General features: G+C 38.1%; 1 protein-coding gene, 1 long non-coding RNA gene and 1 pseudogene across 2 annotated transcripts; 1 reads left to right on the top strand and 2 right to left on the bottom strand.

Annotated features, from left to right (window-relative positions):
• Positions 1-55203: 55203 nt before the first annotated feature.
• LOC139440978 (uncharacterized) lies at positions 55204-79015 on the bottom strand. The gene is made up of 3 exons (XR_011651313.1): positions 78660-79015; positions 72877-72967; positions 55204-55892 (listed from the first exon to the last, which is right to left on the bottom strand). It is a non-coding gene; the product is annotated as an uncharacterized lncRNA (long non-coding RNA).
• On the bottom strand, positions 56451-60158 carry LOC112302316 (cytosolic 5'-nucleotidase 3A-like; annotated as a pseudogene).
• Positions 79016-79245: 230 nt separating the features above from the next.
• On the top strand, positions 79246-114656 carry NAMPT (nicotinamide phosphoribosyltransferase). The gene is made up of 11 exons (XM_024558567.4): positions 79246-79578; positions 88244-88400; positions 89890-89993; positions 91947-92075; positions 97182-97340; positions 97890-98026; positions 102556-102781; positions 104722-104841; positions 107648-107788; positions 109114-109248; positions 111386-114656. The coding sequence occupies exons 1-11, from the start codon at positions 79522-79524 to the stop codon at positions 111494-111496; spliced, it is 1476 nt and encodes a 491-aa protein (XP_024414335.1). The 5' UTR covers positions 79246-79521; the 3' UTR covers positions 111497-114656.
• The last annotated feature ends 29523 nt before the right edge of the window (positions 114657-144179 follow it).

The following is a 144179-nucleotide window of genomic DNA, read 5'->3' as shown; positions in this document are numbered from 1 at the left end:
ATAGGAGAAATGTCTTTGAAGTCTTACATCAGACTTCTGACCCTCATGGGCTCGAATAGTGTAACATGCCCATTTATGAACTAAACACTGACAAAGAGAATGGAATTTTACTCATTGACTTAAGAGTCACTTCCTTGGGCTAAAGAACTGGTTGGTATACCCCTGAAGGAGCTAGTCATTAAAAAAATCATTTTAAAAATCAAAAGTAAGGTAGGGGATGACTCCTGGGTAGGCAACAGACAGAACCTACTGTGGACCCTAAGAAAGACCTACAAAGAGAGGCTCCTGGTGGCTAACTGGGCTCAAAATTAAAAAGCAAAACCTAGCAGCTGTTTTTACACAGGAGCCTCTCACATAAATTGCATTTGAGAGAGAAGTCTGCACTGAACTGCTTGCCTCTCACATTGAACTACCTTGCCTGCACTCTTTCTGCCATCTGAGCCAGCCCTTCTAAAGGAGTTCCTGGAATATATTTCAACCAATAGGCCTGAGACTTTTTCCATCCAAGTATACCTGTGCAGCTATATGCCCATCAGCATCTTCACTGACCAATCACAACAGCTTCATTTTGACGAGTCAGGACAGTGTCTTTCGGAGTCCTCATTTGTATAATGATGGAATAATCAAGGACCCATGCAGGGACTTCTGTCTATGTAATTCAGTTCCCCTCTGGCTCAGGGACTGTACTTTCCCATTCCCCTAAGAGTAAGGACTGTACTTTGCTGGCCAGTGCAGAGCAGGACAGGCAGGGCAGAGCTATCTACTTGGAGAGGAGCCTCACGCCAGAGCTACCTTACCCCCAGGCCACCCCACAGCTATGTGGTTACACAACTGTGCTGCTTTATAATCAAGCTGTTCTACAGTCACGCTGTATCACAATTTGCCTGTTTGCGCTGAATAAAATTTCTTTCTTCACTGCACCCCAAATTGTAGATTCCTGTTGGCACTGGATTGGTGCCAATGACCATTAGTTGACACTGCTCTACCTAGAGGTTTCCAGAAGAAAGCTCCAATAGTACCTGCTCACATACCACAAAGCAATCTGGAGTTATTTACTTTCAGGTTAACCTTGTGGAGTTCTCTGTTTACAGATTAACTCAGAAACACTCAGATTTCAACTGGGAGTTGCTACCAAACCCAATACAAAGGATGCCATAGATGAGACAAAACAAAACAGCAATCCTTTTTTTTTCTTTTAGTGCAAGCTATAGATGTGCTTCCTGAAGAAATATAAGCAACGAATAAGTACACAAGAGATTATTTAAATTGTGTTTCCTTGAGGATTTTACATAAAATGCTGTAGCATTTTGAATAAAATGCATCAGAGTGTGTGCTTGTTGTAGTGATATTTGATTGCAATCTGATTTTCTCTAAGGTTTTAGGTAAATGCAATTTTGTAGGGGAATGAAAGGGTCAAAGGAGAAAACCTCCTTGATTCCTCCAGTGCCTGGAAGTAGGAGGATTCCAAGAATTGATTCATCAGGTGTGGAGCTGAGAGCTGATGAGCATTAATTGTGCCTATCCAGATGATGAAGGACTTTTATTGGTTTTAATAATGATTCTGGGTCTTCTTTCTCCATGCCAGACCTCTCCTGGTGATTCTACAAATCACTAGCATCTGACTGAAAGATCCTTTTCAATCTTGAACAGGTTTAAGTTTTCCCTTATTTGGAGGCTGGCTTTTCTAAGGGTGCTGAGTATGTCCAGTAGACAGAAGCATCTGCTCTGGGGTTCCCACTGAATACTCTCTGCCCTTATGGAAAGCACTCTGTATGGCCACAAACAGATGCTTAGAAATTACATGGTTATTGGTCCTTGCCCTTTGTTCTAGTTATCTATTGCTACATAACAAACCATCCCCAAAAGCAGTGACTAAAACACCATTTATCTCACTCTCAGTTGCGTAGATCAGGAAGTTAGGAAGAGCTCAGCAGATGCTTGGTCTGTGGTCCACACAGCATCAGCTGGGGCACATAGGGCTGAGGGATTTGCCTTCAGTGTGGCTTCCTCACTCATGAGTCTGGCACCTTGGCCTCTCTCTCTCCACACAGCACCTCATTTACTATGGACTTTCCACATAGCTTTGGCTTCTCACAGCATTATAGTTTCAATGTGTCATATTTCTTAAGTGGTGGCTAGATTCCAAGAGTCAGGAAACAGAACCTGTCAGGTCATTTGAATCCTATGCCCAGATCTGGCACAGCATCACTTATGCTTTATTCCGTTGGTGTAAGTACTCACAGGGCTCATCCAGTTCAAGTAAATGGAGAGACAGAGTCCAAGTCTTGATGGAATTTAGCAAAACGACACTGCAGAAGAGCATATAGAAGATATCATTGTGGTCATCTTTAGCAAGTACAATCTGTCACCTTCCTTCAAAAAAATTATGTGACTTTTCTTCCTTCTTTTACTTTATAGAGGTTCTTTGAGGTTAAAGCACACATTGCACTTATGAAGAACCCCAAATACACTGTGAGGTGTTAAAGATAGTGGTCCCTCAGTTAAGCCCCAACCAACGCTGGAGAGTGATCTAATCCACACAGTAGTCTTCAGCCCTTCACACCCTGGCTGGTAGTATAATATATTGCAAAACAGTGTCACAGAGGCTTTCATTCCTTTTAGAACAAGATAACTGCCAAGATTTGTAGGAGTCCCAGTGAGCATAAAATCTAGTTGGGAGAAGGACAAGAAAAATCAAGGAGAGGAGTGATAAGACACAAAATGAGGAAGATAAGAGAAGGGAAGATACAAGAGGGTTTTCAGCACCAGAAACCACTCTGAGTTAAGCAGACAGGACTTTATGAAAAGGGTATCTGAAAGCTCACAGAATCACTGGGAAACTAGAAACCTGGACTCAGGAGGGCAGGAGTGTGGGAAGTTTGGTACAATCAGAGTAAAGCCAAATCATACCACAAAACCAGTCCAGGGAAATCTTACACCAACCAGTGCCTCTGTTCACTGGATGCCACGGCTTGCGTAGCTGCTGCCCATGTCACTGCTATTGCTACTCCAAACTGGAAGTGACTATTGCAGCTGCTGCCACTCACCACCATATGGGTCATCTGCTGTGTCCACTTCTTAGTGCTAGTTCCAGGGAGGGTGCATCTCATTGGCTGAGCCTGGGTCGAATGTCCATGCCACACCACAAAGGGAGTCTGGGAAAGTGAGTAAATCATCAGCTGCTTTCTCCCATCAAGATCCATAAAGTGGGTGTTCCTAAAATAGAAAGGAGGTTCAGGTGATGAATAGCCAAATAATGAGTAAAGTCCACTCTTTAACAACTCAGTGATCCCATATCCCTTTATGGAGACTTTATGTGAAGCACTATTCTAGACATTGAGAAGAAAAGGAGAGTAGGAAATACTTGGAGCATACCTTTGTGTTGGGAGAGAATGATGAAAAAATAAAGAAACAAGATAGTGTAGATAATAAGTGCAATGGAGAAAATAAAACTGTGTAATAGGCAGAGTCACTGGGGAATGTATGGGGTATACAGGGGCAGGGATTGTTCAAATGAGGTAATTAAGGAACGCCTCTCAGGAGGTAGCAGTGTTGGGTAGGGAGCTGAGAGGTGAGGAGTCAGCCACTGTGAAGATCAGGGGAAGAAGCCTCCAGATAGAGCGAAGAACAAGTGCAAAGTTACTAAGTTGGGAACCTGTGAGAAGCCATAAGGAAGAAACAAGAGCCAGGATGCCTGGAGTGAAATGAGCAACGTGGAGTCTAAGGATATTGGGTAGCAAGCTGTTAATAGTGTCTAGGGCTCCCTTAGTTAGACAAGAGCCAGGATGTGGTAAGGACACCTTGATATTTGGGGACATGGTAACCTTTCTTATGGTAGGAACAGTACTGTCCTAGAAGCTGTGTCAAGAATGGTTTTGTGGACTCACAGAGGCTTTTGACCTTCTTGGCCAATACCCACTATAGGCACACCTCATTTTATTGCACTTTGTTTTATTGCTCTTGATAGATGTTGCATTTTTGTACAACCTGAAGGCAAGACCCTCCACCAGCAAAAAGATTGTAACGTGCTTTATTGCAATACTTGCTTTATTGTGGTAATCTGGAACTGAACTGCAATTATCTCCAAGGTGTTCCTGTATAGGAAATATATGTTATTCCACTACCCAGTATACACACATACATATAAGTGATGGTTAATTTTCTGCATCAGCTTATCTAGGCTACACTACCCAGATATTTGGTCAAAGATTAGACTAGATGTTGCTGTGAAGGTATTTTTTGGTAACATTAGCAGATTATCCTCTATAAAATGTGTGGGGCTCATTCAATAAGTGGAAGGCCTTAAGAGAAAACAGACTGAAGTCCTCTGAAAAAGGGAATTCTGACTCTAGGCAATTTTGGACTTGAGCTGCAACATTAACTCTTCCCTGGGTCTTCAACCTGGTCCCCTGTCCTGCAGATTTTGGACTGACTAGCCTCTTGATTCCTTATTTTCTCTCTCTTTCTCCCTCTGTTTCTCAGGAAAGCCCCAATAAATAATATATATTATTACACATATAGTTACTATATGGGTACTATGTATAGTATTCACAAAACAATACATACCTTTTTGCATACAATGTAGTCTGGTATTCTCTATTCTCTTTTATTACAGAAAATAGTTGCTGATTACAACCCACTAACTAGATTTCATGCCTGTGAGGCTTTCCTGAGTTACCAGTGCCTTTATGCTGCCTCAATTCTGGGAGTGGTAATGAGTCACAAAGTAGGAACAAAACTTAGAACTTTTTTAATTCACGCCTTGTCATTTTACAAACAAGGAAACTGAAGAACAACATATGAAGTGATTTGCCTTTGACTCCTTTTACCCCCAGAAGTTTGTTATTTGATAACACAGCAATGCAAAGGATGTAATATAAAGTCATATCTCCTCTCCTTAAGTATTTGCTTTTTAAAAAGATGATTTCCAGAGAGGAACTAATTAAGCCAAAGAAAGCCTAACTAAAAGTGGATTTCAAGCACAGCTGCATCTGAGTGAGGGTGTCAGCATCTCAACCCTCTCAGGTTGCACTAAACTACCTGCCTAAATAAAACACCATTTCTCTTCACAATAATTGCCATGCTGGTTACTCATTGCCAATTTTCTTTTCCTTCTTGATGCTTGTGTCTAGTGCAAAAGCAGCTCTACCTTTTCTTGAATTGTCAGTAACTAGAAACTAGAGCGATGCTGTGGGAGATGAGCCTTTTAGCCAGAGAAAGGTATATCTAAAAGTCTTGCAAGAGTCTGATCGGTCAACAGCACAGCAAAGCTCACCATTCACTCCCTCACAAAGCCCTAACACCTGCTCAGAACAAGCATTTGAGGTGAGTCCACCCACTCCTTAGTTCCCTGCCCACAGATTCTTCTCACAGGGATCCCTGGAAACATAATGTGGGGATGTTACAGTGGGCACAGGCCAGTGAACAGGGTAGCAGGTCATGAGCAGCTTTGTGGCGACCTGCCCAAAATCCTGATCCATAAGCCTTTTTCACTTTTGAAGCCAACTTGGCTCCTCAATTAAAAGAAAAAAGTTTCCAGTTTGGCTCTCTAGATTTAATTTGATTTATTTTTTGTAAATAGCTAAAAATGTTGGGGAGCCTTTCTTCTTTTTTTTTTTTTTTGAAATCTTTAGAATTAGTTATTTCGGTGCACTTCTTTCTAACCTTCCATACCAAACTCTCAGTTCGAAAAGGCACCATGTCCCAATCATTTCATATCCATCCACCAGAGCTACTATACTGCCTTGCACATATCAGATACTTAATAAATATCTGTGGGTGGATGATATTTCTGTGCCTAGAAATGTGTTTAGAAAGACGATAAGGCAGCATTTCTCGAGGTCTGAGAAATATGCTCTTATGAAACACTCTTCCCCAAAAGAATTTCATGGTCACATCAGTTCAAGAAACAATATAATCTAGTCAAATGAATATGAGTATAATAAAGGCACCGACTACAAAACATGTATGAATGACCCGTGGACATGGACAACAAACAGTGTGGGGACTGGAATTGGGACAACTGTCATAGAATAACAATAAGAAATAAGATAAATAAAGGCACTGAAAAGGCCTGCTGTAAAGAAACCAGTATTTCTCACAGCTACTTGAACACGAGACCCTTCTGTTGTTGAGCACTACTAACATTCTGGAAAACTCTTTCACATTCATGCTTTGCAAAACACACTTCGGGAAAATGCTGCTTTTGTGCAAGGAGATTATAAGTCATCACTCAGTATTCACAGTTACAACAAAAAAGCTGAAGAAACTAAAAATCAAAAACTCTTCTTCAATCCATCAGGGAATTGAGATCAAAGGGCAAATTGCTGCCACCCAATTCAGAGAAAGACCCACAGGCAGATACAAAGAAGGACAGATTATCAGAGCAAGAGACCTCCGCAGGAACCAGTGCCAAGCAAGGAAACCTCAATTGCACTGGATGCGTTGCTGGAGGCTCAGTGTGGACAGTTGAAGTGATAAAAACTCCAGGGGGTGTCTGTCTTAAGGAGGAGCCCCACACTTTTGTGCACTAACAGGTTCTCATAGAGAAGACAAGACGGGAAAATTAAGTCCCTCTGGCTTCTGGTTTGCAGTAAAGTAGCCATTCTGAAATACGCCAGAGCACTCTGTTCTTAATCAGGCCTGCCCTCAGGGGAAACTATATTTCAGAATGAAATCCACAGAGGTTTTACTAAAGCCTGAGTAACCTAGAGGAGGAGAAATTCCCAGCTCCCACCCATTCTAGCCCTTCTGTCTCACCTAAAGGGGAAGAAGCACTCGCAAAGGTCACATCCCAGAAGCACAGGCTCAGGGAGTGACTGAGCCCCAATGAGGACTGACCTGCTTCCCTCACCCCCACACCTTGCCACCACATCATTGGGGGTTCCATGTAGTAACAAGAGAATACAATGAAACTTGTGTAGAGGTCCACCTTGAATGGATACAATGAATGGTGGGAGGAAGAAATCCATAGCAGTATGAGAGAAGTATTTTTTCCTCTACCCAACATGATTTTCCTCTCCCCTACCACTACTCCCCATGTTTGCTTCCAACACCCACCATGCCTCCCCACCTACCCCAGTCCTATCAATCCTTCAACTTTCTCCTTTTGCAGAAGCACCCCTGAGTACTCTAGCTCACAGTGCTCCCTGCTGCACTTGTGGTCTTTACCATACAAATAACTTAGAGCCCCAGTTCAAATACTAGCTGGGTTTTTTTTTTTCTGGTGGTTCCATATCACCCCAGTAGTATATCAGCTTTGTGAGAGCAGGGAAGTGTGAATAATTTGATGTCCTCACCTCTTTGTGGCATGTAGCATCTTGCTTCACATCCACTTGTTGCATCAACAGCCAACTATAGGGTCTCAGCTAACAGCATGCCTCTAGTAAGTGTTACATGAGAGACACAAAGATAAACCAGACAGAGGTGGGAAGGAGTGATGATGAGTTGGCTCTTTTTGCACAAGGTGAAAGAGGAAGACTGTGTAGTTGCAGGAACTACCCTGAAGAAGAGCAGACTCTCATGGGGCTCCTTTCAAACGGCCCTCAGGACAAGGTGTGGGTGGACTGGGTATTGCTCTCAACACCATTTGCCCAAGATCTGCTCACAAATTGCAGGCACTTCCATGTTGACCTGCTCTGATTTATTGCACTGAAGCAAGAAGGAAAAATAAAGAAAAACACAAACTCTTGACCCTTAAAGGAAGTATGATTCCATCTTCAAGTTTCTAGTGAAGGTTTAGGTCTGCTCTGAATAACCTAAACCAGAAGACACCCCACTCCGAGACAATTTCATTTCTTTTGGGGGAGACATCGTGGTACAATGAAAACAGTTGGTGCTTTAGAGTAGCAAGCCTGCCCCTTAGTAGCAAAGTAACCTCTCTGAACCTGAGTTTCTTCATCTCTACAATGGAGCAACTATATTTACCTTGCAGGTTACCATAAGAATTAGAGATAAAGCACACAGAGTGCGAGGAACAATACCTGATAATAAGTAGCAGCAATCCTCATTATGAAAGCAGAAATACCAACCTGTTTAACAAGATTCCTTTTACTAAACTTGCAAGAACAAACATAAACTGGAGTGTTTGTCCTCTTGATATGTGGCTTAAATTCTGTCTCCCTTTTTCATTGCAATATCAAAAATAGCATTCCTGATAAATTAATTTTCCTGACATAAAAACACACCAAATTTTATCATACACCAGAAGTGAGGCCCACCAGTCTCAAAGCCAATTTGTCTGAGTAAGAGAATGTAGAAAAGTAGAGAGGTCACACATTTTATAGAACTGATTAGCATTTTCTGCTTAGCCCTCATGTGCCGCGTGAGTGTTCTATGAGTACCCCAGCAGTTTAGAATAAAAAACGAATAGAATGCTTGTGCTGAAAGCGTTGGTAAATTTTTAGCTTTTTTTTTTATTAGTCTGGCAGTAAAAGATATTTATTTTCCAGATTGAAACCTGATCTTTATCTCCCTGAGCTCTGTGTTCTTACTTCTTGTAGAATATTTCGATCTGTTATGCAAGCTGTTCCATGTGAGTGAAGGTGCTACATGCAGCTTCTCTTGATTGTGAGCATTGGGGAAGGCTCTTGGGATTAGTTCCAACCTTTATGACCTGATATAGAATTGAAGATCCTTCAGGAAACTCTTGGAGATTTGTGGGTTCTGAAGGTTCTATTGGATCCAGGTAGGTCTAGGCCCAGAACTCCCCCAAACATGCCCTGATGGAGTTGGGACCACCAACGGTGTCTAAGTTTTTGCCTCTCACTTGTATTTAGCCTCACATATTCCAGAGTTTCTCTAAGCCAGAGTAGAAGCAACTTCCCACTGCCCTGACCTGTACATTGCCTGCCACATGTCCTAAACTTGGGTCAGGCTCAGCTGTCCAAAGAGCTCATTACCTTTGTCTAGGGAATGGAGGGACTGACAAGGAGCCGAGCCCTGGGTGAGATGCCAAAGCCCTTGTTGTATGAAAAACCTGTTTGACTTCTTCATGTAGAGTAGAGGTTTCATAACGCTGTGCCATTTCCCTGGTAAAAGTGACATATGATTTACTCGTTTCTGAAAGTGAAATCAGTATATGCAGAAGACATGGTCTCAGTCTGATCTGCAGAAATCATTTCTTGGTTTCTGATCAACATTCTCTGAAATACTGCCTTCAACTAAGAAGCTGCTCTGTTTGACATGTGTGAGTGACTGTAAGTGGCACTCCTCAGGCTAGTTTACTTTTCTCCCTGGTGGACAGTATGACCAGTAGAATCTAAAATAAATAAATAAATAAAGACCGTTGGGGTTTTTTTTGTTTTTATTTTAAATCAACCTTTTCATAGGGATATAGAGAACCCCCCCCCCCCAACACACTGGATTAATGAGTAAGCTTTGGGTTGATAATAGCTAACAATAGTAACTAACATTTATTGAGCACTTAACACTGGCAGGCACTGTTCTAAGTGTTTTACATATAAGTCATTCTACCTGACAGGCAGTCTTTGAGGCAGACATTCTTACCTCCACCCCCCGTTTTAAGATGAGGAGACTGAATGAAGCATGGAGTGGTTAAGTCACACATCCAAGACTGTGCAGCAGGAAAGTGGTCAGCTAAGAGTTGAACCCAAGAAGACTGTATTCAGAGTCTTTAAACTGCTACATCATACTACCTGTACTAGAGTTAGGGACCTGGGATCCAGCTTTGCTTCTTGGTATTTTTTTTTATTCTTGTTCAAGTACAATTGTCTCCATTTTCACCCCACCATGCCCCCCCTCCCTACCCTCTAACCCACCCCTTTTGGCTTCGTCCACGTGTCCTTCATACATGTTCTTTGATGCCCCCCCCATTATTCCGTATTATCCCTCTCCCTCCTCTTCTCTGATTACTGCCAGATTGTTCTTTATTTCAATGTCTCTTGTTGCATTTTGCTTGCTTGCTTGTTTTGTTGATTAGGTTCCCCTTATAGATGAGATTGTACGGTATTTTTTTTATCACTTGGCTTGTTTCACAAAGCATAATGCTCTCCAGATCCATCCACACTGTCACAAAGGGTAGGAGCTCTTTCTTTCTTTCTGCTACATAGTATTTCACTGTGTAAATGTACCACAGTTTTTTGATCCACTCTTACTGATGGGCACTTAGGCTGCTTCCAACACTTGGCTATTGTAAATTGTGCTGCTATGAACATTGGGGTGCATAGGTTCTTTTGGATTGGTGTTTCAGGGTTCTTAGGGTATAATCCCAGTAGCGAATTGCTGGGTCAAAGGGCAGTTCCATTTTTAGTTTTCTGAGGAAAGTCCATACTGTTTTCCACAGTGGTCTCACCAGTCTGCATTCCCACCAACAGTGCACTAGGGTTTCCTTTTTTCCACATACTTTCCAACACTAATTGTTTGTTGATTTGTTTATGATGGCCATTCTCACTGGTGTGAAGTGGTTTTTCATTGTGGTTTTAATTTGTATAAAAACCACATGGCTAGTGATGTTGAGCATCTTTTCATATGTCTCTGGACCCTTTTGTATAACCCGTCCTTGGAGAAGTGTGTGTTCAAGTCCTTTCCCCATTTTTTTTTTAATTGAGTTGTTTGTCTTCCTGGAGTGGAGTTGTGTGAGTTCTTTACATATTTTGGAGATCAGACCCTTGTCTGAGGTGTCATCTGCAAATATGTTTTCCCATATGATTGATTCTCTTTTGATTTTAATGCTGTCTTCTTTAGCCATGCAGAAGTTTTTATTTTGATGACATCCCATTTGTTTATTCTTTCCTTTATGTCTTCTGCTCTAGGGGACATATTGGTGAAAATATTGCTGCCTGGAATATCTGAAATTTTCCTGCCTATGTTCTCCTCTAGGACTTTTATGGTGTCACGACTTATATTTAAGTCTTGTATCCACCTTGAACTTATTTTGGTGTATGGTGTAAGTTGGTGGTTGAGTTTCATTTTTTCTGCATGTAGCTGTCCAGATCTCCCAACAACATTTGCTGAAGAGATTACTTTTACTCCATTTTATGTTCCTGCCCCCTTTGTCAAAAATTAATTGACCATAAAGACTTGAGTTTATTTCTGGGCTCTCTGTTCTGCTCCGTTGGTCTATGTGCCTGTTTTTATGCCAGTACCAGGCTGTTTTGATTACAGTGGCCTTGTAATACAGTTTGATATCAGGTATTATGACTCCTCCTACTTTGTTCTTTTTTCAAAATTGATGCAGCTATTCAGGGTAATTTACATTTCCATATAAATTTTTGAAATGTTTTTTCTATATCTGTGAAATAGGTCATTGATATTTTAATGGGGATTGCATTGAATCTATAATTGCTTTGGGTAGTGTGGACATTTTGATGATGTTGATTCTTCCAGTCCATGAACATGGTAAATGCGCCCATTTGTTTGTGTCTTCCTTAATTTCTTTCTCCAGTGTTGTATAGTTTTCTGACTATAGGTCTTTCACCTCCTTGGTAAGGTTTATTCCTAGGTACTTTATTTCCCTTGTTGCTATAGCAAAAGGGATTTATTTCTTGATTTCTGATTCTGATATTTCATTGTTGGTGTACAAAAATGCCTTTGATTTCTGAGTATTGACTTTGAATCCTGGTGTTTTGCCAAATACGCTTATTAGGTCGAGTAGTTTTTTGGTGGAGTCTATAGGGTCTTCTATGTACACTATCATGTCATCTGCAAATAGTGACAGTTTTACCTCCTCCTCTCCAATTTGGATGCGTTTTATTTCTCTTTTTTGTCTGATTGCTGTGGCTAGGACTTCCAATACTACATTAATTAGAAGTGGTGAAAGCAGACATCCTTGTCTTATTCCTGATCTTAGTGGGAAAGGTTTTAGTTTTTGCCCATAGAATATGATGCTGGCTATAGGTTTCTTGTATGTGGCCTTTATTATGTTGAGGAATACTCCCTGTATTCCCACTTTGCTGAGTGTTTTTATCAGAAATGGGTGCTGTATCTTATCAAATGCTTTTTCCACATCTATTAATATCATCATGTGAGTTTTGTCTTTCCTTTTGTTTATGTGATGTATTACATTTATTGATTTGTGAATGTTGTAGCATCCTTGCATTCCTGGGATGAATCCCATTTGATCATGGTGTGTGATCTTTTTAATGTATTGCTGGATGTGCTTTGCCAATATTTCATTGAGGATTTTAGTGTCTATATTCAACAGCGATATTGGCCTGTATTTTCTTTCTTCGTTGTGCCTTTATCTGGTTTTGGAATTAGGATGATGCTGCCTTCATAAAAAGAGTTTGGGAGTCTTCCCTCATCTTGGGTGTTTTAGAATAGTTTGAGAATGGTGGGGGTTAGCTCTTCCCTAAATGTTTTGTAAAATCCTTCTGTGAAGGTATTTGGCACATGGCTTTTGTGTGGCAGGAGTTTTTTGATTACTGCTTCAATTTCACTATCTGTTAGTCTATTCAGGCTTTCTGCTTCTTCTTGAATCAGTTTTGGAGGATTATATGTTTCTAGATATTTGCCCATTTCGCCCAGGTTTTCAGATTTCTTGGCACACAGTTGTTTGTAGTACTTTCTTACAATCCTTTGTATTTCTGTAGTATCAGTTGTAATTTCTCCCCTTTTGTTTCTGATTTTGTTTATTTGGGCCCTCTATCTTTTTTTTTCTTGATGAGTCTGGTTAAAGACTTGTCAATTTTGTTTATCTTTTCAAAGGACCAACTCCTGGATTTACTGATACTTTGAATTATTCTTTTAGTCTGTATGTCATTTAATTCTGCCCTGATCTTATTTCCTTCCTTCTACTTACCATAGGCTTTGTTTGTTGTGGTTCCTTCAATCCTTGTAGATGTAGGGTTAGGTTGTTTATTTGATATGTTTCTACCTTTTTTTTTGTTTTTCTCTTTTAATTTTGTATTGTTATTCAATTACAGTTGTGTGCCTTTTCTCCCCATCCCTCCACCCCACCCCAGCTGAACCCACCTACCTCCCCCACCTCCACCCTCCCCCTTGATTTTCTCCACGTGTCCTTTATAGTAGTTCCTGTAACCCCCTCCCTTAACTGTCCCCTCCCCACTACCCCCTGCCCATTGTTAGATTGTTCTTAACTTCAATGTCCCTGGTTATATTTTGTTTCCTTTTTTCTTCTCTTTATTATGTTCCAGTTAAAGGTGAGATCATATGGTATTTGTCCCTCACCGCCTGGCTTATTTCACTTACCATAATGCTCTCCAGTTCCATCCATGCTGTTGCAAAGGGTATAAGCTCCTTCTTTCTCCCTGTTGCATAGAATTCCATTTTGTAAATATACCATAGTTTTTGGATCCACTCATTTGCTGATGGGCACTTAGGTGGCTTCCAACACTTGGCTAGTGTAAATTGTGCTGCTATGAACATTGGGGTGCATAGGTTCTTTTGGATTGGTGTTTCAGGGTTCTTAGGGTATAATCCCAGCAGTGGAATTGCTGGGTCAAAGGGAAGTTCCATTTTTAGTTTTCTGAGGAAATTCCATACTGTTTTCCACAGTGGCCTCACCAGTCTGCATTCCCACCAACAGTGCACTAGGGTTCCCTTTTCTCCGCATCCTCTCCAACATTTGTTTGTGGATTTGTTTATGTTGGCCACTCTGACTGGTGTGAGATGGTACCTCATTGTGGTTTTAATTTGCATCTCTCTGATGGCTAGTCATGTTGAGCATCTTTTCATATGTCTCTGGACCCTTTGTATAACCCGTCCTTGGAGAAGTGTGTGTTCCAGTACTTCCCCCATTTTTTAATTGGGTTGTTCGTCTTCCTGGAGTGGAGTTGTGTGAGTTCTTTACATATTTTGGAGATCAGACCCTTGTCTGAGGTGTCATCTGCAAATATGTTTTCCCATATGATTGATTCTCTTTTGATTTTAATGCTGTCTTCTTTAGCCATGCAGAAGTTTTTATTTTGATGACATCCCATTTGTTTATTCTTTCCTTTATGTCTTCTGCTCTAGGGGACATATTGGTGAAAATATTGCTGCCTGGAATATCTGAAATTTTCCTGCCTATGTTCTCCTCTAGGACTTTTATGGTGTCACGACTTATATTTAAGTCTTGTATCCACCTTGAACTTATTTTGGTGTATGGTGTAAGTTGGTGGTTGAGTTTCATTTTTTCTGCATGTAGCTGTCCAGATCTCCCAACAACATTTGCTGAAGAGATTACTTTTACTCCATTTTATGTTCCTGCCCCCTTTGTCAAAAATTAATTGACCATAAAGACTTGAGTTTATTTCTGGGCTCTCTGTTCTGCTCCGTTGGTCTATGTGCCTGTTTTTATGCCAGTACCAGGCTGTTTTGATTACAGTGGCCTTGTAATACAGTTTGATATCAGGTATTATGATCCTTCCTGCTTTGTTCTTCTTTCTCAATATTGCTGCAGCTATTCAGGGTCATTTACGGTTCCATATGAATTTTTGAAATGTTTTTTCTATATCTGTGAAATATGTCATGAGTACTCTAATAGGGATTGCATTGAATCTATAAATTGCTTTGGGTAGTATGGCCATTTTGATGATGTTAATTCTTCCAATCCTTGAGCATGGTACATGCTTCTATTTGTTTGTGTCTTCCTTAATTTCTTTCTTCAGTGTTGTGTAGTTTTCTGAGTACAGGTCTTTTACCTCCTTGGTGACGTTTATTCCTAGGTACTTTGTTTTTCTTGTTGCTCTGTCAAATGGGGTTTTTTTCCTGATTTCTGTTTCTGCAGTTTCATTGTTGGTATACAGGAATGCCTTTGATTTCTGAGTATTGACTTTGTATCCAGCTGTTTTGCCAAGTTCATTTATTAGGTCGAGAATTTTTTTGGTGGAGTCTATAGGATTTTCCATGTACACTATCATGTCATCTGCAAACAGTGACAGTTTCATTTCCTCCTTTCCAATTTGGATGCCTTTTATTGCTTTTTCTTGTCTGATTCCTGTGGCTATGACTTCCAGTACTATGTTGAATAGGAGTGGTGAGAGAGGGCATCCTTGTCTTGTTCCTGATCTTAGTGGGAAAGCTCTAAGTTTTTGTCCATTGAGTATGATGTTGGCTGTAGGTCTCTCATATATGGCCTTTATTATGTTGAGGAATGCTCCCTCTATTCCCACTTTGCTTAGTGTTTTTACCAGAAATGGGTGCTGTATCTTATCAAATGCTTTTTCCACATCTGTTGATATGACCATGTGATTTTTATCTTTGCTGTTGTTGATGTGATGTATTATGTTTATTGATTTGTGAATATTGTACCATCCTTGTATCCCTGGGATGAATCCCACTTGGTCATGGTGTATGATCTTTTTAATGTATTGCTGGATGTTGCTTGCCAATATTTTGTTGAGAATTTTAGCGTGTATGTTCATCAGCGATATTGGCCTGAAGTTTTCTTTCTTCGTTGTGTCTTTATCTGGTTTTGGGATTAGGATGATGCTGGCTTCATAAAAAGAGTTTGGGAGTCTTCCATCAGTTTGGATTTTTTCAAATAGTCTGTGAAGGATAGGGGTTAACTCTTCCTTAAATGCTTTGTAGAATTCTCCTGTGAAACCATCTGGTCCAGGGCTTTATTGTGTTGGGAGTTTTTTGATGACTGCTTCAATTTCATCTGCTGTTATTGGTCTGTTCAGGTTTTCTGCTTCTTCTTCATTTAGTTTTGGAACATTATATTTTTCTAGAAATGTGTCCATTTCACCTAGGTTTCCAAATTTCTTGGCATACAGTTCTTCGTAGTAATTTCTTACAATCCTTTGTATTTCTGTGGTATCAGTTGTAATCTCTCCTCTTTCATTTCTAATTGTGTTTATTTGGATCCTCTCTCTTTTCTTCTTGATGAGCCCACTTAAAGGCTTGCCCATTTTGTTTATCTTTTCAAAGAAGCAGCTCCTGGATTCATTGATCCTTAGAATTGTGCTTTTATTCTATGTCATTTAACTCTGCTCTTAACTTTGTTATTTCCTTCCTTCTGCTTGCTCTGGGCTGTCTTTGTTGTTGTTCCTCGAGTTCTTGTAGGCATAGGGTTAGGTTGTTTGTTTGAAATGTTTCTATCTTTCTAAGGTAGGCCTGTATTGCTATGAACTTCCCTGTCAGGACTGCCTTTGCTGTGTCCCATAGGTTTTGGGTTGTTGTGAGTTCATTTTCATTTGTTTCCAGAAAGCTTTTGATTTCTTCCCTAATCTCGTTCTTGACCCATTCACTGTTTAATAGCATGCTATTCAGTCTCCATGATTTTGAGTGTTTTGGGTTTTTTCCTTTGGGGTTGGTTTCTAGTTTCAGTCCCTTGTGGTCAGAGAAAATGCTTGATATGATTTCAATTTTCTTGAATTTGTTGAGGCTTGCTTTGTGTCCTATCATGTGGTCTATCTTTGAAAGTGTTCCATGTACCCTTGAAAAGAATGTGTATTTTGCTTCTTTGGAATAAAAAGCTCTCTATATATCAATTAAGTCCATTTCCTCTAGGGTATTGTTAAGTGACACAATATCCTTGTTGATATTTTCTTTGGAAGACCTGTCCATTTTTGACAGTGGGGTGTTAAAGTCCCCTACTATAATTGTGTTGCTGTCAATATCTTTCTGGAAGTCCTCCAAGATTTTCTTTATGTATTTGGGTGCTCCTATGTTGGGTGCATATATATTTACAATGTTTATGTCTTCTTGGTGGATTCTTCCTTTGAGTATTATGAAGTGACCTTCTGGGTCTCTCTTTATGGCCCTTCTTTGGAAGTCTATTTTGTCTGATATGAGTATTGCTACCCCTGCTTTCTTTTCCTGTCCATTTGCTTGGAAAAATTTTTTCTAGCCCTTCACTTTCAGTCTGTGTAGGTCTTTTGTCCTGAGATGGGTCTCTTGTAGGCAGCATATGTGTGGGTCATGTTTTCTTATCCATTCAGCTATTCTATGTCTTTTGATTGGAGCATTTAATCCATTTATGTTTAAGGTTATTATCGATAGGTAGTTATTCATTGCCATTTTTTCCTACCTCCGTTCCTCTCTCTTTCTCTTTTCCTTCCTTTCCTTAAAGCAGTCCCTTTAGTATCTCTTGCAGAGCTGGTTTGGTGGAAGTGTATTCTTTCAGACTTCTTTTGTCTGGGAAACTCTTTATTTGGCCTTCTATCTTGATTGAGAGCCTTGCTGGGTAAAGTAGTCTTGGTTGCAGGCCTCTGGTTCTCATACTTGGAATATTTTTTGCCATTCTCTTCTGGCTTGGAGGTTCCCATTGAGAAGTCAGTTGCTAACCTTATTGGGGCTCCCTTGTATGTTACTTCCTGTTTCTCCCTTGCTGCCTTTAAGATCCTCTCTTTGTCTTGGAATTTTGCCATTTTAATTATGATGTGTCTTGCAGTGGGCCTCTTTGGATTCCTCTTGCTTGGGACTGTCTGTGTTTCCTGGATTTGGGTGACTTTTTCCGCTCATCAAGTTAAGGAGGTTTTCTATCGTTACTTTTGCAAACAGGTTTTCTATCCCTTGCTCTTCTTCTTCTCCTTCTGGTATTCCTATTGTACGGATATTGTTACGTTTCATGTTTTCCTGCATTTCCCTTATTACCTCTTCTTTCTTTCTGAGCCTCTTTCCCTTTTCTTGCTCTTTCTGGGTGTTTTTTTCTACTTTGTCATCCAGCTCACTGATCCGATCCTCTGCTTCATCAAGTCTGCTTTTCATTCCTTCTACTGTGTTCTTCAATTCAGAAATTGTATTCTTCATTTCCTCTTGGCACTTGTTGATAGTTTCTATTTCCTTTTTCATGTTAATATAGTTTGCAGTGAGTTCATTGTAGTTTCCCTGTAGTTTCTGGTAGTTCTCTGTGAACTCAGTGAGCTCAGTGAGCTTCCTGATAACCATTGCTTTGAACTCAGTATCTGATAGTTGACTTGCCTCTTTTTCAGTTAGCATTCTTTCTGAGGCTTCCTCCTTTCCTTTCATGTGGGGATTGTTTCTTTGTCTTCCCATTCTTTGTGAGACTCTTCTTGTTAGCCTCTGCTTCTTAAATTGATCTATTCTGACTCCCTGGGTTTATGGTATGATCTTCTATGGTAGAATGCCAATGGGATTCAGTGGTGCTGTCTCCTTAATCTCCTGTGCTCACTGGTCTTGAGCTGACGTTTATGGGTCTAACACCGTCTAACTCTGGTCTTTTCAGCACTCCAGGTTTTATTGTCTCACCTGTGGGAAAAAGAGAAAGGGGAGAGGGGAAAGAAGAAAAAAAAAAGAAGGGAAGGAGGGAAAAAGGGAATAGAAATGGAAAGGAAGGAAGGAAGAAGGAATGAAGAAAGATCGGAGGCAAGATAAGAAGGAATTTTAACAAAAATTAAAACAAAAGAATAAATAAAAGATGGCAGGAAGAAGGAATAAAAAAAGAAAGAAGGACAGAAAGGAAGAAGGAATTCCGGGGGAAAGGAGGAAAGAAAAAAAAAAGTCTTCTGCTGGCTTTAAACCGGTCAGGTTAGTTCAGCTGGTGTTCCTGTCTGTGGAACTGGGAGGGGGTGGTTGGAAGGTGGTTTCACTTTTCTCCCTTCCTGAGCCACACTCTTGGCTTTTGTTCAGCCTCCAGTCCAGTTCGTCAGGGTCCTTCTGCTCCCCACTAGGCCTTTAGTTCACCAGTTGTGCTGTCCTTGAGTTGCACCAATTAGGGGCAACTCACACTCCCCCTTCTTGCTCTTTGCTGTCTTAGATGCTAGGGGCTCTCGGTGCTGCAATGGGGTAGTTCAGCCCCCTACTGGGTCGAGTCTTTCTGGGGAATGCAGTCTCCCCTATCCCTGCAGCTCCCCTCTGCTGGGTGTTCTGCCTTAGTCCTAGAGAGCCAGTAGGCCCTTCAGGGCTCTGTGTGCAGGGGCTAGGTAGGAGTTGTTCAGAACCAGTGCTTTTAGGTGTGGTCGCCTGCAGGCAGCCAGGCCCTTGATCATCTGATCTACCACTTTGGGCCTGAGTCGCCCGGCCAGCCGCCTTTGGGCCTGTGCGTGGGGCAGCTAGCCTCTGCTCCTGGTGCACACCCACCCGAGTTCCAGGTGTGGGCGCCCCGCCGCGGTTTCAGGTGTGGGCCCCCAGTCCACTAATCTGGGTGCGCACAACCGGGCTTCACGTGAGCTCTGGGGCTGCTTATCCCCAGTTTACAGTCCAGGGACCGACGGGGGAGGGGCGCCAGAGGCTGCGGCTGCTGGGGAGAGTTCTCTAATTAGCCGCTGAGTGCCTCTATTTTCTTTTTCTTTTTGGGAAATTCTTCCTATTCAAGCCTCCCTGCTCCAAACAAGCACCTGGCTGCACAGCTCAGCCTGGCTCTCTCCCAAGAATCCTGCAGCAGACCCTGCGCCTGGGCCAGGGCTTCAGCCACCCTGGTCCCCGTGCTGGTCCCAGGGACCTTATTGTCCTTAAGCACTCTTCTTACCGTCAGATCTTTCAATGTCCTCTATCTTTGGTCTCCTATCTTCATATATGCTGGAATACCCTTGGCTGTTTGCTCTGCTCCTCAGATCAGCTAGGTGTTTCACTGGTGTTGAGGGGAAGTGGACTCCGCTCCCACCTATCTCACCGCCATCTTCCCGACCCCCGTTTCTATCTTTTTTATGTAGGCCTGTATTGCTATGAACTTTCCTCTAGGGACCGTCTGTGCCATGTTCCATGGATTTTGGACTGTTTTGTGTTCATTTTCACTTGTTTCCAGAAACTTTTTGATTTCTTCCTTGATCTTTTGTTAGCATATTCATTATTTAATAACATGTTATTCAGTCTCCATGAAGTTAATTGTTTTTGAGGTTTTTTTTTCTTGAGGTTGGCTTCTAGGTTCAAGCCATTATAATCCAAAACAATGCTTGATATGATTTCAATTTTCTTGAATTTGTTTAGGCTTGTTTTGTGTCCTATCATATGGTCTATCTTTGAAAACGTTCCATGTGCATTTGAAAAGAAAGTGTATTTTGCTTCTTTGGGTTGAAATGTTCTGTATATATCAGTTAAGTTCATTTTATCTAGGGTGTCATTCAGTGCCACGATATCCTTGTTGATTCTTTATTTGGAAGATCAACAGCTATCCATTGTTGACAATGGGCAGATGCCCTAGTATAAGTGTGTTGCTGTCTATATCTTTCTTGAAGTTCTCCTAGTTTTTTCTTACATATTTGGGTGCTCCTATGTTGGGTGCATATATGTTTACAATGTTTATGTCTTCTTAATGGATTATCCCCTTGAGTATTATGAAGTGTTCTTCTGGGTCTCTTTTTATGGCCTTTGGTTTCAAATCTATTTTGTCTGACATAACTATTGCTATGCTACCCTGGCTTTTTTTTTTTTCCTGTCCATTTGCTTGGAATATTGTTTTCAGCCTTTCACTTTCAGTCTGTGTAGGTCTTTTGTTCTAAAGTGAGCCTCTTATAGACAGCATATATACAGGTCATTTTTTTCTTATCCATTCAGCTACCCTATGTCTTTTGATTGAAGCATTTAATCCATTTACATTTAAGGTTATTATTGATAGGTACTTATTCATTGCCATTTTCCCCCTTTGTAGCTGTGTTCCTCTCTCTCACTCTTTTTCTTTATGTTTTTAAAGCAGTCCCTTTAGCATGTCTCACAATACTGGTTTGGTAGAGGTGTATTCTTTTAGCCCCCTTTTGTCTGGGAAGCTCCTTATTTGGCCTTCCATTTTATAATCTTATTGTAAATAATAAGAGCCTTGCTGGATAGAGTAGTCTTGGTTGCAGGCCTCTGCTTTTCATTACTTGTAATATTTCTTGCCTTTCCTTTCTGGCTTGTAGTGTTTCTGTTGATAAATTAGCTGCTAGCCTTATTGGAGCACACTTGTTTGTTATTTTTTGTTTTTCCCTTGCTGCCTTTAAGGTTCTCACTGTGTCTTTTAATTTTGCCATTTTAATTATGATGTGTCTTGGAGTGGGCCTCTTTGGGTTCATCCTGGTTTGGACCCTCTGTGTTTCTTTGACTTGAATGACTTTTTCTCTCATCAAGTTAGGGAAGTGTTCTGTCATATATATACAACACTATGGACCTAACTGCAGAAAAAGCTCCAAGACAGAAATATCAACAACCAATGAGCTAAGATGTACATAGGTGGAATAGGAATGAGGACAAATGGAAAGAAAGAAGAGCTTAAGAGATATCCCTAGGAAAGAGCAGGGGTTTTTGAGAGAATAGAGGGAGAAAGAATACTAAGAATGCAGAATTAAAACCAAGATAAGACGGGGGGGGGAAATTAATGTTTAAAATGACAAAAAGAAAGGACAGGAGGAAGGCAAAATGTAGTAGAAGAGAGAACAGTGAAATTTGAGATTTGAAATACAAAGATAGCTAGAAATAAGATTGAAGAACTGTAACAACAACCACCTTATCCTCAACCTATGAGTAAAGATGATAAAGGTGGAGAGAGAATAAAGTATTTTTAAGAACAGGAGAAGGAATGTAAGATGACTAATGACAATGACAAATGGTTTTGAGAGGCTGAAGTGGGTAGCAATAGCAATAGTGTGGAATAGAAACAAGTCATGAAAGAGAGTAAATAGAGTTTAAAACCAAAATACAAAGGGGGAGGAAGGAGGTAGTATGGAGTAAGAGAAGGGAAGAACAATATATGAAATTTGAAATAAACTGTATTATAAAACCTGGTGCCATATTATGCCCAAACTTGAAGGATATGAAATGAATGCTAATCATCTATGCAGGAAAAAAGATAACGTCTTGTTGTGTCTGTCTCTATTTTCTCTGCTCTGCTGGGTTTAGTAAATCAGCCCGAGGAGCTGTGTAGGACATAGTGTCTGGTGAAGGGCCCTATTAGTGCTTTCTTCTTCTTTCCTCTGAGGAAATGTACACAGCAGGAAACTCCTAGACCTGGCCTTGCCGATCAGACGAGCCTATAATCTTTCAGGTGGGGGTTGGGTTTGCCTGTCTGTGAAAGGCTCTGGCTGACTGCAGTAAATCTTAGGCATTCAGCTTCTTCCTTCCAGACCCATGCCTGCCACTGTCTCACAGGAGGTTTTGCCCAAATGCTCCACTCTGAGCTGCCTTCTGCTTGCAAGCTGTGCTGGGTTGGGTCCACCTATTTTGTCAGTGTATTCTCTGCTTCTGAGTGTTTGGCTAGCAAAGCTGCTGTGCCCCACCCTTGTGCACAGGCTTGGGAGCCTGGGTCCTTGCCAAGCCTCTGATCACACCTCAGCTCCCCTTTTAAAAGAGTTTATGTATGGTCCCCATGCTGTAGTACCAGTTCCTGGGAGTCCTGCTCTCCATGCACTACCTCTCCAAAAATCACACAGTCTCTCACAGTCAGGGTTGGCCACCTCTTTACAGCACCTCTGACAGTTTTAGACAAAGTTTCTCTCTGAATCTTTCCCAGATTGTGTTGGTAAGATTCTCTCAGCTGTGCTATCACACAAGGCGGTGCCATTGTGCTAACCCCACTCCCTCCAGAGATCTTCATCCTCGGCATGCCTGTTTCCACCATGCTGTTTCTGGAGCCCATACCTCCCAGGCCTTCTTTTGCCACCCTGGTAGCTCACAGGTCCTGAGCTGATCTACAGCTGCCTTAAATCTATGCAGCCAACATTGCTGAGCTGGGCAATGGTGGTGGGCTACCTAGAAAGCCCAGGCTATCGGCCCCTGGGCACCCTACAGTCAGGCCAGATCCTGCATACTCCTGCACACTTCCACACTCTCGTCCATATAAGTGCTCACTCTCAGATGCTTTCACTCACTCTCCACTCTGTGTTCTGACTTCAAATCTGTTCCATGTCTCAGAGCAGATGAGCTACCAGCTATTCTGCCACCATCTTGGATCCTACATTTGTATCTTATTATGGCTTATTTAACATGTTCAGTCTTTCCTCTACCTTCATTTCTTTTGTTCATTTGTTTTTGGTGTAAACATGATAGAATATCTTATTTTTTTATTTTTTATATATTTTTATTGTTGTTCAATTAGTTTTCCCAATTTTCCCCTATTGCTTTCTCCTGCCCCACCCACACTTCCACCTTCTTGAATGTACAGATCGTAACTGTAATAACTGTTTATCTATCCCTGTTTACCAATTATAGCAGCTGCATCATAGTTGATTTCACTCCATTAAAATTTTTCATCATTATGGGTCATAATATCCTACTCCTTGTGCCTAGTATAGCTGGCACAATTGTAAGGTGAACCAATGACCCTTCTATAATTCACTAGCTTTGATGAGGAGATATCATTCTCATGATAATATCACATTATATATCTAAAGAAAGATGAAATCTTGCAGATGAAATTTAAGTTCCCAAATCAATTGAATTAGTCAAGAGATAAATTGTCTTTGGTGAGCTTGATCTACTTAGGTGAGATCTTAACATGAAATCTAGACATAAAGACAAAAGGTATTAGAAAAACATGTTTTTGATGGCCTCAAAGAAGACACAATCTCCATAAGTTCTACAGCTGCAAGGAAATGAATTCTGCCAACACTCAAATGAACTTAAAAGTGGGCCTTTGATGAGACCATAGCCGTGGCCCACACCTTGGTTACAACTTGTAAGACTCTGAGCAGAGAACCCAATTGAGCCTTGCCTAGACTTCTGACCTACATAACTGATAAAGGGTGAAATGATAAATGAGTATTGTCTTAAGCCAGAAAGCTTGTGGTTATTTGCTATACAGCAAAAAATTTAATAGAGCTGCTAATATTTTATTGTATTTCAGGTATTGTTGATTTTAACTTTTTAAATCTGTATTCCTATAAATATTCTTGGTCTCTGTCCTTAGATGCACTACAGTTATTTGGCAACAGTTCGATCTTTTAGGGGTTGTTTTCTGGTTTCCTTGGGTGGAACCAGAGGAGTGTTTAGTCTAGGACTAATTTTTTCCTGAGTAGTGAGGTGAACATCTTACCTAATTCCCCAGAAATAATGATATTTTCCACTGTGGCTGTTAGGAACAGGAACTTTTCCAAGCTCTGTGGTAACTTCAGTTATTTTTCCCTCTAATTTGGATAGTTTCTTCTTCACCATTGCAAGTCACAGACATATGCACTCACAGATTAGTATGCAGTTGAAGGAAGACTCAAGGATACGCTTTGCTAATCTCCAGACTTTCTCTCTCACTCTCTCTCTCTCTCCCCCCCCACCCCCCACCCCCACCTCCCTTTCTCCTCTCTGGTATCCTTTTCTTCCTTGGTCTCCCCACTTGCCCAGCTCTGAGTCCTCAACTCAGGGAGCAGCTGGGTTCTTCCTGTTTTTTTCTTCCCTACATCATTGCCTGAAACTGTCTCCAGTCAACTGGGATAATTGTGAGGTTTGTTTTATTTGTTTCTCATCTCTTAGAGATCACTTTCTATCATTTCTTTATACCCAGTGTCTTGATGTTCATATATTTTCCTAGTTTTTTAGTTGTTTCAGAAAGAGGGTATATATCCTGTCCCTGTTACTTTATCTTACCAGAAATGGCTATACTTCATTGTATTGTTTTAGTAATTGCTCTGGGATTGCAATATACATCCTTAATTTCCCATAGTTCAGTTAATTTAATATTGTATCACTAAAATAAAATATAGAGACCATGAAGCTGTTTGTTCCATATGGTCCCATTATTTGTTATAATTATTATATATTTGTTACAAATATATAATATAACATCTACATTTGTTACAAATCACATGACACCATCATAATTTTTCTTTAAATATTTATGTGATTTATATAAAGAAATTAAGAAGAAAAGGGCAAGTAAAACATTCTTTTACATTTATGATTTTTACGTTATTCATTCTTTTATAGAGACAGAAATATCCACCTAGAATTATTTAGCTTCAGCCTAAGCAACTTCCTTTAGCATTTCTTGTACTTTAGGTCTGCTGGTGATGAAACTTTTTATTTTATTTCATCTGAAAATATCTTTATTTTACTACTTTCATTCTTGAAGGATATTTTTTCTGGACATTGAAACTGCATTGATGACTTTTTTTCTTTCAGCATTTTAAAGATGTTTTTTTACTTTCTCCCAGCCTCCATCATTTCTGATGAAACCTCAACCATTAATTAAATTATGGTTCCCTTATATATAATGAGGGGTTTTTTTCTTGATTCTTTGAAGACTTGCTCTTTCTCTTTGGCTTTCAACAGTTTGACTATGATGTGCCTTGATGTGGGATTGTTTATGCTTTTTCTACTTGATGTCTTTTGGGCATAATTTATCTATAAATTTCGAGGTTTTTAAATCAAATTTGGGGAGATATTTTTGTCGTTTCATTAAACTTATTTTCTCTCTTCTTCTGAGACTCCAGTTACACATATGTTGGGACATGTTATTTATGTAAAAAGTTCTATTCTTTTTTTCCAATCTTTTTTCTCTCTATTCTTCATATTGGATAATTACTATTGATCTTTAGGTTCACTTACTCAATTATTTCTTTTTATTTTTTTGTCCTCACCTAAGGACATTTTTTCATTGCTTTCAGAGAGAAAGGGAGAGAGAGAAACATCAATGCAAGAGAGAAGCATCGACAGGCCATCACCCATACACTCCTGGACTGGGGATCATATGTTCCCAGACCAAGGACCAAACCCACAACCCACGCATGTGCCCTGACCAGGAGTCAAATGTGCAACATTTCCATCACAGAATGATTCTCCAACCAACTGAGCCACACCAGCCAGGGATATTGTTTTTCTCTAACAAGTGATTTTCTTTTGCTTATGCAACTCTGTTTCTCAATTGACAGTTTGAATCTCAGTTCAGATCATCTGTCTTTAGCTAAGATGCTTTGAATCTGTTTCATGCAGTGTGGTTCAGTAATCAGTCAGAGAACCTGATAGACAGAATTTGGGAACGTCCTCTCTGTCTCTTTCTCTTCTGGTATTCTCTAACTCTCTCCATCAGCTGTGGATTCCCCTACCAGGAACACTGGATTTTCTGACACCTTCTCCACCATGCACTGGCCATGCACCCAGTCTAAAAGCCACAGATACCAGGGCTTACTTAATACAGCTCCCTCCTCAAAGTATTTATTCCTCACCAGCATATGTCTGTTTCTGTTCTTGCTCAGTATCTAGATCTTTACTTTTCGTTTTGCATCCAGGTTTTATAGTCGTTTACTGCAAGGAAGATTTTCAGGATGGTCTTATTCAATCATCAACTAAATCAGAAATCTCTCTCATTTATCTTTTAAATTGAAGAATCTTGTCTTGAAGTCAAACTTTCTCCAGGGCCTTGCAGAAATGTGTTCAACTAGCTCACATGATGAACGGTATCTACTAAAAAAGGTACTTTTTGCAGTCATCATTTATCTTCAAAGCACTTAGTTGGCCAATATTATTTGAAAGTACTTCTTAATTTAACTTTTCAGCTCAGAATCCCTCTTAAAAATTCTTCCTGTGGTAAACCACCAAATTTCTGTTTATAGCAGAATATTTATATGGTCTTTGTCCAGGTTTTCACACCATTTTAAAATATTCTCAAGTTAATTAGTCTTTGTATATCAAATTATGCATATTACAGCATCATCCAAAACTTTCTATCACTTCATCCTGAAGAGTTTGACAACAGCACTTCTCTGAGAAGAAGACAGTGTATTGTGACAATGTGAGTAAATTTTTCCTTTTACAAGATGCAAAAGCTCTCATAGAACCAACCAGTGACCAGGACCATCAATATAGACATCAACACACTTCTCCCATGACAGTTTGTTTACAGCTATGAAGGCCAAACATTAATTCCACCTTGGCCTTTGCTTGTTGTGGGCAATTCTTTCTGTGCTTGAATTGCACAATTACTTGCAGATCTTACCAAAGCTGCAGCCTGACATTTATTAGTGAAATCTACTGACTCATCAGTTTAGATTAAAAAGCTGTTGTTGTCTTTGAGTTTATTTCATAAGACCTCTTCAAGATCATGAAATGATGTCAACAAAACTTCAACTCTTCACACTGTTTGAGTATGTGGAACCTCCCCAATTTCTTGCACTGCACTTTGTCTAACATTTTATTTGCAATAATTGTATATGGTTACATTATTAGGCTCTTATGAACTGTGTGGCTTTTTCTGTTTGAAGTAATAAGATCTGCTACTAAATAACACATCTTTTGATCCTTTTCACTGTTTCTAGCAAGACATTTACTCTTTATTTTGAGATTCTAATCACTGTTTAAAGTAATCAGCAGTTTCTCAGATGACTGTGAATTTAAGGGTTTTTTTTCCATTTTGTTGGAGCCATTGCTACATTTGTAAGTTGTTTGATATAGTAGAGGTTGACAAACTATAGTCCATGAGATAAATCCCACCAAAGCCAGTGTTTGTACAACCCTCAAAGCTAAGATTATTATTTACAAAGAGTTATAAACAAACAAAATCAAAGAAGAATATGTGACAAAGACCATATATGGCCTGCAAAGCCTAAAATATTTTCTATCTCTATTGATATTTGTTTAGAACCATAGAAAGAGTTACACTCTTCCTTCCTTTTCCTCTAGTGACCAATGACATACACTTTATAAGGTAGTGGGCAGGGTTAGGAGTATTCCCTATGTTAGTGCAACAGAGTTCTTCTACCTTAGAACAGATGAAAAGCATCAAAAAAGTAGGAAGTAAATGAGATGGCAGAGTGGTCAGGCTTAGCCAAATTCTTGTGAATGTTACAAGCCCCATATGGATAAGCAGAGCCTAAGTTATAACCTTTCTGTGGTGCTACTGTACAGTCAGAATTTTTAACACTCTATGAAATCCAGGCACTGTGAAAGCAAAAATCACTCTCCCTGACATCTGACATTGTAGAATATAGTTTTTGGTCAAAAGCCTTGGTCTCTTTAGAGATCAGGCAAGCCGTTCTGGTATCCCATTCTAGCTTTCTGCTGCAAAGCTGCCTAATTTTGCAATTTCAACTCAAGCTCAAATACAATAATGCCTCAGGGTTGCCATCTTGGGGGGAAGAAGATTTCATTTTTCAATCTTTGTGTCTGAGTAGACATTGCACTAAAGTAGATGTTTGAACACCCAGGGAGAGAACAAAAGGGTAACTATAGAAAGACAAATATACTTTATAACTCAAGACTGTCCAAGAGAAAATGAAGGCTGGAAGTAGGCCCCAACTGAAGATTATATAATCATGAAGATAAGAGATAATCTTCCACCAGCTTCCACAAAGTTAGTATACTTTTGGTTTTGTTAGTGGCAGGAAAATAGCACCAGGTGTTAACTTCAGTTTAACAACCTCAATTCTTGAGTTTTGGCTAAGAGAAGAATTCAGAGCCAAGATTTAAATTATAAAGGAAAGTTTATTTAGAAAGCCACAGAGGTAGAATAAGTGAGCTGTAGAAGAAATGGGCTCAGGAAACAAGTTATAGCAAAAGAGTCCTTGGAGTTTAAGAGAGAGAGAGAGATGCACTTTAGTAGACAAAAGAGGGAGGAGAGTTTCAGGCATGCTCTGGAGAGAAGGGAGAGAGGAAACCCTGAGGAAAGAACGGGGTGGGGGAAGGCACAGTGTGCTCCTTAGAGAAAGCTGCCCTGGTTCATCCATCCTGAGGCCTTGATCTGAGGTCTCAGGGGAGGATCTTAATAGATTATTCATCAGTTTTCCTTGTGTGTCTCCTCAGGATCAAGGTCTCCACTGATTGGTCAGTGCCAGGGAAAGGGTCATTTGTCATTGTAACTGGTCCTGAAGTCAGCCATGGCATCGCTCTGCCTGTTTTTGCTGCATTTCTGGTACTGGAGCTGAAATACAGCTGAAGCCGGGATATCATCTTCCAGATGTTAATGCTTAAAGGGAATGGTCATGCAAGGGCTGACAGCTTTGCCCATTGCCAGGCACCCAAGGCTCTTTTTCCTGGTGACCCTCTGCACCTGGCCCACCATCCCTGTTCTGCTCATGCCTATCTAACTGCCTACTAGTTTCACAACCTATATGTCTCAGTTCAAGTGAAAGTCTTGAGCAATACCAAGGATACAAAAAGAAGAAATTATGGGTAGAGAAGTGAGGCATCACCATATTCTTGCCAATGGGCAGAGTGGGAAGGCAGGTAAATATTGAGAGGGAACATAAGAATATACTACTTTGTGGTGCCAGCCTTCAGAATGATCCTCATAAATTCTTGCTTCTTTCTACTCATACCCTGTGCAGTCTTCCCCCATACTGAATCAGAGCTGGACTGTGTGGCCAACTGATGAAGATAAGTATGTGCAAATTCCAAGAATAGGCTGTAAAAGTCACTGTTCCTGTTGCCTTGTCCTCTTGGATCACTCTTTCTGGTCAGTTAGCTGCCATGCAGTGAAGATACTCATGCAGCTCTATTAAGAATATAACAGCAGAAATTTAACCCACCCCACCATTCTTTTGAAGTTTTTTCTGTAAATGCTGATTCTGACTAGTGTGTAGCCTATAGATAAACAGCATGTTAATATAAAAATCCTAGGAATTAACTTCAAAAGATACAGACCTTGACTTTTAGGCATCCCAGCTCCAGAAGATTTGCTGAACTTCAATAGTGGACTGAGGATGACGTAAACCCAGGATGACATGAAACCAAGATGATTAAACCAGGATGATGCCCACCAGTCTATCAGTTGGTTTATCAGAATGGACTGTGTTCATCTTCATATAGAGAACTTTTTAACCCCCTCCCTTGATCTTTTTGTTCTGTTCCTCTTTCCCTCCTTATAAAAACCTTTACCTACAATGAGATAGGCTTTGAGACAAGAATCCCCTATCTTCTCAGGTTATTGGCACCTGAAAATAAAACACTTTTTTTTTTACACCAGCACTGGTCTCTCGAGTATTGGCTTTTGAAGCAGCAGGCAGCTGGATCTCTGCTCATTTATAAGAGACCATATGGGGAATAATGGCGGTCTCCCACCAATAGCCTGCACCAACTTGCCAGCCATATGACTGAGCCCCCTTTGAAGCAATGCTCCATCCCCAGTCAAGCTTTCAAATGATTGTAGCCCCAGCTAACATCTGAATAAAACTCACCAAAAGAAAATACAAAACAAAATCTTGAGCCAAAAAAATCAGCCAAGCCCACTGAAACTATAAGAAAATAATTTTTATCATTGTTTTAAGTCACTAGATTTTAGAGTAATTTATTACACAGTAACAGATAACTAAAACACTGCCCTCCTAGGACAAACACTGGGTGGTTGTTGAGTAGAAACATTTGTCATAGAATAAAGAGTTGATAACACTAGAGAAGATAAAAGGGTTTCAAAGCTTGAAGATGTGAGGGTGAATTTTTGAATTCAACATTAGGAGCTCTAGTTGATGTTTGAGTTACACAGCAGGGTATAGGAGGGGGCTGAATGTCAAGAGCTGGCTCTTTCTTTTTTAAGTCAAGGGAAAACAATACATGATGTCATTATTGTTCTTTCTAGGTCGTTAAGCTATGGTTAGCAGAATAAGAAGGAAAATAGGGAATCAGAAGAATAAGTTGGCCTAGAAATAATAGGTGTTCTTGATAACTTACTCAGATTTCCTTTACTGGACCAATACACCATTTTCCAGCTGCTGCATCCTTCTTCAGAGAATCACTGTGGTAACCAGAAATGACTGAGAGGTTGTACTTTCCCGAGGGCAATTTTCAGCCATTAACTGACAGTTACAGAAACACAAAAGCCTCCCTAGCCTCAATTCTGTGGTGCTGTTCTTGCTCCAGAGCTCCCCACGGGATCAGATTGTGGCTATACTCCAGCTGAGACCATATCTTACTTAGCTCCTTCTCAGTGCTATCCTCCTCCCCTCATTCCCTTACAGCATTCATGAGAGATCCCTCTCTCAGCTAATCACTTGTGCAAGAATCCCTGCTGCAGTCTCTGCTATGAGAAAACCCTATCCAAGACACCAGGTTTAAAGAAAGTGCATATGCCTATAGCATTTATTGTGCTGTATTTCTCAGAAACAATGAGTGCCTCAGAGCACAAGAGTGAGATTTATACCAAGAACTGCTTTATAACATGGATATTAAATACGTACATCCTCTGAACCCTAAGAGAAAAATTTAAGGAAAATTAAGAGGATGGGGTGGCAAGTTATGGGTCCATAATAATTATAGAGATGAAAAGAGGATGTATAAATGACTATTGCCTAATTTTCAAGGTTAGTTCCTGAATAACTACCACAAAACATTTTCAGACTGTATCACTAATCTGATTCTGTGGGTCAATTTTATGTTTTTAATATATGTATCTCAGTCCTATCCACAGTTTTTTGAGAGCATAGGTCACATGACATAATAAATTAGATTCTGGCACCTAATAGTTGATGCTTCTATCACAGAAGAAAATATGAATAGGGTTATATGCTGTTATCTGACATGGGATCACCAAACAGTTCCCAGGAAGCTTTAATGTAAAGATTAAAATGAATCTAAGAAGTTCATACATTGGGTGATATCTATTCCTGAAAGATAATATAATAAATTTGAAACTACAGCTTTTAAATACCTGCCCATCAACAGCCAAGAAAAAAATGAATCAATATAAGAAGAATTTTTTACTCTCCTGGAAACAGCTTTGGAGATATTCTTCTATTAATTTTAACTTTAGTAGCTTCCTCTTTGAGTGAAATGCCACATTGATTCATAGCCTTTCATATTATTTTTTTAACTAGGTAGGAATTCTTACCATCTTCATGTTCAAAGTATGGCAAGTGGAGGCAATTGCCTCAAACTCCAAGATTAATTCACTCAACCCTCCTCCCACTATTCTGTGCTGGCAACTGAGCTGTCACTAGAGAAATTGGTCTCAAGGAGAAAAGATAATCTACATACACAATCATCATCGTAACAAAGCCAGATGGGCTGCCACTTTTACTATGTAACCATCTATCATCTACTTATTCAAGTCTAACTTACAGCTATTCAGAAAAGCTAGCAAAGTATGGAATCAATCACAGTTGCCTGACCCAGGTTAAATGCCTCCCTAGGAATAGCCCCAATCCTCATCACTTACTATCAGCTTTTTATACTTGCATTTGACAAGAACATTGGAGTCAACAAACTTGGGTCTCTAATGCTTACCAGCTCTCTGCGACCCAGGACCCCATCACCTCTCTATGCTTCAGTTTCCTCAGCTGCATAAAAAGAGATTGGTTTTGATCAGTGTGTCTGCATCAAGAAACACTTGTTCAGAGAGATGACTTTCACATACACCTACAAAAAAGGTTGTATGATTATGTAAACCAAAGATCACTACAAACTATAGACCCTCCCTGGGGCATTCTCACTGTATTGAACATAAAAAAGGCTGGGAGAACATATTCACCAATATGTCTGATAAGGGTCTAATATCCAAAATTTATAAAGCTTGTAAAACTCAACACCAAAAAGACAAATAACCCAATTAAGAAAATGGGCATAGGACCCAAATAGACACTTCTCCAAAGAGGACATACAGATGGCCAATAGACATTTGAAAATATGCTCAATGCCACTAATCATCAGAGAAATGCAAATTAAAACCACAGTGAGATATCACTTCATACCAGTCAGCATGGCTATCATCAATAAATCAATGAACAACAAGTGCTGGTGAGGATGTGGAGAAAGGGAATCCCTTTTGCACTGTTGGTGGGAATGCGGACTGGTGCAGACACTGTGGAAAGCAGTATGGAGATACCTCAAAAAATTAAAAAAGGAACTGTCTTAGAACTCAGAAATTCCACTTCTGGAAATTTATACAAAGAAACACAAAACATTAATTCAAAAGCACACAAGCACCCCTATGTGGATTGCAGCATTATTTACAATTGCCAAGATATGGAAGCAGCCCAAGTGTCCATCAGTAAATGAGTGAAAACAACAACAACAACAACAACAAAGGGACATTTACACAGTGGAATACTACTTGGCTGTGAAAAGGAAGAAAATTTACCCTTTGCAACAGCACAGATGGATCTAGAGAATATTATGCTAAGTGAAATAAGTCCGTCAGAGAAAGACAAATGCCATATGATTTGACTCATGTGGAACATAATGAACAAACTGAACAAGCAAAATAGAGATAGACTCATAGGTAGACAGAAAGCTGACAGCTCTGGGGGGTGGGGTTTTAGTTAAGAGGTGGAGGGATTGATCAAAAAGGAAAAAAGACTCAAGGACATGGACAACAGTATGGTGATTATAGGGGGAGAGGGTATGAGGGGGACACACAGTAATAGAAAAAAATACAATTAAAATTTTTATAGTAAGAAAGTCTTTCTATAATAAATAAGTTAGTTTCACATTGTTTGAACACAAAATAAAATGTTGGCCATGGAAACTATTGGGGCATGCTTACTAAAAGTTCCAATTCTGTCTTTGGTGGAACTCTGAACTAGAGGAGCTTTTCCAGCTTCATAAGTCAATGATTATAGTTGTCCTGGTCAAACACCGGTCAAGATGTTGCTGTGGAGTTATCTTTTAGATGTGATTAATACTTAAACTAGTAGACTTTGAGTACAGCAGAACACCCTCCTATAATGTGGGTGTGCCTCATCTAAGCAGTTGAAAGCCTTAAGAGCAAATTCTGAGGTTTCTAGAAGAAGAAGGGATTTGGCCTCAAGACTGCAGCATAAAAACCCTACTTGGGTGTCCAACCAGCCATTTGCATTTTGACCTCAACATTGTTTCAACTACTACCTGAATTTCCATACTGCCAACCAGCCCTATGGATTTCAGACTTGCCAACTCCCATAATCACATGAACCGATTTTTTTAAAAAGCAATTTTTCAATAGAGAGTGATAGAGATATATGATATAGATAGATTAGATATAGATATGGATTAGATATAGACATATACATAAACATAGATATATTCCTATTGGTTCTGTTTTTCTGGAGCACCCTGATTAACACATACTGGTATTGGTATTATGTTGTGATTTAACCAAATATCTATATAGAATAGTATAAATCTCCATTCTCTGTTTTTTGTGTTCTCATGTAATATGCACATTCTTGAGAGTTTTTCACTAAATAAATAATTCTCTTCTGGAAGAAATGAGGGACAGTATTGTAATGTGGAAAGAGTATTGTATTAAAAGACAAGATAATTAGTACCCATTACTCTCCTTGATCATCAAGGGACTTCATTGTGCCACCAACAGAAGTAGGAGAGTGGTGCTCTGCTGGTCTGAAGCAATAACTTGCTGAACCGATTTTTGGTGGTCCTTTCAATTCCTTAAAGCTGTGGTTTTCTGACTTAACAGCCAATGTGCTTGAGATAGTAAATATATATCATCTCCTAACAAACTCCACAATGGCCAGATTTGATTGGAGAGAATGATATTGTTAACTCAAGTTCCTGGCACAGTTTCTGGTTCAAACTGGCCCTCAATGAATGGCTTTTCATGCTAATGAACAATTTATAAAAGGTACATTAATGATGATCTTGGCTTCATACACTGTGTAGTTACTTTGGAATCCATAGAGAAATTTTATTCTGCCATAGATATCCATTCCTTCTAAAAAAGCTCTTGAAAGAAGCAATCACCACAAATAGAATGGAATCCTTTATAATGCCTAAATGGGTAAATTTTTTATATCCTCAATGACTCACTTTTCTTATCTATGAAACACTGATAACAAGAATTTCCTTCCTGGAATTCTTACCTTTTGCAACAGCATGGATAGAACTGGAAACTATTATGGTAAGTGAAATTAGCTGCTCACTGAAAGACAAATACCATATGAAGTGGAATCTAATGAACAAAATAAACTAATGAGCAAAATAGAGGCATGGAACAGACTGACAGCTGTAAGAGGAGAAGGGAGGGAGGGGGACTGGTTGAAGGGATTAGTCAAGGAACATATAGTCATGATCCATGGGCTTGGACAATGAACAGTGTGGAATTGACTATGGGAAGGGGAGGGGGCAAGCTGGTAGAAGGGAGCAAAAAGGAAAACATTGGGATGATTGTAATAGCATAAACAATAAAATACTTTTAAAAATAAAATGCAATATACTGCATAGTATGAATTGACTTAAAAAAAAGAATTTCCTTCCTTTAAAGATATAAATATTGAATATAATAATTTAAAGTCTGTAGCACAATGCTTGACACAATAAAAATGCTCAAAATTATTCTGAACAGAAAAAAACCAGTTTCTTAGATTATCATTATAGATTTTAACTGAATACAGATATGTTTGGGAATATACTGTGTGTCCTAAATATAAAGTAAAGTACAATGTAATAACAGGTATACATATATGAATCTCAGTTCAGAAATTAAAGTGAGCACAAAATATAGCTTTGTTTTTATATCATTCCACTTAATTTCTCTTCCTAGCTTACATTTTGCTAGGGTGGTGGAAACTAACTCTTATCAGTTTAGAGTCTCCATTTCCCAAGATTTGTCTTACATTCCAGGAGGCTCTAATGGAGCTAAGACACCAAGTGGGGTGGTGGAGGTGATGGCATCTTGTGCTCCAGTCCTCTGTCTCCACACATGTCCACTGAAACATCTGTAGTTATGGTATTGGACACAGTTCTCCCAGGTCTGAGCTGAAATACCCATTCCTACCCTCACAGCTGCTTTCAGCCCAGCCCTTTTCTATCGGAATTCCATGGTGTAAGTGGGGATGGATATCTTTCTGCTGCTTCCTGACCTCTCTGAAGATGCAGATCTCAGCAAAGCTGTCCATGGTGATCTATCTGCACAGACACACCACTTCCACATTTTTTTGCCTGGAGTTATTCCATCTCCCAGAGTCTCTGCCTAGTAAATAAAGTTCCTTCTGCTCCTGGCCCCCGTAGGTGGGGAGTTTCTACTTAGCTTTGATGGATTTCTCCAGAATAGTTAGCATCAGTTCTTGTATGGGCTGAGGTTTTTGCACACACAAGAGTCAGTAAAGTGAGGTTTTTCCTTAATACTGATGAAAGTTTGCTTGACTAGGAGAAGAGGAAATACTTAGAGAAAATAAATACAAATTATAAAACCCCCAAACAACATTGACATAGGTGGTTGGGTTGTCAATGGTAGTCTACTGCTAGTCAACATTCAAGTAAGAAAAATCATTTCAGATGAGTATTTCAGTTAGAAACAAGATGTAGAGGTTACGTTTTTAAGAGTACAAACTGCTAACTAGCAGAAAGGATAAAATGCTGCAGGGAGTGGTGCTAGATCTCAAAGCCTCACCAGTTGGGGCACAGGCCTGAATGTTGCTGCCACACCCCTCCATATTTATTAGACTCTGGTTTCAAGTAACAGAAAATCAACCCAAAATAGCTTACACCAAAAGAAGATTGAGGTGGCTCCTGGAAAGCAAGGGCAACACAAGCTAGAGCCAGGGATGGGAGTCCTATCAATAGCTTTCCATCTCATCTCTGCTTCTTTCTTATTTTCCTCTCTTTAGACCATCTCCCTCCACTTCTGCCAGGCTCATAACAGCAAAAGTAACCCAAAGATCCTGAATTTGTAGTGTCCCTTGTAGGTCCAGCCATCTGGAAAGAGACCGAATTGTCCCAGACCCAAGTCTAAATTCCCTGAGACGGAGCTCTATTGACCCAGATTGGATTTGGTGTCCACCCCAAGAACAATAAATTGCAGCTAGGGTCTAAACTACATTTGAACTAATGTGCTTCTCCCAAATTAATCATGTGGATAAGCAGGAAGAAGGGATAGTTCTAGAAGGAAGAGGCAATACACAGAAAAGGGAGTGGATGAGTTTGGGGCACATTAAATAATGGAATTGGTCAATAATCCAGTGGTAAAATCCTTCTCTAAATCCAATACGCCCTCAAACCCTCTAAAAACTTTCCTCCAACTCTGGTGAGGACAAATGTGGAGAGAAAGGAAAGAAAAAACTCTCTTCAAAAGAAAGTTTAGAGGCTCTGAATCATTGTTTTGTAGGGAACTTTTTATAAAGCAACTTTTTTGTTCAGATTACAAAGAGAAGTTAATAGAGACTTAATCCTACTAGTTTGAGTGAAGGACAAGCTAAAATTTTCTTTTCTTGATATCTTGTCAGAGAAACCTGTTGGCATAGTAACTTTGAAGACTGATAGTATCTGAGAGAGAGATGGAAAATAATTGGGAGAGGTCCTGCCCAGTACAGTAATACTTGCTTTATTGTGGCTTCATGAAAAGACTTTGCTACATTGCTAGCTACTCTCTTTGGGATAGAGCAATAGAGAGTGCAATGAACCCCTGGATGCTCGGGGCCAATTTAACAAGTCTGAAGATGGGAGATCAAAGCTGAAAATCATGAAACGAAAGTACCAACCACCCTCCACCCACCCCCACACACAAGATGTTAGTAATAGCCCCATTCTTAGTAAAATCAAAATGAATTGAGATTTAAGGGTTCATTCTTACACAAAAGATTAAGAAAGGGTAGATGAAAAACTAATGATGCTGGTGGCCTGTGGGGAAACTGAATGATGGCCCAAGTATGGTGGTGGGAGGGGGAACTTTCATTGTTTATTCTTATATTTAGTACATTTGACCCACAGGATACCTAATAAAAAATAAAATCATTAAAAAATAATTGAAAAAAAGAATGAATGGGGAACAAGTTTTTGACCAGACTTGATGTATAAATTTTATAATAATAGGAGGGTTATTTTGAAAATTCTGAATTTGTATATGAGGATGATTTAAAATTTAAAATACTAGTCCATATTTATATTCCCAGAAAACACTAGACATATTAACAGTGGGTTCTGCCTTTTTCTTTGTAACGAGGACCACATAAAAAAGAAAGAAGTCATCCTAACACTGTCCCAAGATCTTCCAGCTTCCACACCCTGCTTTGTCAGGTCTTTAGCTCTATATTATGTTTTTGCCATAGAGTCTTTTGAAAATTTTTCTTATTTAACCTTTAAAACTACCCCGCAAACTTTGGCTGATTGTACTTTGAGGACAACCACACCATAAGTTTTTATGGTGTGATATTGACTCCTCCTTCAGGATGTGGAGGTCTGCACTTGCTCCTCTTGAATTTCAGTGGGACTGAGAGTGTGGTAGATGTGACTCTGACTTCTGAGGCTAGTACACAAAAGATGATGGAACTTCTCCCTAGTACTCTCTCCCTTAAACCTTGTGCCTTGCAAGCCCTCAGCTGACATGTAGTAAGGATTTCTGCTCTCCTGAAGTGGCTATGCTGGGGAGATCACATGGAGAGATTAGAGAGGTGAGAGAGAGAGAGAAGCCCACATTCACCAGTCTCAGCTGGTTGAGTCTTCTCAGCACAGGTGCCAGGCATGTGACTAAGCAAGCCTCCAGATGATTCCAGCCTGCAGCCTTCAAACTACCACAGCTAACACTGAACACAGCAGAAATAAGCTACCCCTCCAATTATTGCCTGGACAGTGGCAAAATAAATATTTTCTTCTTCTAAACCATGACAGTATCTCATTTTAAATCATGAAGTTTAGGGGTCATTTGTTACACAGTCATAGTAACTAGAATAGTAAGTAATGTTACCTTTAGGATTCATTTAGGTACAAGTAATTAAACAGCCAATTTATATTTGTTTAAACTTAAAGCAAATGTTTAAGCTTATATAATTGAATGAAAAGTCCAGGACTGAAATGGACACTTTCATCAAGGGCCACATATGATGTTGCCCAAGGCTCAGACTTTCTGCATCTCTCCCCTCTATCACCATGTTGGCCACACTCCCAGGCTTCATATAAGCAAAAAGTTTGAGCATCTTCAGATATTTACCCTGTCAGGTTCAATTCAGCAGAAGCAGCAGCAAAGAGAACTCCACTACAACAATTCAAATAAAGGTCTTAAACTTAATCCTCAGGGCTAAATTTGATTTGTCCCCATCCCTAAACCATGGAATGTACTGATCAGCCAGGCTAGAGGTGCATATATGGAAAATCATGAATAAATATAAGTAAAGCAAAAGTACAGGAATTGAGTAAGATATTTCCCCCAAAGAAATTTCTGGATACTGGCATCAAAAGAAGGATCAGTGAAGCCCTGGCCAGGTAGCTCAGTTGGTTACAGCATCATCCCTATATGCCGAAGTTGCAGGTTCAATGGTTCGCTCTCCAGCTAGAGCACATACAAGAAACAACAAATGAATGCATAAATAAGTGGAACCACAAATCAATTCTGTCTCTCTCTCTCTCTCTCCCTCCCTCCTTCCCCCCCTCCCCCCTGTGCTCTCCTTTTCTCTCCCCCTTCCCACTCCCTTTTCTCTCTCTAAAAAAATTAATTAATTAAAAAAAAAGAAGGGCCAGTGGACACAGAGTAACCAAAACCAAATACTCATTTATACCAGGAACATGTATGAGAAAAGAGATTTCAACAGTGTTCCTTAGCTCCAGCCCTAAATTAGCTGAACAACATTTTCATGGTGCCCTACAATGAGCTGAGTCGGGATGTGAGCACAGGTCTGTCTAACACAAGAGTTCACTTTTTTTTGTTCTGCTCCTAACCGTGGTGGATTACCATTTCCACTCTCTTTTCTTCTGAAGTCTTATACTTTCCAAAGCATAAGTAAGAACGTTGAAAAATAAAATCTTGCCACTGAGAATAGAAACATTTTGTGATTGGTATTCTGCAAGAATTTTTAAAACATGCAATACCTGACTGTTTAGTCAGGGGCATTGACCTCTTTTCCCTTAGATTGTCAAATTTTAAAAAATGATATATATATTTTTAAATATCACAACCAATAACCACCCAGTGTGACTGAATCAAAATTATACCTATTTTTTGTCAGATCAGCAAAACATATAATACATATTTTTTGGTGTGCTGCGAAAGAAAGAAAGAAAGAAAGAAAAGAAAGATTGATTTGTGAAATCAGAGAGAGGTATTTTTCAATTATATTCTGTTTAATTTACCCTTTTTTAAAGCTTTCTCCAGCATTTCAGTGTACTATCCACTAGTATTTCACTATCAGCCTGCTAAGCCGTGAAGTACTAGTAGCTGCAGGTTCTACACAGGAAAATGTCTTCAGAACTAGTTTTTAAGGACTTTATTCTACACAAACAGAGTAGCAATTTTTTCTTTTTTTACAACAGCTTTATTAAGATATAATTCACATGTGATACAGTTTACCCATTTAAAGTGTACAATTCAGTGGTTTTTAATATATAAATAGAACTCTGCAATCATCACCACAATCATTTTAAAACATTTTCATTACCGTACAAAAAAGCAACCTGGTACCACTTTGTAGCTACTTCCACTTTTACATTCCCTATCTCACAGCCCTCTGTCTACAGCTTTCCTTATTCACACGTTTCATATAAATGATATCATACAATATGTGGCCCTTTTGACTGGCTTCATTCGCTTTGCATGTTTTCATGTTGCAGCATGTATCAGTACTTTTTTATTGTCAAATAATATTGTGTTATGTAGATATATTACATTTTATCTAACCATTTATCAGTTGATGAACATTTGAGTTCTTTTCACTTTTGCAATGCTTCTATGAACATTCATGTACAAGTTTTTGTTTGGACATATAAAGTCTGTCCAGAAGGTATCCAGCCATGTAATATGTAAAATAGAGACATTTATTGAAAAGATACAAGAAACATTGTACACAGGACAATGACATCTCAGTCCCCTTCAAAGTGGGCACCTTGGGCCCTCACACAATTCTCCCAATTGCCATCAGCTGCCCCACTGTATTTTCCTGAATCTTATCAACCGTCTGAAATCTCTTCCCTTTCAAAGGTGACTTTAGTTTGGGGAAAAGACAGAAGTCACAGGGTGCCAAATCTGGGCTTAAGGGGATTGAGTCACTTGGGTGATTTGATGTTTCATAAAAAAACTCTGCATGAGACATGATGCATGAGTGGGCACATTGTCATGATGAAGCAGCCCATCACCAGTTGCCCATAGCTGTGGCCTCCTAAATCATCTGAATAGTTTCTGTGGAGGAATGTTCAAGCTTAATGCAAAATTTGATGCAGATTCGTTGCTCTACTTGCTCAGTCATTTTGAATGTGACAGCCACACAGTACACATGTTCACTCAGTGGCATCTACCACCCCCACTGACTAGTACAGTGAAGTCATTATTGTTCACACATGTGTATTCCAGTTCACTCTCTTGGCTGCCAGGTTACATTGAAGCCACACAAACCTTTCTCATTATATTAGCAGTGGCTGGACTTTTTCCAGACAGACCTCATATATTTTCATCTCTCTTGAGTATATACCTAACAGTGGAAAGCCTGGATCATATGGAACTCTTTATTTAACCTTTTGAGGAATGACTAGACAGTTTTTCAAAGTGGTTCACATTTTCACGTTCCCACCAGCAGAGTCTGAGAGTTCCACTTTCTCCCCATCCTTGTTAGCACTTGTTACTGTCATTTTGATTATAACCATCCTAGTGGGTAGATGAGGTATTAGTTAAATTGTTGGGGTTTTTATTGTTTTTTTAATCATCACCCAAGAATATGTCTACCGATTTTAGAGAGGGGAAGGATGACAGAGAGAGAGAAACATCAATCAGTTGCCTCTTGTATGTGCTCTGGCCAAAAATCAAACTCGCAAACTAGGTACCTGCCCTGACTAGGAATCGAACCTACCACATTTTAGTGTATGGGACAACACTCCAACTGAGCACCTGGCCAGGGCTCAACTGTGATTTTTTTTTGTGCATTTTCTTGGTGGGTAATGATGTCAGTCATCATTTCATGTGCAATTGGCATTTGTATATCTTCTTTCAGTAGTATCTATTCATATTCTTTATCTATTTTTAATTGGCGTATTTGTTCTTTCATTACTGAGTTACAAAAGTTCTTTATGTATTCTAGATACAAATCCTAGATATATATGATTTGCAAATATCTTCTCCCATTCTTTGTTTTGTCTTTTCACTTTCTTGATGGTGGCTTTTGTAATACAAAATTTTTAATGTTTGGTAAACTCTAATGTACTATTTCTGTTTTGTCACTTGTCCTTTTGGTGTCATAAAAGAAACAATTGGCCTTGGCTGGTGTGGCTCTGTGGATTGAGTACTAGCCTGTGAACCAAAAGGTCACTGGTCTAATTCCCAGTCAGGACATGTGCCCAGGTTGCAGGCCAGGTCCTCAGTCGGGGATGTGTGAGAGGCAACCAATTGATTTATCTCTCATGTTGATGTTTCTCTCCCTCTCTTTCTCCCTCCCTTCCCCTCTCTCTAAAAATAAATAAATAAAATCTTTAAAAATAAATAAATAAAATGAAACAATCCCCTAATTCAAGTTCATAATGATTTATGCCTGTTTTCTTGTTCTAAGAGTTTTATAGTTTTAGGCTATTACATTAAATTGTTCAATCCATTTTGAGTTAATTGTTGTATATGATATGAGGTAAGGGTTCAACTTCAGTCTTTTGCACATAACTATCCAACTGTCCCAGCATCATTTTGTTGAAAATCTTTTTCTTTTCCTACTGAGTGGTCTTGACACTCTTTTCACAAATTAGCCTACCACATAGTTTATTTCTGGACTCTTAATTATTCTATCGATTTCATTGATTTAAATTATCTATCCCTATGCTAGTACCACACTGTCTTGATTATTGTAGCTTTGTGGTAAGTTTTTAAATCAGGAAGTGTGAGTTCTTCAATTCTGTACTTCTTTTCCAAGATTATTTTGGCTGTGCTGAGTTTCTTGAATTTCCACATAAATTGTAAATCACTATCTCACTTTCTTAATGGCTGTGTTTGTCCTTATCATCTTCCATGCACAAATCCTATTCACAGGAATATAGAACATCATTGATAACTTTAGGAAGTGCAGATTTAACTTTTGCCTGAGACTTGTGACTACCTGTTTGATCTCATCTAGGATGTTTTCTGAGGTAAGGCAGTATCTCAGTTATAATCAAAATCTTGTTTAAATCCTGGTAATTGATTTCACAATCTGAATCATTATCAGACCAATCAGTAAGTGTGTGTTTTTCTTACTTCTATTTGTTACATCTCTTTATCAAACACAAAAATAAAGTTCTTGTTCTCCATTTTTGTTCTGCTCCTGGAGGATGCAGTTGATTTGATGCCTCATCAGATACAATGATTCCTTGAATTTCACTGGAGATGGACTTGGACTCAGAGCTTTGGATAGAGGTAAAAAACCCCGCAGATATTGTCCGAGTCCAACTCAGACAATCCAGTAGACAATGCCTAGACTTTGCCTGAAGAATACTTGTTTCAGTATTTTTATTTGAACTTTCAGTTCTTGGAGAATTTGGAGCAGACTCTATACATGAGCCAGAGGCTTGGTCTAATATGAACTCAAAATAAAAAAAAAAAATTTTGACTCAAAATTTAAACAAGTCCCATTTAAGAGTGTAGAACTACTCATAATTATAATAAGATGAGTCTTGGCTAACCCTTAAATCCAGCAAGTCAGTTACACTGCAGAGATGGAAGAGGAGCTTTTGATCCCTTCCTTGTGCCATTCATGTTTCCCTAGAAGCACTTCATTCACTGCTTCCTAAACTGATGGCCCATTCATCAACTGGCAGGATACTTCTTTAAACAAAGGCATCTATTTCTGACCCAGGAAGTAGAAGCCTCTAGGGTGGAAGAGCTCTATCAGAAGCAGGAATAGAGGTCACAGCAGGAAAATCAACTGAGGAGCTTTGTCAGAAAGCTTATGTCTGCTCTCTATCCTTTATATCACTACTCTCTGGGAATATCAAAATAAGGCTAGAAGAAATAAGGTCAGATAGAGTTATTTGAGAAAGTATCTGAAGTCAATTTTATAACCACCATTCTACAATCATACAGGAAACAACAAGAGTTCCATAAGCCAACAGGAGCCAAACCTTTAATTGGGGGAAGAAGAAAGAGAAAAGAGAGGGGAAGGGGATTGGTCTTAAAATCAATACTTTCTTTAATTTGGATCACACAGAATATGAGAAGCAGAAGTGGATTAGGCAGTCTTTCCAACAAATGGGCAGAAGCAATGAGAGGCCAAGAAAGAATGGAGCAAAAAGATTGAAAAACAAAAATTGACATGTTACAGAAACAATGTGAAAAGTAAGGAGGTGGAGAGAAAGAGAGAGGGAAGAAAGTAAATATAATATTATACATCAGTTATTATTTAAAATAAGTTGTTTAAAATGTGAAATAATTTTTTTTTAATGTGAAGAGCTTGTTCCAGGAAGTCAGGCAGGATACAGGAATTTATGCAAAAAAGTCTTCTGACTTACAATGGAATTACAAGTACCACAGGACCAGGAAAGAACCCTTAGTGGATGACTCTAATTTTATTTTTGAGGAAGTGAACAAGGATTCAAGAAGAAGTAGAAAAGAAGAATTGAGTAACAAGTTTAAGGAACTTTTTAAGAAGAGAAAAGAAACTTTGGAGAAAGAGAAATTGAAAGGAAAGACTAGCATAAAATGTACAGAATGAAAGGCCTTTTCAATTTAAGATATCCTATTTCCTGAATGGAGGTTGCACAAAATTAGGTTTATGAACACAAGAGGTGTGCCTGGCAGGGAGAACAAAAGTTAAATAAGACAAGCAACCATTAATTAGCCTCCAGTGCTCCTATAAAGAATTTCAAAAATCTACTGGGTAAACCATTTCTTTAAGGAGATGCTGTAGGGGGTTGTGTTGGTATTTCTGAGGGAGGTGACAAACAGGAAGGGAATACAACAGAGACCAAAAGATGCTGCTGAATGTTTGTGTGTACTTTCAACTCAGATAAAATGAGTGCTACGTTTTCCAGTTTTTACTAGGTATTATTTACAAAACTTGAAATTTTTCTTTTCCTGTTTCACAGATGTTCTATTATGCAATTAGCCAACATGGAGTGATTTTCATAACATGCTTTATAACTTACATTATTACTTAATTCTTATTAAAGTTTCAGTGAACTTGCTAATCACTGTATTAAGTATGCACATGGAAACTAGGGAGACTCCAGTGTTGAGGAACAAGAGTCAGATGGTTTCAATTTCAAACCCCACTCCACCACTTGTTAGAAGTAAAATTTAGGACAAAGTATCTAATATCTCTGTTCTTTAAGGTAATTCCCACCCCAAATGGTTGGCATAAAGCATAAATTAGATAATTATGGTAGAATGTTTGGCACAATACTTTATATATAGTAAGCACTGAATAAATATCAGTTATTGTTCCTCTTATTATTATTTGGAATAACCCTTATCCTAAAAATTAATCCCCCAAAAGCCTATGTTCAAAAGAGAAGGAAGGAAATACATAGTAGCATTAAGAAGAAGGAACAGTCTTAGTCTCTTATTTTAAAGTGGGGATAATAAAAACTCCAAAGTGGTTGTAAACAGCACATATAAGGTACCCCACACAATGCTTGGCACACAACCAATCAGTATATGTAATGGCAAACACTAGGTTACTGCTGGGTAGAAATGGGCCCTTTTATTGCTCTAAGTTGAGAAAGATGATAGTGCTATATCCAACGAGCAGTGGAGTCTGGGCACAAGCACGCTGGGTTAAAAATGGTAATCAAACAATAGCACCATAACCACATCAAAGTACCACAAAACCAACTGTATATACTTAATGCAATGATTTATTATTATTAGACTGGAGATTCAAATCAAATATAAATAATTGAAAATTTTCTTTTGGGGGAGTGAATTGGCTTTCAATTAAAAAGATCTTGTGCAATGGGGCAAGGGAACACCAAGGAAAGAGAAAAGTACCCAGAGTGGGGAAATTCTAAATTCTTGTTGCCTATTTCACAGCTAAGTCACAATTCACATAGGCATTTGAAAGCAGGGTGGGGAAAAATTTTAATGCCCACAGTGTGGTTGCCCATGGACAACTGAGTGAAACAGATACACAGGGGCCCAGGCAAGTGAGAGAAGGATGTCAAAATGGAAATAGATCTGAAACAGGGAGGAAGGGGATGCAGTGCTTTTCTCTATTTGAGCTGACCTGAACACCAAGAGAGATGTTTTCATAAAAAATGGAAAATTCAATCATTGGTCAATGAGCCTTATGCTTGGATTTGGGCTTCTGTTGAGATGTGTTTGTATCACATCAAAACACTTGACAAGTCCCTTTTCATAACCCAACATGGGAAGGCCGGATTGATTTTGAAGGTTATACTGTGATTTGGGGGCATGTTTCTTCATCAACATTTTATTTCACCAGCCTATAAAGTTCCAGACTAGATGGTTTCTCAGTAAACCCAACGTAACCAGTTCTTCTTCTGGCATACAGGCAGGCAGGGCCACTGTGGTGGTGGAAGCTGTGCCTTGGCCACTCAAGGTCTCCAGAGGGGTGAGTGGGGACACATTTATCTGATCTGTTCACTAAGATGCAGCAGAAGAGATTTTTAGTAACTTGCACAGTAGTTTTAATGAGTTAATAGTGTCTATGGGAATTGATTTCTGTTCACTCACTTATGCCCAAGATAGTATGTTTGCATTTAGGAGCCATTTGTACCTAACAAACAGCAGAATCATAAATGCCACCAGATGAGCATATTCTGAGAGGCATGTGGAGATGAGACTGAGGCTGACTGAGGGAAGAGGAGTTTTGTGTCTCTTAACTTATCTCACATTTAGCTCGTGGCCTGTAATCATCACTGGATGAAACTTAAATGGAATTTAAAGTATTGTCTTTCTTTCTCTTGATTTCTGGGTACCAGTAGGTATGTCAAAAGAGGTGATTGAAGAGAATTTAATGGAAAGACTTTTATAAAGTTGTGGGCAGTGTTAAGGGAAATCAGCAAGGGACAATGTTCCCTCTTGGCTGGCAATCCCAGGGGAGGACAATTCCCAGGGAGGGTGGTGGCTGAAGGGAAGAGCTGTCCTTCAGGAGCAGGACCTTTTGTAGAGAAGAAGCACAGTCATGTCCAGGTGGTACCAACATCGTAATCCCTGTGCCACTCAAATAACTATGTTCTGGAGTCAATGTTTTAAGGGTTTTCCTTTCCTCCTCTCCACCAATTACTGAAAAGCTTTATACACATTAGATTGCATATTTAGATTCTGGATTTCTTGTATAGCTTTTTGGTTTTTTAGTAATTCTGATTGCATATGTCTTATAGAGAAGAAATACACCCCTTTTATCCATGTTATAGATGAATTCCAGCTTCTTACTCATGCTAGCTCTTACATAAAAGTTACTCCATTTTTCCTTCTTGAAGAGCATTGAGTTTCTCTTTTAATTTGGATTATTGCCTTCTAGACCTGCTGAACATTTTGATATTCCTTTTGTAAAAAATGCTTTTAAGAGGTGTCAGTAATTGTATTACTGGGTTAGTTGTATCTTTTCTTTTATCCCACACTGTCTTTTTCTTAGCTTTTCACAATTGCTTAGCTGGATAATATCACTAAATAATACACCAAAAAAAAAAAAAAACCCAAGATTGACATCTTTTTTTTTTTAAGTGCTGAATTTTTCTGCATAATTCTAGACTGGTTTATCTGATTAATGTTCACTAGGCCTTTATATTTTTTGCTGTTTAATAAAAGATGGGAGACCGACCTTCAGATACAGATTAGCTCATCTTCAAATGTAATATATTCTGAAAACCATGTGTTTAATCACCTTGAGGTAAGATAAACTCTTGACAGTCATGTGTATTACTGATCATTTGCCATTGGTTTTTACCATTTGGACCTACGCAGAAAACACTGCCTGCAGGATAACAGAGATACGAGGTACTGGTGGTGCCAGTGAGTCAGCAGTAATGATGAGATGTAAGAACTGCCTGTACTTCATCTTCCCCATTTATCTGCAATCTGAACTAGACTTTAGGCAAAACATTGAATCCCACAAAGAGAGCTAGGGGAGACATAAAGCAACATTTGCAAGGAGTCTTTGATGTGAAAGACCTCATGCCCTAAAAAGCACATGCCACAAATGTATTTTAAAAGGAAAAAGGCTGTATGCATAATGTTAGAATAATGATGTCAAGAGCAAATGACTTAAATGGTCCTTCTCCATTTCATTATCTTTCACTGAGCTAAAAACAACAAACAAAAAACAGTCATGAAACATCCATCAGAACAGCACTTCGAAGACATAACTGACCTAAGCATGAGAGGACATGAAACTGAGAAAGCCATCACTCTCCAAGTCTTCCAAGGCTCCCTGCATTTTGAACCCCACTCTCTCCTGTTTTAGAGCCTTAAGTTTTTTATTACTTTCAGTATCTTTTATTTATCTTCAGTATCTTTAATTTATTGGTCTCTTCTAATCTTTCTATACCACTTAATCATACCCACTTTTCTTGCATTAAAAATAAAAAATGAACCCTGGCAAGGTGCCTCAGTTGATTGGAGCACTCTCCCATACACGAAAAGGTTATGGGTTTGGTTCCCAGTCACAGCACATACCTTGGTTTGGTCTTGGGTTGGGGTGCATACAGGAGGAAATTGATTAATGTTTCTCTCTCACATTGATGTCTTTCTCTCTCTCTCTCTCTCTCCCGTCCCTCCCTCTGTCCCTTCCTCCCTCCTCTCTCTCTAAAAGCAATAAACATATACTTAGATAAAGATTAAATAAAAACATTTTAAAAATAATGAAAAAAGAAAAGAGAGTATAGGAAAGAAAAAGAAAGGAGAAAAAAAGAAAACTTTTAAATTCACTTCCTTTTCTGGAGACTCCACTTCATCACCAGAGATTGGTTACATTTCCAACAGTTTTCTCACCTGCCATGGATTTCTCAACATATTTCTATCTGGACATTTCCATTACCAAACTATATAACTATTTTCATAAAGATCACTAATAATTTTTTTGCCAAAAGATTGAATAATATTTTGATTCTCTTCTTCAATCAGTAGCCACAATGATGGCACATCCCTTCCTTAAAAATACTTGTCCTTTGGCTTCCATGATACTGTGCACTTCTGGTTTTCCTCTTTTGTTCATGGCTGCTACTTCATTTTCCTCTCTGTCGGCTCATTCTCTTCTATGCTGTCCTTTAGTTCCTCAAGGCTCAGTTGTAGGCTCTCTCCTTAGACAACCTCAAATACACCCACAGCGTACATGCCACATATCTTAAATGTTCATCTATCGTGGACCTTTCTTTTGAGCTCTAGCCCAAGAGAGGTAGGTGAAATCTTTGCACGTATCAGACTCTCTTCCCACTCAAACATCCCAAGCTGAAACATGATCTATCCCCCCAATTTTGTTTATCTATGGTATTTTTATTTCAATAAATATTTTCAATTATATTACAGTTGTCCTGATTTTTCCCCCTTTGCCTCCCTCCACCAGCACCCCCCACTCCATGAGGCAATCCCCTCACCCTTGTTCATGTCCACAGGTCATGAGTGTAAGTTCTTTGGCTACTCCATTTCCTATACTGTACTTTTAATCCCCATGGCTATTCTGTGACTACCTATTTGTACTTCTTAATCCCCTCACCTCGTCACCCATTCTCCCCTACACCCCCTCCCTTCTCTGTATCTTTAACCTTTGGCATTTTAATTATGATGTGTCTTGGAGTGGGCCTCTTTGCATCCACCTTGTTTGGGATTCTGTGTTTCCCGGACTTGAAAGTCTCTTTCCTTCACCAAATTAGGGAAGTTTTCTTTCATTATTTTTTCAAATAAGTTTTCAGTTTCTTCTTTCTTTTTCCTTCTGGACCCCTATGATGCAAATGTTGGATATCTTGAAGCTGTCCCCAGAAGCTTCTTATACTATCCTCATATTTTTGGATTCTTTTTCTTGTTGTTCTGATTAGTTGTTTTTTGGTTCCATGTGTTCCAAATTATTTATTTGATTCTCAGCTTCATCCATTCTAGTGTTGTTTCCCTGAAATTGGTCTTTATTCAATTAGTGTATCCTTCATTTCTGACTGGATCTTTTTTATGCTGTTGAGATCCTCACTACGATCCCTGAACATCCTTATAACCAGTGTTTTGACCTCTGCATCTAATAGATTGCTTATCTCCATTTTATTAAGCTCTTTTTCTAGAATTTTGATCTCTTCTTTCATTTGGGCCATGTTCTATGTCTCTTCACTTTTGGCAGCCTCCATGTGTTTGTTTCTATGCATTAGATAAAGCTGCTATGACTCCATGTCTTGGTTGTGTGGCGTAATGTAGTAGGTGTCCTGTAGGGTCCAGTGGTACAGTTTCTCCTATCACCCAAGCTGGGTATTTGAAGTGCACTCTTCATGTAGGCTGAGTACATCCACCTCTTATTGAGTCTTGGTTGCTGTTGGCAGATCAATGGGAGGGACTTACCCAGGCTAGTCAGCTGCAAGGATTGGCTGTGACCACTTACAACCAACCTCTGCCCTCCGTGGAGGATCAGCTGTGCAGGGGCTGGGTGGTGGTGCTCCAATGTCATCTGTGGCTGTCCACTGGGTGCACTGACCCTGGGGTTTCCCGGGTGGTGCAGGTCAAGATTGGCCCCTACCTGTGCTTTGCCCAGGGTCACCCTGCCTGAGTTATAAAGCAATCTGAGATGGCTGCTACTTTTGCTGGGCTTGGAGATTTCCAGGTGAAGCCAATCTGTGATTCTAGGCTGGTAGTTTTGGGCTTAGGGCTCATTGAGGCCAGCTGCTGCTTGTTTGAGAGGATTTAGGAAGTTGTGAAGCATAAGCCAAGACCAATCATTCATATGGAAAAGCAGCTTAGGTGGACCCATAAGTTGGGTGGGGCAGAGTCTCCGGGGATCTCCAAGGCAGGTCAGTGTTAGCCAGTTTGATGGAGTCTCAGATACAGCACGAGTCTGCCAGCTCTGTGAAGGGAGGGCCCAGAAAGGGGTCAATAGCCTCTGTTCACCTTGATGCCAGACAGCTCAGCCTCCCCCTGCACGCCACTGGTGCCCCTCAAGCCACTCAAGCCACCACCCAAGTGCTGAAGCCCAGAAGGAGTGAGTCTGAGTAGGTGAATCTATGTGTGGGTTCTTTAAGAGGAACTGCTTGGGACTCCAGAAGTTTCTTCCAATTCAATCCCTGCTGATTTTTGAAGCCAGAAGTTGTGGGGATTTATCTTCCTGGTACTCAAACCCTGGACTGGGGGGCCTGGTGTGGGGCTGGGACTCCTTGCTCCCGAGACAGCCCTTCTAAATTTGTATCCACCACAGGTGGATGTGAGACCAGCCCATTCTGTGTCTGCACCCCTCCTATCAGTCTGGATGGATGTAGTTTCTTTAATTCCATAGTTATCAGACTTCCATTCAACTCAATTTCTGATGGTTCTGAGCAATGGTTGTTCTATATTTTAGTTGTAGTTTTGTTGTACGGAGAAGTGAGCCATGTTTGCCTACACTGCCACCTTGACCAGAAGTCCTCAGTAAATATTTCAGCAAAATCCACTCAACTGAGCAAACCCAAGGCTTGGGAGTTGTCCTTGCCACCCACCACTTGTTCATCCTTCACATTTAAATTACTACAAAGACTTGTTCATGTTACCTTCTGAATACCTCCTTGAATCAATCAATTTATCTCCTCTCTTACTACCATAGAACAATCTCTCACCGGCTTTCATCTGGATCAGTCTAAAAGTCTTTAAATTGCCACTTCATATCCTCCATCCAAGTTTCTACTCAGTTGGCAAACTGGTTTTTGTTTAACTTAACTAAATATGATTATGTCATTTCCCGGCTTACACTGTCAATAGATTCCACATGCACCAAAGATTAAGACCAAAATATATATCATATATATAATGTGAACCCATCCCCCCTTTTCCAGTCTCATTTCTCAATACTCTCCCTCATAGAAGAATGTGCCATGCATAGCACTGCCTCAAGCATTGGCATAGTGTGTTATTTCTCCTCCAAATAATTGTTTTTTTTCCCCAAGTTTACTCAGTTAATTCCTACTCCTCCTGCAAATTTTAACTCAAGCATTACATTATCAGGGAACCATTTCCAGAACTACCTTTCCAGGTTGAGACCACCCTTTAGATATTATTGAAGACTCTTATACCTTTTTTCACACCATTTCCTATGGTTCATAATACAATATTTGATCAGTCTCTGTCTCCCCAGCTTTACCATAAACTCCATGAGAGAAAGAGCATCAGTTTTCCTACCACCATTGTAGCCCCAGAGCCTAGAACAGCAATTGGCACAAAGTAGATGTTGAATAAATAAACATGTCAATAATAGTGTTTTACTGTTCAAGGCAAGCAATAAGAGGTAAAGAAAGATATTAATTCTGTGACTAACATAATATAAATATTAAAAGGCTCAGGGGAGAAAAAAATCAATATGAATAACATTTCCAGCGACATATTTATGAACCTTTCAGTAACTGAACCAAAAGGTGGTTGGGAGAGGATATATAACTCTATGCCATGTCTTTTGCTGTGCTGTCAGATTTAATCTGAAAAGATTAAAAAGATCTTCCAATAACAGATTCTATAAGAAAACTGGAAATAAAGAAACAAGAGAATAGCAGTTTACATTAAAATGCTATAGTTTACACTGAATTGTCCTTGGATTTCTCTGTAAAATAGACCTACCTTTCTTCCTACCCAAAATACCTAGAAAAAGTATTTTTAAAAATGATGAATCACAAAATAAAAAGGTATGAGTAGACTAACAGAGAGAGCAGAAAGTAGAAAACCATGGTCCATATCATATGCAGAAGACTACTCCAGAAATACAGTTTCAGAGAAACTCTAGACTAGGGAAACAATTTCTGTTATGAGCCACATAACAGTTCTGGTTTTAGGCTTAGTGAGTTATGCGGTCCCTGTAGCAGTTACTCAACTCTGTCCTTACAGAATAGAAGCAGTCAGAGGTATGTAAATGAATGAACATGGCTGTGTTCCAATAAAACTATTTACAAAAACAGGTGGCAGGGTGGGTTTGGCCTGAGAGCCATAGTTTTCTGACCCCCACCCCAAGCTCAAGAGCCATGAATACAATGAAGCACAATTGGCAGGAATACAAAAGACAACAGTAAAAAGAGTTAGGCCAGAGGAGACCCTCCCATTTCAGCATGGTTTTCCCTACTCCGTATTGAACGGGGTACAGCAGTGCAATTTCCTAAGTTCTATAGAATCATGACATGTTCAAACTGTCTTTTTTAAATCTTCTCACATTTTAATGCAGTCACATTTGACTGACTGTAGAGTTCTAATGTAAAAATAATTTCCCCTCAGAACTAGCAACACTGTCCTGTTGTCTTCCAGTATCCTGTACTGATGATGCAAAGTCCATTGACATCCTGTTTCTTATTCTTTTAAAAAAATAATTTAAAAAATTATTGTTCTATTACATTTGTCCCAGTTTTTCTCTGTTGCTCTCCCCTTCCCCACCGTCTGACTCCCACAGTCAATCCCCACTCTGTTGTCCATGTCCATGGGTCATTTATACCTGTTCCTTAACTAGACCCTTCCCCATATTGCCCTCCTTATCCCTCTCCCCTCTCCCCTCTCTTCACTGTCAGTCTGTTCTTTGTTTCCATGCTTCTGGTTCTGTTTTGCTTGTTTGTTTGTGTTGTTCATTAGGGTCCACTTATAGGTGAGGTCATATGGTATTTGTCTTTCGCTGCCTGTATTTTTAATTGTACTTTTTTCCATTACCACTTATCACCCTATGTCCACCCCCTGCAATCACCACACTGTTATCCATGTCCATGAGTCTTTTTTCCTTTTTGCTCAATCCCTCCACCCCTCAATGCTCCTCCAGAGCTATCTGTCTGCTCTCTACCTATAAGTCTGTCTCTATTTTGCTTATTAGTTCAGTTTGTTCATTAGGTTCCACATATGAGTCAAGTCATATGGTATTTGTCTTCCTCTGACTGACTTATTTCACTTAGCATAATGTTCTCCAGGTCCACCCGTGCTGTTGCAAAGCGCAAATTCTCTTCTTTTTCATGGCTGAGTAGTATTCCATTGTGTAAATGTCCCATCATTGTTTTATCCACTCATCTACTGATGGACACTTGGGCTGCTTCTGTGTCTTGGCAATTGTAAATAATGCTGCAATGCACATAGGGGTGCTTATGTTCTTTTGAATTAGTGTTTCAGGTTTCTTTGGATAAATTCCCAGAAGTGGAATTTCTGGGTCAAAAGGCAGTTCCATTTCTAATTTTTTGAGGTATCTCCATACTGCTTTCCACAGTGTCTGCACCAGTCTGCATTCCCACCAACAGTGCAAAACGTTCCCCTTTCTCCACATCTTTGCCAGCACTTGTTCATTGATTTATTGATGATAACCATTCTGACTGGTATGAGAAGTAATCTTACTTTTTACTTTGGAAACTTTTAGGATTTTCCCTTAATCTTTGGAGAAAAGAAAAACATCAGCAAGAAAGTATAGCAGATGGGAAACATAAAAGAAAATTTCAGGATATGATCTGATCATATGAATCTATTAAGTTCCTCTATCAATAGAAAAAAAAAAAGGCTCTGTATTTGTTTTTAAAAATCTAGTTATATATGTCAATGAACTCAAAAATGTCTGGAGTCTTTGCTAGAAATAAATGATACATATTTATTCAAAGGTCTTAGCGTTTGCAAACTTGGAAAACAGCTAAGCAGAAACCCAGAAGTGTCCCAAAAAGCAAAGCAAAATTAAGAATTCTTATAGTAGAAACTACATTCTTGAGAATAACCAGTTCAGCATTCTTAGACCTAGGACTGGTCCAGGACAGTTATTAGTGTGATGTTAGGGGTCTGGATGATAGGTACCAGAAAGTATGATCATATCCAGTGGTCTAGATAATGTCAGGTGGTCTAGATTCCTTCAGGGGGTAATCAGAGGGTTATCTGGAGGTTTCATATACATCTAAATATATTGACACAGGACTGAAAACTTGAGAAAAATTTAAGTTCCCAGGCTACATAGAACAAGAATGGAGTCTTTCTTTATACGCTTTTTATAAGAGACATATCTAAAACAAAATTACCTCAGCCCTGGACAAGTGGCTCAGTTGGTTGGAGCATCATCCCATACACAAAATGGTTGGGGGTTCAATTCATAGTCAGGGCACATTCCTAGGTTGCAGGTTTGATCCCTGGTCAGAGCGTGTATAGTAGGCAACTGATTGATGTTTCTCTCTCACACTGATGTTTTTCTCTCACTCTCTCCCTTCCTCTCTCTCTAAAATGAGTAGATATGTCCTTGGGTGAGAATTTTAAAAAGAAAGAAAGAAAGAAATACAAATAAAACAAAATGACCCCAAATAATCAAAATATAGTTTTGGAAAAAAGATAACCAAGATAAATGCTAATAAGGAAAAAACAAATATGGTGATATTTATTTCACATGCAATAAATTTTAAGATTAAAAAATCACTGAATGAAAAACAGGAATATTTTATATTAATGAAAAGGACAATCTACAAAAAAGATACAACAGTCAAAAACCTTTACCAGATGTAACTTATAAAGTATAAATTTGAAAATATTATTAATACAAAAAGAAAATGACAAGTGCACAACATAGTGGGAGCTATATATATATATATATATATATATATATATATATATATATATATGATAAGTTTGTTAACTAAAGTATTCAAATCCTTTACCTTCTTTCTTAAGTTCTGTTTATTCACTCTATCAATTTCTGATATGTATAAAGAATTAGAATAATTTAATTAGTAAACTGGATCTAATATATATTTAACTTCTCTCTCAAAAAAAGAAAGAGCATGTGCATTGTTTTCAAATACCAATGGAATACCTACAAAAATTGAGCATGAATCAAGTCAAAGAGAAATACCTCGAATTTCAAGAAATTTTATAAGGCTTTTCATTTTGTGTTTATTACCAGTGCTTCAATATGGAACATTTTATAATAATTAGTGATATGTGGATACCAAGTTGTTTCAAACACCAAGTGCCAGCATTTTCTGGTAAATTTCAAGTTTTTCCCCAAATAAAATAATGAACATAACACAATTTCAAGAAATTGTGATACTATCAGCATAATTTACCTGAATTACAAAAAAGACAATACTTAAAATCATGCATATCAAACTTTCCTAGTACAAAAAGACTCCTCAAAACTTCATATCAGCCCCGGCCAGGTGGCTTGGTTGGTTGGAGTGTCACATCATGCACCAAAATGTTGCAGGTTTGATTCCCAGTCAGGGTGCATGCAGGACGCAACCAATCGATGTTTCTCTCTCACATTGATGTTTCTCTCTTCCTCTCCCTTCTTCTCTCTCTGTAATCAATAAACATATGCTCAGGTGAGGATACAAAATTTTAAAAGATTTCATGATAACATTAAACTACAAAATTCACTCTGGAAATATAAGAAGTTACTTTTCAAATTTTGACCTTGAGGGTTTTTTTTAATGTTAAAAAAAATTGTGCCCTGGCTGGTGTAGCTCAGTGGACTGAGCACAGACCTGTGAACCAAAAGGTCACTGATTTGATTCCCAGTCGAGGCACATGCCTGGCTTGCAGGCCAGGTCCCCAGCGGGGGGGCATGCCAGAGGCAACCACACATTGATGTTTCTCTCCCTTTCTTTCTCCTTGCCTTCCCCTCTCTCTAAAAATAAATAAATAAAATCTTTTTAAAAATTGTGAGGAGTATGTTGAGAGAGATGGAGAAAAAGAAGGATCTTCCAGTCAATGAATTCAATATGTCTCAAACACTTGGAAAAAATTCAAGAGCAAGAATATGTTATAAAGGAGTCTTTCAGCAAGATGAACATACAAGCAGTTCTTGCATTGATTTTGCACCTATAGGAGAGACATCTTCTTGAAGAATGCTGGTTTACAGAAACTTCTGTAAAATAAAGTTGTCTACCTCCAATGACTCATCTTTCACTAGAACAATATCATAAGAGTCCATGTGCTTTTCTAAAAGCTTATCTACTCTATCATTTAGATATCCAATTTTCAGAATGTGTTCAACATAAGTTATTCCATCTGCCATTTTTAAGTCTCCTTGGGAGTCTCCCAGCAGAATTATGTTGCTATTGTCTTACTTGATTAAAATACTCTGTGTTCTTCAAGACATCATCATGTTTGTTAAACACACTAATTGTATCTCCTTGAAATCCTTTGAGCACCCATTGTCATTAAAATCCATGAAATTGGATACTACTTTAACATTTTGATAATGAACACCAGCTTGATAGACAACTTCTCTAGTACATAATCTATATCAGACAAAAATATGAACACAGGGATTCTGTGTTTTTAGAGATTATCAAAGAAATTCTCATATCCTTCCTTGAGCATAATATCAGATTCTGCCACAACTTAAGTTTAGCTTTCTGTAAAGTCTGTTCAACAAGTAAACTATGTGATTTAGTGTACCATCTACCATATAAGGCAGCTATTTTCACCCTCTTCATCTCATGCACACATAAGTTAATTACTAAAATTTGGTGGTACACCATAAAATATTTTTTGTCAATCTGAAAAAATATAGGTATAAATTTGATTCATTCACACTGGATGGCTATTGCTGTGTATGGGCTGTTGTAATTTTTTTACTTGACAGAGTAAGGGAAAAGAGATTAGTGCCACTAACTAAATAGTCAGGTATTGCATGTTTTAAAAATTCTTGCAGCACACTGGTTGAAAATTACTGATATCAGGGTACTCCTCTTATACAGTAAAAACAGGATCAAATTCAATAACATAATATTTTTCTTTTAATTGTAGTAACTTTTTTTAACATTCATCTGAAACCAGCTTACAGTTGTCAATGACATTATGACATGTTGGACATCTTTTCCATTCATAAGAAAATCTACTCAGTCATATCAAAGTCTGGTGTTATCTGAGGTTTGATAGCTCCTCCTTTGATAAGACCACATAGTTTTTTCTACTCTTGGGTTATTGATGCAAACTGAACTTTTCTAGAATTCTGCATTATTTTGATGATCTTGATCTTCCACCCCTGTCTTCTTCCTGAAGGTGAGTACTAGACCAGCACCACCCCCACAATTAGAGCGCACACGCTGACCCTTGCTACCATCCCACCAGTGTCACCCAGTCCATGGACCAAGCCTTGTGTGCCTGTCAGGCTGAAAAGAGCTCAAATTCCAAGAAATTCTTGAAAGCACAAATCATAGTCTTGATTCTCTGATCTCAAATAAAATTAGAAATTAAGAAGATAATAAAACATTTTTAAATGATTTCAAACAACTCTTAAAAGGGAAGTCAAAGACAGTAAAAGCAAATAATTAATAACACATTAATATCAAAAATTTATTAAACAGAAAATATAACAAGTAATATTACCAGTTATTTACTTAAAAAGAGCAATGAAATAGATCTTTAGTAAGTCTGATTATGACAAAAAAGAGAAACAACAAATAAACCACATTAGGAAAAGAGACGATTATATACATGAAAGAGATTTAGCTTTTGGAGATCACAAAAGACCAATATTTCTATAACGTGAATGATCTTGTTGGAAAATAGATATAACAAAACTTTTTTCAAAGTTTGTTACATATAACAAAACTTTTAAAGAGAGATAAAGTATTTGAAAAGATGAAAAACCACAGAAGAAATTTTAAAGGTAACCAAAAAAACTGCTACTAAAATGTTCCCTTGCGGCCCTGGCTGGTATGGCTCAGTGGATTGAGTGCCAGCCTGTGAACCAAAGGGTCGCTGGTTCGATTCCCAGTCAGGACACATGCCTGTGTTGCAGGCCAGGTCCCCAGTAAGGGGTGCATGAGAGGTAACCACACATTGATGTTTCTCTGCCTCGGGGAAAGATTGTGGTGACAGCATAGTTTTAAATATTTCCAAGTTTCTACAAGAAACTGAGAGAGCAACTAAGATAGAGTTGAAATTTGTAGGAGAAGTAGAAATTCACTGGGTAAACCTGGAGGAGGAAAAGGTTATTTGGGAAGGAAGATTGATTTATGCAAATGCTTTGAGGCAGAGCAGATCATGGCATATCTGGGAAGTGAAAGAAAACCAAAGTGTCTTGTGTGAGCCTCATCCCTTGAGTATGGGTGGGAATCAGCCTTGCACCCAACCAATTGAATATTGCAAAGGTGAGAAAGATATACATGATTACATGTATGTGATTAACCGTCACACAAGATTGCAACTCATCTTGTTAGGAGACTCTTTCTGTCTTTCAGGCTTTGAGGAAGCAAGCAGCCATACTGGGAAGGTCCATATGACAAGAAATAAGGGTGGCCACCAGCCAATAGCCAGCAAGAAACTGAGATCCTCAGTCCAACAGTCAGTACATGAAAACGGACTGCTGACCAAAGGCATATGAGCTTGGGAGAGGATCCTTTCTCAGTCAAGTCACCTATGATACTGAAATCCTGGCCAATTCCTAAATTATATCATTTTGAGACCATGAAGCTAAGGATACAGGTAAGCCATGCAGGGACTTCTGACCCACCAACACTGTGAGATAATAGATGTATGTTGTTTTCAGCTGTTAAGCCTGTGGTGATATTATTATGCAGGAATAAATAAAATAATACATGGGCAGAAGGCTAATAATCACTCTCATGAGGGAGAGAATGATGGAAGTGATGATGTGTGACTTCCGAGTCTAGGTCATAAAAGTCAATGTTGCTTTCCACCATGCTCACTAAAATATTTGCCCTAGAAGCCTTCAGCCACTATGTGGGCTACCTTACACTTGACATGTTGTGCGTAATCCAAACTGACTCACGGGTGACCCCATGAAAGCGCCCTGAGACTATAAGGAAAAACATTTTTAAATGTTCTTGAACAACTCTTAAAAAAGGAAAAAGAAAAATGCCTAGCTAGTCCTTAATTACACCAGGATAACACTGATTCAGCTCCAGCATCTATCTGACTATAAGAGACACTGCACCAGAAGTACACACAGCTTAGTCTGCCCTAGGTTTCTGACTCACAGAAATTGAGAACAATAACATTTTTTTAAATTTCAGGGTGAGACTTCCAGTCAACATGGCAAAATAAGTAAACACCCTGCTCTCCTCCTTCAACAATCACATCAAAATTACAAATAAATTATGGAACAACCACCCTAGAGAACCATCTGAGGACTAGCTAAACAGAACTGGTATAACAAGGAGTGTAAAGAGAAAGCCATGTGGAGACTGGTAGGAGGGGCGACGACACAAAACAGGATGGTTCCACACCCATGTTTGGCAGTTTAGAATCAGGAGTGATACCTTGGCTGCAGAGGTCCCCCTGAGAAGCAAGGAGTCCTAGCCCCACACCAGGATTCCCCACCTGGACCACCAGTGCTGAAAAGAGGAGTGTTCACATAACTGGCTGTGAAGATCAGCAGGGATTCAGTCCAGGTGAGACAGAGGGCTTCTAGAGATCCAGGCTTCCTCTTAAAGGGCCCAAGCACAGACTTACTCACACTCACCCAGGACTCCAGTGAAGGAAGAACAGCTCAAAAGAGTGTGGGGGACCTACGGGGAGGGACTGAATTCCCTGGCTTGAGGGCTGAAGGGGCAGCTTTCTCTGGGATTAAAGTGCTAGCAAGTGCCATTGTTCCATTGTTGAACCCTCCACCCATCCAGCCTGCAGGCACAGGAAAGCACCAAATGTGAGTCTCCATTAAGCTGGCTAACAACACTCACCCCACCATAATGATTCCCTGAAACCCCCAACCTACCCAACACACATGCCTGAGTAAACCTCTTTTAGTGGCTGTTCCACACAAGTGGCTACCCTCTGCCCAGGCTTCAGATTTCCCTAAAATTTTGCAAAGTTCAACACACCCCTAATAAGCAATGGTGAATCTCAGCACACCCTATACCTCTTGCTATGTGGTCGCAAGCATGGCACTAGTGGCAGCCAGTCTATGTTGGTTCACAGCATAGCCTCTCCCAGGTGCCTCCAAGCACAGCACAGGCAGATGCCAACAACATATTATTTTGTAGCTCCTACCAAGTGGCCCCTGGCTGAACACAGGCAGCTATTGACATGGGCCTACATGGAGCCCCTCCTAAGATGCCCTGGAACCAAAATACCTGGTGGCTAGCTTCAGACCAAACCAGAGCAGCACCCAATTAACACCACAAACAACACACTCAAAGGGTGGACTTGGCAGGCACCAAGCCCTGCTAGAGAGAATCGCACTCTGTATAGTCAGTCTGGCAATATAACTCATTCACTATAGTCAAAACCAGTCCATAGAGCCAATCAGCCTGAGGTTTAATCCCAACCACTGACATGCCAATAGCAGTCAAGGCCCAACTACAACATGGGGTCACATACCACCCACAGAAAGGACAAACGTAGAACACCTCCCTCAGGTGACCAGGGAGACTGTTCCAATGGACACCTAATACAAAAAGCCACCCAGCCAAGACCAGCAGACATAACAGAGCTACCTGATACATAGAAAGATATACAGGGAGACACTCAAAATGATGAGAAAAATAAATGTGTTCCAAATCAAAGAACCAAACTAAACTACATAAAAAGAAGTAAATGACATGGAGAAAGCAGTTTACCAGATGCAGAGTTCAAAACACTGGTGATAAGGCTGGTCAACAAACTTAGATGATAAATAGATAAACTCAGTGAGAACTTACACAACAAGGTAGAAACCATAAAGAAGAACCAGCCAAAAATGAATATTATAATAATTAAAATGAAGAATACAGTACATTAATTCACAATCAGGTTAGATGAAGCAGAGGACCAAATCAGCAATTTAGAAGACAAGGTAGAAGAAGACACCCAATTAGAACAGCAAACAAACAAACAAAGCATTAAAAATGAGAATAATTTAAGAGAATTCTGGGACACCATCAACATACCAACACTCCTATCCTAGGGGTACCAGAAGAAGAAGAGAGAGTGCAAAGAACTGAAAATCTATTTCAGAAATAATGACCAAAAACTTCCCTAACCTGACAAAGGAAATAGACACACAAGTTCAGAAAGTGCAGAGAGTCCCAAACAAGATGAACCCAAAGAGGCCCATACAAGAACACATTATAATTAAAATGCCAAAGCTTAAATAGACAGAATTTTAAAAGCAACAAGAGAGAGACAGGTAGTTATCTACAAAGGACTTTTCATAAGACTGTCAGCTTATTTCTCATCAGAAACTCTCCAGACCAGAAGGGACTAGCATAAAGTATTCAAAGTGATGAAAAGCAAGAACCTACAATCAAGACTACACAGCAAGGCTCCAATTAGAATCAAAGGAGAAATAAAGAGCTTCCTAGACAAGAAAAAGCTAAAGGAATTCATCACCACCAAACTAATATTACAAAAATGTTAAAGGGACTACTTAAAGAGGAAGAAGAAGAAAAAAAGGAGAAGGAGATAAAAAATATGAATAAGAACAGGAGGTCAAAAATATGAATAAGAAAACATTACAATAAAAAATTTCCACTGAAAAAGGCAAATATATAATAAAAGTAGTGGAGCAACCAACTATAAAGCTAGGAAAAAGGTTAAAGGGTGAAAGTAGAAAGATCATACTTCCAACAGTGAATTAAGGGGTACATACAAATACACACACAAAAGAAGTAAAAGACAAGCCAAAAACATAAAAGTGTAGGAGTGAGTAAAAAGAGTAGTGATTATAGAATGTGTTCAAACTTCAGCTGCCATCAATGTATCATAGTTATAAAAATAGCTTGGTATATATGAAGCACATGTTAACCACAAACCCAAAATCTACAATAATATACAATAAAGAGAAAAGAACCCAAAACATAACAATACATATACTCATCAACATATAAGAGAAGAGGGTAAGAGAATAAAAAAGAAATGGAGAAGTACAAAAACAATCAGAAAATAATTAACAAAATGGCAACAACTAAAGACCTATCAATAATTACATTAAATATAAATGTACTAAATGCTTCAATCAAAAGGCATAAGGTGAGAAAAAAGATGGCGGAGAGATAGGCAGGAGCAGAGTCAACTTCCCTCTGCACCTGGGTGAAACACCTACCCAATCTACAGAGGAACAAAGCAAACAGCCAACAGTACCCCAGCATTTATGAAGATAGGAGACCAAAAAGTATAGAGGACACTGAAAAAACAGAACATAAGGGGACTGATACAGGACAAAAAGGTCCCTGGGACCAGTACAGGGACCAGGGCAACAGCAGCCCCAGGCCCGCACCTGCTGGGCCCAACACAGGACTCCTGGGAGAGAGCCTGGTTAAATGCTCCCTCCCCTGCCAAACAAGGCTTGAGCAACACCATGAGAGACCTGGATGCTGAAGTCACAGGGAGGGGAATAAGGATGAAGTGGTAAACCCATGGAGACCATGGGCACTGGCTGGGGAGAGTTGAGAGTTGGGCCGTGTGGGACCCTGACCCAGAGAGTCCCCAGTCTAGCTGGAGAGGTGGGCTGTGTGAGAGGACAGGCCCTTCCTTGTATGGAGGGCCACAGTATTGAGCAGGAGGATTTTCTCAAAAAGAAAAAGACCCTCAGGGGCACTTTGGGGAACACTCCTGCAGCAGCACCTCCAGTCTCCTCTCCACTGGGCCACCTGCCGGGGAGTGTGCACATCGACCGGGGACTGTCCGCACCTCATCCCGGAGGGAACTGAGACCACAGGCACCAGGGAGAGTGTGAATAAAGGAAGGCTCCACGTGCACACCCATAGCGCAGAGGAGGCCTACCATAAAAAAGAGTAGGTAGAAGCCGGAAACACCAGGATACCTCCTGAAATAGGAAACCCACCAAAAAAGGAAACACCAACAGATAAGAATAGAAGAAGGTGAAGGAGGGAGTGGAAGTCACACAAAGCCAACCCAGGACCTATCTGAAAATACAATTAAATAGTGAAGAAATTACTAAGAACAAACAACTGAACAAGAGCAAGAGAAAAGCCTCAAAACCTTGTACACATGGAAGAATCAGCTCCAACACAAACTGCCCACACCTGCACAACAGAAAACAAGAGGATGGGGACAGACTGACCCTCAGATAACCAGCTGGTGGGACAGACCCACCAAAGAAAGACCCAACAACAACCAAAAACCAAAGACATACACAGAGCCAACATAAACCACAGCCCAAGATCAGTAAGATCTGGAGTTCAAGGAGACTGTACCAATGAATCTCACAGATATTTATCACAGAAGTTTACACCAAAAACCCAGGGAGTCAGAACAGAGCAACTTAAGAAACAGAGGCTAACAGAAAGAGTCTCATAAACAATGGGAAGACAAAGAAATAATCCCCCCAAGAAAGGGAAGGGGGAAGTCTAGGAAACAATGCTAAATGAAAAAGAAGCAAGTCAACTATCAGACAAGAGTTCAAAGAATTGGTTATAAGGAAGCTTAATGAGCTCACACAGAATTACCAAAAACTACAAGGAAACTACAATGAACTCACTGCAAACTATATCAACATGAAAAACGAAATAGAAATTGTCAACAAAGGCCAAGAGGAAATGAAGATTACAATAACTGAACTGAAGAACACAGTAGAAGGAATCAAAAGCAGGCTCGATGAAGCACAGGATCAGATCAGCGAACTAGAGGACAAGGTAGAAAAAAAACCCAAGAATGACAAAGAAAAGGAAAAGAGGCTCAGAAAGAATGAAGGGGGGTTAAGGGAAATGCAGGACAACATGAAACGTAATATCCGTATAATGGGGATACCAGAAGGAGAAGAGGAAGAGCAAGGGATAGAAAACCTATTTGAAAAGTAATGATGGAAAATTTCCCTAATCTGATGAGAGGAAAAGTCACCTAAATCCAGGAAACACAGAGAGTTGAGACACAGAGCAAGAGGAACAAAAGAGGCCCACTTCAAGACACATCATAATTAAAGTGGCAAAATTCCAAGACAAAGAGAGGATCTTAAAGGCAACAAGGGAGACACAGTAAGTAACATACAAGGGAGCCCCAATAAGGTTAGCAACTGACTTCTCAATGGGAACCTCCAAGCCAGAAGAGAATGGCAAAAAATATTCCAAGTATGAGAACCAGAGGCCTGCAACCAAGACTACTTTACCCAGCAAGGCTCTCAATCAAGATAGAAGGCCAGTTAAGGAGTTTCCCAGACAAATGAAGTCTAAAAGAAAATACCTTCACCAAACCAGCTCTGCAAGAAATGCTAAAGGAGCTGCTGTAAGAAAAGGAAGGAAAAGAGGGAAAAAGGGAAGAACACAGGTACAAAGAATCAGTAATGAATAAATACCTATCAATAATAACCTTAAATGTAAATGGATTAAGTGCTCCAATCAAAAGACATAGAATAGCTGAATGGATAAGAAAACATGACCCACACATATGCTGCCTACAAGAGACACACCTCAGAACAAAAGACCTGCACAGACTGAAAGTGAAGGGCTGGAAACAAATATTCCAAGTACATGGACAAGAAAAAGCCAAGGTAGCAATACTCATAATCAGACAAAATAGACTTCAAAAAAAAGAGCCGTAAAAAGAGACCCAGAAGGTCACTTCATAATACTCAAAGGAAGAATCCACCAAGAAGACATAGACATTGTAAATATATATGCACCAAACATAGGAGCACCCAAATACATAAAGAAAATCTTGGAGGACTTCAAGAAAGATATTGACAGCAACACAATTATACTAGGGGATTTTAATACCCCACTGTCAAATATGGACAGATCTTCTAAAGAAAATATCAACAAAGGTATTGTGGCATTGAACAAGGCCTTGGATGAAATGGACTTAACTGATATATATAGAGCCTTTCATCCCAAAGAAGCAAAATACACATTCTTTCCAAATGCACATGGAACATTTTCAAAGATAGACCACATGATAGGACACAAAACAAGCCTCAACAAGTTCAAGAAAATTGAAATCATATCAAGCATTTTCTCTGACCACAAGGAACTGAAACTAGAAACACATCTCAAGGAAAAACCCCCAAAACACTCAAAATCATGGAGATTGAATAGGATGCTATTAAACAATGAATGGGTGAAAAATGAGATTAGGGAAGAAATCAAAAAGTTTCTGGAAAGAAACAAAAATGAACTGAGAATAATCCAAACCCTATGGGACACAGCAAAGGCAGTCATGAGAGGGAAGTTCACAGCAATACAGGCCTACTTAAAAAGAATAGAAACATTTCAAATAAACAACCTAACCGTACACCTACAAGAACTTGAGGAACAACAACAAAGACAGCCCAGAGCAAGTACAAGGAGAGAAATAACCAAGATCAGAGCAAAATTAAATGACAGAGAGACTAAAAGCACAATTGCTCATTGTATTGGAAGAATTAACATCATCAATATGGCCATACTACCCAAAGCAATTTATAGATTCAATGCAATCCCTATTAAAGTATCAATGACATATTTCACAGATAAAGAACAAACATTTCAGAAATTTATATGGAACCATAAACAACCCCAAATAGCTGCAGCAATTTTGAGAAAGAAGAACAAAGCAGGAGGGATCACAATACCTGATATCAAACTGTATTACAAGGCCACTGTCATCAAAACAGCCTGCCAGTGGCATAAAAACAGGCACATAGACCAATGGAATAGAATAGAGAGCCCAGAAATAAACCCAAGTCTTTATGGTCAATTAATATTTAACAAAGGAGGAAGGAGCATAAAATGGAGGAAAAATAGCCTCTTCAACAAATGGTGCTGGGAGACCTGGACAGCTACATGCAAAAAAAATGAAACACAATCACCCATTTACACCATACACCAAAATAAATTCAAGGTGGATAAAAGACTTAAATGTAAGTCGTGACACCATAAAAGCCTTAGAGAAAAATATTGGCAGGAAAATCTCAGACATTCCATGCAGTAACACCCTCACATATACGTCCCCTAAAGCAAGTGACATAAAGGAAAGAATAAACAAATGGGACCTCATCAAAATAAAAAGCTTCTGCATGGCTAAAGAAAAGAGCATTAAAATACAAACAGAACCAACAGTATGGGAAAACATATTGTCAATGATACCTCAGACAAGGGCCTGATCTCCAAAATATATAAAGAACTCACACGACTCCACTCCAGGAAGACAAACAACCCAATTAAAAAATGGGCAAAGGACTGGAACAGACACTTCTCCAAGGAAGACATACAGAGGGCCCAGAGACATATGAAAAGATGCTCAGCATCACTAGCCATCAGAGAGATGCAAATTAAAACCACAATGAGGTACCATCTCACACCAGTCAGAGTGGCCAACATAAACAAATCCACAAACAAATGTTGGAGAGGATGCGGAGAAAAGGGAACCCTAGTACATTGTTGGTGGGAATGCAGACTGGTGAGGCCACTGTGGAAAACAGTATGGAATTTCCTCAGAAAACTAAAAATGGAACTGCCCTTTGACCCAGCAATTCCACTGCTGAGATTATAGCCTAAGAACCCTGAAACACCAATCCAAAAGAACCTATGCACCCCAATGTTCATAGCAGCACAATTTACAATAGCCAAGTACTGGAAGCAACCTAAGTGCCCATCAGCAAACGAGTGGATCCAAAAACTATGGTATATTTACACAATGGAATTCTACGCAGCAGAGAGAAAGAAGGAGCTTATACCCTTTGCTACAGCATGGATGGAACTGGAGAGAATTATGGTAAGTGAAATTAGCCAGGCGGTGAGGGACAAATACCATATGATTTCACCTTAATTGGAACATAATCAACAGAAGAAAAAAGGAAACAAAATATAACCAGAGACATTGAAGTTAAGAGCAATCTAACAATAGCCAGAGGGGAGGGGGGAGGGGATAGTGGGGAGAGGAGTTTTCAGGAACTACTATAAAGAACACATGGACGAAATCATGGGGGAGGGTGGAGGTGGGGGAGGGAGGTGGGGTTGGCTGGGGTGGGGTGGAGGGGTGGGGAGAAAATGCAGACAACTGTAATTGAACATCAGTAAAAATTTTTTTTAAAAAGGCATAAGGCATCTGAATGAGTAAGAAAATAAGACTTGTACATATTCTGCCTAAAAGAGATCCACTTCAGATTGAAAGACACACACAGCTTGAAACTACAGGGATGTAAAGATATTTCATGCAAATGATATTTTTTAGAAAGTTGGGGTAGCAACACTTACATCAGACAAAATAGACTTTAAAACAAAGGCCATAATAAGAGAGAAGAAAAGACATTCCAAAATGATAAAGGGATCAATCCAACAAGACGATATAACCCTTGTAATCATTTATACACCCAACATAGGAACATCTAAATATATAAATCAAATATTGACAGACATAAAGGAAGAGATCAACAGTTAAAGTCATAGCAAAAAATTTAAAACCCCATTGACATCAATGGATAGATCACCCAGACAGAAAATCATCTAAATGACCTATTACACCACGTGAAATTAATTGATATTTTTAGAACATGTCACCCCAAAGCAACAGAATATATATTCTTTTCAAATGCACATGGATTATTTTCCAGGATAGACCATCATAGGTCACAAAATAGTCTCAATAAGGTTAAGAAGATTAAAATTATATCAAGCATCTTCTCCAAGCTCAATAGTTTGAAACTAGAAAACAATTACAAGAAGAAAACTGAAAATCATGCACACACTTAGAGGTTAAATAAGTGCTACTAAACAATGAATAGGTTAACCATGAGATCAAAAAAGAAATTGAAAGATCACTTGAGAAATATTAAAATAAAATACAACAACCCCATATCTATGGGACACAGCCACAACAGTTTTAAGAGAGAAATTCATAGCAATATAGGCCTACCTTAAGAAACAAAGAAAATCTCAAATAAACAATTTAACTTCACACCTAAAGAAACAGAAAAAGAACAACAAACAAAGACTAAAGTGAGTAAAAGAAAGGAAATAATAAAGACCTGGGTGGAAATAAATGAAATGGAAATTATAAAAGAAAACAATAAAAAGATCAATTAAAAAAGAACTAGTTCTTTGAAATGGTAAAAAAAAGAAAAAAAGATAAATCTTTAACCAAACTCATTAAGAAAAACAGAGAGGACCCAAACAAATAAAATCAGAATGAAAGAATAGAAGTGACAACTGACACCACAGAAATACAAAGATTATTAAAAAATACAAAAAACTATGCCAACAAATTGGACAATCTGGAAATAATGGATAAATTTTTAGAAATACACTATCTTCCAAGACTAAATAAACAAGAAACAGAAAATCTGAATAGACCAATAACTACTAATAAAATTGAATCAGTAATAAAAAAAATTCCCCAAAACAAAGTTCTGGGTTAGATGGCTTCACAGGTGAATTTTAGCAAATATTCAACAAATTAACAACTATGCTTCAGAAACTATTCCAAAAAAGTAAAGAGGAGTGAAGATTCCCAAGCTCATTTATGAGGCCAGCACTACTCTGATACCAAACCCAAATTAAAGAATAATACAACATGAGGAGGTGAGGTTTATTTCAGGTAAACAAGGTCCGTTCAATATTAGGAAATCATTCCACATGATTTTTTTTCACTAAAAGATTAAAGGATAAAAGCTGTGTCATTATTTCAATAGATATCAATAGTATTTTAGAAAAATCAATACCCATTCATTTTTAAAAAACAGAAATTCATAACAAGCCAGAATATGAAAATCAACTTATAATATTAACCCTATATTTCTGAATTCTATAAATATTACTGATAACTCATGTGTTCAATGCTTTTTTAATTTAAAAAAGTTCATGCACAAAATGATCAAGTTGTATCAAATTTATTACATAATTTTCTATTTGTCCACTATATATCTGTCAGCACAGACTTTGTCACAAGATCAAATATAATACAAACCTCTAAATGTATAAAAAATAATTGAAATGAGTAAGTATAAGTATTTATTTCTTCCTTGATTTAAAAAATATATCCATATGCTAATTAGAATTCAGGGTCCATAGAGCATTTATGTCCTCCCAAATTATGTAAGTTATCACATTTCATTATATTCACACACTTAATAATTAGTATGAATAATATTATTGTGAATAAACTTATGAATACTTAATAAATGTGATGGGTTTTTTTAAGTATATTTTATTGATTATGCTATTATAGTTGTCCCATTTTTTTCTCCTTCTTATCCCCCTCCACACTGCACCACCCTCCCTCAAGCATCTGCCCCCACCCTTAGTTCATGTCCATGGGTTGTACATATAAGTTCTTTGGCTTCTCTATTTCCTATCTATTCTTAACCTCCCCGTGTCTATTTTGTACCTACCAATTATGCTTCTTATTCCCTGTACCTTTTCCCCTATTCTTCCCCTCACCACTGATAACCCTGTATGTGATCTCCATTTCTGTGATTCTCTTCCTGTTCTGGTTATTCCCTTAATTTGTTGGGGTTTTTTTGTTTTTTTAGGTTCAGTTGTTGATAGTGGTGAGTTTGTTGTCATTTTGCTGTTCATAGCTTTGATCTTCTTCTTTGTCTTAGATAAAGCATTTAAACATTCATACAATAAGGGCTTGCTGATGATGAACTCCTTTAACTTGACCTTATCTGGGAAGCACTTTATCTGCCCTTCCACTCTAAATGATAGCTTTGCTGGATATAGGTCCTTGCCTTGCATGACTTTGAATACTTCTTTCCAGCCCTTTCTTTCCTGCAAAGTTTCTTTTGAGAAATCAGCTGATAGTTTTATGGGAACTCCTGTGTAGGTAACTCACTCCTTTTGCTGCTTTTAAGATGCTCTCCTCATCTTAAATCTTGGGTAATGTAATTACGATGTATCTTGGTGTGTTCCCCCTTAAGTCCAACTTCTTTGGGACTCTCTGAGCTTCCTGGACTTGCATGTCTATTTCCTTTGCCAGATTGGGGAAGTTCTCCTTCATTATTTTTTCAAATAAGTTTTCAATTTCTTGCTCCTCCTCTACTCCTTCTGGCACCCCTATGATTCAGATGTTGGAATGTGTAAAGTTGTCCCAGAGGTTCCTAAGCCTTATTTTTCTGAATTCTTGTTTCTTCATTCTGTCCTGGTTGAATGTTTATTTCTTCCTTCTGGTCCAAATCATTGATATGAGTCCCGGTTTCCTTTCCTTTCCTGTTGGTTCCCTGTATATTTTTCTCTATTTCACTTTGAAGAAAACTTCACTTCTTCGTTTTGTGACCATAATCATTTCTGTGAGCATCCTGATTACCAATGTTTTGAATTCTGCATCTGATAGGTTGGCATAGTTCTGCAATTCCTTGTTACTTAGTTCTTTTTTTTTTTTTTTGGTTTTGATCTGTTCTTTCATTTGGGCCATGTTTCTTTAACTCAGTGCACCTATTGTGTTGTAGGGGGCAGAGAATTAGTTATTTTGCCAGGGCAGGGACACCTACTTCACTGCATTATGGAGCTGTATGTGGGGGAGGGGTGAGAGAAGGAACAATGCCGCTTGCTAGGCTCTCGGCTGGCTTTGTCACTTTCCCCACTACCCACAAGCAAATTGGCCCCTTCTGGTGCTGATCCCCGGATGGGTGGGTTTTGTGTACATTCTAGGACCTCTTGGGCCCCTCCAACGAACTCTCCTGTGAGACTAAGAGTTTCTCCTCCCATTGCAACCACAACAGATTTTTACAGCCAGAGCTTTTGAGGCTAAAGTTCCCTGTGCTGGAACCCTGGGTTGTGTGGTCTGTGTTGCTCCCCAGTTGTTCCTCCCAGTTTATCCACATGCAAATGCAGGACCTAACAGTCCACCAGCTGCTGCCTTACCATTTGTCCTTTCCACATTGGCTACCTGTTTCCCTACCACCACCAGTCTGGATGAATATTTCTTCTTTAACTCTTTGGTTGTTGGACTTCCATACAGTTCAATTTTCTCGCAATTCTGGTTGTTTTCTGTTTTTAAATTGGTTGTGGTCCCTCTTTTGATTGTGCTACAAAGCAAACCATATCTACCTATGCCTTCATCTTGGTCAAAAGTCTCTGGCACACAGCTGTAAAGTTATTCTTAAAACTTGAATATTGTGGGCCAATGAAGGACTTCACTAGAATGTCCACAACATGGGGATAGATTAAGGAAAAGATCATCTTTTGAAAGTGAAAACAAAAAGCAATCTATTGATTTGGAAAAAAAGTTTGTGTGGTATTGTTCTGTAAGATGGCTCTGGTAGCACTTAGTTGTCTTTAACCTAATTCAAAACTTGTTATATTGTATTGTGACAGCTGTCATATCAGCATGCATTAAAAAAATCTTTATGAAAATTGGTAAATTTTTCTGGGCGAGGAGCACAAGTCAAGCTTGGACTAAGTACAAAAAAATCTATGCACCCCAATGTTCATAGCAGCACAATTTACAATAGCCAAGTGCTGGAAGCAACCTAGGTGCCCATCAGTAAATGAGTGGATAAAAAAACTATGGTACATTTACACAATGGAATATTATGTAGCAGAAAGAAAGAGCTCCTACCCTTTGAGACAGCATAGATGGAAATGGAGAGCATTATGCTAAGTAAATTAAGCCAGGCAGTGAGGGACGAATACCATATGATCTCACCTATAACTGGAACCTAATCAACAAAACAAACAAGTAAAATATAACCAGAGACATTGAAATTAAGAACAACTGACAGTAACCTGAGGGGAGATGAGAGGGGATAATGGGGGGGGGAAGCGGGAACGGTTTTCAGGAACAACTATAAAGGACACATGGACAAAACTAAGGGGGCTAGAATCAGGGGAGGGAGGTGGGGAAGGCTGGTGTAGGGGGAGAAGGGGAGAGAAAGGCAGAAAACTGTACTTGAACAATAAAATTAGAAATTGGAAAAAAAATCGGTGAATTTTTTTCAGCCATTTTAAATTTGAAGATGAAAGTAAATACACAATATTTTTAGCATATTATTCTTTATTATTTCAAGAAAGGTAAAAACACAACTGAAATGTAAAAAGATTTGTTCAGTGTATGGAGAAGGTGCTGTGACTGATCAAATGTGGCAAAAGTTGTTTGCGAAGTTTCATGCTGGAGTTTTCTTGCTGGAAGATGCTCCACAGTTGGGTAGAGCAGTTCAAGTTGATAGCAATTAAATCGAGACATTAATTGAGAGCAATCAATGTCATACCATGCATTAGATAGCAGTCATTCAAAATATCCAACTCAATAAAGTTTATTGGTGAAAATGAAAAATGTGTCTTATTTTATGGATAAAAAATATGGACTTTTTGGCCAACCCAATAATGATTATAACACCAAAAGCTGAAGAGACAGCTTACAAATGTGCTGGTGGAAGACTTGGAAAATGACCAACCCCACATCAAGAACAAGGTTTAAATGTCACTAATATAAAATGAAACTGCACTGTAACTTACCTGGGACATTGAAGTGGTACCTGTGGAATTTGTCACTGTTTTCTGATAATATCCAAGTAGAGGGTGCATTGATTCTAGAAGACCAACAGCCCTAGTTTTGACAGAAATAACCACAGAATAAAGAAAGTTAATTTTCAAGACTTAGATGGCTTAATGGAGATATATTTTGAGAAAATCTAACACCCAGTGTCTTATTCTGTATCTGCCAAAACAAATTATTGATATGTAAACTGGTTTTCAGAAGGAACCTAGTATACAGAGAACAGGATCCCATTGTCAAGTCAGGTTTATTTCACATTGCAGTTACTTAAATTTTCCCTCAAAGAAACCAATGCATGGCTTGTCGGTTTAGTTAATGTTTTGCAGTCTTCTATAGCTTGATCGCCTTTGAGCAACCTGAGAAAATTTTTCTGGACCAGTATCTGTGGGACATGGAGTCCACGTGCCCAACTTGAGAATTCTGAATTTCAGAAAAGACCACAGGGATTCCTCTTTGCATGAGGAGCCTCTTGTCCTCATATAAAAAAAATGGGGAAAAGCTTTTTGGGATTCATAGTTGGCCCCAGGATATTATGATTAATGCCTCTACAAAGATGGGATCCAAAATGTTCCCTTGTCTCTGATTAACAGGTGTTTCAGGGGAACAGAAAATTTACCACTGGGAAAGAAAGAGATAACTAGCCCAGACTCAGATAATTTTTAAGGTAGATAACAGGTAGTTTCTTCGGGGAACTACAATCAAGTTCCATGGCAGACGGACTATGGTTAGACTTTCTTCGGAGAAAACACTCTCTCACCCTGATGCCTGATGGAAAAATAAGAGGAATAATGATTAAATGAAGAAAAGAAACTTCTTTTTCTTTACTGGTGTTATTAGCCAATATCTGTGAACTGCAACCATTGGGTCTGCCAGCTTATATAGCCACACAGACAGAGGTTGATAAGAAAAGAAGTAGTAGAGATGGAAGTTGGAGACCTCTTTTTCTGGAAGAGGGAAGAGATAAGAAACTAGAAACTAGTCCCATTTCTGGAACTAGAAAAGGGAAGGGTTTTTTTGTTTGTTTTGTTCTTTAAGATGAGAGAGATTCAAATATGTTTACATGGCAAGGAGAAGTCAGGGGGAAGCAGGTGTTTGAAGGTTCATAAAAGAGGAGGGGTGATGACTAATGAACAGGACATAAGAAGACAGGTGGGGAAGGGGAAGAGAAGATGTGGGATGGATGATAGCACAGGTGAGAAAGATTAACCTGGGGCAGAAGGAGGGATAACTCTTTCCCTGAACCTGGAGGAAAAAAGAAAAAAACATGTGGATGTCTGTATCTTTCAGGATAAACCTGGTCATCTCCAAAATCTCCATGGCTTACAACAGGAAAGATTTATTTCTCACTCACACTGCATGGCCAGTGCAGGTTGGCTCTGATTCGGTTCTGTGTTGTCCTCATTTCAGGATTTAGGGAAGTGAATCAGCCCCTACCTGGAATACTGCAGTTTTTGTGACAGAAGAAAAAGAGAGAATGGCAAGCCATGCATGGGCCCTTGAAGCTTCTGATGGGAAATGATACACATCACATCAGTTCACATTTCATGGCTAAAGCAACTCCCATGATCATGCCTGAGTTCAATAGAACAGTGACATGGGAGAGGAAGAATGAATATAGATGAACGATACAATAGAGAGGGCCTTTGAATATGGGCAAACAATGCAATCTATCACAAGGCCCATCCTGCTTTTGTTGGTGATAGAAGTTACCCCATCATTCATTCAATAAATATTTACCAAAACTCTCTGCTTGCCTTAACCCCAATCTCTGAAAATTACTGATCTGCTTTCTTTCATTGCAGAATCTCTAGAATTTCATATAAGTGAAATTATACAGCATGTAGCCTTTCATATTTAGCCTTCTCAAGGAAACCAGTCTTATGTTGAGGCTATGAAAACAACTTATAGGTTAAAAAAGGCAAGGAAAGTAGTAAGGTTCACCAGTCTGAGTGCCCACTTACTTTGGTTCCATCCTAAGTAGTAATTCCCCAGAAAAAATTGAGTTCCATGTGCTAGTTATATTTTTCTAAAACCTATTAAAATAATTATTAAAGTTAAAATGTTTATCTGAGTGCCACTAATACACATCTCAAATAAGCAGGCCTCACACAGGAGAATACTTCATTAAAAGGCCTTGACAATTTTTTATACTTCTAACAGTCTCATTCTTAGTCACTGATTTTGGCCATTGAGTCTTAAACAAAGTGGCCATCAGCAAAATTTGTAAGTAATTATAACACTCAAATCTCCACACGTAGCATCGTAACATGTACATCTATGTTTATTTCACTTTTAAAGATGAACTCAAACCTTTTCTTTTTGCTTTCTACCTTTATTTCCCATTTTATTTGGTTGGGATTAGAAAAATTTATGTTTGGATATAATAGAAACCAAAAACACAACTAATAAAGGTGGGAAAATTGAGACTTGCTATGCAGTATACCTAGATTGGGAAGACTTTCTGCAGGATATGAGATGTGAAGACAGTTTAACAATAGATAATCAAGCCAGGAAAACAGAGAGTGTAACACAGACCACAAGGATACCATAGAAAGTGTACAGTGATAAAGACTAAGTGAAACATTAAGGAAACAATCAGTTGGGAGGATCTATGGGAAGAGCTAGGGCTTATGGAAGTTCTCATTCTCCACCATACTCTACATAGTTGCAAGAACCCTATAGGAAGAGTTCTATGGCTGTAACTTCCTCTTCCCTTAACTTCCTTTTCTTTTATGTAATACTTGCCCACCTCGGCACACAGGCCAGCGTGCATGTGGCTTGCTATGTCTGTATGCACTGGTTGCAACCCCTTTCTTTTTCCTGAATACATTCTTTTTGGTGATGAAATACCTGGTTGGTAATATCTTTTAGTCAACAACAGGAACATTTTGAGGTGCAATGCCTGTAAACAATTTGGTATGTGCACTAATTCTTCCCCTATGTGGATTACTGTCACTTCCACACTTGTAGGCTAAGACTCAGCAGTTTTCTGCTTGTCTCTATGTGATTGTAGAGGTCCCAGCAGACTGAGTCACTAAAGAGTGCTTCTGGGGTGGTTAGCACCGATAATAGGATCCATGAAGACCCACGTCTTTTTGTAGATGAGGCCTTTTCCTTAGGAAATTAGAACTCAGAGTTGTCCCTAAGAAACAATGGAAGTTTGAATAAGGAAAAAGTATAACTTTAATTTAAAACTTCCTCTGTCATGTTTGTCTTTTGACAATTGTTGCTGGTTGGTTAAGGCTGAAGGAAGTTTTAAAGGGTGATGGACAGGAACATTGTCATGACTTGTAGGTGTGTGAGCTCTACATCTATTTCCCCAGTGTCTTTCACTGGGGTGATATCAGGTCAAATTGGAATTCTGAGAAAACTTAGAAATACAAAAGTATACCAAAGGCTATCTGCAAAGGTGTGCAAACAGGAATGGTGTACTAACAACCACTTTGCCTGATCAAATGTATGGGTCCAGAGGCCTTTCATAGCACTCTGTGGGATATAAAGAAGGAGCTGGATACCCAATTCACCCTACTTGACTGCCTGTTTGGTAGGAATGATAGATTAATCCAGGGCTTTGAATGTGATGGGGGTCCATCTGAGTCTTTGTACTAGTTAGGTTTTGTCATTTTGTGGGGACCTATGAGAAACAGTTTCTCAGATTTTTTACAAGCTACTAAGTGTGCTAGCTGTTCAACTGTCTGTCAAGGTGGGGGTCATTTCAAAATGAAATCTTGACTTTATATTTGGTGATAACTTCCTGGTTCTAGTTCTAAACCCTGATTACTTCAAAACCGGTCTGCCTTAAGCACATAGTTACAATTACAGTGTACCTAATTCTATCATAAGCAAACAGAGATTTTCTATTGGAAACATGACTGAATTTTCCTCTTTTTCTCTGGAGATTGCTCTGAGGGTTTAAGTCACTAATATGTGTACAGGCCTTATGACTGCTTTTACATTTAACATGTCAATGTAATATTAACATTTTTACTTGCATTGATAGTAAACTTTCTCACCTTAAGACTTCAAATCCATCTCAAATACTGCAAGATCAAAATTTACTTTGCTTTTTTTAATTTAATTTTTTTAATGCTCACCAAGGATATGTTTATTGATTTGAGAGAGAGAAACATTGATGTGAGAGAGAAACATCAACTGGTTGCCTCCCGTAGGCACTCAACTGGGGATCGAAGCTACAACCTAGTTATGTGCCTTAATGAGAAATCGAACCCACAACCTTTTGGTATATGGGAGAAACAAAGCCACCCAGCCAGGGATATTTTGCTTTTTTTTAGAACAAAAATGCTTCATAAACAAAGCCCACTCTGTATTCAGAATCTTTTCCTTGCCCCTGTGTAAAGCAATAGAGAACAACAGTCAGTTACACATACATGAATTCCAGGAAGCTAAACAAAAAGAATTTGTCATTTAAGCAAAATAGCTTATGGAAATTTTAAATGATAAAGAAAATACCACCTAACTGAGAGGGGCAAAAAGGATCATTTTCCATCTCTGAACTGCACTGCTTGAACTAAATTAACAAAATCTCCCAAAATAAGAAAATCTTAAATAATTTCATTATTTGGTTTTAAAAGCACCTAAGTGACCACCAGTAAGTGAATGGATCAAAAACCTATGGTACATTTACACAATGGAATACTACCCAGCAGAAAGAAAGAAGGAGCTCCTACTATTCACAACAGCATGGATGGAACTGGAGAGCATTATGCTAAGTGAAATAAGCCACGCAGTGAGGGACAAATACCATATGGTCTCACCTATAAGTGGAACCTAATCAACAAAACAAAGCAAGCAAGCAAAATTATAACCAGAGATGTTGAAAATAAGAACAAACTACAGTAACCAGAGGGGCAGGGGAAAGGGATAATGGGGGAAAACAGGGGAAGGGCCATCAAGGAACACGTAAAAAGGACACATGGACAAAGCCAAAGAGGGAGTTTAGAGGGTGGGAGGCAGGGAAGGGTGGGGCGTGGTGGGGTGAAAATGGAGACAACTGTACTTGAACAGTAAGAAATAAATAAATAATAATATTTCTGAAAAAGGTAATTTTCCCCAGTAAATACAGGGTCATACCAAAAACAAAAACTCCTTTGTTTTAAACCTTGTTGCAGAAAATAATTCTGAAAATATATCATTCGTTACGTTAGTGAATGCCTAGAGCCCTCACTTCTGTGAATTTTGATGATATCAAATCTATCTATACAGAGGGAGGCAACTGTCAAGAATCTGTATGTGCTCCAAAACATAGTCTGGACCAATGTTACTTTTAATTGAAGAGGTCTGTTTTCTTGTGATGAATCTCTCTGGTCACACTCCTCTTCTTCCCCCATAAAATGAGACTTCCAGTAACTTGAAGGATAGTCTATATATAAAGTCCTTTTTAAGTTTTCATTAAACCGCTTTTTTCCCAGCTACTTGTATCTTGTAAAACCCAAATCAAAATTATAAAGAAGCAGTAGACAAAGGGAATCTTAGTTTTACGCAAGAATGTACCCACGTATGAAAACTGCGCAAATAGATGGTCAGCATTTGGGTGGTCATCTGACGTCGTTTCACTTGCGTATTTAGCGGCCAACCCGTTCCCCAAGATTTAACGGTGGTAACAGTGATGTCAGTTTTGCACCCTGTCAAAGACTTTGGACTGTTCCCGTTTACTTCTCGGCAATATTATATTCAAGTAGGTCTTGCCATCTCTTTGTCTGTGAGGACTGAATACAACCCCTACCTTTCGGCGGTTATTTTTTCCAGGAAAGTCAAAACATCCCTCAAAGGATCAAAGATCTCAGCCATTAAGCCAGAGGAAAGCGGGGTCGATGTGTCAGTTTTAAAGGGGCCCATCAGACCTTATTCCTCACCGCAGGTCTTCAGCTTTTAAAGTGAGGGTTTGGAGGATCAGGAGGGTAAAAGGATCGATCCTTAAACCAAGCCAGAAACAAAGGTGAGTTAACTGCGTAAGGGGCATGGGAAGACCGGCAGAGGAGGCTCCTCGGCCCCCCAACCGGGTGGCGTGACTTCGGAACTCAGAAAACGGGCTAGGACTGGGTAGGACAGGAAGGTGCGCGCGAGGCGAGCGAACCAGTGATTGCATGAGAGGCGAGGAAAGGAAAGCCCCTCCTCTCGGTCCCTCCTAGCCTGGCCGGGAAATGAAACCGAGGCGAAGGCCTGAGTCAAAGGCCAGGCCGGCCCCACAGCCTCCAGCTTCCCTGGGTGGGCGTCTCCTAGAAGGAGCGCGTGCCGCACGTCGTCCTCGCCTGCCTCGCCCCCTGCGCGCTGCGCATGCGCGGCCGCGCCCCGCCCCTCGCGTCCCCGATGGGATAATGGGGCGGGGGCGGGGAGCAGAGGTGAAGAGGCTATCCGAGTACCCAGGTTGCGTGTGCGCTAGCCGCCGCCACTGCTGCCGCCACGTCAGGGCTCCGGGGCAGTCTCTCCTCAGGCCCCTCCTCCCCTCTCCGTTTCCCCTTCATCTCCCCCTCCCCCTCCGACCGAGCGGTGACTCAAGCAACGGAGCGCGGTGAAGCCCATTTTTTTCTCCTTTCCCGCAGGGGCGCCGGACAGCCTGGGGCTCGCGGCCCCCACTCCGGCCCGAGATGAATGCTGCAGCAGAAGCCGAATTCAACATCCTCCTAGCCACAGACTCCTACAAGGTAGAGGCCAGGGGCAGGTGAAGGTGGAGGAGAGGGCACATTGGGGGCGAGCGCGAGGTTGCGGGCGGAGGGCGACCGGTCGGGGTCGTGGCGCTGGACAGCCCCAAGGGAAGGCGCGGACAGCGTTGCGGGGCAGGTGAAGCTGGCGCTGCAGTAGGGAGGAGGTGGATGGAGAGATGGATGGCAGGAGGCGGGGCCTGGCGGTCGTTGGAGGGGCGCGGCGAGGGGCTGAGGCGGGCCCAGCCGGAGCCGCCTGCCTGCGGGTTCGCGCGCCGCCTGGGGCTCCGGACTCCGGGCTCCGGCCGGGCCCGGGGTTGGGCAGTATTGGGTGTTACGGGTCGAGCGCACGCCTTACCCAGGAGCGCGGCGTTCTGGCCCTGGGCCGGGCTGGATTGGCCTGGGCAAGGGTTCGCGGGAGGAGCGGGTCAGTGAATTAAGTAACAGCCCCTGGGGTTCGGCTGTGGAGAGAGGGAGCGTGGTTTAAGAAGTGGGGTTTCCCCCCGCGGAGCTGAGTCGGCTGCTCTCAGCCCTTGCTAGGCAGATAATGTCTCTTCGAGAAGGTGTGGGCGAATTCCTAGTAGGGGTACCGGACCAGTCAGCCACATTCCTTTGCCGGTGGCCTGGGTACGGAGGACGCTATCTGTCCCCGGTAGCCGTACTGGATTTTCTTGCCCCGCTCCACTGGGCTCCGTTTCAAACTCCTTTGCTCCTGCTGATCACTCACGGACCTTAACCCCTTGTTGCAATCAAAGGCCCATGTGCCTTAAGGCCACTACAGGACTTCTATGAAAAGGAAAGTGAAACACGAGGAGTTAAATGAACTTGTAGTTTTAAACCTGGAGAACTTTTATGCGTATTGGAGTGTTGCATGTATAGCTGCCCCATTAATTTTATTTGAAACACACTAGAAAGGAAAGAATGATTAGAAAAAATCTGGCAAATGTTCATTCCCCTAGTCTCCAAATTATATGGCATGTGAATTATATGACTATATTTTGCTAAGCTTTGTTAGCCAAGACACTAAAAAGTGTCTTGAAATGCCAGATCAAAAACTTCACTTTGCAAATGTATTTTAGTTTTTATTTGAGCAACATGATGGTTTGAAATACAGTAGTAAAGCATAATGCGGTCATGTTTTTGGTGTGACTTTTTTTTCTTTTGTTTTATTAAACATTAAAAGTATTTTGGAGAATCCCATTTTACTTAAGTTCTGTTTTGTCCATTTCTCCTCCTCAATTGGCTTAAGATTCTACTTAGAACAGTTTAGATGGTTTCTATAAAGTAGAACCAAGTTTCATTAACAAATGGTCTTTTTAATGACTTCTAAAGTGGAAATCTACACTATTACAAGATCATGGTATTATCATTTATTTGGCCCTAAAACTTTCTCATGTGTTCTCTTAGTTCAGTCATGGTGTTTGAGTATTTTTAATAGTGATTTTAAAATGGTTTCATTCATAGTTTTTTAAGTAAATTTTTTAACTAAATCTTTAAAATAATCTTCAAAAATTTTTATGTAATAACATGATTGAAATGGGAAATGTAAACGTATGTTGATTGGTCTTATAAAAACAAAAGAGTACAACTTTGTAGTTCCTCTCTAGCCATTATACATAAGGAATGTACAACTGCTTTAATATCAGTTTCCTTAATTAGAAGAGTGAGTTACCTTCAAGTTTTCTAATATCCTAACTGGGTATGCTTAACTGCACCATTAGTATTTGCATCTATTTAACAAGGTTTATTGCTGTCAGTTTTCAAGTGAGACTGGTATATTTGACTGGTACATTTATCCCCTTTCTAAAATGAAAACATCTTAGATGATTTTCATCTTATTAAGATTTGTCCTTTTTCCACAAAAGATTCCCTCAAGAGGGTTTAATCAGGTTGACATGTCTTTATACCAGTGGTTTACAGCAGTACGGGAAAAGATTGTATATTCCATACTCACATTTTAGTCTTTGAATTTTATTTTCCCTGCATTTTTAGTGGTCCTTATAGCCTGTATTCCATTTTTGCCTTTTTATCTTCTTGGGTAAAGAAGAGACAGAAATGGTCATTTTGAGATTAGAACTAATGAAACTTTTATTTGGAAATTACATAATGTTATATATACTTATTTGTACTTACAAACTATTGGCTAGGTAGAAAACTAGTGGCTTTAGATGTGTTGATGGAATAGAGCAGAATGTTGTTGATTTTTTTTCTAAAACTGAAAAAAGGGTCATTGGTTGTCTAAGGACTATAAAAATGTATTTTGCAGATAGATGAGGTAATGTCCATGCACTAGACAACGTTTGGATGTTTTGTTTTTACTTGTGTCCTCTTCAAAGAGTTCAGGACAGTTTGGACCAAAAGCGGAACATTTAAAACATATTTCATTTCTGTAATCTCATACTTTATTGTACATAATAAAGAACTAGGACAACAGATAAATATGGTTGTTTTGTTTTCATCCTAGGTTCTTGTTACAAATAAAAAAGACACTTAAATCTTAAGTTTTAATCATCTTCAATCATTTCAAAATGGCTTAGGCCCTGGCTGGCATAGCTCAGTGGATTGAGCTCAGACATGCTAACCAAAGGGTTGCTGGTTTGATTCCCAGGCAGGGCCAGGTCCCCCACCAGGGATGGGGGCACGCAAGAGGCAACCACACATTGATGTTTCTCTCACTCTCTTTCTCCCTCCTTTCCCCTCTCTCTAAAAATAAATACAATCTTCTTTTAAAAATGGCCTAGAACAAAATTATCTACTGGATTGTATTTATATTGTGCTAAGCCAGGTAGCAAAAGATACATTTGGGCTGGCCTTAGCCATTGCAGTGCTTAAAAAGCATTTCATATGGGAGACACATCTTCCCCCCTCCCGCCCCCACTTTTCTCTGGGATAGTCTTAGATCAGCTTTCTAGTAACTGTGGATCATTAAAAGATTAATTTCTCTTCCATTCTTCCTTTACCTTGCTTCTTTTATGTAGATAAATGTTCGTAACAAACTACTGCAGATAATAATTTTAACATTTCTGAACATTCTACTTATTAGCCGATTAAAATGGAAGATGTCGCCAATTGAACTGGTGTTGAAAAAATATATAGTATATAAAAGTAATCCCTGAGCAACTCACAGTTTGAACCACATCACACATTAGTTGTGAACTCTGCTGTCCAGTATGGGTTGCTTCTCAAAGGTCATTTGTAAACAGGTTATCTAACCCTCAGCACATTTTCATCATTCATTTAATAAATATTGGAGAACTTACGAAAGTCCGTATAATTTATGTATGGTGATTAGACACCGAAGGCAGCTTTAAGAAAAAGAAAGGATTTTGCCTCCTTGTTAATGGCATAATAACAAATCTTAAAAGTTTGGCTTTTTGGAGGAAAAGATTTAGGGTTAATGAGAGACATCTTAGAGCCAAGTTAGTCCTGTCTGGACTGCAGCATCCAGTACTTTCTCTTAGCTGTTCCTATTTGTCATGTTGCTTCCCTTTCACTGCTTCTGAATGGACACTGAAGTATTATCACAGTGGCTCTCATGGCAGCCTGAACCTTGTGAGAAGCAGGGTACTGCTCTACTTTGTATGTCAGAGAGTTCCTGGGTATTCTTATGATGCAGTTTTTTTAATCCTTACCCGAGGATGTATTTTTTGATTTTGAGAGAAAGGAAGGAAGGAGGAGGAGAGAGAGAGAAACATTGATCTGTTGGTTGCCTCCTGTATGTGCTCCAGCTAGGCATTGAATCTGCAACCTAGTATGTGCCCTGCCTGGGGATCAAACCCACAACTTTTTGGTGCACGGGACGATGCTCCAACCAACTGAGTCACCAGCCAGGGCTTATGATGCACTTTTTCCAGTAAGTTTTTATTACAGGAAAAATTGAGGCAACAGAAATAAATCCTATATATAAATCATGAATGTACTTCATAGGAAAATTAATTTAGGTCATTAATAATTGTATAATATCTTGCAAAACAAAAATATCAGAAATTGGTGTCCTCTTTGTTGGTTGATCAAATCTCTCTTTAAAGTGGGGAGGAGGGTACAAGTTGCCAGGAACTCTCTGTCAGGAGGTTTAAGGAAAGCGGTAGTATAATGGTTATAGCTGGTTACAATTTCTCTCCTTCCCCAAAATAATGTAATCCAAAAAATATCCATAAGCCGTATTTTTTAAGTTCTTGCTTCAGAAGCCAAATAGCAATGGATTATTTTCTGAGGAAATAGATTTCTAGGGCTCAGAAACCATGTTATATTGAAAAGAATAAAGAATTCAGTTGTGTTTTTTGCTATTTCTTGCACATTAGCTTTGAAGAGGTAGAAATTCTTAGCCAGAGTAAGGCTGAATGGATCCTCTTCTGAGTGCCCTTAGATATAACTTACCCTGTGACCTTGGGTATGTACCCCACGTGCTCTTTTATGCACATGGTATTGTTAGAATGTTGACTGTGATTATTTATTAGAGGTTAAAAATCGTAACTGGGAAAGGAGGTTAGTAGTTGCCTCATTGTGGCAGGAAAGATAAATCAACCTTGTAGGAAATCTAGAGAAGATCAGGAGGAAGTTAGACTTTGCTCTCACAGAAATGTTTTATGCAACTTAAATATTTTTCATACTTTAAATGTCGTGCTTTGGATTACAATTTTTAGAAGCTTATCTTTTCATAAAGTAAATCAATCACATGACTGCAATTAAGTTTAATTCTGAGAACTACATTTTCCTGTGTGCCTGTGTTCTTTTATCACATGTATATTTATGTACTGGCAGCACTCTATTAGCTGCAGGAAGGCTGTACCAGTTTAGGAAACATTTTTAGGAAAAAGGTTTGCTGAGGATATTCTGAGAAATCTGTTATTTTTTTTTCATCTGTAAATAATTTTAAATTTATTGTAGAGCCATTTTCTCTGGTTATACAGGTCAAAACAGTGCTTAAAAAATATGATTTGAGCTCCCTTTTTGTAGTTCACTTTAATTTTGAATTTTATGAAAATTTGTTAGTATTCCTTAACATTTAAAACCGATCTCTCAATTTCCTACCCATTCCTTCCAGAGCCTTCTCCATCTCAGTGACACCATTATTTACCCAGTTGCTCAAGCCAAAAATCTAGGAGACATCCTTAATTCTTCCTCCCGCCCACCACCTGCCTTATCTTCCCTATCTGATCTATCAGCCTAATTCTCCCTTATCTCCAAGATATTGAGCCAGTTCTCTCACCTCATCTAGTCTTTGGCAGTAACCTCTTATCTGACGCTGCTGCTTCCACTTGGTCACACTGTGATCCATTCTCCACCTCACTACAAGGCTAATCCATGTAATTTGTGACACACTCCATCTTAAAACATACTAATGGCTTCCCCATTGCACTTGATACAGATTCAACCTACTTATTGTAGCCTGCAAGCCTTACCTGATGTTGTCTCTGTAGCTCTCTGACTTGTACTCTGTACCTCCTCCTCCCCATTCTCTAAGCACCAACCACTCTGACCTTCATTCTTTTCTGTCCTTTGGGTCAAGTTATTTCTTTCCTCCTTGTCATTTAAGTCTTGCTCACATGTCACCATCTCAGAAGCCTTTCTGTCCTATTTAAAGTAGTCTCCCAGGTCCCTCTAGCCTATCATTTTCTTTTAATTTTTCATAGTATCCATGTAGCTATGAAATTATTTTGTTCATTTATTTATTGTTTTTTGACTTTCCAGTCTTCATTAGGCTATGGGAATAGAAACCACTTTAGTCTATGCATTTCCCTGTCATTAGCATCTAAAACAGTTCCTGATACATAGTAAGTACAGCATATAAAGGGTGGGGCAAAACTAGGTTTACAGTTGTGAGTACGTGAAAGTTTATTCTTGTGTTACATGTTAATTATTGTGTTATTTTCCATGTGAACAGACAACTGTAAACCCCATCCTGTATATTTGTGGATGAATGAACGATTTATAAAATAAGAATCTATTGATTTCAATTTCTGTTATGTCATCTCAGTTTTTGATGAAGATTCTGCGGGGTTCAGAGTGACCAGTTTAGCAGACAGTGAAATGAAGAAGACAAAAAAACCTAGCAAACCTAGAATTACTATAAATCATCTACTGGCTGTATTTTTAGAATAATATTTACTAAGATGCTCTATATAAAATGTTTTCCCATAAAAAATGTTAGATGCCAGTATAAATAGATGTGAACATACTCTTACTCTTTTATAAAACTATTGGGTGTTGGTAGGTGGTTAGTAGTAAATTATGTTTCATGGTTAATTGTCCGAAAGTTTAGCTAGATGACTTAGAGCAGGGGTGTCAAACTCATTTTCACCGGGGGCCACATCAGCCTTGTGGTTGCCTTCAAAGGGCAGAATGTAACTTTAGGACTGTATAAATGTAACTATTCCTTAACTAGGGGCAAGGAGCTTGGTGCTGCCACTGGGTATAAACTAGGTGCCAGGCCAGAAAAAAAACAAGGTGGAGGGCCGGATTCAGCCCATGGGCCTTGTGTTTGCCACCTGCGACTTAGATTCTTTAGCTAAATTCTAAAACTATTCTCTCTAATTTTTCCAAAGAAGATTTTAGAAGTCATACTTCATTTCTAATTTAGCAGCCTAGACAATTTTTTCCAGAGAAAGCATTCTGAATATTTATGTACAGGTTTTAAGTACCATAATTAAAGAACACAGCTAAAGTGAAGCATTAAAATTTTTAATTGTTGTCCAGAACTGGAACTGTATTTGTAAGATCGAAAATTTTTACTATATTGTTATACCAGGATGGAGTTTCATGGTTTAGGGACATTTCCATTTAGATTTTGACTGCTTGGTCTACTCAGAAGATGAAAATAATACATTTGCATTTGATCTGGTATAGAAAAAGTAATTTATAAAGATGCACCATTAAGTGTCTGAACAATAAAGGTCAAACTAACTATTGACAGTAACAAGAGTGAATCTTTTACAAACTTGTGTGATGTGATCCAGACTCTTACTCAAATTTTACTTCATCATAATTGGCTTTTATCTTTTATCTCACTGCTTATTCCCATTAGAGTAGTTGGAGTTATTTAGATTGTAAACTGGACATTTTCATTTTTGCATACATCTTGGGTATGTTTTTAGGTACTGGTATCTTTTTCAATCAGTTTCTCAGGTAGTTGAAATAGTAATCATTTGTTACTAGGGTATCATATATGATATATATACGTATGTGTGTGTGTTTTTACATTTTAGTGAATTGCCTAATAGATTTAATTGCTCTAGATTTACAGTGGTATCAGTCCCTGGGTTCTAACCTGAAAGAAACTGGCAGATACTTCTAGGTTTTGATGAGGCCTCCCTGTGCCTTGTAGTACATAGGTATCTGTCTGTTGGACCTGAGCAAAACAGAAAGTTCTAACTCTATTGCCTGACTCAGGCAATCAGACCACATATTAATATATTCACCTCCAAGATTGCCTAATAAGCAACTTGAGGGTGCTGTTTTTATAGAGTTGTACATTGCTTCTATCAGAGAGGAAACATTTTAAATATTTGTGATTTTTTTTTTTTTTGCTCTCTATACCAAATACCTGTTTTAGAATTTTTGTGCCAAGCTGTAAAGGTTCTTTAGATTAAAATTAAGTTTTACTTTTTGTGCTAAGCTGCAAAGAGTCTTTACGTTAAAATTAAGTTGTGCATCCAAAGAAGGAAAATGTTGTTTTTCCTAAACTTGCAATCAGAGTTAAACAGGAAAAATGGCTAATGTTCACAGTTGTTGTCCAGGAAACTTGGTCTGCCAAGACTTATTCCACCATTACCCTGATTCACCACCCAATTAAGGCAATTAAGGCATTATGCCTATTCTTTCAACTGAACAAATAAATACACATTATTCTTCCAGTTATTTTTTATTGGTAAAATGTTTTAACCACATTAAAATATGATAAAATTATAATCACTCACTTTATTTTTCTTAAAACAAAAACAGGTAAATTTTCAACAGTGACTCTTAACCAAATCCATGGAAAAAAAATTTGTGATGATGTATAGCTCTTCATATTTTTAAACCTGTAAGGACTTGACATTGCATTGTATAGACATTTATTTCCAGACTCCGAAGTAATTTCAGCAAAAGATAAGATTACAAAGACATTTTTTTTTGCTGCTGTTTCTTCTTTTGCTTTTATTTAGGTTTTCAGTGTTGCTATGAAGACGAAAAGAGATAATTTTCACTACCTATTATACAGATAAACAAGTAGAGTCCTGGAAAGTCACTGACTATTGACTTCTCAAACTTAACTACATTGAGGTAGTAACAGTACCAAATCCTGCTTTTAGTTCAGCTGTGTCCCCACCCTCCCCACCCCCAGCAGCTGCATCTCTCTTCCCTTGAATGAAGACTGTTCCCCAAGATCAAATAAGATACCTGTAATTATACTTTTGTTCCAGATGTGCAGCTTAGAGGCTTTGTACTTCTTTAAGTTCAGTCTGCTTCTGTATAAAATTTAATGGTATCCTATGGTTTTGAATTTAAGACACTAAACTATTAAATGTATCTTAATAAGTATGTTTCTTATTTTTTATAGCCAGGAAAAGAAGTTGATCAATTGCAAATAAGTATAGTTTCTCTGGTTTTAAATAATTTCAAGCCCTTGCTATTGTAATTTATGGTCTGTTCTTGTGTTTTTTAATTTAAGTATTTCTCTTTCATATAGGTTACTCATTATAAACAGTACCCACCCAACACAAGCAAAGTTTATTCCTACTTTGAATGTCGTGAAAAGAAGACAGAAAACTCCAAAATAAGGAAGGTTAAATACGAGGAAACAGTATTTTATGGGTTGCAGTACATTCTTAATAAGTACTTAAAAGGTATTATTTGTCCTAGTACATTTAAAACATTTTTTATATAACTCTTCATAATTTTCTCTTATGTTGTTTTATTCTATTATCTGAAGTAACTTTTTGAATAGTCTAATTTTGATATGTATTTAATTAATTTAACTACTCTATAGGAGTTCTTCTGGAGTTTTATTTTTTTAATTTTATTTTGAATACATTGAATCTTATAATTTTGTATGGGTGCTTAGTGTTCTCAATATGAGAAAAATTTTCTGAAACTAAGTTTGGGAATAAGTTTAGAAAAGTCACTAATTTTCCAGGGCTAATCTGGTTTGTTAGTAGACTTTAGTCATTGATTCAAAATAAAGGATTTGTTATTGATGCGGGAACTCATTTTGAATTATGGTAGCAATTGTAATTGAAATATTTTTATGCTAGTCAGTTTTACCTTAAAGGCCTATTTTTCAAAACTACTTCTAACTATAAATTTAGCCTCAAATGCATATTAAAGCAGAAAAATCCCCAAAATAATTTCTTTGCCTTTTTACAAAAATTGAAAGTCCATTTCTAGTCTCTTTCATAGTGTTATTTGTAGGAGACGAAACAGTTCCCAAGGGTTTTATATATTTTGGAAAATTTCATCTCCAACCTTTCCATATAAAAATAATCTTAGAATTAAATGCAGATTACGTTGAATTTTATGTAATAACCTTTTTCCATAATCTTGGTGACTTTAAGATTAGACAGTTCAGATGTGTTTGTTACACTACTAGAAACCTACTTCATATCAAAAGAACTTTGTGAGCAAGACAGCCCAAGGTATTTTAAATGAGTTTACCAATGATCTTATATTGAGAAAATTACCAAAGACTGATGTCACACTTGAGTTCTGCAACTCAAAAACCTCATATTATTAATTATAGCTAAAGCATATTGATTGCCTGTTATAGGCAATTATTCTAAATGGTTCATATGTTGTAACTCATTTAGTCCTCACAACCACTCATAAGTAGGTACTCTCTTATTTTATCCTCATTTTACAGGTAAAGAAAATTAACTAAAATTATATTTGAGGGGCAAAAATGTAATAATTGTGAAAATTGTTGGATTATCAGTCCTGAAGATATCTTTTATGAATAAAGTGAGAAATTTCACATGGAAAATCATCTGTATCAAAGGCTTTCTCTCTCATATTTGAAGGGTATAGAAATTAGTAGAGATAGAAAAGATACCTTCTTAGAAATTAATTTATTGTGACTTTTAAAAAATATTATTCATGTTATAATTTCTTGTGAACATTTACTGTTCAAATAAGAAATTAACATCCTTAGACTGAGTTATTAAAAGTCCAAAATCATTTTCTGGCTTTGCTGTTGACTGTGGGTGAGTTATTTAACCTCTCAGATCTTGTTTTTTATCCATAGAATGGGTGAGATATCTAGAGATATTAATCCTGTGACGACTCAGCAGTTCACAGAATGCCTTTCAAAATGTAAACAGAAGATGTTTATGCTTTTAGGTAAAGTAGTGACCAAAGAGAAGATCCAGGAAGCCAAAGAGGTGTACAAAGAGCATTTTCAAGATGATGTCTTCAATGAAAAGGGATGGAACTACATTCTTGAGGTAAAAACTAGTTTCTTGTTTTGGTCTACTATTTTGGTTTTGCTTTAACTTCAAAATTTCTTGCAAAGGAATTTGAATAGAAGGTTAAGACTATAATTGCAACTCTTCCATCTATGATCCTAAGTATGATGGCTCTTTTAGACATTCTTGTGAAAGGGGTAACTTTTAACTATTTTTTCTGGTGGCAAATTATTAGTGTCTAGAATCTAATTAGCAGGTCAAATTTGTTATAACATAAATGAATTATAATTTAATTAACTAGCATTTTTTTAAGAGAGGTGATTTAACCCTTTCTTTGAAAATACACTATAATTAAGAAAGGGCATGGTTATTGGCAATTTCAGAATTTAAGTGTTTTCTTAACTATAGGGTTATCTAAGAAAATAGATGATATGAGTCTATCAATACACAGTAATTCTAGGAGATTTCCCTTACTGAATAGTTAGAATGATTTGGTACAGATCCATGAGGTTGATTTTTATTCTTTGTTGTACTGTAATGTTCACATCTAGCGTGTTTGGAACCATTGCTTAAATACTGGGTATCCAAACACATCGGAATTAAGTTACAAGAGTTGAGTGTCCTCTGGTGGTTTTCTTTATTACAAAAATAGATTGGGAGTGAGATCTATTGGCATCTTGTCATCTTAACTATTTGTTAATTAATTTACACTTTAAAAACAAATATCTTTTTGATTATAGACTAATAAACATAAAGTAATTAAAAATTCTTTAACTTTTATGCCTATCTGGGAATAATGAGTTTTACCTTTTTGTACTTGTGGGTCTTTGAAGAAGTCTGGTAAGCATTCTGAAACTGTAGTTTCCCCATAACTGAAGTAAAATCTGTTGGGTAACTCCTGCACTTAGTCCATTTGGATTTTTGTGAGGATAATAGTAGTAGATAAGTTAGCTGCTATGCTTATTGATATAATTTCCAGTGGCCAGGTGATCTTTTGATTTTATGTTCAGAGAATCTTTGTGATTCACAGGTCTCTATAGATAATCTTGTCTAACCCCATTTTACAAGTAGAGTCTGAGACCTAGAAATGTTCAATGACTTGCCAAAGGTCTTCTACCTACTTTTGAGTTGAAGCCAGGACTTCTAAGGCAGTATTCTTTCTGCTATCTCATAAGACCAGTGCTTATTATTAAACAGATTTTGGTATCTAGTTGCCTTGTCCCAAATCACATAAATTAACTATTAAGAATTCTGAAACAACTTGCCTTCCTAGCCAAAAGTTAGCCACAACTTTAGCTTTAAAAGTAGGGAGCATAATTAAATATCTAGTAACATACCATGTAGCAAATGTATTCTCGGCCTAATTTTGGAGAGAATTAATTGTATTTTTGATGTTGGTTGCCAGAGCTCTAGGAAGTATACTGTCAAAATAGTTTCAAGTCTACACCAAGAGTAAAAAGAAAACCTATTTAAGATTCTTCTACTGGCAGGGATATCTTCTCTCTCTTTCCCTTTCTCCCTCTCTCCCTCCCTCCCTACCTCTCTCTCTCTCTTACTCACTCACTCTTGTTTGTTTCTTTGTTTTATCTTTCCATCTTTAGCCTTTCTTTTATGAAAATGGCCTAAGAAGAAACATACTGTTTTTGGAATATGTTGAAATAAACTCTTCTCCTTTCTTTTGAAAGAGTTAGGGAAGAACAACCTTTTATAATGTTTGAAATTATTTGTATCTTCTAATGATAAATGTTCATAGCAAAAGCATTTTGACAACATGAAATTTAAAAGTTGATGTCACTGCCTAAGCTGTTTTAGCTCATTTTATTTCAAGAGGATGAGGATATTCGGACTGTACTACTAACATTATAATAACATGCACAATTGTCATTTCTATCACAATAAGTTTAGCTTCTGTAAAATATAAAGAGTCTTATAAAAACAGGTAACTGAACATCATCTGTTGAATGAAGTAAATTCATTATTGTCTTTTACCAGAAATATGATGGGCATCTTCCAATAGAAGTAAAAGCTGTTCCTGAGGGTTCTGTCATTCCCAGGGGAAATGTTCTCTTCACAGTGGAAAACACAGATCCAGAGTGTTATTGGCTTACAAATTGGATTGAGGTGAATTGTTTTGTTTTTATTTTTTATTTAACATTAATTGAAGTTGTGAAAACCATTCAACTGGGATTCTAGTCTTAAAAATGCTACTAATAAAGCGATATTATCTTCCACAATTTAATAAACCTTTCCAATCCTCAATTTCCTCATCTATAAAATGACAGTTGGACGAAAAAATCTTAAGGTTACTTCCAGTGAAATCCAATGTTTTGAGATTTTATCTAAATCAAAGTATTAAGAATTATTACTGTTAAAACTCAGTTGGCTTCCATCTTATTTGTTGCACTCTTAAATGTATATTATCATGGAGAAAAATTAGAAAAACAGCACAGGTACATTTTTAGTAACCTGAGACATTTTTTGGATATTCTGTTCCAGTTTAGATTAAAGGAATTCTGTTCAAATTTTTAATAATTGCTAATCAGTTAGGACCCAGGCTCTGCTTCCTGATATTTCTCACCTAAATACATTTAAGATTGACTGGTTAATTTGTTTAATTTCTAACGGTAAAAGGAGGTTATATTATATGAGTTTATATTATAACACTTTTTGTTTGTTTTTCCTTGCATCTATACCTAGGCAATCATTTTTCTCAGGCTTATAGTTTTGATATTAAATATCTACTTAGTTCCTCAACAGCTTAATTCACACTTGATCTTAGCCAAATGGCTGAGAAGCGATACCAGCTTAACTTATATTTTCACTGTAAAAGAAAATATTCTGGAAGGTGACTGTAGAAATACCACATTTCTCTTTGAGAGGTATTTACTTTGTGCATAGAACTGACTCTTACTAGTTTATTGTTTACACTAATTTGTTGTTATATTGTAAAACAATACATTTGAGGTTTATTTATAAAACTGGAAAAGATTGAGAAAAAGTAAGAGGTCCAAAAACATGTTTGAAATTCAGTTTTTGCTAAGGTGACAAGAAATTTAAAACTTTCATATCAGATTCTTAATGGGCCGTCAACTAACAATAGGCTAATGGGCTCAGAAAAAATTTACAATTAACTAAAATACAGGTTTTTGAATAGTTCACGTCACTGCTGTCTTAAAACTTTGAATTAATGATGAACTCAAAGTAAAAGAAAAAGTTTCTTATTATTTTTACATAATTGTTACAGTATTTGTGCTGGCAAATATTTGATTGTAAGGGGATAGTATTATAAAAACATTCCCTTATTGTCGTTTCTGATTGATCCATGTTTTATAAAACAGTGTTTACGTTCAATACCAGGTCTCTAAAAGACACTTCGTGCATTTTTATGTGGGGTTAAAGGCGATTCATCCTACTCTTTCTCATCCTCAACCCAAGTTTACCACCTTATAATAGGAAATCTGTTACCAAATTCAATAAACTTATTGTTTATAAACTTGAAGATTTTCTTTAGGCAATTCTTGATTTAAAATATTTTAAATAATAATACTAAATAGTGCTCCTTCCAATTCTTTCTCCCATTTTATGTTCAAAGTTATTACTACCATTCTTTGTTATTAACCATACACTGTTATTCACCATATAGTGACCTTTAAAACCCACTCATATTATTGAGTTGCTTTATCAATTTCATTATTAGTGCTAGAAGAAATATTAGTCTGCACATCAAATCTCAAAACATTTTTAAGTGAACCTAAGGGTTCTTTAGCAGGTTCTCAGACTTACAAGGGGCCAAGGATGGAGCATATTAGGCTAAACTTCCAACTAAAAAACAAAACCTTGTGCTGTTAAAAAGAAAAGATGATTTTAAAAACCATTACATTAATCAAGTGCCCTCATTTTACAGATGGGGAAATTGAGCCCTGAGTGAATGGACTGTAGTTAACAGAGTAGGTCCAGTCCCCTTTCTGCTATACCACACCATTTTTTATTCTTTAACATTCTTCATCCTGCACAGTAACATTATAATAAACACATCTTAAATGAATTTTGCAGGTTTATTTACTTTAGTCTTAGTTTTCAGCTAAAAATTTAATCTTGATTTGTGTGGGCAAATTGCTATTTTGGAAAAGTTTCCAACAAGGCCTACTTTTATTAGACCTTGAATTAACCCAAACTAACTTGCCTTTTTTTTTCCCTTGCTTACACCTACAGTGATCTTTTTTAAAGGGGACTGATTTTATTAAGAGTATAATTTAAGCTGATTTTGTTGGACTATGGAAAGGAAATGGTGATGTGAAGGATCACTGTGTCTGATAGTTATTTCCTTCCTTCCCTGGCATTTTTCGAGGGGTAAGGTCAATCTTCTACCTTTATAACTCAACTAGAGCTATTCACGTTATGTTTTATCTTTCTCATACTCCTAGATAATATCAGGCTTAAGTTAAATTAAAGTGTGAGTTCATTGAATTAAATTCAACAAGTGAACATTGATTGAGTACTAGCTATATATAAAAAAGTGCTGGACACAGAAATTAGGGCAAGATATGTCTTATTTAAGGGCCTTTGGGGGAGGAAGAATTCATTCTTAACTAACCACTAACATAAGTAAGAATGATAAATTGGTAGCAGAAAAATAGGTAATTCTAAGGAATCTGAATTGGAAAACATATTAATCTGTTACATTTTTTTCCATAAAATAAAAGACATATTTTTCATTTTCACCAATAACTTTATTTATGTGGATATTTTGAATACATCAGCTAACTCCCACTATTGGCTTCTAATGGGTAGTGGCCAGGGGTGTTGCTAAACATTTTCCAATGCATAAGACAGCCCCACAGCAAAGAGTTATTTGGCCAATATCTCAGTAGTACCAAGAAACTGTGCAAACCATTTTTGACATGTTTGATCGATCACAGCACCTTCTGCATATACTACACAAATCTTTTTTGCATTTCAGTTGTGTTTACACCTTTCTTGAAATAATAAAGTATAATACACAGACAGTGTTGCATATTTTCTTTCATTTTCAGTATTAAAAATGTCTACATAAAAATTCACCCATTTTAATAAGATATTTTTTAATGCTGATATGACAGCTGTCACAATACAGTCTAACAAAATTGTTTCAATGAAGTTAAAGACAACTAAGCACAACTACAGCCAGCATATGGGAAAAAACAAATGAACTTTTTGGCCAATCCAATAAATAAATTTTAATAAAGAAGAGGAATAGCTGAGCAATATTCTTAGAATATTTTTAAAAACTGTTTTTAGGCTAGCAAATAGCCCAAAGGGGACTGCAGCATTAAAGTGGGAAATATAGTAGGAAATCAACCTTTAGATGGTAAACAAGGCAAGATTATAGGAAGCCTCAAATTTCTATATGAATTGGCTTTTTTCCCCTATGGATGATAGTCATTAAAGGACTTCATCAGTGGTATGAAGAGGGAGTCAGAGAAGCCAAAGATTAGAAGTGGGTGGGTAATCATGGACAGTGGCAGTGGAATCAGAAGAGTAATTTCAGAAACAGAGTGGTTAGAGATTGAAGGTAATTGGTTATAGAGTTTAAGTTATAGTTGCTTTATTTTTCTGTTGTTATTTAACAAATGATCCTAAAATAAAATAGCTATTATTTCTCATGATTCTGTGTTGACTAGATGCTTCTCTGCTGCCCTTGCTTGGACTTTCGTGTCTGCATGCAGCTGAGGGTCCAGCTAGGACAGGACAGTCTAAAATGTCCTCCCTCCTTGTCTGGGACCTCTCTGAGACAGCAGGAACTGCCGGGCCTCTCTCAGTAACTTAGCTTCTTCACAACATTGTAGTCGCAAGGATCCAGGAGACCGAAACCAGCAAAACCTCTTGAAACAGTAGCTTTGAAAGTCATACAGTATGACTTCTGCAACATTCTTTTGGTTAAAAAGCAAATCATAAGTATAGCCCAGAATCAAGGGATGAAGAAACAGATTCCATCTCTTGCTGAGAAGAGCTGCAAAGATTTGGGGCCATATTTAATCAGTCATCATAGGAGTCTAATGCTACAGTTTGTTTGTTTTTTCTTTTTAGGTGACCGAATTGGAAAATCCAAGGTTAAATAATCTTTTGTTTTTACTTATTTTATTCATCGATCACTTAACTGGTATTCAGTAAAAGCTAGTTTTGTAAAGCTTAATTCGTACATTAAATAGATTTTTGATTGCGCTCAAACGTTGTTATCTTAGGTCTTTCTGTAATAAATTTGAGACCACTTCTAACAATAGACTGTCTGGTTTATAAAATAAAGATAGAAAATTAATGGTCCTATTATGGAGAAGGTATGAATTCCCAAACCATAATAATTAATATATTTGCCATGATTAAGCATCAGACTTACTTTGGGTCTCCTGAAAGCAAAGGAAAAATAGAAAACCAAGGTGCAGTTCTTAGCGGAAAGTACGAACCTAGCAATTCTTTCATGTCCTCATTTGGGAACTTACATAATAGGTACTAAGTATAATATAGACAGTGGCCTTGCAGTTTTACAACATATGCAGAAATGTTTCATGCAGCCTTCTTATAGTGACTTTTGATTTAAACAAAACCTATGGACATAAAGCATAATAACTCAGTGAATGGAATTCCCTAGTGCTAAGCAAAAGCATTCAAGTATATAACCTACCAATAGTCATATTAGATCCAAGGAAAAATTAGATCCACATCTATCTAGAGGAGTAAATGGATAACTTTAGACCCGTACTGTACTGTTTAAGGTATAGTCCATGGACCAGTGCTGGTCCATGAACTATTTGATGCAGCTTTATATTAAACACAGAAATCAAGAATAAGCATTTAGAAACTTTTATGATAGTTGCCTCACCATCCAAGTGTGTATGTATTTTAAAAAACTATTAGTCCATGACAGACTGAAAATACTTTCAGAAGTTAGTCCTTCATCACAGATAGTCTTCCTAACTATTATTTGCTTCTTTGGAGATTTGGATAGAAATGTGACATGCTCAACTGTTGAAGGCCTGGTGTGCTTTTCCTTCATGTTGCTGATTTGAGAGCCAGGCTATGCACTGTATCTGGAATGCATGCGATGGCATCCTGTTATACAGTTGAAATGTCTAAATGGTATTTCCGGTAGTGTGGAAGTTCAGAACATACCTCCAGAGAAAGCTAGGATTTTCCTCAGAAAGAACCCAGTATTTTATGTATTAATATTTGTGGTTAATTTTATTACTACAGACCATTCTTGTTCAGTCCTGGTATCCAATCACTGTGGCCACAAATTCTAGAGAGCAGAAGAAAATATTGGCCAAATATTTGTTAGAAACATCTGGTAACTTAGATGGTCTGGAATACAAGTTGCATGATTTTGGCTACAGAGGAGTCTCTTCCCAAGAGGTAAGAAACTGAAGTAAACCTCATTGAATAAAATGTGGATTGTCAGTAGGTTACCATTATAAACTTTCTGGGAAGTTACGGGATTGATGTTGGTCTACATAGGCCACATTTTGAAATTCCAGAGATTTAGTGAACAGATATAGTACCTACTGTGTGTTAGCCTTTGTTTTAAGTTTATGGAATATAGCCTTCAACAAATGTTTCTATCCTTTATATATTAGATGAGTGGGTAAATGGACTGACAGACAGATAATAGCAGATGTCAGATAATGCTACAGAGAAGCATTAGGCAGAGTAAGGGGAAAGAGGATGATCGGAAATGGGAGTGGGTCACAATTCAACAGTTCTCTTTGAGAAGGTAACAATTGAATTCTTAAATACTTAAGAAAAACTGGATCTTTGTCATAGGAACTATTTTCTCTGATAATAGTTAAATATCTCTCTAAGAATAACAGAAGACAGTAATTCTTTGGGAGCTATATGGTCTATACCCAGGCATGGGTCTTTTTTAAATTTATTTTAGATTTTGGTTTTGGGTTTATTTTCCAGACTGCTGGCATAGGAGCATCTGCTCATTTGGTTAACTTCAAAGGAACAGATACAGTAGCAGGAATTGCTTTAATTAAAAAATACTATGGAACAAAAGATCCTGTTCCAGGCTATTCTGTTCCTGCAGCAGAACACAGGTAAAATTCTATTTTCATTCTCTTGCCATCTAAATATTTTTCTATAATTACTAAGTTTTTTCCTTTGTTTATTTGTAATTCAATTACAGTTTTGCTTGACTACAGAGCCAGGTTCTCCAGTAACTCCTCATGAACTTAAGCAATACAAATTTATTACTTACACCTTGTATAAAGATTAGTATCAGGGAGGTAGAGAACTTGTAACTGTCCTAATGGAAACAGTTTAAGAACTTTTTTCCAACTGTATATTGCCCATATAGGTTTTTCTTTAAAGGACTTTTTCAACTGCTCTATGGCCATGTGCAGATATATTTTATATGTTAAATTAAGTCTAGAACCACTCAAACCTGATCGATTTTTTCCCTTTCCCTGCTCTTCTACATGACCTCACCTGTCTTTGCCTTGGGAGTTGTCACCTGGACTCAGTACCCTCAATTGTAGATGAGCAAGTAAGCCCTTTTAGTGAAGTGAAGAAAGTTCAGATTCTTTTGCTTCCTTGTCTAATCTTATTAAATTACCTCAAGTTGAACTAGAAGGCAAATGTAATCTAAGCAGCAGCTGGTCTGACCCTAGAGTTAACTTGTTTTGAAAAGATATGCCGGGATGGGGGTAGGAAGTGGAAGAGGGTGTGATGGAATAAATGGTAATAGAAAAAAAATTTTTTTAAAACTAAACAAACAATCATGTCAAACCTTATTTCTGATTCTTGTAACAAAATTTATTTACTGTTTAGGGAGGTTTATTAAGTCATACTAGAATATTGCAGGGTGCCAAAACCAGTAGTGAGCTTAGAATAAAGCTTAAGCTTTTTATTAAAAGTAATTTATATTTATTAAGCACTTGTTTTATATGATGCAAAAGCTAAGCATTTATTCAAGTCAATCTACTGAGCACTGCAAGGGATAGAAAGATAGAAATTTGACTCTCTTCAGGATAAAATAGTATAGTAGTGACGTTCTTTTCTGTTGATTAAGTACTTTTAAGGGGGTACAATTAAAGTGCTCTAGTGATGCAAGGGAAGGAAAAGAAGGAAGGATTGTATTCTAATGACAGACTCAAGAAAGGTTTTATGGAGGTAGGATGTGTAATCAACTTATTGAAGGAATGGTAAAATCTAATGGCAGTCACGAGGATCATGCATTCTCTAAATGAGTATTTACTGCATGCCTACCATGTGTCAGGCATTGTCCTGGAAGAGCCAGAAAGAAAGAGGAGACTGAATGTGTTTAGGGAATCAGGGGTAACACACAGAGACTATAGAGAACATAAGGTAAACTGGGAAGACAGGTTAGTGAAGGCTCTCAAATTTATGCTAGGTTATTCTAATTCCATTTTAAAATGGAAGTGGGCATTGAAATGTTTGAACAAAGAAGTGATGTCAGAGAAATATTTTTGGAACATTATTTTGATAGCAGGGTTTCTTCTGAATTGGAAAAGAGAAACAAGAAGGTAGGAGGCTTTATAGGAAGCTATTACAGCAGTTATGAGAGGTGACAAGGTTCAAAACCAACTGGCCAAAATGAATGGAAAGGAGCGGATAAGCGTGAGCAATGGCTTGGGGGATGAAGTTGCTAGAACTTGATTTGAATTGGGACTCAGTAAAGAGTAGATTCAGCTAACATTGATGAGGATTGCCATGTTAGGGCCTTATTGAATGCCACATTTAAGACTAGTGAAACTGGGAAAATTTATTAACAGATAATGGTTTTAGTGTTAACAGTATTTTTATTTCAAACTTAGATGTATATACATTTTTTAAACTTAATGTAGTATCCGTGTATTAGACGCTTGACTAATAGTTTTGTTTCATAGTAATAACATCATGTGTACAGTACTGTAAATCTGAGAATAAAAAGATAGTGTCATCTTTAGGGCTTTCATGTTAAAATGGTGAATACCCATTTTACTTACACAATCACATAATATTTACTACATTTGTAAGTGTTCACTCCTTAATATAAAGAGTATTTCAAATGTCCTTAAATAGAAAAGTCTTTTAAACAACAGTATAGTGAATAGAACTTCACAGCTGACATACTGGGTGGCCTTGGGCAAATCACTTCTCTCTCTTTTTCAGTTCCTCCATCCAACCAAACAAAAGGAGGAGCTAAAATTGTACATCTTTAACATCAGCTGGCATAAATGAGAATAAATGAGCTGACATCTAAAATAACTTTAAGAGAACTCTAAAATTTATAGCACTGCCATTGTTATAAATATTTTCTTAAGGAATGTATGAATCTGGGTTTAGAAATATTCAATTATATAACTTTTCCCTCAACCTTGGGAAAGGTATCTAATTATGTACTGGAAATTGGAATATTAGCATGAGTAGAGTTCATTGAATAAATATTTATGATCTTCATATACCAGACACTGTACAAGAAGAATAGGAATAACATTTGGATTATGTACAGGGTGCTGGGATAATGAGATGAAGAAGATACTCATCTTCCTACCTAACAACGTGCATCTGGAGTACAGAAGCAAAACCTGTGCTAGGGTACACATTTTGGAAAGCCTCATCACACAGTATTTTTAAATACAGAGTATTTTTCCATTCACCGAGGAGTATAGAGGGAGACAAGTGCCCAGATCAGAGCCTTTGGCCAGATTGAAGAAAGGAAAGAGAGCATAGCATCTGTTGGAGACTGAAAAGGAACTGTAGAAGTAGAAAAAAATCAAAACGTAGGAGGTATCATTGAAGTCATGGGAGAGAAAGCTTCGGGAAAGTTCAAATGCCACAGAGAAAACATAAGATAAAGGCTGAAAATGAACAGTTACATTTACTAGACATGATAAACACAAATAGCAGAGTTAGATGACTGTATTGATACAATGCTAGAAAAACAACTGCATAAGCAATGACCTCTAAATGTAGGATTCTTTTTCTTCAGTTACAAAGCTCTGCAGCATTGCTATTCTTTGCTCTTAATTGTGTCCCTGATAGAGAGGACAGTAGCAATTGTTTGTTTTTTTAATCCTCACATTAGGATATATTTTTTAGTGATTTTAGAGAGAGACACACACACATCACTGTGAGAGAGAAACATCGATTGATTGTCTCCTGTATGCCCCCCAACTAGGGATCGAACCCACAACCTTTTGATGTACCGGACAACACTCTGACCAGCTGAGCCACCTGGCCAGGGCAACAGTAGCAATTCTTGATATGAAGAAAGGGCTTCTCTTCGTCATGTCTTAATTTTCCCTTAGCCTGCAGATGTTTTCGTAATGCCTATGATGCCAACATAGCTTACTGGCAGCCTCTAGTTGTTTAGAAGAGTGTTCACTATATTAATAGGCCATTTCTCCATTTCAGACAAGAGTAGTGTCTCTGGGTAAATAAGCCTGAATGGTGCATGCTTTGCTATCCCCAGCATACCATTGGCAGCATGGAAAATGTTGTTTAGTCCTTCAGAAAAAAAGTAGAAATGAAATAAAAATTTCAAACATAAATTAGTATGACTCTTCAAACAGTTTGAGATACACTTAAACCTGCATAGGGTTCTACAGTAAATAAATGGGTTGTCTTTTCATTGTTTTACTTAACGAAAATGGGAGGTTGGGTAAAAGCAAAGACTAGAAAATTGGGGAATAATTACTTGGCATGAAGAAATGGCAATTTTCAAATTCATCATTTTGTTTAAGAATTTGAAAAATTGTATACAGGGGTGGGCAAAAGTAGGTTGACAGTTGTGAGTACGCAAAAGTTTATTATATTAACTATTATTAACTTACTTTTGCCTACTTCTGTATTAGTAAACTCACAAGTACTTAAGTTACATATTATTAATCTATTCAATAAGAAGAACCATTTTGAGGACATTATAAAAATCACTGTAACCATTCTTGCTTCATAGAAACTCTCACACTTTATTTCCCATCTAAATTATGTTTTGTACAAACTAAATATTAACATTGTTATTCCATGGGCATATATTAATTAGTAGTAGATAATCTATAAATGAAATAAATGACTTACCATTTGAAGATATATAATAGGTAAAGATTTAGTTGACTATATGGATCTGTGTATAGGTTAAGTAGTTGCCTTTAAGTTTTAGATTTTGAAAGATAAAAAAAGATCAAATACATGTCTGGTATTATTGGTACATGGTTTTGAAAATTCACAGGAGGGAGCTAAGTGCTTTACATTGCCTAGCAAATAATGGGAGCATGTGTTCATCCTTTCTAACATCTGGGCATAATGAATTGAGTGCATTCAGTAAGTGCTTTTTAGTTCACTGAGTTCAAATGAGTAGGTTCAGGAGTACCCCTGAAAAAGTTGAATATGACTTAAAAGCTAAACTAACTATTAGAGAGGAAAAATAATACTTTTAGTCTTTAAAAAAATTATTCAAGGGGTGGTTTAGTCCAACTATTCAACTAACCTGCTGTGCATTCATTAAACTAAATCACTCACTTTCTCTGAAGTGTTGATGGTATAGTATAGTAAACATGAGACATGGTTCAGGAACCGTAATGTGTCCGCCTAAGTAAATCTGTATTTTCATTTTGTTTTCTAGTACCATAACAGCTTGGGGGAAAGACCATGAAAAAGATGCTTTTGAACATATAGTAACACAGTTTTCATCAGTGCCTGTATCTGTGGTCAGCGATAGCTATGATATTTATAATGCGTGTGAGAAAATATGGGGTGAAGATCTAAGACATTTAATAGTATCAAGAAGTACAGAAGCACCACTAATAATCAGACCTGATTCTGGAAATCCTCTTGACACTGTATTAAAGGTAAATTTTAATACATAACTTGATTATTAAAATGCCTATCAACCAGCTGCATCGACACTACTTTTGATTTTATTTATACACATACCATTTCAGATCTATCTGGACCTTATTTTAGAGTTGTAGCCAGGAGAGGGTAATAGATTTGCCCAAGGTCACATGTTAATAACAGAAAGAGTACCCAGACTTATGGCTTATTTATATAAACTGTCAAATAGACAGTTAAGTACTATTGATATTTTCTACCTCCAAAATTAGTTAATAGCATTACCATTTTAAGGAATCCTGTGACTTAGTTACCAAGTTTATAGTTTGTTTATTTTTCCTTTATCACAAGTTATTGCTATACCTTTGAAATTCTTAGTGCAAAAGAAATATGTGCAAGGTGATGTGGTAAAAAAAATTTTTTGAAAATAGTCTTCAAGTAGTGATTCTTTAAAGGTACTTCAGTCCTCAGTGTAGCAGTGTTGTCTATTTTTAGTGTTTAGGACTTGGTTTGCCTTCTTTGAAAAGCACTAAATAAGAGCAGGTTATTTGATCTACACTAGTATAAAAATACTGCATTAGGTGCTTTACTTAAGCTGTCATTTACTCTCTATGATAAGTATTACATTCTCTTTTTATAGACCAAGAAACAGACTTAGATAGAGAGGTTAAAGTAACTTGCTCAAGGTCACACAACATGTAAAATAGCCAAGTGCCCATTGTCACCTTCTCATTTCACCAGTTTCCCAGCTAATGATTAGATGATAAATCACCACTTAAAAGAGGGGAAATATAGAACTAAGAAAGTCTTTTCTTATCCTGTTATGTAATAGGCCAATCTTAGATTGTTTTTTTTAAGATTTTATTTATTTATTTTTAGACAGAAGGGAAGGGAGAGAGAAAGAGAGGTAGAGAAACAGCAATGTGTGGTTGCCTCGCTCATGCCCCCAGTTGGGGACCTGGCTGGCAACCCAGGCATGAGCCCTGACTGGGAATCGAACCGGCATCCTCTTGTATCGCAGGCTAGCACTAAAGCCACTGAGCCACACCAGCCAGAGTGTTAAAAGTCTTATCTTAGCCTCAAATGTTAACAGATTTAGTTTTAGCAAATTTAACAGGTTTCATGTTTTTCCTGTTACCTAATAAAAAATGTGTAGACTTAGTTTTAAGAATAATAAAGTCATCAGTATGGAATTTCCTCATTATTAGAATCATCAGTCTATTTAGCAAAAGGGAGTGTTGTTGAGGAGGAAAATTGTCTGATAGGTCTTTTGAATCTCTGACTAAGCTTTCTGAGAAATTTTAAATCAATGTCTACGTATTTTAGCAACTACACAACTTTTAGTAGTTCATAAATGAGTGGTATGATTTGCATATTATGCAAGTCAGCTTAAAAATTGCGTGTCATCTTTAATTGAGGAGAACTTCAGTTATATGTGCTTCATTTCCAACTTTGTCTTGCAAATCATAGTTCTCTCAACTTTGTAATTCAAATGGATTTATATTTGTTTTATCAAAATTAAACCAAACAAAACTATTAGGGACAAAAAGAATAAATCCAAATCAAAAGTATAGTCATGAGTTTGTTAAGTGGTGCTTTCTACACCTTTTAAAACTATTATATTTACTGTCTTACACGCCTAATGTTAAAGGTTGTTTTTTCTTTAATGAATCTATGTAATTTGAAAGACGTAGGGAAAAAATACTATGTTTTGAGACACTTTACTGTTAAAATTATTTTATAGAAACTAGAATGCCTGTTTCTAACATAATCAGAAGGAATTGAGACTAAATTTTAAAAGATTTATACATAGTGTAAAATTTTTTAAGTAAATTGAGTTTTTTTATATTCTCAAGATTGTCTTACAGAGCAAAGTCACTTTTTTAACTTTGGAAAGCTTTTACTTTATTTTTTCATTTTTAGTTATTTTGTGTTGGGTGTGTATTTTTCTGTACAGGTTTTGGATATTTTGGGTAAGAAGTTCCCTGTTACTGAGAACTCAAAGGGCTACAAGCTGCTACCACCTTATCTACGAGTTATTCAAGGGGATGGAGTAGATATTAATACTTTACAAGAGGTTTGTGTTTATATTAAATGTTCCGATAAGATAATCATAATTAAGCTCCTTTTTTATTAGTTTGATAAACAATACATTTATAATTTTAGCACAATTGTGATTCTTTTCCTAAGTGTTTATAATGCTGTGTGTCTTTTCTGTTAATTGCTTAGATTCAGTAACATAAAGTATAGAAGTACCAACCAAACCACATTTGCTATTCCCAATTCTCACTGGCCACCCAAGCCTAATGAAGTATCACTATGAAACAAGACAACACCAGTCAAGGAATGTTCCTTGTATATAAAACAAAAATTCTTTCTTTTTTTTTTTTAAAGATTTTATTTATTTATTTTTAGAGAGAGCAGAAGGGTGAGAGAGAAACATCACTGTGTGGCTGGTTGCCTCTCACACATCCCCACCAGGGACCTGGCCTGCAACCCAGGCCTGTGCCCTGACTAGGAATCAGACCAGTGACCCTTTGGTTCACAGTCCAGCACTCAATCCGCTGAGCCACACCAGCCAGGACTAAAACAAAAATTCTTAACATTGCTCATACAGGTTCGGTTTTAATGGAGTGGAGCTTCACATACTCTAACCATGTGAAACTCACATGTATTCATATGTGTATTTTTCAAAATTATAAAATGGTTGGTCAGCTCTTCTAAATTAAGCCTCAACTGTCATCACTATTGTTGTTAGATTTAGTCAGATAGTGTATTATGTTAAAACTTTTGCCTCTTTATTCTCAAATAAGTTTCTGAAGAGCTATAACTTCATAAAGTATACTCCACAAAAGTTATGGCTATCACTGATTTCGTAATGTGGACTGTCTGCCATTATAAACCATTGACATTTTAATGTATACCAGTCTCCAGTGGTATCCACTTGTGTAATACAAGTTATCAAAGATTTTTCTGTTTGACAGAGTTTAGTGTGGTCACTTAGACTTTAACTTTAAATCGTCTGAATTGTATAAGTTTTGGTGTAGCTATATTGGAAGAATATCTTTAAGAAACTGGGCCAGGAGTACAGAGATAGGACATTAGGTGATTACTCTTCTTGGTAATTTCCTGATTCTTATGCTTCTGAGGCATATCTAAAATCATATGACAGGTCTGAAACTTATTTTCTGTTTGTTTTAACCTCACCACCTTACCCTCCAATTATGTTTCCCTTTCTTTTCCTCCATATTTCTTCCATATTGAAATTTACTCTTTTGGAATGTGTCTTAATTTTGCATTATTTATAAGGTTTATATTGTTGGTTTAGTTGTACTTTGTTCACAGTTATATCAATGAAAAATAAATCTGAATCCAGGACCTTTGAATACTTTTGAATTCAGGTTTAATAATAAAGACAAGAGACTAAGTTTATATGTAGCCTGAGGAATCACTTTAAATTAAATTGTGTATGTTTTCATCTTGATTCCCCATGTATAGTAGTAAAATTAGACGGGATTTAGGAAGAAACTTGCCTTTTAAATGTGGGATTGTTAAAATATTTTTATTGTTCATTGTTGCAAATAATAGATACATCAGGTTAAGACTTACTATTTGAGGGGAATATAGTGAATTTATATTAATGATTTATATAAAATTATTAAATCTGCTTATCATTTTCTAATTATTTCTGAAAATTCTGTTTCCATAAAAAGGAACTAGACTTTTCCAGTACTTCCTTTTGACTATTCTCATGAAATGAAAGGAATGGTTACTAAATTTCACTTGCAACCTTCTATCATTTTTTTTTTAATTTATTTTTAGAGAGCAGAAGGGAGGGAGAAAGAAAGGGAGAGAAACATCAATGCATGGTTGCCTCTCACAGCCTCCCTACTGGGGACCTGGCCCACAACCCAGTCATGTGCCCTGACTGGGAATCAAACTGGAGACCCTTTGGTTCGCAGGTTGGCACTCAGTCCACTGAGCCACACCAGCCAGGGCGCAGCCTGGTATCTTAAAAGTGATTCAAGATACGATACATAAGACAGATGCTGGGTAAATAAGTCCTACTTAGTAAAAAGAAATATAAATGATAATAATAATGTAGCTTAATAAATCAGTGTAACTTAAATTATTTGTCCCTTGATAAAAACTATTTTAGTTGTCAGAACTATATTTTCATACAGGTCTCTCTAGCTGGCTTGTAGATAATCTTTCTGCCAGAAATGATCCAATGATAAATGTTAATGCCCAGTCTAGTTATAATTTTGTTTATGGCACTGGAGTTCTAGCCAGAGTAAAATGACTCTGCCAGTGTCCGAACTGATATGTAGGAGAGAATATTTTATATTGTTTTGCCACCAATGTCAGTTGATTTTTTAAATGCCCCATTACATTTGACATGCATTATGATATGTGATAGATAACATGTAGTAATATGGGGCAAATGTCTAGGTCTCATTGCCTGTGCTGCCGGCATCTGGGCCACAACTATAGGAAGCAGAGAGGTGTACTCAAGTAACCTTACCTACTTATAGCCATTTTTTTTCTCACCCTCTAATTTCCTTCATTTCCTCAGTCCTAACCACAGTTATGACAACACAAAATCCCTTTCAGGTTTCCCTTTTTGGGATGGGTGGATTTTAAAAAACAAAATGTGGGATGTAATTTTGTATATGCCTTATTATTTACTATGTGGTAAGAACTTTAGGATGGGTTTATTCATCAGTATGGGCTATTGATGCATATGGACCCATATTATTTTCTTTTTCTTCCAAATTACCTTCTTTTTCTTCCTTTTTATTCCAAATTACTTAGTATTTTTGTTGTTGTTGTTTTTCTTTTCCAAATAACTTAGTGTTTGTTTTCTTTTTTTAATCTTCTAGATTGTAGAAGGCATGAAGCAGAAAAAATGGAGTATTGAAAATGTTGCTTTCGGTTCTGGTGGAGCTTTGCTACAGAAATTAACAAGAGACCTCTTGAATTGTTCCTTCAAATGTAGTTACGTGATAACCAATGGTCTTGGGGTATGTCCTGTAACCTTTACTTAGAAGTTAGTACCTTCTTTGTGTGTCTAGGTAGAATGCAGTTATAAAGGATAAAAGGCCCTGAGCTATTAATATATTGTCAGGTATCACTCCCTTTGGCTCATAAAAAAGGAAAGAAAGGAGAGACTAGGTAATAAATAACATGGTTTAGGAGAATAAAGGAGACTAGGAAAAATGAGAGATTCAGAGACAGTGCAGGTCAATCATTTTCCACTTCTTCCTGTAGTATATAACTTTGAATAAAAAGTTGACCCTAGCTGATTAACATCAGCTAACCTAGAACAGTGGAGCGAGAGGTTGGAGTTGTGATACCAAAATCATGTGCTCATAGCCTTAGAATAGGGGAACCCAAGCTGCTAGGCAGCCAAACAATATTCCCCTTAGCTCTTCATGCAGTCCGGTGTCTAACCCACAGCTCTCGGGCAGCATGTGGCCCAGGATGGCTATGAATGCAGCCCAGCACATAATCATAAATTTACTTAAAACCTTTTTTTTGGCTCATTGGTTTAATGTTTGAGTATTTAATATGTGGCCCAAGACAAACTCTTCTTCCAATGAGGCCCACAGACACCAGAGGGTGGAGAGCCCTGCTTAAGAGTCTATGGGTCAAAGGGTGGGGGAGGGGAATACTCGCCTAAGAACACATGGTTTGGTACCCTGCTTTGTTCACCTCCACCTTTCTTTGGAGATTACTGGGATTCACCCATCTGCTTCTTTCAAAGCATCACTAGTTGCTTCTTACTGTTTTGCCTCCTGCCTTTCTGATTGTGAAGCAAGCATTCTGCTCTTAGGATCTCTAGGTCTTTTTTGCTTCTGATAGTAACAAGATAATAGAATAAAAAGTAACAAAATGGAAAGGTTATGAAATAGGAAAGCCTTTACCTTAGTAAAATCCTAGTCCTGGAGTCACAGATTATATAATTGAGTTGACCTAGAATTGTTTTTCCAGCATGCCTGTGCTATACCTAGATCAGTTTAAAGACAACTTGTAATGTAAAAGGAGTTACCTTAAGGATTACATGCTAAAACCTCAGTGACTTCCTATGAAGGAGGATTTGCTATTCCGCAGTGGTAAGAAAGGATAGCCAAGAGTTAGATTTTGTTTTTTCCTAACAAAGGACTCACTCTGTCCTCCAAAACAGGCTAGAATTATGTTTCTAAAGGCTTGATGTAGATTGGTTTCATTATACCTATAAAATATCTTAAAATACATACATAAATTATGTGTATGGTTTTTAAAATAGAGTTAAGTGACCGTTTCTGACGATTAGTCTTCTTTTTCTCTTTCTGAATTTGGATTTCAGATTAATGTCTTCAAGGACCCAGTTGCTGATCCCAACAAAAGGTCCAAAAAGGGCCGATTATCTTTACATAGGACACCAGCAGGGAATTTTGTTACACTAGAGGAAGGAAAAGGAGACCTTGAGGAATATGGTCATGTATGTATCTGTGCTGATGGAGTTTGTTTTGTTTTGCTTTGCTTTGTTTTGTTTCGTTTTAACAGTAATAGTTTGGCTCTCCAAATTTAAAAGGGAGGATTTTATGTTGTATTTTAGTTTTGAATTATTTTCAGAACAATTTTTTTGGAGGACAAAGTAGTTTTTTATAAATTATACAATAGCTGACTTAGCCTACCAAATTAGGATGAAAAACAAAAAATGGTTAGATCATAAATGTGAGGCTCATTTATACATTGGGTGAAATATTTTGTAACATTCAAAAAAAGTAAAAGTTACCAGCAGGGTAAATAGTGACTGATAATAGCGGGTCTAAATAGTGACCAGCAGGGTAGTGACTGATAAGCTTCAACAGGCTGTATTTGATCTTCCTGTTTTGCCAGTTAGCAGTGAATTTTTTCTGAAGAGGAATATTACAGGTACTTAGAGGATGCTCTTAACACTTCCCATAGCTATTTATATTATGTAAACTTTGGTAATTTTACTAGTTAAAAGAAAGGCTATCCAAATTCTCAAATGTTGTTAAAGTTAACTCCATTTTTTAAAAACCACAGAATCCAGTTTAGATGGTTTTCTTTAGTCTCATTTGATTGTCACAGCAACTCTATGGGCTAAAAAGGCAACTTATGTTATCTTATTAGTGTAAGAGGTGGAAACTACGTGATTACATGAGGAAGAAAAGGTAAAACCTAGACTTCACTGTTTTCGGATTCAAGTCAACCAAATTGGAAAAATTTATAGTTTGCTGAAGTCCATATGATGTAATGGTCTTTAACATATAAAAGTACCTTTATATTTGTGAACTGAAAAATTATAAAATTTCTCTTTTGAAGACACTGGATTGAAAAAACTAATCAATTTTAGAGGAAAACTACTCATGAATATATTCTCAAGAGAAAATTTACATTAAACATAAACATTAATTTATAACTTTAGATTCATTATAACATTTCAAATATTCTACTTGTTACTTTTATTATATTTTAAGATTTTGAACCAGAATTAATAAAATAACATTTTTGTTACCTTTAATGAAAAAAAAAGTTTATAAACAAATTTTAGAATTAGATCCCTTTATATAGCCTGTTTATGCAGTTCTTTGAGTAGCTTTCACTTAATTAATTGTAGCTACCAGGACTATCCTGAATTACTTTAGGCATAGTCGTAACTATTAATTTTAGAAAGGCATTGATTTTAAGCATATGTGAATGATATTCCAGAATATTAAAGGCAGTAGTTAATTTATAACTAAGCATTTTGACAGGTTATATTTAACTTTATGGAAGAAAGTGTTACAGTGAGATTTAAAAAAACACAATGATCTATAATATCATACGTTTCACAATATTCAGACTAGATGGAAAACTTAAGCATGGTAGATTACTTTTGTTTTTTTCAAAGGGAAATTAGAAGCAGATAATTCTTCAGTGAGACAATAGTGGCTTTAACAGACCCAAAAGGGACTTTAGTCCTAATTTCTTAAATTATCTTTGCTACCCTTGTAGGGATCAAATGGATTACACGTATCAGTGACTTGGATATACACAAAGTCTCTTTAAATCAGTCTCTGTGCATTAGTTAAGAAATCAGTAATTATTTTTGTTTCTGTTTAGGTTTGGTTTCTTATTTTTTAGGGTTTTTTTGTTTGTTTGTTTGCTTATTTTAAGTCAAAAACTCGGTAACTAACGTTTATTAAATTCCAGGCTTATGCATTTAACTGGTGTTGAGTCTGTTGGCTAGGAGCAAGGGAAGGTCCGGCTGGTTTTTCTTGTTGCACTGTCAGTGGTGATTCTCTGCGACAGCCAGAGTTCTGGGCAACGCGTGTTCTACCTGGAAAAAAAAAAAGACATGGGTCAACTAGGTGTTTTGGTTTTTCCTTTAAGGAAAACTGTTCTAAGAATGTAATGTTAAATCATTTCTGTTCATAAAAGTTACATATTTCTACACAACCATTTTAGATAATGCCTTGCTCTCTGCCTGCTCCACGGACAGCATTCTTTCCATATAACAATTTCATAACTTGAGGCATAACTGTGTATTTGCTCATTCATCAAGCATCGCATAAGTATTTTGCTTGATATTCTAATCATTAAATTTTAGTATTTTTATATTTGTGCAGGATCTTCTCCATACTGTCTTCAAGAATGGGAAGGTGACAAAAAGCTATTCATTTGATGAAGTAAGAAAAAATGCAAAGCTGAATATTGAACTGGAAGCAGAACCTCATTAGGCTTTGTTTTCTGACTGCGTGTGTGTTCTTGCCTGTGTGTGCGAATGCGTGATACATAACACATTGTACAGATGTGTGGGGTTTCTTTGTTTTATTATACATTACAGCCAAATTATTTGTTGGTTTATGGACATACTGCCCTTTAATTTTTTTCTTTTTTTCCAGTGTTTAGGTGATCTGAAATTAGGAAATGCACTTGACCATGTAAAAGATTAATGCTAAAGTAAGCTTTTTAGGGCCCTTTGCCAATAGATAGTAATTTAATCTGGTATTGATCTTTTCTCAAATAACAGAACTGAGAAACTTTTATATATAACTAAAGATCACATAAAACAGATTTGCATAAAATTATCATGATTGCTTTATGTTTATATTTAACTTGTATTTTTGTACAAACAAGATTGTGTACGATATATTTAAAGTTTCAGTGATTTAACACTTTCCAACTTTTCATGATTTTTATGAGCACAGACTTTCAAGAAAATACTTGAAAATAATTTACATTGCCTTTTGTCCATTAATCAGCAAATAAAACATGGCCTTAACAAAGTTGTTTGTGTTATTGTACAATTTAAAAATTATGTCGGGACATACCCTATAGAATTACTAACTTCACTGCCCCTTGTAGAATATGTATTAACCATTCTACATTAAAGAAAGTCATGGTTCTTACTGGAATGTCTAGGCACTGTACAGGGATTATATACGTTGGTCATTGTATTGTACCAGTGAAATGCCAAATCTGAAAGGCCTGTGCTGCAGTTTTATATGTCAGATGTTGCCTGTGGCTATAATATGCACCTCAAGATTTTAAGGAGATAATGTTTTTAGAAAGAATTTCTGCTTCCACTATAGAATATATACATAAATGTAAATTACTGACAAAAGTGGAAGTAGTGTATTTTAAAGTAATTACACGTCTGAATTTATTTTTCCTATTCTATAGTTGATATGACTTAATACTGGAATGGGTAGTCAGTGTACTTATTTTAAATTTTTTGATTCTGTTATATTTTTCATTAAGTTTTTTAAAAAATTAAATTGAATATTAAATTGTATGGACATCATTTATTAATTTTAAACTGAATCCCTTAATAAATTATATTTCATTAAGTTTTTAAATGAAGATGAATGATCCCCAATGAAAAAGCATGATGACATGTTTGAATAGAAGAATCTTAACCAAAAGCAGAAAGTTGGCTAATTTCAAAGTGTTCAACCTCACAATGTTCTAGAGTGATTAACTGCTAGATTCTGAGTCAGTCATCACATCTGACAGGCGACCACTTTTTGGGGGTTTGTAAATGATTACTTTACATGGAGGTCTGTTCTTCTGAGGCCAGGGGTTGGACATCTATGGCCCACAGGCCAATTTGGACTGCACTTCTTTTTTTGTAAAATCTTGTCTGTGGTGGCTTTCTTAAGACAGCAGCAGGAATAGTTGCCGTAGTGACCACGTGGCCCAGAAAGCCTGAAATGTTTATCATCTGGCCCTTCAGGAGTGTGCCTTGAATTTTACGAGAAATGTTGGTTTTCAGGGAAGAGGGGAGGCTAAGTTGATACAGAGTTCGTCTCTTTTGTCCTTTCTTTTCTCATCTAAGAATCTGGTTGGAAGACCAATTTAGAAAAGCTTTAACATTATATTAAATGTGAAATTTTATAAATTGAAAAGCCATAAATCATCTGACTTGAACAGTTACATGAGAAAGTATTTTTTTGCAGATGATTTCTAAACACTTGTTTAATGTGAATAATAAGCATTCTCTTTCAGTAAAAGTTTTCATCCTGTAATTTCTGGTTGAAAATCATTTTAAGCTGATTTTCTTAAATGTATCTAAGTAACAATTAGTAGCATTAAAAAGAACACATCTTCACAAAATGTGCTAAGGGGCTTATAGTGAATTAAAAGAAAATACATTTATTACCAATAATACTTGTGATGACCACCCATAAGTTTGATTTTGTTTAAACACTGGAATTATACTACAGACAATATTATTTTGTACTGTGAATTTCAGCAGTTTCAGAGTATCTAGAGGAGTTTTATTTTAAAACTTTCAGTGAATGCTAAAATCTGTACATTTGGACATGGCCATAGATGGCAGGGTGGAATGATTAATTCTGTTAGCTCTTAGCCAGTTGTAACTGATTAATCCTGAATTCCCATCCTAAGCTCTTAGTATTAGTCCATCACCATTCTGAGTAGCAATGGTTAACATAGATTAATCAGATAGAACTCTGCGGTGTCACCCTTAAATCAGCCTAACTATTCCAGACAAAAGCAAATGGCATGTGGGTTTGCTTAAGCCTTTAGATTTGCAGCTGACATCAGTTAATTCTCCTCAATTCATAACATCATGAAGTATTTGTATTTTAAATAGGAGATAGGAGTTCTGTGTTGACTCTTTATTTGTACTCTATACTTAAAGTAAAATGGTTTTAGTGATTATCCTTTATTTCCTTTCTTGAAATAAATTGTTATGAAAAATACTTTATAATTTGGAAAACTAGAAAGAGAAAAATGGCAAGGTATTTATTGTTCTGTTTGCCATAATTTAGAATTCAACACTTAAACAAGTATTTTGTAGTTTTACATTCCTTTTTAACCCATTCAGTGGAGAATGTCCACTTTTCTCCAAAGTTGTATGTTAAATCAATTCTAATATGTATTCGACATCAAAGATAAACATTTAATAAACATGGAAATAAAGCTTAGCTCTATTAGTGAAATGTTAAATTTGACTGTGTGCTTCCAATAATGGCATATTTCTAGACTTGCCTTTTTTAGGTATTCCTTCAGTTCAAAGAATTAGAGAATGAGAGGAAGAGATGTCAAAGATGACTCCTGTTTTCTACTTTGCAACTTTATGAATCACAGTGCCTCTTAACTAAGAGAGAACACTGGAAGGAGACCAGCTTTGGGGAGAAAGAGCACAATTCCTGTATTAACACTTTGAGATACTTAAATGTTTATATTAGCTAGCTCGATACACAGATTTGGGGGCAGAAGGGTCTCATGATAAGAATTTGATGTATAGATGGCCCTTGGAGACACAGGAAAAAGTACTTCTCTAAGGAGAGTGTAGAGTATGGCCTGGCAAACCACAGGCCAGACCTAGTCCCTCATCTATTTTTGTAAATAAAGTTTTATTGGAACACAGCTGTGCTCATAGTTTAATTATTGTCTTTGGATGCTTTCATGCTACAGTGACAGCGTTGAGTAGTTTAACAGAGACCTTATAGCTTGCAAAGCCTAAAAATAATTTACTGTATGATTATTTAAAGAAAAAATGTGCCAATTTCTGCTTTAGAATAAAGAAAGGGCAAAACCATAGGATCTCTAAAAGTTAGACAGCAAAAGGTGAGTGAGCCGGCAAAGGAGATTGACAAGTAGTAGCTAAAAAGGTGGAATAAAGTCGTGGAAGCAAAAGGAAGGGAGTTTTTCTGCACAGGAGTTTAATGCTGCTAAGAGACCAAGTAGAGTGAGGAATTAGAAGCATATTGGACTTAACCTCTTGGAAATAATTGCTGGCTTAGAGCCTTCATTCCAGATAGTAGAGGAGGCAGATGTCAGAAAGAAGCTACCTTACACAGTTCTGAATTTGGGACGTGAAAAGGAGAGAATGGGGCATTAGCATGTCTTCCTTTCTTTTTTTCATCTATTGCTTTATCTTTAAAAAGGACCCAGGAAAGAGGGAGAAGTTGAAGATAAAAGAGCCAGAAGGGAACAGTGAAGGTATTGGGCTCCACAGGTACAAGAGGATGGGGTCCAAGGCACTGGTGGAGGGAGGGGCTGCTTTTATTTTAGAAGAAAGGAAGAGAGGCTAGGTATATGTGCAGATTTTGTCAAGTCAGAGACCAGAGGGATAGTTTTTAAAATTGTGATTTTAAAACAGTTACTGTGGTGAATAAAGTTACCAGAGGTATAGTAGGATTATAGAATAATGTGGAGGATGCAACTCTTTGGTGAGTGAGAACTTACAGTGGAAATTTGCCCGCTCTGATTTTTTTTCTTTCCCTTCCTAGTAGCACTGTAATGCTTGGGTACAGACACAGAGACAATAATTGAATAGTTACTGAAATAATTGAGTTGTTGAAGTAATGGCCCCACAGTATCTGAACCGGATAGGTAAAGCTGTGAAGGCAACACAAAGCACCGGGCGTTGGAGGCCGGTGGCTAGTCTGATGACAGCTCTGATGTGTTGGGAGTTGTTGAACAAGCAAGTTTAGGACAAGAAACACTAGTCATGAAACCATGATGCCTGGATTTAGTGATCTGAGAGGAACAAATTCATGGTGTAGTTCAATCCAAGGTGTGACCTTGCAGTGGCTAAATGAAGGAAAGGTCATTTGAGATGAGACAAGACCAAGAAACCTGAAAGGACAAGTGGGTTGTATGAGTAGACAATAAATCCTCCAGGTGGATGGCAGAAGTTGTAGTGGAGAGGAAAACTAAATTAGGTGCCAAAGTGTTCAGTGAGTGAAGGGAAGGGAGGACCAGGAGGCAGCGGTGAGGAGGGATGCAAACTTCAAAGGGATCAGGCAGTGGAAAGTGCTGATAGGCAGGCCTGCACAAGGAGCTCAGCCTCTTGGAAGGGTCCAATCATAAGTGACAAGTACAAGCTGATTAAAAAGTGCTTGAGTACAGTTGCCGACAGTTTGATGTCCTAAACCATTGTCCTGTTCCTTCCTCCATCCATTTGACAACTGGATGGATGGAGGGAAGGCATAATTTAGATCAAAAATTTCTTGGTTTCATTAGCTTTCTATAAACATCCCTTTTACTGATACAGGCCCAAGTGTTCAAGCCTTTAAATATATTTTTTAATTTTTGTTCGGTTTTAAATGTTTTAAAATCCACATTTTATTTTTTTAAAGAGATCAGCCACAGCAGTCTGCAGCCAATTAAAACCAGTCGCCTCTCCCATGTGTTCAGATTCTTCCCACCTCATTTTAATTTTTTATTTTTTTATTCAGAAATTTCTCTAATCATTCTCTTCCCCAGAGACAACTGTATTTGGTTCACAGTTCTTTATTCCATTAAAATTTATTAAAATATTTAAGTTATTCCGGCAAAGAGAAATAGGTTCTTAGAAATTTAAAATCATTTTTTTAACTAACATGAAAATAGATTCTTTTACTCAGCCAATAAACAAACATGTTCCTGTTTCTCCCCTCCTTTGAAAGAAAAAAAAAAAAAGTGCCTCCCTTGACAACACCAGTTCTGGGTCTCCCTTCTTGCATTCACATCCAGACTTTCTGAGCTGTGTACATTTCCTCTCCATTTACTGCCTCACTTCCTGTCCAGCCCCATTCTGGTTCTCATCCCTCATTAACAGTGACCTTTCAGTTGCTAAATGAAATGCTAGTTCTCACAAAGGAGCTCTCCTGTATTTACCATTGCTCATTCCTTGGGAATACTTACTTGACTTCTATGCTGTAACATCTTGAATCTCTTCTCTAGGGCTCTTTCCATAATTACCTTTTAAAAGTCAGCATGTCCCATTTATCTCCGTATTTCCTGCCTGATCTCATATGGTCTCGGCATTCACCCATCTACTAAAGCCTCCATGCATTCATCTCTCTAGCCCAGACTTTTGACTTTCCCTACCCGTCTATGATGCATTTCTATCCAGATACCTACTCAAATGCATCAGGTCCAAATTTACTATAATCCTCCAGATTGGCTGCCTCATTGGCAGACACTGACATGAGACTTCCTTCTCCATTACCCCACACATGGAATCCACCTCACAGTCACTGATTTACCTGCTGAATAATGTTACAATCTGCTCCCCAACTCCCATTTCAGGCTCGCAAGTCTTTTTCTGAAACAATATAAAAAATACCCAACTGGATTTCCTATTCTCAGCCCACTGTCTCTCCTGCTCTACTACCAGAATATGTAACAAAATCTAATAGTTTCAGTCCCCTGCTTAAAATATTTGGTGTTCCTCCTTTTAGCCTACTGGAAACGCTCAGAATCCAGCCGAACCCAGAAAACCCTGATCTGGCCCATGCCACACAGGTAGCTCCATGTCTGGTCCTTCCTGTTCTGTGCCAGCATCACTAACTTGCTCTGTGCATTAACACGCATGCACACAGAATCATTACACTATTTTCTGTTCTACTGCCTTCACTTATGCTGACCCCCTCAGCCAGGATGCCTGCCTTTGGCCAGCCCGTTGTAAGTATTAGGTGAAACTTTGTGCAGCTCATTCTGCTATCCCCTCCCCACATGCCCTTCCTCTCCTCCATAGGTATTGAGTGTATTTGTAAAAGAGCACTCACAATCCACGGGTCTGTCCTATACAAGGCAGCAGAGGATGGTGTTATATTCATCTGTGTCTCCTGCATTCAGCACCGAGTGTACAGTCAAATGTTTGTTGAGTAAATGTCATTAAGATAAACACTTTTCTACAGGGGTTTGATACCCTCTATAATATACCCTGAGCATTTTAATATTTCAAAAAGGTGGAACATTTTACTTTTTTTTTAAGACATGGGGAACTTAAGCATGTTCACATATTATCTTTTTGAAAAATTCTTACAGTAAATTCATAAAGTAAGATGGTTTCTTCAAAATATAGATTAGAGAACTAAGGTATAAAAAGAATAAATTACCTGCCTAAGACTGCCTTGTATGTAGTTCAGTAGTTCATAACTTTCCTTGGGTCTTAGACCTCTGAGAATTTGCTTAAAGCTATGGCTGCTTTTCACAGAAAAATTCTCATTTTACAAATAAAACAACTTGTGTGTAACTTAAAGTGATTGTTCTGCAGACCACAGTGAGAACACTAGTCGGCCGCAGAGCGGAGGTCAGCATTCAGGGTGCATGCTCCCAAGTGCCCTTCCCTCTCCATTTGAACATCTGATGGTGCTCCTGGAAATTTTAAGATTTTAATTACATTAAATTGTTTTTTTAAATAAAGTAAATAAATACAATTTTAATTAAACTCCCAAGGGATTCTATGGACTTCATTGATGTGAATTCCAAATTTGGTGGCTATTCTAAATGACCTTTTTACAGGTGGTGAAAGAGAAGCTTGGGAAGTAAAATTAAGAAATCTGATCATGTGCTGTGGGAAGCTTAAGAAGAAATTACAAGAATCTTCTGAGCAATCCAGCAATACCAAACTTTTGACAAAAGTTTTCTTTGTATTTTTATCACTAGAAGATTCTATTTCCAGATATGTAAGCAAGCTAGGTAATTCTGACCATGTTCCTACTGAAAACAACAAAAACTAATGAGTTATTATTTTTTTTAATTTAAAAAGTATTGAACTAACAGGACGGTAAGAAATTTCAAGGTCAAAATCCAAGTGAAAATGGGACTCTGAAGTGATAGCCAATCAGTGAAGGTGATTTTGTCTTGCGGCACATACCAAACCTGGGGACTCTGACCTTTGAGTTTTAGAGCCTGACAAGACAGTAAACAAATCAAAAATCCTCCTGCTATAAAGCAGGCCCCCCCAAAGGGCTACACTCAGGATGAGGACAAACCAGTAGTAAGCCCATACCCACACCACTAGGGCACTGCAAGGAAATTTGTTTTAGCTCTGGGCAGACCAAATTAAGAACAATCGCCAAGAAGTTGTTGCGGACAAGCCCTTATACTTATTTGCAGTCCAATTCACACCCCCTACATGTTAGAAAAACATCAAGCTATAGTTGTAAAGTGGACTGGTGGGATTCCCGAAATGGCCAACAATATACATCCTCTCCGAAGGGATATCTCATCCTGATGCTCAAAGAATTCCTAAAATAAGGAAAATGGGCAACTCACAAAGTGATCACACAGGGAAACGGCACCATGAATGAGAGCAGCAGAAACAGAATCCTTAAAATACATTGAAATTATAAGATAAAATATGCTTAATATGTTTTTTAAAAAATAGCTTGAAAATATCAGCAAAGAGTAGGAAATTTTAAATGACCTAACAGATTTGAAAAGGGGGTTAATAGAATTTATAGAGATATTTTTTAAAAAAACTGCAATTAACAATCAGACTACACGGAGGGAACCAAAGAGAAGACAGGTCACTCAGAAGGAATTATGCAGAATGCAGCACAAAACAAATGGACAAAATCAAAAAGAAGTTAAACAACATGCGAGAGTGCAAAGGCCTAATGTAAGTCTAGTCAGAGGTATAGAAGAGGAAAGAAAATGGGAAGAAAATGGGAAGCTATTTTTCAAGCTTAAAGGGCTTAGGCTGAACTGGTAAGAAGCAACAACAAAAAGATTAAAGAAACTCAATGAATTCTAAGCAAGATAAATTTAAAATTCCACACCCAGACGTATTAGAGTGAAATTGCAAATCAACAATAGCAAAAGAGTCTAAAAAGAAGCCAGGAGAAAAAAGCTTGCATCCTAAAGAAACAGATTTTTTTTTAAATTTTTTATTGTTATTCAATTACAGTTGTCTGCAGTTTCTCCCCATCCCTCCACCCCACCCCATCTGAACCCACCTCCCTCCCCCACTTCCACCCTCCCCCTTGGTTTTGTCCATGTGTCCTTTATAGTAGTTCCTGTAATCCCCTCTCCTCACTGTCCTCTCCCCACTCCCCCCTGCCCATTGTTAGATTATTGTTAACTTCAATGTCTCTGTCTATATTTTGTTTGCTTTTTTCTTTTGTTGATTATGTTCCAGTTAAAGGTGAGATCATATGGTATTTGTCCCTCACCGTCTGGCTTATTTCACTTAGCATAATGCTCTCCAGTTCCATCCATGATGTTGCAAAGGGTATAAACTCCTTCTTTCTGTCTGCTGCATAGAATTCCATGCTGTAAATATAACATAGTTTTTGGATCCACTCGTTTGCTGATGGGCACTTAGGTTGCTTCCAGTACTTGGCTATTGTAAATTGTGCTGCTATGAACATGGGGGTGCACAGGTTCTTTTGGATTGGTGTTTCAGGGTTCTTAGGGTATAATCCCAGCAGTGGAATTGCTGGGTCAAAGGGCAGTTCCATTTTTAGTTTTCTGAGGAAATTCCATACTGTTTTCCACAGTGGCCTCACCAGTCTGCATTCCCACCAACAGTGCACTAGGGTTCCCTTTTCTCCGCATCTTCTCCAACATTTGTTTGTGGATTTGTTTATGCTGGCCACTCTGACTGGTGTGAGATGGTACCTCATTGTGGTTTTAATTTGCATCTCTCTGATGGCTAGTGATGCTGAGCATCTTTTCATATGTCTCTGGGCCCTCTGTATGTCTTCCTTGTAAAAGTGTCTGTTCAAGTCCTTTGCCCATTTTTTAATAGGGTTGTTTGTCTTCCTGGAATGGAGTCGTGTGAGTATTTTATATATTTTGGAGATCAGGCTCTTGTCTGAGGTATCATTAGCAAATATGTTTTCCCATACTGTTGGTTCTCTTTGTAATTTAGTCCTGTTTTCTTTAGCCTTGCAGAAGCTTTTTATTTTGATGAGGTCCCATTTGTTTATTCTTTCCTTTATATCCCTTGCTTTAGGGGACATGTCTGTGAGGATGTTGCTGCATGGAATGTCTGAGATTTTCCTGCCAATGTTTTCCTCGAGGACTTTCATGGTGTTATGACTTATATTTAAATCTTTTATCCATCTTGAGTTTATTTTTGTGTATGGCGTAAGTTGGTGATCGAGTTTCATTTTTTTGCACGTAGCTGTCCAGATCTCCCAACACCATCTGTTGAAGAGGCTGTTTTTGCTCCATTTTATGCTCCTGCCTCCTTTGTCAAATATTAATTGACCGTAAAGGCTTGAGTTTATTTCTGGGCTCTCTGTTCTGTTCCATTGGTCTATGTGCCTGTTTTTATGCCATTGGCAGGCTGTTTTGATTACAGTGGCCTTGTAATACAGTTTGATATCATGTATTGTGATCCCTCCTGCTTTGTTCTTCTTTCTCAAAATTGCTGCAGCTATTCGGGATCATTTATGGTTCCATATAAATTTCTGAAGTGTTTGTTCTATATCTGTGAAATATGTCATGGGTACTCTAATAGGGATTGCATTGAATGTATAATTTTCTTTGGGTACTATGGCCATTTTGATGATGTTAATTCTTCCAATCCATGATCATGGTACATGCTTCCATTTGTTTGTGTCTTCCTTAATTTCTTTCTTCAGTGTTGTGTAGTATTCTGAGTACAGGTCTTTTACCTCCTTGGTTAGGTCGATTCCTAGGTACTTTATTGTTCTTCTTGCTATATCAAAGGGATTTTTTTCCTGATTTCTGTTTCTGCAGTTTCATTGTTGGTGTACATGAATGCCTTTGATTTCTCAGTATTGACTTTGTATGCAGCTGTTTTCCCAAATTCATTTATTAGGTCGAGAATTTTTTTGGTGGAGTCTATAGGATTTTCCATGTACACTATCATGTCATCTGCAAACAGTGACAGTTTCATTTCCTCCTTTCCAATTTGGATGCCTTTTGTTGCTTTTTCTTGTCTGATTGCTGTGGCTAGGACTTGCAATGCTATGTTGAATAGGAGTGGTGAGAGAGGGCATCCTTGTCTTGTTCCTGATCTTAGTGGGAAAGGTCTATATTTTTGTCCATTGAGTATGATGTTGGCTGTAGGTCTCTCATATATGGCCTTTATTATGTTGAGGAATGCTCCCTGTATTCCCACTTTGCTTAGTGTTTTTACCAGAAATGGGTGTTGTATCTTATCAAATGCTTTTTCCACATCTGTTGATATGATCATGTGATTTTTATCTTTGCTGTTGTTGATGTGATGTATTCTGTTTATTGATTTGTGAGGTTTGTACCATGCTTTCATCCCTGGGATGAATCCCACTTGGTCATGCTGTATGATCTTTTTAATATATTGCTGGATGCGGTTTGCTAATATTTTGTTGAGAATTTTAGCGTGTATGTTCATCAGCGATATTGGCCTGAAGTTTTCTTTCTTCATTGTGTCTTTATCTGGTTTTGGGATTAGGATGATGTTGGCTTCATAAAAAGAGTTTGGGAGTCTTCCATCAGTTTGGATTTTTTCGAATAGTCTTTGAAGGATAGGGGTTAGCTCTTCCTTAAATGCTTTGTAGAAATCTCCTGTGAAACCATCTGGTCCAGGGCTTTTGTGTGATGGGAGTTTTTTGATGACTGCTTCAATTTCCTTTGCTGATATTGGTCTGTTCAGGTTTTCTGCTTCTTCTTCATTCATTTTTGGAACATTATATTTTTCTAGAAATGTGTCCATTTCATCTAGGTTTTCAAATTTCTTAGCATATAGGTCTTCATAGTAATTTCTTATGATCCTTTGTATTTCTGTGGTATCAGTTGTAATCTCTCCTCTTTCATTTCTAATTCTGTTTATTTGGATCCTCTCTCTTTTCCTCTTGATGAGCCTACTTAAAGGCTTGTCGATTTTGTTTATCTTTTCAAAGAACCAGCTCCTGGATTCATTGATCCTTACAATTGTGCTTTTAGTCTCTATGTCATTTAGTTCTGCTCTGATCTTGGTTATTTCCTTCCTTCTGCTTGCTCTGGGTTGTTGTTGTTCCTCCAGTTCTTGTAGGCATAGGGTTAGGTTGTTTGTTTGAACTGTTTCTAACTTCTTAAGGTAGGCCTGTATTGCTATGAACTTCCCTCTCAGGACTGCCTTTGCTGTGTCCCATAGGTTTTGGGTTGTTGTGAGTTCGTTTTCATTTGTTTCCAGGAAGTTTTTGATTTCTTCCCTAATCTCGTTCTTGACCCATTCATTGTTTAATAGCATGCTATTCAGTCTCCATGATTTTGAGTGTTTTGGGTTTTTTCCCTTGGGGTTGGTTTCTAGTTTCAGTCCCTTGTGGTCAGAGAAAATGCTTGATATGATTTCAATTTTCTTGAATTTGTTGAGGCTTGCTTTATGTCCTATCATGTGGTCTATCTTTGAAAAAGATATTCCATGTACACTTGAAAAGAATGTGTATTTTGCTCCTTTGGGATGAAAAGCTCTATATATATCAGTTAAGTCCATTTCCTCTAGGGTATTGTTAAGTGACACAATACCCTTGTTGATATTTTGTTTGGAAGACCTGTCCATTTTTGACAGTGGGGTGTTAAAGTCCCCTACTAAAATTGTGTTGCTGTCAATATCTTTCTTGAAGTCCTCCAAGATTTTCTTTATGTATTTGGGTGCTCCTATGTCGGATGCATATATATTTACAATGTTTATGTCTTCTTGGTGGAATCTTCCCTTGAGTATTATGAAGTGACCTTCTGGGTCTCTCTTTATGGCCCTTCTTTGGAAGTCTATTTTGTCTGATATGAGAATTGCTACCCCTGCTTTTTTTTCCTGTCCGTTGGCTTAGAAAATTTGTTTCCAGCCCTTCACTTTCAGTCTGTGTAGGTCTTTTGTCCTGAGATGGGTCTCTTGTAGGCAGCATATGTGTGGGTCATGTTTTCTTATGCATTCAGCTATTCTATGTCTTTTGATTGGAGCATTTAATCCATTTACATTTAAGGTTATTATGGATAGGTAGTTATTCATTGCCATTTTTTCCTACCTGTGTTCCTCTCTCTTTCTCTTTTCCTTCCTTTCCTTACAGCAGCTCCTTTAGCATCTCTTGCAGAGCTGGTTTGGTGGAAGTGTATTCTTTCAGACTTCTTTTGTCTGGGAAACTCTTTATTTGGCCTTCCATCTTAATTGAGAGCCTTGCTGGGTAAAGTAGTCTTGGTTGTAGGCCTCTGGTTCTCATTACTTGGAATATTTTTTGCCATTCTCTTCTGGCTTGGAGGTTTCCATTGAGAAGTCAGTTGCTAACCTTATTGGGGCTCCCTTGTATGTTACTTCCTGTGTCTCCCTTGCTGCCTTTAAGATCCTCTCTTTGTCTTGGAATTTTGCCATTTTAATTATGATGTGTCTTGAAGTGGGCCTCTTTGGGTTCCTCTTGCTTGGGACTCTCTGTGTTTCCTGGATTTGGGTGACTTTTTCTCTCCACAGATTAGAGAAATTTTCCATCATTAGTTTTTCAAACAGGTTTTCTATCCCTTGCTCTTCTTCTTCTGGTATTCCTATTATACGAATATTGTTACATTTCATGTTGTCCTGCATTTCCCTTAATCCCTCTCCATCCTTTCTGAGCCTCTTTTCCTTTTCTTGCTCTTTCTGGGTGTTTTTTTCTACTTTGTCCTCCAGCTAGCTGATCCAATCCTCTGCTTCATCGAGACTGCTTTTGATTCCTTCTACTGTGTTCTTCATTGCAGAAATTGTATTCTTCATTTCCTCTTGGCACTTGTTGATAGTTTCTATTTCCTTTTTCATGTTAATATAGTTTGCAGTGAGTTCATTGTAGTTTCCCTGTAGTTTCTGGTAATTCTCTGTGAGCTCAGTGAGCTTCCTGATAACCATTGCTTTGAACTCAATATCTTGTAGTTGACTTGCCTCTTTTTCAGTTAGCATTCTTTCTGAGGCTTCCCCCTTTCCTTTCATTTGGCAATTGTTTCTTTGTCTTCCCATTGTTTGTGAGACTCTTCTTGTTAGCCTCTGCTTCTTAAATTGATCTATTCTGACTCCCTGGGTTTATGGTATGAGCTTCTAGGTAGAATGCCAATGGGATTCGGTGGTGCTGTGTCCTTAATCTCCTGTGCTCACTGGTCTAGAGCTGATGTTTATGGGTCTAACACGGTCTAACTCTGGTCTTTTCAGCACTCCAGGTTTTATTGTCTCACCTGTGGGAAAAAGAGAAAGGGGGGGGGGGAGGAGAAGGGAAGGAGGGAAGAAGGGAATAGAAAAGGAAAGGAAGGAAGGAAGAAGGAATAAAGAAAGATCGGAGGCAAGATAAGAAGGAATTTTAACAAAAATTAAAACAAAAGAATAAATAAAAGATGGCAGGAAGAAGGAATAAAAAAGGTAAAGGATAGAAGGAAGAAGGAATAAAAAAAGAAAGAAGGACAGAAAGGAAGAAGGAATTCAGGGGGAAAGGAGGAAAGAAAAAAAAGTCTTCTGCTGGCTTTAAACCAGTCAGGTTAGTTCTGCTGGTCTTCCTGTCTGTGGAACCGGAGGGGGTGTTTGGAAGGATTGGTTTCACTTTTCTCCCTTCCTGAGCCACACTCTTCACTGTTGTTCAGTCTCCAGTCCAGTTCCTCTGGGTCCTTCTGCTCCCCACTAGGCCTTTAGTTCAGCTGTTGTGCTGTCCTTGAGTTGCACCAATTAGGGGCAACTCACACTCCCCCTTCTTGCTCTTTGCTGTCTTAGATGCTAGGGGCTCTCGGTGCTGCTATGGGTTAGTTCAGCCCCCCTACTGGGTCGAGTCTTTCTGGGCAATGCAGTCTCCCCGAGCCCTGCAGCTCCCCTCTGCTGGTTGTTCTGCCTTAGTCCTAGAGAGCCAGTAGGTCCTGCAGGGCTTTGTGCGTAGGGGCTAGGTAGTTGTTCAGAACCGGTGCTTTTAGGTGTGGTTGCTGGCAGGCAGCCAGGCTGTTGATCAGCCGATCTGCTGCTTTGGGCCTCGCTCGTGGGCATGGTCAGCCAGTCCACGGCTTTGGGACTGAGTCGCGCGGCTGGCCGGTCCATCGCCTTAGGCCTGTGCATGGGGCAGCTAGCCTCTGCACCTGGTGCGCACCCACCCGAGGTTTCAGTTGTGGGCGGCCAGCTGGGGTTTCAGTTGTGGGCCCCCAGTCCGCTGATCAGGGTGCGCCCAACCTGGCTTCAGGTGAGCGCCGGGGCTGCTTATCCGGAGTTCATTGTCCAGGGGCTGAGCGGGGAGGGGTGCCAGAAGCCGCAGCTGCTGCGGAGAGTTCTCTAACTAGCCACTGAGTGCCTCTATTTTCTTTTTCTTTTTGAGAAATTCTTCCTATTCAAGCCCCCCCTGGTCCAAACAAGCACCTGGCTGCTCACACAGCTCAGCCTGGCTCTCTCCCAAGAATCCTGCAGCAGACCCTGCGCCTGGGCCAGGGCTTCAGCTGCCGTGGTCCCCGCACAGGTCCCAGGGACCTTATTGTCCTTAAGCACTCTTCCTACCGTCAGATCTTTCAATGTCCTCTATCTTTGGTCTCCGATCTTCATATATGCTGGAATACCGCTGGCTGTTTGCTCTGCTCCTCAGATCAGCTAGGTGTTTCACTGGTGTTGAGGGAAAGTGGACTCCGCTCCCACCTATCTCGCCATCTTTCGACCCACCAAAGAAACAGATTTATCGCTGAACTCTCAACAGCAGTAGCCAGAAGTCCATGCTACATCCTAAAGCAAATGACCACCAACATAGAATCCTATTCCAACTAGAAATGTTTCTCAAGAATGAGGATAAAATAAGGCCATTTTCAGGTCACCAAACACTGGAAGTTTGTTACTAGCATACCTGCAATAAAGGAAATTCTAGAGATGAAGAAATGGGGAGCAATTAAAGTAGTAGATATGTATGGGGAATGAAACAAAATTCACTATGAAACTAATAATATGGAATTAAAAACTCAAAAATCTGCAAATATAGCACAAGTCAGGAACAAGGTAAATGTAATTAACACTGTTCAATGTCACGAAATGTCAGGAGGAGGTTAAACTTACTGATCAGTTTTAGACTGACTGGTAAGTATGTGTGATGAACTAATAAGAATGGGAACAAAATATATTACTTTCAAACTAACAGGAAAAGGTTAAAATTTTTGCAAAAGAAGGCCCAAAAGGAAAACGAAAAAGTGGGACAAATAGCTATATATATGTGAATGAATACATATATCCTAAACACATATAAAAGCAATTAAAAGAATGGTTGGGTTTGTTTTGTTTTTTAAACCAACTATGTGCTACTTACAGGAGACACGTCTAAAGTATAAAATGCAAAAGCACTTGCACAGGGTTTAGATACATTCCCTTTTATGTCAGTAGGTGAAGCAGGAGAGGAACAGGATGAGAATTATTTGGGGAGCTTTTCTGAACCACATACGTTTACTCCTGAACATCTGATGCATGCCACGATATGACAGCAGGAAGGACCCGTGTAGTTTGGGTAAACCGCCAGATCATTCTTAAACACCCATCATGTCTGTTTGAGAACCAATGCTTTGTACATAAATCACTACCCAAATGCTAATGTAGGACTATTCCTAAGTGCTCCATAAACCATATCACCCCCACTCAAAATCATCGACAGTGTTCTCCCTGCTGCTTAGCAAGGCCCAGCGAGAGATAGCCAAGGATGGTTCTGTGAGGTTAATACATGTCATCACCCTAGCCTGCCTGAGAAAGGGAAGGTCACTGGTTTTCCCACAGTGAGCAAAGAGGAGAATAACTTAGCTCTGGGAAAAGGATACATTTAGTATCATTTCCAGGCTCTGCAAATCTATTAACATGTCAAAATGTGTCCTTTCCTCTTCACTAATGGTAACCTGGAAAAACAAACCTCTTAAGGAGGATCCTAGTAACAATTTCCATGTACGACAAAAAAAGAGTTCTGGGTGTATACTTTCCTATGTACTCTAAAAGAGGCAAGCGTTACACTTGCCAAGAAATAACAAGAATTTTTGATCAATGAAATTACAAGTGCTGGCTTCATAAGTCAAAAGAGTCCTGTGCCCAGAATCCTCAGGAAATAAGTTTTCTTTCTATCTTTGGGGTAGGTGAGGACAGCGTTCTGCTATTGAAGGCCCTGGCCCATTGAAAAACCTGCGAACCACAGAACTAAAAAGCAGATTAGTTTAGCACCATGTGTGTGAATGTGTGTGTGTGTGTGTGTACAGTATGTGTTTATATAAACACAGAAATACCACATTCCTTTCCCTCTAGGCCAGTTTTGAAACTAGGAACAGAGAACAAAATCAATATATGTATCACGAATAGTTTAAAACACTATTTCAATCACATATTATGCCCAGGGACACTTCAAATCTTGACAGGTGAAAAATACATAACTCATTGGACAAAACTATTTCTTTGGCAGGTCGTTATGTGTTTCCACCACTAGAGGCAATGCTCTGTGAGGCAGGACGGGCCTTTTAAACCGTATCCTGAAGCCTCTCCTAGGCCTGGCTCATAGTAGACATTCACCAATTGTATACTGAGTGAGTGAAGTTTCATAACCCTACAGCTCTCACTTCTACCTCACGCGCCCCTCCACTGTCCAGCAACATCTCATGTTTTTCTACCTGCCTCTCCCACTCCATACCCCCAAGGTCTGCATTGACTGGGAGCCAAACACTGGTGCTTTTTAAGGCAACAAATGATCAGTGAAACTGCACAACCGTTCAAAACATCCTCATTCATCAGCATTTTGTTGGGAATTCCAGACTAGAAGTTCCATCTACTTTACCCAGAAAAGGTCAAATTAGATAATTTCCTAGACAGTGTCCCCCACCCCACCAAACTACTACAAGTAGTATGAAGCTTTCTTCAGGAATTTGCTGCTCGGAGGCCTGAACTCCCAGGATAGTCCGAGTTCCCTAAACACAGTCTCTGATCCTCTAGAGCGTAATATATGCTTGTTTGTTTTTACTTTTAGAGCAGGACCTTCGGAAGAAATGTGTCTTCCCACTGCAACCCTGTCGCACGCACAGCGACTGCTTCTGAAGCCCTCATGTGCAGTGCACTCTGATCCTGCTGCTTCTGCTAGGCTTGGCTCTAGTCGGCTCTATTGTTTGATTTTTAATGTTGGTTCTAGCCCACCAAATTGATTTCTTGAACCACAAATGGCCATAGCTGAAAAACACTGGCTTAAAATGACCCCAGTATAGCATCACCTGCCCTGTTCTCATATTCACAAAATCCTAGCTCTCCAGGAAGCTCCACATCAAGTGGGCACCTAAGCCAAGTCTAGGGGCTCCAACTATAACTTGATGAGCTTCAGGAACATACTGAAGTTACCCGGCCTGCTCACTGCCATTTCCTTTGTAAAGAAAGATAAGCTGGAAGAGAAAGAAATTAACAGTTACGCTTGCCAACTCTGTGCTAGGCATGCTAGGCACTTTGCATGAATGAATGATCTTTCTTTTCCCCTCAACAACTGTGGTAGGCATCATCCCCATTTTGGAGGTGGGAAAAAAAACTAATGAGAACAGACAAAGTAACAAGCTAGGAAGGAACGAAGTGAGATTTCCAGCCAGGACTATGTACTCCACAGACTACCATGCTCATCTTTCTGACTCTATTGCATCAGCCACAAGGAAGAGTCCTTCCCTCTTACCCTTTTTACTTGTGTCTGTCCACAGACAGCCTCTCACTCCAGATCTGGCCTTATGTCACTTCCACCAGGAAGGCCGCTCTGAGAAGCCACTGTTTGCCAATCTCTAGACATACAACTGGCATTTTATTTTTCCAGGAGGTTCTGCAGTGTTTGGCCACTGCATGTGCAATAGGTGCACAGCATGAGTGGGTATGACTATGGCCATGCTCTTCTGCTAAAGTCACACACAGGCTTTCAGTAAATAGGTGCTTGCAGTTCTTGAAGCTGTACATCGGGCTCCACAATTCTCTTTTCTGGTACCTCATCTGACCCAGCTACTTGAGAATGACTAGCTAGAGCATTTTCAGCTATTTTAGTTCCTTCCAAAACTGACATAGGCTGTTCACTGAGGAGGCAGGAGGAGCTGGGAAGGACTGTATCAGCCTCATCAAAAAGACTTCTCAGGCAGCTGACTGCCTGCAGCTTTGGGACAAGGGCTGAAAATAAGGAATTATATTTGCAGAGTTTTCCAGGTAGGGAAATCAAGAACAAGCAATCCAGACTGCCACCTCAGCTAGCTGAGACTGTAGGAGAAAAGACATCAAAGAACTCAAAGAGGGAGATAAGGCACCCTAGTGTACCTGCAACCAACCAACTGGTAAGAGCAAAACAATGAAAAGAACCAGACAGAGGATCCCCTTCCTGATGTCCCCCTTGAGCTTTCCTCAAAGTTTTTCTGGTGTAGGTGGTATCATGGGAAACTGGGAGTAACTTGTCTAGGCTACGCGTTGGAGAAGCATTCTGCACTCACACCCAGGCAAAGGGGGTGCAGCCTAATAGGCCAAAGGCAAATTCCTTTGGTTGGAAGGTGTCCTTCAGACTAGAATATTCTAAGCTATCTAACTGCCCATGTGCCCCATTCAGCATATCCTGATCCAATCTCACTTTTAAAAACTTTTCTATATCCATTGGTTTAAGAATATGTACAGAATATAGATATAGAAAGATATATGGAATATATATGTGATTATATATTCCTACATAAAGATACTCAGAGAGACAGAGAGAGATTACACTTTATACTTTCACCCTAAGAGACCCACATTAGGGATGATAACTAGTATTTTAGGGGGAGGGGGGAAACCTGTTTTTCAGTTCTTCTAGTTGTATGAATTTACACCTTTGCTCAACAGAGCTCTAGCCAAAAGAACAAGCCACGCCTTTTCAAATAATTTGAACCAGTATGTGTGTCTTGAGTTAAGTAGACTAAAAGGAACTAGTTTCTCAGCCTTTCTCTGTTTTTCAGAGTAATATAAGAGAAATATCAACATTTTACAGTTAGTCAATGGTTTCTTTTTTATTTTCTGAATTATCATAGATCTGAATATTAATATGTCTGTATGCATAGCTAGCTCCTTGTCAAAAGTTTTTGACATTTATAGAACCCATCTATCTACAAGCACACTTCTTCAGGGGTAGTAGCATCTATTCCAGATTTTTAGCATTTCCAATGAGCTGATTCCTATGATAAAACATCTGAAGTGAGAAGGAATTTTTTTTACTCATTCTAAATGAAATCTAAATTTTGTTATTTATTCTTCATACCTAAACACAACAATTTTAATATCAAATATCTAGCCAGTGTGCAAATTTTCTTTATTATTTCCATAATTCTTTAAAGTCTATTGGAAGCATACTTAGAACATTCTCCAGGATAGATTATATGTTAGGCCACAAAACTAGTCTTAATAAATTTTAGAAGATTGAAATCATATCAAGCACCTTTTCTGACCACTAAATCGGTTATAAGAAGAAAGCTGGAAAGTTCACAAATATCTGGAGATGCTACTGAATAACCAGTAGGTCAAGGAAAGAATCAAAAGAGAAATCAAAGAATATCTTGAGACAAATGAAAATGGAATACAACATATCAAAACTCAAAGCATGCAACAAAAGCAGCTCTAACAGGGAAAAATCATAGTGACAAATGCCTATGTAAAGAAACTAGCCCTGGCCATGTGGCTCAGGTCATTGGAACATCATCTTATACACCAAAAGGCTGTAGGTTCGACTGCTGGTCAGGGCACATACCTAGGTTGCCAGGTCAATCCCCAGTTGGGGTGTACACCAGAGGTGACAAACAATGGTTCTCTCCCACGTCAGTGTTTCTCTCTCCTTCCTCTCTCTCAAGTCAATAAACATATCCTCAAGTGATGATTTCAAAAAGAAACAAGAAAGCTCTCAAATAAACAATCTAACTTTACACCTCAAGGAACTAGAAAAAGAAGAACTAAGCTCAAAGTTTGTAGAAAGAAGGAAATAACAAACATCAGAGCAGAAGTAAGTGATTTAGAGATGAGACCCCAATAGGAAAGATCAATGGGAAAAAAAGAGCTGATTTTAAAAGATAAACAGACACACTTGTAGTAGCCAGACTCACCAATAGAAGACTCAAATAAAATCAGAAATGAAAGAGGAGGCATTACAACTGATACCGCACAAATGCAAAGATCCTTAAGAGGCTACTATAAACAATTATAGGCCATCAAACTGGACAAACTAGAAGAAATGAATACTTTCCTAGAAATATACAACTTACTCATAAAGACATAGAAAACATTAATAGAACAATTACTGGTAAGGAAATTGAATTAGTAATCAAAAACCTCAACAAAGAAAAGTCCAGTACCAGAGGGATTCACTGATGAATTCTGCTAAACATTTAAAAGAATTAACACCAATCCTTGCCAAACTCTTCAAAATATAGAATAGGTGGGAACACTACCAAATGCAATTTAAGAGGCCAGAATTACCTTGATACCAAATCAGATAAGGGTAAGTGCAGATATAAACTCACATATATATGGCCAATTAGTTTATGACAAAGAAGCCAAGAACACTAAAAGGATATTCTCTTCAATAAGTAAGTGGTGTTGGGAAAACTGGATGGCCACATGCAGAAGTATAAAACTGGACTATTATCTTACACTGTACATAAAAATCAACTCAAAATAGATTAAAGCTTTGAACATAAGACCTGAAACCACACAACTCTTAGAAGAAAACATAAGCTCCTTGACATTGGTTTTAGCAATGATTATTTGGATTTGACACCAAAAGCAGAGGTAACAAAAAGAAAAAGGAAAACAGTAACAAAAGCAAAAATTAACAAGTGGGACTACATCAGACTCAAAAGCTTCTGCACAGCAAAGGTAACCATCAACAAAATAAAAAGGTGACCTATAGAATGGAAGAAAATATCTGTAAATCATGTATGTGATCATGGGTCAATATCCAAAATATGTAAAGAACTCATGTGAATTCAATAGCGCAAAAAAAAAATCTAATTTAAAAACACGCAGAGGATCTGAGTGGACATTTTTTCCAAATAAGACATTAAGATGGCGCAATATCACTTACATGTGGAATCTTTTAAAAAAAATTCATAAATACAGAGACTAGATTGGTGGTGTCCAAAAAGTGAGGGTGTGGGGAAAGTGGGCAAAATGAATAAAGGTAGTCAAAATGTGAAAACTTTCAGATATAACATAAATGAGTCCTGGAGATTTAATGTACAGTATGGTAACTATACTATTATTAATTAACAATATGTCATTAATAATACTATAGTACTGTTAATTGTTATTAACAATGCTATAATTAACAATGAAACAAGTATTGCATATTTGAAAGTTACTGAGTAAATCTTAAAAGTTCTTATCACGAGAATAAAAACATTATAACTACAAATGACAATGGGTGTTAACTTATTGTGGTATCATCTACAGACACACATGTATCAAGTCATTATGCTGTACACCTGAAACTAATACACTGTTATGTTTCAATTATATCTCAATTTTAAAAGAAGTCTATTGGAATCACCATTTAAATAAGGTTCATAAATTATAATTGGTTGATATGTCTCATATCTATCTTAATTTCTGGAGTTCCCCATGTCTTCTTTTCCCCCCCTTTAACTGAATATATTTTGTTGAATGAACTGTCTCATTTCTCCTGGACACTCCCACAGCCTAAAATTTGTTGATTATCTCCCGGTGGTAGTCAACCACCTATTAGGGTTCAATCCAGAGGCTTGATCAAATTCGGTTTCAATATTTTGGGTAATACTACTTTATTGGTGGATTTGCATACTTCCTTAAAGAAGTACATGGTGTTTTGCTTTCTATTTTTGTAAGGATAGCACACATTTGTGATTTTTGCCTAGATCAACTAGAATTAAAATTGGTGATATTCTAGTTCTATTATTTGTATACCATTTTCCATCCAGGACATATCTATTTAAGGATCAATCTTTCGCAACCATGTGACAACTATATGGTACACATCACATAGAAAATTCATGATAAATGCTTGAATCTTTCCATTACTATACCAGCTTTCAAAATAATGAGGTAGTTCCCTAAATCCCCCAAAGGTAACCAATGAGATAGGGTTTGTTTATTTTTACTGCAATTATCATTATGAACTCAAATATTTTTAGCAAATGTTGTTGGTACCCAAGCCTGTATTTCCTGAGCTTACCTCAGGTTTTGCCTGTACCTGTGGTAGACAGTATCTATGTGCACAGTCAGCTTCTCACATCATTCTCCACTTCTCTTCTTTGAGACCTTTCTCTTATAACACAGGAGTTTGCTCAGCTTACCCCCAGGCCAGCTCAGGAATGATAAATATCTAATGCTCAAAAGGCAAACTTCAGCCCTGGCTGGTGTGGTCAGTGTATTGAGTGCCAGCCTGCAGGCCGCCAAAAGGGTCACCGGTTTGATTCCCAGTCTAGGGCACATCCCTGGGTTGTGAGCCAGGTCCCCAGTAGGGGGCACATAAGAGGCAACCACACATTGATGTTTCTCTGTTTCTCCCTCCTTTCCCCTCTCTAAAAATAAATAAATAAAATCTTTTTTAAAAAAGGGTTTAAAAAAGACAGCCTTTAACAAATGAGGGGCAGCTTCACCTTCTCTTGGTAGGACAATTCTTAGAAATATTACACATAATTTGTGAGAGTGTCTCCAACTCATTAGTGTACATTTAATTCACTGTTTTCCCTTCTGTGACTTATTTCCTCACTCTCTGATCTGGAATCACCTCTCTAACAAACTACCAGTGTCTAATTCTCTATCTCACATTCTACTTTGGAAAAGCACTCAGACTAATATGATTTAAGTGACTTTTGATCTACTGTAATTATTATCCTTATAGAATATTCAGATGGCCCCATTTTTGGTCAGTTGGAGTTTACTCAATGGCTTTTGAGACTTTCTGACATGACACCACTTGGTTTTGATAACTTTCTTTCTTTCTGGTATGACAAGATGTTTCAGGATTATCTTGTATTTCCTTCCCCAAACCTGGTATCAACTATTTCTCCAAATAGCCTTAGTTTTCATTTATTTCTTTAGGTAAGAAATATATATTCAGAGACCACAATTTTGGCACTAAGGGTACTTATTGCTACTAGGTTTATCATTGTTTCTAGGCCTTTTCAATAGACAGAATAAGAAACTTTCTTGTTTCTTTACATGTTATAATTTTTGTTAAAAATAAACATTTTAAATACTATATATGGCAACTCTGGAAATTAGTCTCTTCACCCAGGGTTTTTTATTGTTGCTGTTTGTTGTTGATGTTGCTTGTTTAGTGACTTTTCTGGGCCAATTCTGTAACATGTGTATTCTTTGCCACGTGTGGTGACTGTAGTCTTTCCTAATTTCATTTAGTGATCAACTAATGGTTAGACAGAGATTTCTTCATGCCTCAGCCAACAAGTCTCCTACCCCTTCCCGAGAATTACGTGTATGTGTTGTGATATACTTTAAATGCTTCAGCATGCACTTTAAAACTGTACTTTTGTCTTAATTTCTGCCAATGTAAAGCCTCAAGATCAGCCAGAGGTGAACGAGTAGAACCTTTCTGATCTTTCCTATGCACACACACAGCCCTACACAAGTATGCAGCTTTCTAGATACAATGGGATACGTGGAGACTTTCAAAGCCACTATGTAAATCTCATGGCTCAGTTTTTCCTTTTATGTTTTAGCCTCTTGTTAGCCCCAACTAGTAATGCTATCTTGAGTAGCTGCGTTGTTAAACAATTATCGTTAATTGTTTTCAATAAATCCCCTGAGGTAGAATTGTTCACAAAGCGTGAGCTCTGAGTCACATCAAATAAGTGCATGCTCTATGAGAACGGAGCTTCTAGTGAGTTGTCAGAGAGATCAAAGCGTGACACTTCTCTGGGAATGGGTTTTGGCGGAGGTCTGAAGACATGCCTCCTCAGTGCCTGCCAAGCTGTTAGTTTTACAGCTATCACAGTTGTAAGATTGTTGCAAGCAACCACAGAGCAACGGTTAGGAGTATGGTATTAGGGCAAGTGTCACAAATCTCACTACTCTTACCAAAATTTAGTCATTTTTCTTAATTAAACACTCCTCAAATTTTCACAAGCCTTTAATTTCTAGAGTTCTGCAAAAGTTTATTTTGACAGTTTTTTCACTGTTCTTGTTGCTTTTATGAAAAAGCAGAGTTTTGAAGAACCTTACCACACCATTCCCAGAAAGCAGAATTCTGGCCAGTTTTTTTTTTATTTAAAAAAAATCATGAATTCATACAAATATTTAAAATACCAAAATTTTACTTTATTGATTTTTACCTAATCCATTTTCACCCATGTCAAAAATCCTGTTTCTCAGTAACACCATCAAAATTATTATTTTGCTTTATCCCACCCTTTGTACATTACAGACTCACTACACCAATACCAATGTGGGTTACTGCCCACAGTGGGAATATTAGAAATAGGTTGGTTTTTGCAGTTCTTTCTGCCCTTAGAGTTCATCCCAGTGCAGTCAAATCACTGTATTTTAGAGTCAATTTGAAAAGTTTTTCTCTGTGTAGGTTTGCTTATGTGGACAGTCAGTGGGGTTTGTTTAATTTTATTTTTACTTTTTAAGAATTGATTTTTTTTAGGTTTCATTATATTTTATAATTTATAAAATATTTACATGGTTCCAAAGTCAAATCTACAAAACAAAGTATATTCAAAGAACAGTAACTATTATCCCTATTTTTCAACACTATTTGCTCACCCTCCAAGCATGGCCATTTTTTAAAATGTTATAGTTTATTCCTGCATTGTTATATTTTATCATTAATATAAGAAAATATGTTTGTGGGTGTGTTCTAATCATTACTTTTATACTAATATCTTTACTTAATCCCCCTAGGGCTCTCACTTTTTAATATATTTTATTCATTATGCTATTACAGTTGTCTCATTTTCCCCCCTTTATTCCCCTCCACCTTGCACACCCCCTCCCACCTTCTTTCCACCCCACCCTTTAGTTCATGTCCATGGGTCATACATATAAGTTCTTTGGCTTCTACATTTCCTATACTATTCTTAACCTCCCCCTATTTTCTTTTTTTTTGATATATTTATTGATTATGCTATTACAGTTGTCCCATTTCTGCCCCTTCACTCAACTCCATCCTGCCCACCCCCTCCCTCCCACATTCCCCCCCTATAGTTCATGTCCATGGGTCATACTTACAAGTTCTTTGGCTTCTACATTTCCTACACTATTCTTACCCTACCCCTGTCTATTTTCCACCTATCATTTATGCTATTTATTCTCTGTACCTTTCCCCCCTCTCTCCCTCTCCCACTCCCCCGATGATAACCTTCCATGTGATCTCCATTTCTGTGATTCTGTTCCTGTTCTAGTTGTTTGCTTAGTTCATTTTGGGGGGGTTTTAGGTTCAGTTGTTAATAGCTGTGAGTTTGTTGTCATTTTACTGTTCATATTTGTTATCTTCTTTTGCTTAGATAAGTCCCTTTAACATTTCATATAATAAGGGCTTGGTGATGATGAACTACTTTAACTTGACCTTATCTAGGAAGCACTTTATCTGCCCTTCCATTTTAAATGAGAGCTTTGCTGGATAGAGTACTCTTGGGTATAGGTCCTTGCCTTTCATGACTTTGAATACTTCTTTCCAGTCCCTTCTTTCCTGCAAGGTCTGTTTTGAGAAATCAGCTGATAGCCTTATGGGAACTCCTTTGTAGGTAACTGTCTCCACTTCTCTTGCTGCTTTCAAGATTATCTCCTTATCTTTCATCTTGGATAATGTAATTATGATATGCCTTGGTGTGTGCTTCCTTGGGTCCAACTTCTTTGGGATTCTCTGAGCTTCCTGGACTTCCTGGAAGGCTATTTCCTTTGCCAGATTAGGGAAGTTTTCCTTCATTATTTTTTCAAATAAATTTTCAATTTCTTGCTCTTCCTCTTCTCCTTCTGGCATCCCTATGATCCAGATGTTGGAAGATTTAAAGTTGTCCCAGAGGTTCCTAAGCCTCTCCTCATTTTTTTGAGTTGTTGTTTCTTCATTCTGTTCTGGCTGAATGTTTCTTTCTTCCTTCTGCTCCAAACTGTTGATTTGAGTCCCAGTTTCCTCCCCATCACTGTTGGTTCACTGAACATTTTCCTTTATTTCACTTTTCATAGTCTTCACTTTTCCCTCTATTTTGCGACCATATTCAACTAATTCTGTGAGCATTACCAGTGTTTTGAACTGTGCATCTGATAGGTTGGCTATCTCTTCATCACTTAGTTGTATTTTTTCTGAAGCTTTGTTCTGTTCTTTCATTTGGGTCATTTTTTCTTGTCTTGGCATATCTGTTACATAGTAAGGGATGGAGCCTTAGGTTTTCACCAGGGTGGGGCAACTCACTTTGCTGTATTGTGGCACTGTATGGGGGGGAGGAGTCTGAGAGGGAACAGTGCCGATTGCTCTGCTCTCTGCCGGCTTTCAGTCACTTCCACCACTACCCACAATCAAATCGGGCCCTTCAGGTGCTGATTCCCGGGTGGGTGGGTTTGTGTGCATTCTAGGACCCTGTGGGTCTCTCCAACAAACTCTCCTGTGAGGCTAGGATTTCATCCATCGCCTCAACCCTCACAGGTTTTTTCAGTCAGAGGTTTTGAGGCTTTATTTCCCCATGCTGGAACCCTGGGTCTGTCTTGCTCCCGAGGTGTTCCTCCCTGTTTATCTGCAAGTGAATGTGGGACTGCCCTGTCCACCCACTGTCACCTTGCTGCAAGGCCTCTCCACCCTGACTGCCTGTCTCTGCCCCTCCTACCAGTCTGGATGAATGTTTCTTCTTTAACTCCTTGGTTGTTGGACTTCCATACAGTTTCATTTTCTGTCAGTTCTGTTTGGTTTTTGTTTGTAAATTTGTTCTTGTCCTTTTGGTTGTGTGAAGAGGCACAGTGTGTCTACCTACACCTCCATATTGACTGAAAGTCAGGGCTCTTGTTTTTTACTGTTATCTATGAGTTTCTACCATGAGCAATATTTAATTTAGCTAGTAAGCTCTTGTTTCTGTCTCACCCTTTCATCTACTTCAACATCTAATTGGAAACAATATTATTTTATTTCCAGGTAACATCTATTATGCAATTGGTAAGCTTAATCTATTTTTCATATACTCACTCTATTTTTCCCCAGTTTTTGATAGTTTCATTCTCTTACACTGTCAGAACATACAGCCATCACACACCATATTTACACATATACTTTTATAATCTTCATTTAGCACTAGTTTCTCAGATATTTAATGCTTACTATTAATCCTAGTCATTTTGCTATCTGAAAATAGTTCTTTAGTAGGTTCTTCAGGAAAGATCTTTGAAATAATATTTCCTGAATTCTTGCATCTTCAAAATAATTTGCCTGAAGCTTTTATAACTGAAAGTCAGTTTGATTAGATATAGAATCTTTGATTCATGTTTTATTTTCTCTCCTGGCATAAGCCATTGCTGTAAAAAATATGATGGTAATTTAATTTCCTTCTCTAAGAAGTGTTTTGATCCTTTAATAGGAATATCAAAAAAATTGTTTTTTAAATACCAATAATTTAATATGTCCCTGTGAAATCTGTTCTGAGTCATTTTCCCCCACATACACCACTTCCTTTCAAGAGGTAGTTTTGAGGTTTAGTTTTATGGTAGGTTTTCTTGAATTATACTTTTTTAGCATTTGCTCTTTTCATTGATTAGTTTTCTTTTTCAGGAACTTCTATTATATATATATATATTTGACCTTCTTTAAATATCTTTGAAATCTATTATTTTCTCTCAAATCCTACTTCTTCATATCTTTTTTACTTTCAATATTTTCTTCCTTTTAATCTTTTAAAAAATAAATTATATGTGTTTACTTGCTCTTATATTCAATATAATTTAATCTTCATTTCTGAAAAGATTTTTAAATTTTCTGATTTAAAAAATCAGAAAATTTTATATTTTGCTTACTTTTGTGTTTTTTAAATGATAAAGGTTCAAAGTCCTTATTTCTGACATCTCTAAACATGCATTCGTACTCATCACCAGATGGTCTCCCCATTGCTACATGATTTTTCAGTTGATTACACCTAATGGTAGCAATGATATGGGTAAATTTTGTATTTCTTTTTAAACAAGGCCAGATCCAATACAAAAATTAACAATGACTAGGGAATCAGAAAGCCACAGAGCAAATATTTAAGATTTACTAAGATGTTTTATGATACTATCAGAGCATCAGTCTATCTTGAATAAAAGAGTGAACAAAAATCTGACCCAGATAAATAATTTAGGATTGACGTTAATTATCTCCTGATGTGATTCTTTGGATACTAAAATCATTCATGTGTAAGCATGACAGCTGTCCTTTCAGGTCTTGAAAGCAACCTCTTTTCTCTCATCATTAGAGTGGCTAAAAGGACCACCTAAGTCTCTATTAGACACTACAATGGGGCAACAAGAGGCCCAGGATAGCTACAAACTCATTTTGCAGGTCTGAAGGGTGGAAAGCACTCAACATGCTGTGAAGTGGGAGCCTCTGGGCCACACCACAGGGGAGAGCTCACTCTACTTCTATTACTATCTGCACTACTACTTGTCCACATGGTGTTCTGTTTATTCTGCTTAACACCAGAAGAGATATGCATGAGAAAGAAAAAGGAGGCCAGGAAGAAACAAACCCCTACCATTTTTCTCATGATTTAAAAAAAATTCTTTCCTGTACATTTGTTCTTAAACTCACTAAAATCTATGGGGGCTAGCTCTTGTTTGGATGACACAAGGGATCAAATGATGCCTATCATTCTGTTTTGCTTAATTTGTTCCAAAATAGTAAGTGCACTTTTCCCTGATTTGAACTTGTAAGAACTGAAGTTGGCCATTTCCCAGGCAGCTCTAGAAGCTGGCTATAAATCAGAACTTAGGTCACAGATTAGAAAATAATTCTTTGAATAACCCTCCTGGCTTTCCCACACATCCTGTCTCTAACCACTTCCTAGAAGCTTAGAATGACTTGTGGCAAAAGTTTTTTATATGCTACCATCTTAATCTAGTGTGGAAGGAGGACCTCCTGCCAAACCCTTAATAATAACAGCAGCAGCAACAGCAGTAACAGGCAAAAAACTGATTTAACAAAGGTTGTCAGATTTTATTTCACAGCAATCCTGTGAGGGAAGTACTATCACCTTCATTCTATGGATTATCAGATAGAGATTGAGGAAAACTAAGCTAGAAAGGTAGAGAGCAGGCCTTTGAAATTCAAGTCTTTTAACTATAACACAACCCAAGGATATGCACCCCAATGTTCAAAAAAATTATATCGCATGTCCAAGTTATCACAGTTAATTAGTTGCAAACCCTAAAGTTGGCTGCATAAATAAGTAGTGGACCCAGAGAAATGTGCCTCTCAGATATTAATAGGAATCTGAACCTGAGTGGCTGGTGGTATTTCCAGGGGCTTCCCATGTTAGATGGAATGGCCTTTCTCTGTCATGTTCTGGAGAGCTCACAGTGATAGAATAAGGGAAAATGTTTTAACTTGACATATATGGGCTACTTGATATATATGTTAATTAAGGGGGGGGTGCCAGTTTACTCACTAGGGAATATCAACAAGGACTACATCAGGGAGGCCACACCTGGGAGGACTAGATGCACCTGGTGTCCACAAACACATTGCATTACTCATCCTCTCCACCTCCCTTCTCAGTAACCTTGACTAGACGGTCAAACTGAAGAAAAGGCAGGGGACAGTGCTCAAATGCAAGAAAGAACCACTGACCACAACATGTATTTCACAGAAACTTAAGCACTGCTGATCTTCAGTCACACTGATCGGAGAGCAGGGACCCGCAGTTGCAGGGCCTGGACCATAGCTTTCCTCCCAAATAAGAAAGCATTTTGTATTGGTCCATTCTCCAAAGGTCCTCAAAAAGTGCAAGAGGAAAATAACTTCTTTACAAAGAGGGATTAAGCAGACCCTTGACTTCTGTCCCACCCACTAAACATGCCAAGTGCCAGGTAGTCACACATGTAAAGGGCAGCAATTAAGTGAAACTCTGGTAAGGATGGCATGGTTTTGTCTACAAGAGGGAAGGAGAACAAGGAGCAGGAGCCTCCCTGGGACTGGGCTGCTCTTGATTTCACCTCCCAGCAGGAGATATGAGGCAGAGCCACAGGAAGTGGCCCAGCACCCCCAGAAGCTGATGAGCAAGGAAGGGTCTTGGGTCTTCTGTACAAAAGTGCACCAGAGGAAGTTCTTTGTTCAGGTGCTCAGACACAAACCCATGGAAAGAAACCAGACACAGCTTGGGCACTGAGGGACTGAGGAAGTGAAAAGTTCATCTCATCTGTCTGTTTCCTCCAGGGCTGCTGGCTTATCTTTCTTCTCTGGTCTTCTCACACCCTGCTCCTACCCTGACAATAACCAAACATAACTCTTCCAAACTGATCAGATTCTCAGCTAACCTTTTTTTAACCACCATTTTCAGCTCATTACAGACAGACATTGCAGTGAAGGTGAATTTGTGGCTTATTTTCCTTCAAAGTACAGAATCTGGGACTTCTCTGCTTCTAGTCTGACCTACCCACTCAGTCACTTTGTACATTTCTGGGCTTCTAGGAAGACCATATGAATTCAAAACTGAATAACTATCCCTGCCATGACTTTTTCATGTATACTATATATAATATATACATACATACTATGAACTGAATGTTTGTGTTCCCCCCAAAATTCTTATTTTGAAGCCCTGCCCCACCGCGTGATAGGATGGTATTTGGAGATGGGGCTTTGGGAGGTAATGAGGGTCAGAAGAGGTCCTGATGGTGGGCCCTTCATGATGGGATTGCTGCCCTTGTAAGGAGAGGAGACATGAGATATCTCTGTGTCATGTGAGGATACAGTGGGAATGAGGCTGTCTACAAGCCAAGAACAACACTCTCACCAGAACCCTGCCATGCTGCCACCCTAATCTTGGACTTCCAGTCTCCAGAACTCTGAGAAATAAGTGTTGTTTAAGCCACCCAGTCTATGGGACTGTTATAGCAGCCTGAACTAAGACATTATACAGGTATATTTTTTGCAGGGAGTAGGGTCTGCCCAACCCTTTCATTCTCCAACCTTCACACACTTTACCAAGAGTGGCCCATCCCCTCCTCATCCACAAAGTTACTAAGGGAGCAGCTATGCTTGGACAAGGGGTGCCTGTCCCTCTACACCACCCACTTTCTCAGCCCAATGGACCAACCAATGTGTCCCTTTAAGGGAATTTGAACTCAAGAGTTCAGCCCCAATCTGGTGTGCTTGTAACTGGAGCAGATGTGGCACAGGAGCTTTTGACAATGGCCATTATCTGCCAAGTGGACTAGAAAGTACAGAAAACCACCCTTTTGGCCAAATAAATGGATGAAGTGGACTTGCAGAGAAGCAGGAAAAAAAGAGTAAGGGAACCCTTAGGCTTCATGGGGTTTTTATTCCTGGTTCCAGAACATCCCTAATGCCCAGCTGCCTCTTGATCTTGTGTTCCTTGAGAATTCTTTGGCCTGAGCTAGCTTGTGTTTAGAGTTCTGCTTACAGCCCAGAGTCCACATTTACCAGAAAGCATCTACAAAAACATAGGCTGGAGAATGACCAAAGCCAACCACTGTACGGCTCTCCTGAAAGCACCTTCCAGGAGGCCTTGCTAATCCACCTAACCATATCTTTCAAACCACATTTCACCTATGAGGGTGAAATTCAACTTTGGGGGATGACTTTATCATATCCAGACCACAACAAGTCTTGCATTTTTCTAGCAAAATCTCGCTACATATTTTAAGAAGGATACCATATGATCTCACTTTTAACTGGAACATAAACAACAAAAGAAAAAAGCAAACAAAATATAACCAGAGACATTGAAATTAAGAACATTGTAACAATAGCCTGAGGGGAGTGGGGAGGGGATAGTGGGGAGAGGGGTCAATAGGAGCTACTATAAAGGACACAAGGACAAAATCAAGGGGGAGGGTAGAGGTGGGGGAGGGAGGTGGGACTGGCTGGGGTGGGGTGGAGGAAATGGGAGAAAATGCAGACAATTGTAACTGAATAAAAATGAATAAATACATTTAAAATAATTAATTAATTAATTAATTAATTAAAAAAAGAAGGAGAATAATGGGTCACAATCCCTTATCTGAAATTCTTAGGGCCCAATGTTTTTGGAATTGAGAATTTTTCAGATTTTATAAGTATAGTCCACACATTATAAATTACTTAAGTCTCCGAG

Source organism: Desmodus rotundus, chromosome 6 (assembly GCF_022682495.2).
Source record: "Desmodus rotundus isolate HL8 chromosome 6, HLdesRot8A.1, whole genome shotgun sequence".
Classification (NCBI taxonomy): Eukaryota; Metazoa; Chordata; class Mammalia; order Chiroptera; family Phyllostomidae; genus Desmodus; species Desmodus rotundus.
Note: the sequence above shows the minus strand (reverse complement) of the source record. Positions and strands in the feature narration are given on the sequence as shown.

Coding starts and splice junctions, on each gene's coding strand:
- NAMPT (XM_024558567.4), top strand. CDS start 79,522: ATGAATGCTGCAGCAGAAGCCGAATTCAACATCCTCCTAGCCACAGAC. Junction 97,341..97,889: donor GAGGAGTCTCTTCCCAAGAG/GTAAGAAACTGA, acceptor TTTATTTTCCAG/ACTGCTGGCATAGGAGCATC. Junction 104,842..107,647: donor ATATTAATACTTTACAAGAG/GTTTGTGTTTAT, acceptor TTAATCTTCTAG/ATTGTAGAAGGCATGAAGCA.